This window comes from Lathyrus oleraceus, chromosome 2 (genome assembly GCF_024323335.1).
Source record: "Lathyrus oleraceus cultivar Zhongwan6 chromosome 2, CAAS_Psat_ZW6_1.0, whole genome shotgun sequence".
Classification (NCBI taxonomy): domain Eukaryota; kingdom Viridiplantae; phylum Streptophyta; class Magnoliopsida; order Fabales; family Fabaceae; genus Lathyrus; species Lathyrus oleraceus.
The window spans coordinates 238,538,151-238,682,329 of record NC_066580.1 but is presented as its reverse complement, the minus strand read 5'-3'; the positions used below and the strand labels follow the sequence as shown (position 1 = coordinate 238,682,329).

The 144,179-nt window shown below is 39.8% G+C and overlaps 1 non-coding gene across 1 annotated transcript; it reads left to right on the top strand.

Annotated features, from left to right (window-relative positions):
- Positions 1 to 132,214: 132,214 nt before the first annotated feature.
- LOC127124417 (small nucleolar RNA R71) lies at positions 132,215 to 132,321 on the top strand. The gene has a single exon (XR_007803911.1). It is a non-coding gene; the product is annotated as a small nucleolar RNA R71 (small nucleolar RNA).
- The last annotated feature ends 11,858 nt before the right edge of the window (positions 132,322 to 144,179 follow it).

The window sequence follows — 144,179 nt, the reverse complement described above, 5'->3', positions numbered from 1 at the left end:
ACAATCCATACGTGAACAGTGCCATGTTGAGGTGTAAATCCACTTAAAATCATTCAACAATCATGATGGAAGTGTTAATTGACTTGTATCTTGAACCAAATTCAAATTATGAATTTTCCCTCCAAAATGCACATGTGTGAACAAGTGGTCATGTGATCTTCTTTCATGCAAGGCAAAGATTGATTTGGAATCTCTTGGTCATAACAAGCATTTTGCAAAAAGAGTGGACCAATTTGGAGTTTTGGATCAAAAGTTATGCCATGTTGAACTTCCATGTACACTTTGTGATCATTTGGCCATAACTTCCCAACCAATCATCAGATGATCATGAAATAGGACTTTTTGAAAAGGGGGGAGAAATATATTCAACTTTCATGTTCACCAAAAATCCATTTGAAGCAGCTTTGATGTTGGAAAATCAAGTTGAATATGGACCAAAAACTTGCCATTTTTGGAAACTTGAAATTACAGGTCACTTTCCATTTTTGGAAACTTTTGCCATGACTTCAAAATCTTCAAGATAGATGTTTGACATGATGAATGGACTTCATTTGAACATGATTGAGGTGTCTCAACTCATTTCCCCACCTCATAGCCCTCAGTTGACTGCACAGTTGACTTTCTAGTCCTCAGATGACCTTGCAATGCCCTGATCAGCTTGAACCTCTACCACTTGGGGAAATTGCCCAGAAATGAAACCCTAGCTCATGCAAGCCCAATATAATGATCATGTGATCCTCATCATCAGCAAATACCTTATCTCCTTGAGAAACCCTGGCTGGAAGAAAGTCATTGATTAGGGTTGACCAGAGGTCAAAACCCTAGTCCAAAGGAACTTGAGAATAAACTCTGGAACCCTTGATGATGATAGAACCATGATGATGGTAATATATCCTTGCAACCAAGATAATGCTCATAATCTTTGAAGAATCAAGAAACCCTAACTGAAGTACAAACCCTCAGATGGTTGACAATCCTATTCATAAAAACCCTCAGGCTTGAATCATATAACCTCTCCATCTTTGAAAAGAATTTGGAGGATGACCTTCTTATTTCTCATGATATGAAAAATGCAATGCCTAATACTCTAAAGTATGAAATGCAATGTGCTAAACTAGTCCCAAGAAGAGGAGGGTAAATTTTGAGGTGTTACAGCTGCCCCTATTCAATCCACTGTGAACCTGTCGATATGAACAGCCTCGGCTTTCAGATGATCAGAGTGAAGAGTGGTTGAATACCAAGAACAAACGAACAATTTGCGCTCCGCTGGGATTTTTTTTTTCTTTTCTTGAACCCCAACACTTTTTGATTTTTTTCTTGCTTTTCTTGGACCCCAAAACTTCTTTGATTTTCATATCCATCTCCCCCCGACGGAAATTTTCCTCCAATATCGTGCTACTGGGGAATATTGTTGATCCAACGTCACGATGCTAAACTCCTCAGAGTAACATCTTCCAACTTCCATCTCTGCACGACAGAAATTCTTCCTCCAATATCGCACTACTGGGGAATACCGTTGATCCAACGTCACGATGCTAAACTCCTTAGAGTAACATCTTCCAACTTCCATCTCCGCACGATAGAAATTCGTCCTCCAATATCGCACTACTGGGGAATACCGTTGATCCAACGTCACGATGCTAAACTCCTCAGAGTAACATCTTCACCAACCAGCTAAACCAATTCTCAAACGGTAACCACGGCTTGAGACTAGCTTTATGCTTGCAATGCTGCTGCATGATTTTTTACAGCGTAATGCTCCATAACCATGGAAATGCTACGCAATGAGTTATGCAATATGCTATGTTCTTCTAAATGATGAATGTATAAAAAGTATCCCCCTCAGGGGACAACACGAGCAACTCTGCTGAGGAACTCGATATCTCTCCAATCTCCACCCTGCTTGGGATAACACCGCTGTTGGGGAAAGGACAATCCTCACTGGGGATGACCTCCACTGAACCCGATCCGCTTGAGGACTTCGCTGGGGAAACAGCTACCAACGCACACCTCCGCTGAGGAAACAACAACCTTCAGACCTGCTGGAGAAATAACAATCTCAACCCTGCTAGGGGAAACAACAACCTTCAGACCTGGCTGCCGAAGAAATACCGATCTCGAACCTGCTGGGGAGAAACAACAACCTTCAGACCTGGCTGCCGAAGAAATACCGATCTCGAACCTGCTGGGGAGAAACAACAACCTTCAGACCTGGCTGCCGAAGAAATACCGATCTCGAACCTGCTGGGGAGATACGGCATATCTGACACGGAACACCTGTCGACTCATCGACCACTGGTATTCACCATCTAACCAAAGTGTTAACTTTCCACTTTTTACAGACTTTGAAGAGTCTTCTTGATTATCCCCCTAGGATCGTCGCAATTCTCTCGCCGTCTTTACACTGTTCCTCAACTCCTCGTCCCTGATTGGACTTCAAAGGAATCTTTCGTCAAAAAGCTTCACATCACAACCTGCAAGTGAGTGAAAATATCTAGCAGCACCTGCAAAAAGATATCGTTAGATAAAAATGTGCCCCAGGCGTGCCAAAATTTCAACCCCTAGGTCACTCAACCTTCCGAATAAGATTTCAAGTTTTCAATCCTATAAACATGCATTGGAAGGGACCCCTATGTCTTAAAATGCAAAGATTCTTATCAAAATAAACGGATGTTTTTGCAATCAAAGCGGTAATGAAAACAAAAACAATATTATTTGACTGAATATGCATTTTATTGATTGAAAAAGGTGGCTCGTAACTGAGCAATACACAGGAAGCAATCCCTAAAAAGAGGTAATTACGCACAAAAGGAAAATCTATCCTAATGGCAATGTGAAACCGTGATCTCATCGAGTTTCAACCCGATTACAACCCATATGTCCTCAAGACTCTCTGCGCTTTCTGCCTTCTGAACAAGACGCTTCCGACCGATCTCTGCCGGGGATTATCCACGTGTCATATCCAAAGTACAAATGATCATGCTAGACGCAGTTGTTCGTTTCATTCCCTCTTTTTCCTGGACCGTCCTTTCGGGTTTTCAGTCCACCGGGATACCCTTTTTTGCCCAAGCCGCCCTTGTGGGGTTTTCGACTTGCCGGGTGTACAGTTTTTTTCTTTTATCCCTAATTTTTGCCTGAACCTTTTCATCATTTTTTTTGGTTCGCCGGGATGCCCATTTTTGTCTGGACTATTTTATTCTTTTCGTCCAGCGGGTCTCTTATACGAAGTATTTTTTAACTGCGTCCGCATTCACAGGGGATGGAAAATCCTCACCATCCATGGTCATTAATAACAAGGCTCCACCAGAGAAAACCTTCTTGACCACGAATGGACCCTCATAATTAGGTGTCCACTTGCCCTGACGATCGTTCTGAGGAGGAAGGATCCTTTTCAACACCATATCTCCCACATGGTATACCCGAGGTCGCACCCTTCGGTCAAAAGGACGCCTCATTCGCTGCTGGTACAACTGCCAATGACAAATGGCCGCCATCCTCTTTTCCTCAATCAGGCTCAACTCTTCGTACCGAGTCCTTACCCATTCAGCCTCTTCCAATTTCACATCCATCAGGACTCTCAATGACGGAATCTGGACCTCAACCGGTAGCACGGCTTCCATCCCATACACAAGCGAGAAAGGCATTGCCCCAGTAGATGTACGCACCGAGGTTCGATACCCATGCAACGCAAACGGCAACATCTCATGCCAATCCTTATAGGTCACGACCATTTTGTGCACAATCTTCTTAATATTCTTATTAGCCGCCTCGACCGCCCCATTCATCTTTGGACGATAAGGAGAAGAATTGTGATGCTCGATCTTGAACTCCCGGCACAATTCTGCCATCATCTTGTTGTTGAGATTAGAACCATTATCAGTAATGATTCTTTCGGGAACCCCATATCTGCAAATAATGTCTCTCTTCAGGAATCTGGCCACGACTTGTTTCGTCACATTTGCATAAGATGCCGCTTCCACCCACTTGGTGAAGTAGTCAATAGCCATTAATATGAACCGGTGCCCATTCGAAGCCGTAGGTTCGATCTTTCCGATCATATCAATGCCCCACATAGCAAACGGCCACAGAGATGACATCAAACTCAACGGGTTTGGAGGCACGTGCACCTTGTCAGCATAAATCTGGCATTTATGACATTTCCGCACAAAATTGAAACACTGAGCCTCCATTGTCATCCAATAATAACCAGCTTTTAACAACTTTTTCACCATCGCATTCCCACTGGCGTGGGTACCAAACGACCCTTCGTGCACCTCTTTCATCAATTGGCTTGCTTCTTTGTCATCGACACATCTGAGCAAAACCCAATCAAAATTTCGCTTGTACAAAACCCCATCTTTATTCAAATAGAACGCCATGGCCAACCTCCTCAGAGTCTTTCGGTCCTTCTTAGACGCTCCCTCGGGATACTCTTGGGTTTCCAGATAGCGCTTGATATCATAATACCACGGCTTTTCATCATCAGGCGCTGTGTCAACAGCAAACACATAAGTCGGTCTATCCAGACGTTCCACCTCAACACTAGGGAACTGATTCCACCACTGCACTTTAATCAAGGCGGCCAAAGTAGCCAAAGCATCTGCCAAAGGATTTTCTTCTCTCGGCACATGGTGTAATTCCACCTTGGCGAAGAACGTCAACAATCTCCTCGTATAATCCCGGTATGGAGTCAAATGAGATTGATGCGTATACCATTTCCCATTAACTTGGTTCAAAACCAAAGCTGAATCTCCATAGATAACAAGGTTTTTGATCCGCAAATCAATCGCTTCTTCAATACCCAAGATACAAGCTTCGTATTCAGCCACATTGTTGGTGCACTCAAATGTTAGCTGGGCAGCAAAAGGAATGTGGGATCCCTTCGGCGTAACCAAAACAACACCAACTCCACTACCATTCACGTTAACGGCCCCATCAAACATCATAATCCATTCGGATTCAGGGTCAGGCCCCTCCTCCGGGATTGGTTCCTCACAATCTTTCGATTTGAGAAACATGATGTCCTCATCAGGGAACTCAAACTTCATCAGTTGATAATCCTCAATGGGTTGCTGGGCGAGGTAATCAGACAATACACTCCCCTTGATTGCTTTCTGAGAGGTATACTGGATATCATATTCAGTCAAAATCATTTGCCATCTCGCAACCCGTCCGGTAAATGCTGGCTTCTCAAATATATACTTGATCGGATCCATCTTGGAAATCAACAAAGTGGTATGAACTAGCATATACTGTCTCAGTCGGCGAGCAGCCCATGCCAAAGCGCAGCAAGTTTTCTCGAGCAGTGAATATCTTGTTTCACAGTCGGTAAACTTTTTGCTATGGTAGTAAATTGCATGCTCTTTTCGACCAGACTCGTCATGCTGCCCTAGTACACACCCCATAGACCCCTCGAGGACCGTCAAGTACAGGATCAACGGTCGTCCCTCCACAGGAGGCATCAAAATCAGAGGCTCATACAAATATTCTTTTATTTTTTCAAATGCCGCTTGGCAATCATCATTCCACCTGACCGTTTGATCTTTTCTCAACAACTTGAATATGGGTTCACACGTGGCTGTTAGATGAGATATGAACCGTGAAATGTAGTTCAATCTACCTAAGAAACCACGAACCTCCTTCTCTGTTCTCGGTTCAGGCATTTCTTGTATTGCTTTTACTTTAGCAGGATCAACCTCGATTCCTCTTTCGCTCACAATAAACCCCAGCAACTTACCGGACCGCACTCCGAAAGTGCACTTATTCGGATTCAACCCCAATCTAAATTGTATCAATCGGTCAAACAACTTGGCCAAATCTACCAAATGCCCCTCTTCTGTTTGGGACTTTGCTATCATGTCATCAACATAGCATTCGATTTCATGATGAATCATATCATGAAACAAAGTCACCATAGCCCTCTGATACGTGGCACCAGCGTTCTTGAGACCGAATGGCATCACCTTATAACAAAAAGTGCCCCATGGTGTGATGAACGTTTTTTTCTCCATGTCATCTGGCGACATTTTAATTTGATTATAGCCAGAAAAGCCATCCATGAAGGAAAACACCGAGAATTGAGCTGTATTATCTACCAACACATCGATGTGAGGTAATGGGAAATCATCCTTCGGGCTAGCTCTGTTCAAATCCCAATAGTCCACGCACATCCTCACCTTTCCATCCTTCTTTGGCACCGGCACAATATTCGCGACCCAAGGCGGATAATTAGTAACAGCTAGGAAACCAGCATCCAACTGCTTCTGCACCTCCTCTTTAATTTTCATGGCCATCTCGGGTCGAGTTCTGCGCAACTTCTGCTTCACTGGAGGACAATCTGCTCTCAATGGCAACTTGTGTACAACGATATCGGTATCCAACCCTGGCATATCCTGATAGGACCAGGCGAAGATATCAACATACTCTTTCAACAAGGCTACCATTCTGCTCTTGACATTCACCTCCAAAGCAGCCCTGACTTTCACTTTCTTTCTAACCTCCTTGGTACCCAGATTCACAATCTCGACCTGCTCTTCGTGCGGTTGAATCACCTTCTCCTCTTGCTTCAACAACCTGGCTAATTCTTCCGGCAGTTCACAATCTTCTTCGCCTTCTTCTTCGGCATGATATATTGGATTGTCGAAGTCATATGAGGGTGTAACAGGATTGTTATCAATGAGATCCGGATAATGATCGCATCTGCATGAATGTGGATTCATGCATTGCTTTTAGAACCGGAACGAAGCAAATTAAAAGGAAGAAAATGAAAACAAACATTGCCATTTTTATTTATTTTTATTAAACTGCAAAAAATAAATGAAAAACAGGGAACACTGCTTTTAATGTGAAAAACTTCCGTTTATTACTGATGCAAATGTTGCAAAATGAAACGCATGAGGTGGCCCTTACAATGAACCATTACGTTTCGGGCAAAACGTATGGCTTTCATGCAGACAGAATTGAAAAACAGAAATATTACTCTTCATGTAGAGTGACAATGATGATCTTTTCGGCCTTCCAGTTCTGGATTTCCATCCCTGGTACGCACGGTTTTATCCACGAGTCGAGCTCGCAGTCACTGTCAATCTCTTCACCCACCGCACAGACGCGATCTGAATCCTCAGCAATTGCATTCACCCCCACCTGACCATGCGTCGGCATGGGATTAGCATTAACGTTCGGCGATGGTGCAAAATTGATGGCCTTGGAGTCTACGAAATCCTGAACAACATGTTTAAAGGCCTTACAACCCTCAATGTTGAGCCCGGGAGCACCAGAATGGAATTCTCACTTGGCGTTCTCATTATAGCTTGCAGGCCTCTGATCAGGTCTCACCGGAGCCAACGTCCTCGGCTGAACCAACCCAAGATCCATCAACTTCTTAAACAGAAAAACATATGTCACAGGCGGCCTATCAAACTGACGATCAGTCATCCTTCCTCTCACTTGATACCCGGCCCGTTGTGTTCTCTGTTGAAACGGCTGTCGTTGTTGTGGTTGTTGCTGTTGTGCAGGTTGATTATCAGCAGGAATTGTTACTGCAGCAGTGTGCTGGTAGTAACGATCCCTACCATGTCCTCTTTGGGCATACCCAAGACTCGTGTCACCCTCCTTCTTACGCTGACCATTACCAAAGGGCTTCTTCGACCCAGACGAAGAAGCATTTCCCTGTATCTTTCCCATCTTCAGCCAGCTTTCAATTCTTTCCCCTGCCACCACTATATCTGCAAAACCAGTGACGGGACAACCCACCATTCTCTCAGCAAAAGTCCCCTGCAGGGTACCCATGAACAGATTAGACATTTCCCGATCCACCAACGGCGGTTGAACTCTGGAAGCCAACTCTGTCCACCTTTGCGCGTACTCTTTAAACCCTTCATTTGGCTTCTGAAACATACCCTGCAACTGGGTACGGCTAGGAGCCATGTCAGCATTGAATTGGTATTGTTTAAAGAAAGCATCTCCCAAATCCTGCCAGCTCTTGATATCCGATGATCTCAACTTGGTATACCACTCAAGAGACCCACCAGATAAGCTGTCCTGGAAGAAGTACATCCAGAGCTTCTGATCCATAGTGTAGGCAGATATTTTTCGGACAAAGGCCTGGAGATGAGTTTCCGGGCAAGAACTCCCATTATACTTATCAAACGTGGGCACTTTAAACTTTTGTGGGATCACAATCCCCTCAACCAGCCCCATGTTTGTCATGTTGATAGCCCCAGGAGTAGCATGGCTTTCCAGAGCCCTGATCTTCTCTGCTAGTACCTGAATTTCTTTATTTGGCGGTTGAACACCGTACTGACCAAATTGCTCGTTCAGCACAGAGAACTGATCTTCTTCTTTATCCTCCATGGCCCCAAAGAAAGGAGGAAACTGATTATCCTTCAGATTGTTGCCTACAGGACCTAGCCCTCCACCTGTAGCAAAACCAAAACCTCCACCATTGTTGATTACTACACTAGCAGTTGTTGCCTTCCTTCTGGGATCACCACCATCCCTAGAACCACCGAGACCAGTGTTGGAAACACCCTCTTGATTATTGCCACTATTGGCAGCCGAAGCCCGCTCAAGCTTCTCCACCTTCTCAACAAGTGCCTTCTTCCCCAAGGCGAACCCTTGCATGACGTTGATCAACTCTCCCATCTCTTCTTTCAGCTCGAGAATGTCTGCGTTGGGTGGATCCATCAGTTTGGATTTGTTGGGCCTGGTAGGGTATCTGTGCGGACGAACTACGTGCAAAGGAATGATTCTGCGTGCACGAGCAATGATTCCTCAATCAATCAAACACGTTAGAAACTGACACCTCCAAAACAGAAGACAGGTTATTATGACTCACGCATGAATGCAATGTCTATCCGTATGAGGAACATTCTTTCTTTGATTCTGGCTTCATCGAGATGGATAATAATTTGACAATAACATTCTGACATCAGGATGTCTCTCAACCAGAATCTTAATCGAGAATGTACCCTGAGTATGGATAGACATGAGTTAGATGCAGATGAATGCAAAATGGGAATGATGCAGATGCATGAATGCAAGTCACAGTGCCATCCTCCAAGTCATCTGAACATCAACTGTATTGGAAGGTCCGGTCTCTGAACTGATCACAACCATCTGAGGGACTGAGTAACCATAAATCCAACTCAGGGGTTCCGAAATAAACGGAACCGGAGGATATATCACCATCACCACAGGTAGATCACTGACCATTTGGACAAGCAACCCCAAATTCAACCCGGGGAATCCGAAATAAACGGAACCCGCTGATAAATACCACGGACAGAACTCCGGCGTGTCAGAAATAAATCCATAAATCCAACTCATAAATAGGACCCAGATCAAGAACTGAACCATTAGTCACCATCAAAGAGTCACCAACAGAAACCGTATCTGTAGGAATCAACCCTCCCCTCACAGGTGAATTCTAATAAGGTCATCCTAAGGCGGATAATGGTCTCGATAATCGGACAAGATACTCAACGGGTTTGCCCTTTCGGGTGTGCCGTTGCAGCTCTCATAAAATCATCTAAACCAAAGATCCGGGAAAGAACGGTCACCGAAGTCAACAGCTCAAAAGAGGTAACCCAACCATAGTGGATACTCCACAAGGAGGGGCTCTCTCAAAAGAACCTCGTCCGGTAGTGGTATGTCACGTCGCCAAAAACATGTTGACCTAACATGAGAGGCAACATGAGACCACGCTAATCCTAGGTGTATACTCGGGCCTGGGTTTTAGCCCCACTCAGAACACCCACCCCAAATCATAGGAACCAAACCTGTCCAGAATCCAGCACAGTAATAATATGATGCATGCAAACATATATGCAAATATATACAATCACAGTATAATAATCATAAATGCAATAAATAAAGCAGTAAAAGCAACCTAAACTACCCTAAAGAGCGCTAGGATTGACTAGCTTAGGGAAGATGGACCTGTTAGACTATGGCACAGATCTATAAGGGGGGGTTGAATAGATCCCAATTAAAATTTGAGTCGGCACTACCAATTAAAAATTGGTTTTGAAAATTTGTTTTAAGTGCGGAAGCGGCCGAGGAAAATATAGTCTAAAACGAACCGTTATTGGAAAACCGGATATGCGTCAAGCCTATGGATTAGTGATAATGTAGAATACAAATCACTACACTAGTCACACTATCAAGGATTTGTTTCACTAGCTAAGATTCATAGTTCCAATGATTCAAAGAGCAAACCAAACTAGATAAACAACTAAGATAATTTTGGTTTAGGCAAATTATCAAACACTTGGTGTGCAAAAACACTCCAAGTGATATTTATGTTGAGTAAGAGACTTCAATTAGTCTAGTACAATATTTACTTGTACTTTGAATTCAAAAATAGAGTTTTAACTTCTTACTCAATTAATATCAAGGTTTGATAAAAGTACTTATACTAAAATCACTTAATTGTTAAGCTAAAAACAAATATGCTGAAAAATAGAGAAGGCAAAGATTTGATGAGGCAGTTACCCCGTCGTCCTCGCTTCGGGGTACGTCTGCCCTCAATTCTAATTCTAGAATTGAGATGATTTAATAGATATCACCTGTTGAATTTAACCGTTTATACAAGGATTGCAAAGCAAATATAAAACCGAACTCTCAAGACGTTGAATGTTGCTTCCACTCCTTGTTCCTTGATTCAAGGTGAATCAAGTCCTTCGATTGTTGTTGATAGACCTCCGATTCCAGCCCCTTTGTTGAACAACCCTCCGTTCTTCAAACCCTCAGCCCGGCTGATCTTAGCTACAACAAATCGAACCCGAATTCTTCCCTTCAATATCACTGAATCTGCTACTAGACTGATGAAGACTTCCTCTTCTCAATCACCTTCGCTCAGCTGAAACTTGATGAAGAAATTCGTCCAAAAACCCCCAAACACAAACCAGTCTTGGAGGACAAAACCCTAACGGTTTTATTCAAGAAAAAACCTGTCACAAGCTTCAACCCGAACCGGATTCCCCAATCTCGGCTTCGAACTTATCACCTTTAACCAATCACAAAGCACTTCAAAAATGGTTGTGTGTAGTTGATGTGTTGTGAGATGTTGAAGATGAAGATGATGAATCTTGGACACCTATTTCACTTTTTCTTGTTTCTTTGAACACTTGAATCAATTTGACAAATGTTGGTTGATACAAGTAACTAAACTTCTATATATATAGTAACCAACTTACCAACCAAACTTAACAGCTTTTCAAATAGAGTGGGAAATACACAAAAAACTGAGTTTGCGCACGAGCGGTCGACCATAGCAGGTCTAGGCGTCGATGCATGGCCTGCAATATCAGTATGCCTCGACCATAGGTCGGCGTGCGCTGACCCGTGGGAAAATGAAGGCTTCATGCGCCGATCCTGTGGTCGACTCAAGTCTCCATGCACTGACCCGTGACCAACTGCACTATGCTATGCGCCGACCTGTGGTCGACTCAAGCTTCCATGCGCTGACCAGTGACCAACTGCACTATGCTATGCGCTGACCCGTGGTTCATGCGCTGACCCTTGTAGTTGACTCAAACCCTGCAAATCTGCAAAAATTCATATTTTTGTGGTTTTCATGCATTTTGTCATGATCACATTTTATCCACATATGTTGTATGAAATATAGCAGTTTTAGATGAGCATAGAAAAGGATATGATAGGTGAGATGTTGAATTTGTTTTGTAGAAGTGGAATTGACAATGCCGATTCATCCATGGTGGTCATTTGTCATCATCGAAACCTATGATTGTATGTTGTATGACAATTTGCCCTTACATACTCCCCCTTTTTGATGATGACAACATGTGTAAAGCCAAAGAGAAAAACAACATGCAATATTTACACACTCCCCCTTTCTTTTGTAATCTAAGACTGTCTAACAAATTGTTGTGAATATCATCTTGGCTTGGCTTTGGTCCATATGGTCTTCTCCCCCTTTGACAACATCAAAAAGAGAAAAGGAACGAGTAGTCAACGTAACATGAAATTTAATAGGAGATAACAATATCACACCAAATATCATTACTGAACAAAATAACGGAAGATAATCATTAAATTTGATTTGCACAAACGAGCACAGCAGAAAAATAGTTCAGTCAAACAACAAAAAATATAGATGCATATGTAGTTCTATGTCCTAATGGTCTCGTCCTCGATGGTAACAGATATCCGGGTTTCTGTAGGGGTCTTCCAGAGACGATATTTGGTCAGCAACACCACCTAGATAATTGATGCCCACATCGACCGACCGCTCCTGGCGTTCAAACGTTTCGGTAAATGCTGCATACCGTTCATTCATGCTTGTATAGAGGTTATCGAGCCTATCATTTTGGGCTTGAAGTTGGCTGCTAATATGAGCATAGTGCTCATCCTGAGTTTGCATGAAGGATTGTTGAGCCAGCTGCATATTTCGCATCATATCCAACAGTTCAGAAGAGTTTGCATGCTGCGGAGGAGACAGATGGGATTCTTCATCACCATATTGATACGGCTGGTAGAATTGGCGTTTTGTTGACCAGCCCGTATGTTGCCATTCACCCCAGCCACCCTGGTTGGGGGCATCTTCTTCAGTTGAATGTGAATTCTGAACCCAAGCGGAGTTTGTGTAGTCGTGAGTGTCAACTTGTGGAGGATTATCATCTCCACCATGCTGCTCAAAGGCTTGTCCTGCTCCCTCTTCTTCATTTTCCTCTTCCTCTTCTTCTTCACTTTTTGCGCTGATTTTTCAGAATGTATATGAGATGAACCTCAGCCTGTTCAACTCGGGAAAGACCACCCTTCTTAGGTCGTAGGATGGGTGACACAATCCACTAGAGAATGTGCTCTCCTGTTTTCAGCTTGCTGGCAGTGACAGTTCGTGGGAACGCATCACTGTTCACAATGTGATCCGGGTAGGGTCGTTTCAGCATGTCGTTCAACGCGCTCTTAAACTCATAACCTTCTATTTGGTGAGAGTCAGTTACCTCAGCGAGAGGATTTTCATCAGCAGCCACAGTCATGTCAAAAAATTTATTCCAAACGGCAGACTTAAAGGATACCTTTGTTGTGCCGATCCTGGAGTGAAACTTTTGCCCGCGAAATTTGTCATGAAGGCAGGCGTAGAACACACGGACCAGGTCTTCGCTATATTTGGCATTGCATTCCAGGAATTTGACAATGCCATGATACTGTAGCAGAGACATGATTTCGACGAGATGCATGCGTTCTGCGGTGAGTTTGTAGAATGCATGCTGCCTCACAACTCCTCTTTTACTGATATCTTTGTTGAAGGAATCGACGATAGCCGGTGGAACTAACGATACAACAATAATGGGTAGAGAGGCAGAGGATGATTCCCGTGATCTCTTACCGGTAGGTCTGCGGGATGAGGAAGCCATTTGAAATGATTTTGCAAGAAGGAGGTTTCCCTTTTTGTAGATGAGGATTTAGGGTTTTGGGAAGAGGAGAGGCCAAGAGACAATAGATACTAGCTAGATGCAACTCATAATGTAGTGGAAAGTTTGAAATGTAAATGCACACTTAGTGAGAGTTTGAATATAAATGCATGGGAAGTTTGAAGGTTTTCTGCAGAGAAAAACTGAATTTTCGAGCGATGCGTCGACCATACCTCTGCATGCGTCGACGCATATTGTTTGATTTTTGAAAAACAGGAAAATTTGTAAGATGTGCGTCGACCATTGCCCTGTTATGGTCGACTCATACAGGCAAATTTTTCAATTTTCACTGTTATGCTCATATGCTCACATGTTTGATACATAATTAGAATGCCACATAACATTTAAACATCCAAACAGTTAAGGCATAAGAAACGATACATATATGTACAATATTATCATGTAGTATTAACTATGAAGTTTGGGAGAGAGAGAAGGAACAATATCACCTCTATTCCGGAATGACTTGATGAACAATATAATTATTCTTGCAACAACATTAACTTGTTAGAAGTACAAGATTATGGTATTAAATGAAATAAGGTAAAACAGGCAATTTATAACGCCCGTTCAGAAATGTCGAGAATACCAAGTTCTCGGCGAATATGAAAGAAAGGCTCAGTAGCTAGCGGCTTTGTGAAAATGTCCGCTAGTTGATTTTCAGTATTAATATGTTCAAATACAACATCACCTTTCTCTACATGATCCCGAAGAAAGTGGTGTCGAATTTCGATATGTTTGGTGCGAGAATGCAACACAGGATTTTTGGTAAGGTTAATGGCACTTGTATTGTCACAGAAAATGGGAATACGTTCGAGTTTGAGGTTAAAATCCAATAGTTGTTGCTTAATCCATAGGATTTGAGCACAACAACTACCGACGGCAACGTATTCCGCTTCGGCGGTTGATAAAGCAACTGAAACTTGTTTCTTGCTATGCCAACTGACCAAGGAATTTGAAAATAAGTGACAAGTGCCACTGGTGCTTTTCCTATCCGATTTGCAACCGGCAAAATCGGAATCGGAGAAACCTACAATTGAGCAATCATTACCTTTGGAATACCATAGTCCATACTTCGGAGTACCGGATAGGTATCGAAGTATTCGTTTGACAACTTTTAGATGGGATTCCTTGGGACATGATTGATATCTTGCGCATATACACACGCTAAACATAATGTCGGGACGAGAAGCAGTAAGATAGAAAAGTGATCCAATCATACCTCTATACCTTTTTACCTCCACATCCTTACCACTTTCATCTTTGTTCAAGTTTGTACATGTTGGCATGGGGGTGTCAATGGCCTTGGCTTTTGCCATGTCAAATCTCTTGATAAGGTCCAAACAATACTTTGTTTGACTCACGAAAGTTCCTTCTTTGAGTTGTTTAATTTGCAAACCGAGAAAGTATGTGAGCTCCCCCATCATACTCATTTCGAATTCACCTGCATAAGGTCCGAAAACTCTCTCACGAGATTCATGTTAGTAGGTCCAAATATAATATCGTCAACATAAATTTGTACTAGTATCAAGTGCTTTCCTTGACGTTTAATGAAGAGAGTTGTGTCAACCTTTCCTCTCGAGTAACCTTGATCAAGTAAAAATTTACTCAGTCGCTCATACCAAGCTCTAGGAGCTTGTTTGAGACCATATAAAGCCCTTTTTAGTTTGTAAACATGATCGGGATACTCATGAGATTCAAAACCCGGAGGTTGTGCGACGTAGACCTCTTCATTTATGTGACCGTTAAGGAACGCACTCTTAACATCCATTTGGAATAGTTTAAAGTCTTTCGCACAAACGAAGGCAAGGAGAAGGCGTATAGCCTCGAGTCGGGCAACCGACGCATAAGTTTCCTCATAGTCGATGCCTTCCTCTTGGTTATACCCTTGCGCGACTAAACGCGCCTTGTTACGGGTTATTACCCCGTTTTCGTCCAACTTGTTCCTAAACACCCATCGGGTGCCGATTACTCGATGATCTCGCGGAGGAGGGACAAGGTCCCAAACCTCATTTCTAGTGAACTGATTTAGTTCCTCCTGCATTGACAAAAATCAGTGTTCATCGAGTAGGGTTGCTTTTGGGTTTTTAGGTTCCATTTGTGAAACGAAGGCGAAGTGATAACGGAAATTACTTAGCTTCGATCGAGTTGTAACACCCTTTGAGATATCTCCGAGAATGTTGTCGATTGGATGGTCTTTGGGAGACTTCCAAGCTTGAGGGAGATCATCGTTTGAAGGTGGATGAGCTACCTCGGTTTCCTCATGGTGTACATCTTTATCCTCCTCAACTTTGACTTTGTCGGGTTGATCAATCCCCGGCTCGCCACCTTTGAGTATGTCTTCCGTTGATGTACCTGCACCATGAACAACACTACCCTTTCCGACGTTTCTCAGATAGGATTCGTCAAAAGTGACATGTACAGACTCTTCCACAACAAGTAATCATTTATTATATATTCTATATGCTTTACTCGATTGAGAGTATCCGAGGAAGATACCTTCGTCGGCCTTGGAATCGAATTTGCCCAAGTTTTCCTTTCCATTATTTAATATAAAACATTTGCAACCGAAAACATGTAAGTGAGAAACATTTGGCTTTCTCCCTTTTAAAAGCTCATACGGTGTTTTATTTAGAATGGGGCGAATGAGCACCCTATTCAAAACATAACACGCCGTACTAATGGCGTCGGCCCAAAAATATTTCGGTAGACCACTTTCGTTAATCATTGTTCTTCTCAATTCTTCCAAAATTAGATTTTTACGCTCCACAACCCCATTTTGTTGAGGAGTACGTGGAGCGGAGAAGTTATGATCGATACCATGGTTACCGCAATATTCTTCAAATAAATGGTTTTCGAACTCACCCCCATGGTCGCTTCTAATTGAAACAATGTTTGTATTTAATTTATTTTGGGAAAGCTTAGCAAACCTTTCAAAGGCGGCGAACGTATCGCTCTTGCTTACTAAAAAGATAGTCCAATAAAATCTAGAAAAGTCGTCCACTATTATGAAACCGTAATAATTTCCTCCTAGACTTTTAATCCTAGATGGCCCAAATAAGTCCATATGAAGAAGTTCGAGAGGTCTCGTTGTTGAAACGATATTTTTGGATTTAAATGAGATCCTCGTTTGCTTCCCTTTTTGACAAGCATCACAAAGGTGATCCTTGGTGAACTTTATTTTGGGGAGACCTAAGACTAGATCTTTTGAGACTATTTTGTTTAGTAAGTCAAAGTTAACATGTGCTAAACGCCTATGCCATAACCATGAATCTTCACTCATTGTTACGCGGCATTTGTCACTTGTTAACGATACTTCGCTCAAGTCTAACATATAGACATTATTCACTCGCAGGCCATTAAACATACTCTTCTTATCATCATTATGTACAATTTTGCAACAATCTTTTGAAAACGATACATTGTATCCTTTGTCACATAATTGACTGATGCTAAGTAGATTGTGTTTAAGACCTTCGACAAGCAATACATCAGAAATAGTAGTGGAAGAAGGGTTACCTACACTACCTTTACCTAGTATTGCTCCACGGTTGTTGTCACCATAGGTTACATATCCTTTCTTCTTAGCCACGAAGTCAATGAAGAGTGATATGTCTCCTGACATGTGCCTTGAGCATCCACTGTCGAGAACCCATCTTCTTTCGGTGGCATCGAGGCATTGTACCTATGGAAATGCAATTAACACGAGAAGGTACCCAATGGCTTATTGGATCCTGAATGGTGAGTAACGAAATGGTTGCATTTAGGCAGCCATTGATAAATGCCTTTAGGAACTAAGAATCTCCTAAATCTGCATTTAGCAATGGAGTGACCTTTCTTGCAACAATAAAGACAAGAGAAATTAACATTTTGATTACCTTTGTTGTCTTCATCCTTTATAACATATTTATATTTTTGTTATGGGTTAACCATACTTTTTTGAAAGTTTGATTTATCGATTGCAAAGGTAATCTTGGGCTCAAGAGCCTTGTCAAGTTTGGCCTTTAGGTTTCTTACTTCACCTTGCCAAATATAACAAGTATCACACCCAAAGTTAATCATCCTACTTCTAAGGTCCTCACAACCTGTTTTTGTGCTTTCTACTATAGAAGCTTTGAGTGCCTCAAGTTTCCTCTCGGATTCTCGAATTTTTTGTTCCAAATGGGTAAAAATTTGGTTATTTGAGGCAAGCCTTTTAAAGGCCTCTTTAGCTTCACAGTGTAAAGTATCAAAAGCAGCTTGTAATTCATGATGAGACATACTAGAGGATTTTTCATATTTAGCATGTCGTACCTGTTTCTTTTTGTTCTTTTGATGAGCAGATAGGCATAGGTTTGCATCTTCATCTTCATCACTAGAACTTTCATCATCGAAGGAGTCGCTATCGCTTTCCCAAGCTATGTATGCTCTCCTTGGCTTTGATGATTTCTTGTGTGATTTGTATGATTCCTTTTCCTTTGTCTTCTTGTTCATCGAGCAGTTCGGTTTGTAATGACTGGGCTTCCCACAAGTGTAGCACGACCCTCTAGTCATTCTACCTTTTGAGTCATCATTTTTAGAGTACCTTGATTGTTTCCGGAAGTTTACCAAGTTCTTCTCGGAATGTTGGATGTCGTTCTTTCTCACGTAACGATTGTAACGTTTAACGAACAACCCCATATCTTCGCTCTTGTCCTCTTCTTCTTCGTCGCTCGAGGAATAATCACTTTGCTCTTTTGCTTGAGACTTCGAGGAGGAAGTCTTAAGAGCTATGGATTTCTTTTCATTCACCTTTGCTTTGTCTTTCTTTTCTTTCTTTTCGTGTTGTTCTAGGCTCAAGAGTACTTGTTCATGCTCTTGTAGTTTTCCAAATAATGTTGTCAAGTCTAATATGGTAAGATCATTTGCTTCTTTGATGGCGGTCACTTTCGGCTGCCATTCCCTGTTAAGACATCTCAAGATCTTATTAGTAGCAACATCATTGGAAACCGGCCTACCTAGTGAATGTAATCGATTGATAAGATGAGTAAATCTCTTTTGCATGTCAGCAATGGTTTCCCCTTGCTCCATGAAAAAGAGATCAAACTCTTGTGTTAGTGTGTTGATTCTTGCCAACTTAACATCGTTCGTCCCCTCATGGGCAATTTGTAGTGAATCCCACATGGCCTTAGCAGTAGGACAATGGGATACACGATAGTATTCATCTACACCTAATGAGGAGATTAGGATATTTTTGGCTTTCCAATCATAATTGTATTTCTTTTCATCATTATCAGTCCATTGTGCTTCGGGCTTAGGCACTAATTCATTATTCTCATTGGTCATGGTTATTTCAATTGGACCATTGAGAATAACGTTCCATATTTTTCTATCTATGGAATTTATGTGCACCCGCATACAGTCTTTCCAATAACTATAATTTTCACCATTGAAAATGGGAGCTCTATTATAAGCCCCTTTAGGTTCGTTAGCCATTTTCTTTCAAAGTTATATTTTGAAGCACGGAGTGAACCGGAGCTCCTGATACCACTTGTTAGACTATGGCACGGATCTAGAAGGGGGGTTGAATACATCCCAATTAAAATTTGAGTCGGCGTTACCAATTAAGAATTGGTTTTGAAAATTTGTTTTAAGTGCGGAAGCGGCCGAGGAAAATATAGTCTAAAACGAACCGTTATTGGAAAACCGGATATGCATCAAGCCTATGGATTAGTGATAATGTAGAATACGAATCACTACACTAGTCACATTATCAAGGATTTGTTTCACTAGCTAAGATTCCTAGTTCCAATGATTCAAAGAGCAAACCAAACTAGATAAACAACTAAGATAATTTTGGTTTAGGCAAATTATCAAACACTTGGTGTGCAAAAACACTCCAAGTGATATTTATGTTGAGTAAGAGATTTCAATTAGTCTAGTACAATATTTACTTGTACTTTGAATTCAAAACAGAGTTTTAACTTCTTACTCAATTAATATCAAGGTTTGATAAAAGTACTTATACTAAAATCACTTAATTGTTAAGCTAAAAACAAATATGCTGAAAAATAGAGAAGGCAAAGATTTGATGAGGCAGTTCCCCCGTCGTCCTCGCTTCGGGGTATGTCTGCCCTTAATTCTAAAACTAGAATTGAGATGATTTAATAGATATCACCTGTTGAATTTAACCGTTTATACAAGGATTGCAAAGCAAATATACAACCGAACTCTCAAGACGTTGAATGTTTCTTCCACTCCTTGTTCCTTGATTCAAGGTGAATCAAGTCCTTCGATTGTTGTTGATAGACCTCCGATTCCAGCCCCTTTGTTGAACAACCCTCCGTTCTTCAAACCCTCGGCCCGGCTGATCTCAGCTACAACAAATCGAACCCGAATTCTTCCCTTCAATATCACAGAATCCGCAACTAGACTGATGAAGACTTCCTCTTCTCAATCACCTTCGCTCAGCTGAAACTTGATGAAGAAATTCGTCCAAAAACCCCCAAACACAAACCAGTCTTGGAGGACAAAACCCTAACGGTTTTATTCAAGAAAAGACCTATCACAAGCTTCAACCCGAACCGGATTCCCCAATCTCGGCTTCGAACCTTATCACCTTTAACCAATCACAAAGCACTTCAAAAATGGTTGTGTGTAGTTGATGTGTTGTGAGATGTTGAAGATGAAGATGATGAATCTTGGACACCTATTTCACTTTTTCTTATTTCTTTGAACACTTGAATCAATTTGACAAATGTTGGTTGATACAAGTAACTAAACTTCTATATATAGTAACCAACTTACCAACCAAACTTAACAGCTTTTCAAACAGAGTGGGAAATACACAAAAAACTGAGTTTGCGCACGAGCGGTCGACCATAGCAGGTCTATGCGTCGATGCATGGCCTGCAATATCAGTATGCGTCGCCCATAGGTCGGCGTGCGCTGACTGTGGGAAAATGAAGGCTTCATGCGCCGACCCTGTGGTCGACTCAAGTCTCCACGCGCTGATCCGTGACCAACTGCACTATGCTATGCGCCGACCTGTGGTCGACTCAAGCTTCCATGCGCTGACCAGTGACCAACTTCATTATGCTATGCGCTGACCCGTGGTTCATGCGCTGACCCTTGCGGTCGACTCAAACCCTGCAAATCTGCAAAAATTCATATTTTTATGGTTTTCATGCATTTTGTCATGATCACATTTTATCCACATATGTTGTATGAAATATAGCAGTTTTAGATGAGCATAGAAAAGGATATGATAGATGATATGTTGCATTTATTTTGTAGAAGTGGAATCGACAATGCCGATTCATCCATGGTGGTCATTTGTCATCATCGAAACCTATGATTGTATGTTGTATGACAATTTGCCCTTACAGGACCAGCAAGAGGTCAACTTCAGTCCCCAGCAGAGTCGCCAGCTGTCGCAACGCGAAAAACAACCCGGCGGAAAAAAACATGTTTACAGAGCCGCCACCGACGCTATTCATCCTATGACGGAAAGGAAGCGCTGGACTAACCTAAGAAAGGGAAAAGGAACGGTCTTACGACCAGAGATTACAAGGTACGGGAGTCGGTTACGCAAGGGGAAGGTATTAGCACCCCTCACGTCCGTTGTCTCGACGGGATCCACGCTCAAAAGAATAGGAAAAGGTCGCTAATAAACTGGTCAAAGAAATTGTACACACTGGAATAACAAAACAGGTGAAAGAAGATGGAGGAAGGGGACTCGGCAGGATGTCGCATCCTGGGCCTACGTAGTTTGTCAGAAACAAACATCAGAGTCAATGTAGTTCGGGGAAATGGGAAGCATGCTCGCTAGGATATCATATCCTATGCCTACGTATCTTCTCTATCCAGAGAAAGAATCAGAGCACCCGTAGCTCGGCTAACGCACGCCGAAACGAAACACAAAAACGGGACGCTGAGACGTCAAAAGAAACACTCAAAAGGAAACAGAATGCCAATACATGGACTTATATCCGACTCCAAACAAACACCAAAAGGAAACAGAATGCCAATACATGGACTTATATCCGACTCCAAACAAAAACCACAAACAAGGAAATAGAATGCCAATACATGGACTTATATCCGACTCCAAACAAACACAAAAGGAAACAGAATGCCAATACATGGACTTATATCCGACTCCAAACAGATAGCACACGCTAACCAACGAACACCAAAGAAAAAGGTTATCAGATTGACAAGCTAATAGGGAGTCTGGAACACGAGCCTAATAGTCGTCACACAAACACAAAGAGACGCTGAGACGTCCAAAGAAACAAAAAGGTTGAACACACTCAAAAAACAAAAGGGGAAACAACAAACTAATAGGGAGTCTGGAACTCGAGCCTAATAGTTGTCACACAACACAAAGAGACGCTGAGACGTCAAAAGAAACAAAAAGGTTGACACACACAAACTAAAAAAACAAAAGGGTGCCCGAAGAGATCTCGCTCGATCTCCTGCCTACGTATCTCATCTGGTATGAGAATCAGGGCGACGTAGTTCCCCTTAACAAGGGTACAACTCTCTCCTAACTAGAGACCAAGGGAACAAATCAAACTAAAAGGGAGACTGACTCGAGCCTAATAGTTGTCATGCAATCCACAATCCCTAAGTTGAAGTCTCTAATCATGCATCTAACTCACACAGGAAGTAAGTCAGTTCAAACAGCAAATAAACATCAACATAATCGAACAAGCATCACACTCTATATACAAACAAGAGGATCAGAAAAACGGTTGGGCTTTAGTCAAGAGGGGTCATATCAACCTCGACAAACAAGCCAAAATTGTAGGGGTAAACAGGAGCTCTTAACGACTCACATTGAGAGTTAGGGTGAGCAGATCAAAATGGTAATGAGGATGAGACCTCATGCTCTTACCCCTGGCCAGGGTGAGCTCAATGACAAAGAAAGCATGGGGATCCAGAAAGAGGGATCATATTCCACTTGACTGACTCTATACAGAGATCTTGGGTACATGTTCTAGAGCATCAGCACGTAGTGCAAACATAAAGAACGACTCACTGAATAACAGGGGACTGGCTACTAGTCCCTTCTATCTGTCAATTGCCTCTTCACTTAGGAGGATTTAACAAGTAACATGCCTCACTTGGAGGTCTTTGGCACAAATGTAAACAAACACAAATAGAGCCTCTTAAGGAGGACTTCAGCCAAAATGCCTGCCAAAAAGGTGACAGGACTTCCAGACTACATGGAGTAAGAAGGCTAAGCTACCTCAGTGGTGTATCAACCATACTCCAAAGCTTAAGCAAAAGCAAAGCTAGCAAGCAACTAATGTACCTGTACAAAAGCTTAAACAGTTAATATCTCAATCAGAAAACCAACAGACAATAATGGAACTTTCCAATATTTACAACTCAATGCAAGGCACAAATGCAAGCACTCAAATGAGTTTATCACATCAATTGACCTACAAAACAACAATAATTAATGCTCAAAGGTATTTGCATCTCACAAGGTGAGACCAAACCAATCATCAAGGTTAATGTCCAAACCTGAAACACAAAGCACAATTAGTATGTATACAAATCACTAGTACAAAGACTAGATTCAAAAGCAAGTCAAATGACCAAAACAGAAGTAAATCTTTTGCATAATGCACATTCAAACAACCAATAAAATGTCCTCAAAAGGACCAAGATCAATTCACAAGGCAAGTAGCTCAAATGATCCATGTCATGCAAAGGCAAACAATATGCACAAAGTTGGACATCCAAATTAGAAAATCCAAATCAAAACAGAAACACATCCAATGGTCTTGAAATGTTTTATGTGAATTCCACATGTTATGAACAAGCACTGTGCAAAAAATTAGATCCAGAAGAGCTCAAATGATAGGTAAACAAAAATGCACAAATGCTACATCCAAAATGTGACACAAATTGTCACAACATATCTTCATGTGTCAAAAACAGTGATAGCATATGATAAAAATCCCAAACCAAAGCTCAAAAATCAAACCACATGTGAGGATCAAGCATACCAAATTTCAGGTCAATTAGATTAAAGATGAGCATTTCACAAAGCAATGAACCATAGCATATCAATTTTGCACAACATGGATTCAAAAATTACAAGATAAAAATCCAGAGGCAAACAAATCATGGAGATAACCCTATAAAAACCAGACATTAAAACAAACATGTGAAAAAAATTTGGAGTGAAATCGGATCATTTTTCAATTTTTAATGATTTTTAAAAGTTGAATGAAATAAAAAGAAATAATATGGAAAATGAAATTTGAATGAAATTAGCAACATGCACAAAGCCAGATCCGAACCCACGCATGGCAAGGTCAAATGACAATATTCAAATGAAATAAAGAAAATTGCAATGCAAAGGATCGAACACGCGCGCTCAGGGTCAAAGCAAAATTCAAATAAAATTCAAAAACGCAATGGTCAGGAATCGAACTGATGCGCGCAAGGTTCCTAGCGCGCTCACCAAAACACAGTGTTTTGAGCACAAACCCTAAGGACTGTTTCAGACGCCGGAACAGTAGTTCCGGTCGTCTTCCCCGGCTAGCTCCGGCGGAATCAAACGCAAAATTTTCCAGAATCCTACAAATCTTATATGGTTGGAAAGGTCTTGCAACATAGATCACCAATATCATATTCATTAGTCCTAATTCTCCCTAACATGAACGGATCGAACGGAAACATAATTGACATCAAAACTTCCAACTCATCATACAACCTCATTTCTTAGCCAATTCAAAATCTAATTATATCAGCATGTTCAGCAAGGTGAGATCTACACAACTATGGCAAGAAAACACCAAAAAGAGATGGTCTAATTTCAACTTACTTGAAGTGAAGTGATCCAAACTCGTGTGTTCAAGCTTCCAGAACTTCCAAATCTTCTTCCTCAACCTTGTTATGAAGCTTTGTGTACAAAGAATCCACTGAAACCTCTTAGATCTAGCTGAATTTCAAGCTTCCATCAAGATGTTCATGCACTTGTTTTGCTCAAGATCTTGCTCAGTTGCCACGAATAATGGATGAATCTTCCTCAGAATTCCACAAGGATCATGAATATGCAAAGAGATTGATGAATCATGTGAAGAAAAAATGAATTTCGAAGAGAGAGAAAATTGGAGGGAAATGTGAATTTTGAGATCTGAAATTGTCCTCCCCTGAAAAACAGTTATGATTTGGTATTTATACTCTATGTTAATCATGCTGAAATTAGGATTAGGCAATGGCTAATTGAGATTAGAGAGATATAAGGTGTTTTGCAAAATTGCAAGTGTGAGGTAGCATGTATAATCCATACGTGAACAGTGCCATGTTGAGGTGCAAATCCACTTAAAATCATTCAACAATCATGATGGAAGTGTTAATTGACTTGTATCTTGAACCAAATTCAAATTATGAATTTTCCCTCCAAAATGCACATGTGTGAACAAGTGGTCATGTGATATTCTTTCATGCAAGGCAAAGATTGATTTGGAATCTCTTGGTCATAACAAGCATTTTGCAAAAAGAGTGGACCAATTTGGAGTTTTGGATCAAAAGTTACGCCATGTTGAACTTCCATGTACACTTTGTGATCATTTGGCCATAACATCCCAACCAATCATCAGATGATCATGAAGTAGAAATTTTTGAAAAGGGGAGAGAAAGATCTTCAACTTTCATGTTCACCAAAAATCCATTTTAAGCTTATTTGATGTTGGAAAATCAAGTTGAATATGGACCAAAAACTTGCCATTTTTGGAAACTTGAAATTAGAGGTCACTTTCCATTTTTGGAAACTTTTGCCATGACTTCAAAATCTTCAAGATAGATGTTTGACATGATGAATGGACTTCATTTGAACATGATTGAGGTGTCTCAACTCATTTCCCCACCTCATAGCCCTCAGTTGACTGCACAATTGACTTTCTGGTCCTCATATGACCTTGCAATGCCCTGATCAGCTTGAACCTCTACCACTTGGGGAAATTGCCCAGAAATGAAACCCTAGCTCATGCAAGCCCAATATAATGATCATGTGATCCTCATCATCAGCAAATACCTTATCTCCTTGAGAAACCCTGGCTGGAAGAAAGTCATTGATTAGGGTTGACCAGAGGTCAAAATCCTAATCCAAAGGAACTTGAGAATAAACTCTGGAACCCTTGATGATGATAGAACCATGATGATGGTAATATATCCTTGCAACCAATAATGCTCATAATCTTTGAAGAATCAAGAAACCCTAACTGAAGCACAAACCCTCAGATGGTTGACAATCCAATTCATAAAAACCCTCAGGCTTGAATCATATAACCTCTCAATCTTTGAAAAGACTTTGGAGGATGACCTTCTTATTTCTCATGATATGCAAAATGCAATGCCTAATGCTCTAAAGTATGAAATGCAATGTGCTAAACTAGTCCCAAGAAGAGGAGAGAAAATTTTGAGGTGTTACATTATGCATTTTAGAAGTTGAGGAAAATCACTTGTTCAATGGTAATGGTCCAAAATGACCTATAATGTTTCCTCTTGGAACATGCATTTTCAAGTTGAACTTGCACTTCCTCCAAACATGAAAGTTGAAGTAGACATCTTGGATTTAATCATGAAATTTGAATGGCTTTCATATAATAAAAATTGAGCAAGTTATGGTCTTGAGAAGTTGACCTCCAAACTAGGGTTTAGACAAAATGACCTATAATCTTTCACCATAAAAAATGACTTTCCAAGAGAAACTATCTCTAGACCTAAACATCAAAGTTCTTTGGAATGTAACTTAGAGTAACTTTTCTCTTGGAATAATTTTCATATGACAAAAATTGTAGGAGATAGGGTCTAGGGAACCCCAGTTTTAACTAGTTGACTTTCTCTGATAAACCATCATGTACCAACTTGCTAGCTTGACAATCTCTTGACTTTTGGGACTCATGGATGATCATATATGAATAAGATGATGTGATGTGAAGTATCCCTTGAATAATTTGATCAATTGTTGAAGAAACGTATTGAAGAAGTCACACAAGATACCTAGATGAAATAAGGTTTCCAAGGCAAACAAACTCCAAACTTTTGATGATTTCTTGATGAAAATAACATGTGAAGACCATGAGGATCCATATATGATACTTAGAGTCAATGTGAACCAGTTCTTGATTGAGCTCCTTGCACTGAGGGCCTTAAACCCTAGATATGAGCTTGATAGAGCATCGATGAGCATGCATACTACCTACAAAAGCAACAAACTATACATTGATATATATTTTGTATTTTGGTTAGTAAATAAAGAAAAAAATGAAGTATGATACAATCAAATGTGCTTGGTGATCTCTCCCAATACAAACCCAATGAATGAAGGGTAATAAGGATGCCAAGGTGTGATCCCAATGCTAATGCATATGATGAGATAACATGAGGGGTCTTAGGGTCAAAATTGGGGTCTTACAGCTGCCCCTATTTAAGGACGTTCTAACTGAGGAGATAAAGGTTGAAATCTTCGTATCGACTCAGTAGAATGGACTTAAATTACAACATATAGAAACAAATTTTGGTCCCTAGGAGACCTCATGATGTATATGATATGAATGCAAAAATAATATCTGTGGGGAAACTGTTGCCACAAAGGAAAAGAAATCTAGAGAGACTGAAAGTCCACAAGAGTATAATGCCTTCCATAAGGAAAACTCACTAGGGAGACAAAGATTCTTGGGGGGGGGGGGGGTAAAAAGGTTGAGCGTAGGCCAGGATACGACTTAAAACTGTTGGGGGATATGAGGGATTCCATGATAATAAATCAATGGAAAGACTCAGTCGGGGACAAAAGGGAAAATCTACAAGGGAAATAGGTAAATCAGAACAAATCTGAAATGCTTGAACCAAACAGGAAATGGCGATTTCACCAAGGAAATACGCACTCGAACTCAACTGGGGAAGAAAAGATCTTCGACACAGGAGTAACAGAAGTATATTATCCACTACCGGTTACTGGGTAAAGAGATAACACAATCTGACAGAGAGGACATCCGTTACTGGTTAGGGTAAACATATCAAGGATGACTCACTGAGGGCCACATGAGATGTATCCATTACCAATTACTGGGTTAGAATAGCCCGCTGGATGAAAACTAGATAGGGTTTACAACTACTAGTTACTGGGCAAAAGACCGCAAAGAAAGAGAATATATGTCACTAGTTAAAGTGAACATATCAAGGATAGACTCAAAGGGAAGAATATCTGTCATCATTTAAGATGAACATATCAAGGATAGACTACCGGGAAAAAGCAAGAATTACATCTATCAGATACTAGATAGAATACCGAAAAGAGAATATCTGTCACCAGTTAGGATGAACATATCAAGGATAGACTCCGCAAAAAGGGGAAGCAAGATTTACAACTATCAGTTACTGGGAAGAAGACCGCAAAGAGGAGGAAACCTGTCATCGGTTAGGATGAACATATCAAGGATTAACCCTTTACGGAATGAAAATAGGGATCACAACTACCTTTTACTGAGCAGAATACCAAAACAAGAATATCCATCATCGATCAAGATGAATATATCAAGGATAGACTCAGAAGGGAAAGAATATCCGTCATCGGTTAGGATGAACATACCAAGGATAGACTTTCTGAGAAACATGAAAATATATCCACCGGGAAAAAAAATAAAGGAAGTAGATTACTTTTACCGGGTATTGGGCAAAAGTAAAGTAGTCACAAACCGAAAAGAATATTACCATTTACTGGGTAACAGACTCTCGGGGGACCAAGGTATCTATATAGGCAAGATCTAGAAAGAAAAGGTAAATCAAGGACTCAACCCAATAAGGATATAACTCAGGGGGAGTGGTTCCATCCAGATAACCAACTGGGGAGGAAGCTGAAGTAATGATCATCCACGAGGAAATAACTCAGTGGGGAATGAGAAAGGTTAAATCCTTTATGCTGAAGGGGATGACACTCTACAATTGAGGGAGGACAGACACACCAAATCTGCGTAGGAGAAAAGGATACCACCATAGCAGAGGATCGGAGAAGAATGCATCATAAAGCGCAATAATAATGCAATAATGAAATTTATGAATGTATACGTATATGTATATATGATGATTATGATGACAAAATAAACACAAGGATGTAAGTGTCAAGGATCTTGAATCTTCGTTAGAACGCTCAGCCAATCTCAAAAGGATGAAGGCATCTGTTGGAGAAAAAGAGTTGCTAAGGATGAATAGGAATCATCCGCCACGAGTGCTCAATCCGGGCCGGGCAAGAGGACGAATTGTTGAGGATCTGCATCGTCAACTCTGCGAGGAATTTTAGGCCAACACCATATCAAATGGGAGACAACCTTGCAGAAGACCAGAAACATTGCTAAAAAATCGGTGCTGATGTGGATCAGAGATAACTCCGCTGGCGACCTGAGGGGAAACATAATCTATACTGAATCTATGCAAACCGTTAAGATAACGCGCCTTCAACCCAATGGAGGCGATTACAAACTCAGTTGGGGAAAGCAATAAAACTTGGCTGGAGATGTAGGATTATCGTTCTTAAAAGATGACCGAACCAACTTCTTGGGGAAAACCAATAATGCTTCGCATTTTAGGACTTACCTTTTCTTAGACTGTTATTGATGTTCCTTTAATGGAATCGATTTCTCTTAAAAGTAACTGCTTTTATTATTTTAAGAAAAACATGATATTTATTTTTAAATTTAATTTCAAAATGATCATAATAAAATTTAATTCTATTTTGCTGAATAAATAAGAGTAGAAACAATTGGATAAAAAGTTCAACTTTATTTAATAGAATGGTAGTCTGTAAATGACAAGACTCCACAGATCCTTACAAAAGTTGAAAAATGGTAATTTACATGGAAAATGGCTACATTGAATACAATGATCACTAATCCTTCTACCACTTTTGATATCCATGTGCTCTTGGCTTCGGTTGAGGATGACGAATCAGAACCCAATGACGTGCTCAAGAATGTCTTCAAAATTGAAGGTCAACCGAATGCAGTTACTTGCCATGATCCTTGATTTTTTCATAAATTGCCCCAATGTGGGGCACTCAATTTATCGGGATAGATATTTTTGTTTTATGTCTCTAACTTTTGCCTGGATCGCCCTTACGGGTTTTCAATCCACCAAGACGCTCATTTTTGCCTAAGCCGCCCTTTCGGGTTTTCAACTTAGCGAGTTGTTCTTTTTCTTTTTTAGGCGAAGTATTTCTTGACTGCTTCGGTGTTCATAGGACGCGTGAACTCTTCACCATCCATAATGGTAAGAATCAAGGTGCCGCCTGAAAAGGCTCTCTTAACAACATACATGCCTTCGTAATTAGGAGTCCATTTTCCCCTAGCATCTGGCTTGAAAGATAAATCTTCTTGAGCACAAGGTCAACTTCTTTGAATACGCGAGGTATGACCTTCTTATCAAATTCTTTCTTCATCCTTTGCTGGTATAACTGACCATGACACTTGGCAGTCAACCTCTTCTCTTCAATTAAATTCAGCTGGTCATATCTGGTATGACACCATTCAGCCTCTATCAACTTGGCTTCCATCTAGACATGCAATGATGGGATCTCAACCTCTAGTAGGAGCACAACTTCCATGCCATAAACAAGTGAGAAAGGGGTTTCCCCTATTGAAGTGCAGATGGATGTACGATACCCATGCAAAGCAAATGGGAGCATCTCATGCCAATCTTTGTACATCACAACCATCTTTTGGATGATCTTTTTAATGTTCTTGTTTGTAGCTTCAACAACCCCATTCATATTAGGTTTGTAGGGAGAAGAATTATGATGTGCCTTCTTGAAGTCTTTGCAAAGAGGTTTAACCATATTATTGTTCAAGTTCGATCCATTATCAGTAGTGATCTTACTTGGCACACCATACCGACATATAATTTGATTCTTGATGAATCTCACAACAACTTTCTTAGTTACATTCACATACGATATCGCTTCAACCCATTTTGTGAAGTAGTCAATAGCCACCAGAATGAAACGATGTTCGTTCGAAGCTTTGGGCTCAATCATGCCAATCATATCAATTCCCTACACGGAGAAGGGCCACGGAGAGGAGATGACATTCAATAGTGTTGGAGGAACATGAATCTTATCCGTATAGATTTGACACTTGTGGCATTTATTCACAAATTTGCAACAGTCAGATTTCATTGTCAGCCAATAATAACCTGCTATCAACATCTTCTTAGCCATAACATGTCCATTGGAATGAGTACCAAAGGAACCTTCATGGACTTCAGTCATCAACAAGTCTGCTTCGTGTCTATCCATGCATCTGAGCAAGATCATATATAAGTTTCTCTTGTAAAGCACATCACCATTCAGGTAGAAGTTTCCAACTAATCTCCTCAAAGTCTTCTTATTTTTCAAAGAGGCCCCAGGCGGGTAAATCTGACTTTAGAGGAAACACTTGATATCAAAATACCACGTCTTTTCATCTCTAACTTCTTCAACAACAAACACATGAGCTGGCCTATCAAGATGCATCACAGTTAAATTAGGAACTTCATTCCATAATTTTACCACAATCATTAAAGCCAACGTTGCAAGAGCATCTGCCATCCGGTTTTCATCTCGAGGGATATGATGAAACTCAACCTTTGTAAAGAAAGTTGAAATCCTCCTCGCATAATCTCTATATGGTATCAAACCAGGTTGATTCATTTCCCATTCACCTTTGATTTGATTCACAACCAAAGCTAAATCTCCATAGAGATCAAGATACTTGATTCTGAGATCAATGGCCTCTTCAAGCCCCATAATGCAAGCTTCATATTCGGCCATGTTGTTTGTACACTTGAAAGTTAATCTAGCTGTAAACAGAAAGTGAGTGCGTTGAGGAGTAATAATCACTGCCCCAATGCCATTACCATACTGATTAACAGCTCCATCGAATACCATGTCCCAACGGGAACCAGGTTCTGGCCCTTCTTCAAGCAATGGTTCATCAAAAATTTTTATCTTCAAGTACAAAATCTCTTCATCAGGAAAATCATACTACACTGAATGATAATCTTCAATCGGTTGGTGAGCCAAGTGGTCAGCCAAGACACTACCTTTGATAGCCTTTTGAGATCGGTATTCAATATCATACTCTGATAACAGCATCTGCCAACGGGAAACTCTCCTAGTTAAAGCAGGCTTCTCAAAAAAATACTTGATTGGATCCATTTTGGATATCAAACAAGTGGTATGATTCGACATATACTGACGCAGACGCTTAGCAGCCCAAGCCAATGCACAACAAGTCTTTTCAAGCATAGAATACCGAGTCTCACAGGCGGTTAATTTCTTACCGAGGTAGTAAATTTCATATTCTTTCTTTCCAGATTCATCTTGATGACCAAGAACACAACCCATACTTCCTTCAAGCACAGTCAAATACATGATCAACGGTCTTCCTTCAACAAGCGGGGACAGAATCATAGGTTTAAGAAGATACTCTTTGATACTATCAAAAGCTTTCTGGAAATCTTCAGTCCAATCACAGGATTGATCTTTCTGAAGAATCTTGAATATAGGCGCACACGTGGCAGTCATATGCGATCTGAATCTTGAGATATAATTCAAGTGGCCGAAAAAACCTATGACTTGCTTCTCAATTTTGAGCGCATGCATCTCTTGTCTTGCTTTGACCTTGGCAGGATCAACTTCAATACCCTTCTCGCTAACGATAAATCCCAACAACTTACCAGAACGAACACCAAAAGTACACTTATTGGGATTTAAGCGGAGTTTTTACTTCCTCAAATGCTGGAATAGCTTCGACAAATGCTCAACATGTTCTTCTTCATCACTTGATTTAGCAATCATATCATCAACATAGACTTCGATCTCTTTATGCGTCATATCATGAAAAAGAGTGGTCATAGCTCTCTGGTTAGTTGCACCAGCATTCTTTAGACTAAAAGGCATCACTCCATAACAGAATATTCCCCAAGGTGTAATGAATATGGTCTTCTCCATATCCTCGGGTGCCATCTTGATCTGATTATAACCAGAAAATTTGTCCATAAACGAAAAGACTTTGAATTTAGATGTATTATCTACCAACATATCAATGTCTGGCAGAGGGAAATCATCTTTCGGACTAGATTTATTCAAATCACTATAATCAACGCACATGCGGACTTTTCCATCCTTCTTCGGAATAGGCACAATATTGGTCACATGTAGCGGAAAATTCATGACCATTAAGCTATGGATAAACTTAACGTCAATTAAATCAGAGTCGCCACCGAGCTTTTATTGTTTCCAAAGGAAAAGGGAAAAGTACGAACAAAACCCAAAGATAAGAAGTTTTCAAATCAAAACTAATAAAATGCCAGAGATTACAGGTAAGGGGGTTGGTTACACAAAGGGAAGGTGTTAGCATCCAAAGTGTCCTAGCTACTCCTAGGGAGCCCTTTTTTATGTTTGTATGCGTTTTGGTATAAAAGATGTTTGCAATAAAATAGATTGTTGGGATGAGAAAAGAATTCATTAATTATATTTTTGTGTTTGACAAGACCTTCGGACTTGTGCCTACGTACCAACATAAAAATGAGGGATCAAAACCTCGTATTTCGTGGTATCAATTTCAAAGTGAGTGAATTGCTTTTAACAAAAAATTAAGTTTAAAAGAGGCGCAAAAGGCCTAAAAGAGTTTGGATGAGTGTTAGTTCTTTTTATCTTTTGAAATTTTATGTCAAGTATGGTTAAGTTCATTTACAAGTTTGATTAAGAAAAAGAGGTTTAAAAAATGCAATGGCATAAGGCCAAAGTTTCTAATTTGCAATAAAGTCTAAATTTATAAATCACAAGCAAAGAAGATTTTGAAAGAGGGGAGGAGATGAAGAGACTAATCCTAAGCAAAAATTTAAAAGTTAAGAGTTGAAAAGATCTGACCAATGGGATGCAATCCAATAGACAAGAATGTCATATAGAAACCCACTTTTCCTTTGGATTTTGGAATCGAGCAATATCAATACACAAGTAGCAAGATGAAGAACAAGGCATCAAATAAAGATATCCACATCCGAGTTAGAAACTTCATAGTCTTCTTCTTAATCTCCCATGTATTAGATGACATACTCCTTGAATTGCTCATAATAAGGCATTAGACAAAGGTTCAAAGTAACATTTGCATCAAGACCATGTAGCAGATGAACTCAAAAGGGATCTCAATACTTGCATCAGATGAAAGTTCAATTCACAATGACTTGGCTTCAGAAAAGTTGGCATTCACCAAGTCCTTTTGCATAGGGAGTGTTGCCTAATTCTAAGTCCAAGTCTCAGATCAAATCCAACAGTCCACACAAACATTTTTTAAGAGTTTTTGTTGTTATTATGTACATTAAGGTCCTAAGACCACAAACACAAACAAAATACACAAACAAGTATATACAATCATAATATATTCACAATATATGGCTCAAGTGAGCAAAGTAAAAATGGAGTTAAATTAAACAAGTTAAATGATATGAATAACGACAAATGGTAAAAGGTCTTGAATTTAAAGTGCATAAGGTAAATGGCTTGAAATTAAAAGTTAGTCAAATGTTAGTTGATTAGATGTTAGTATTGTTTTTGCTTTTCAATTGTTTAAGTCATTCTTGGGAGAACACTCAACCCTCTATTCACAAGCATGGATCCTTGAACCAAGACATCTTCCAAAGGAAGGAAAAAAGGCCAAGTTTCCACATAATACCATGAAAGGGGAGAGACTTACAAAATCACTTACTAGAATGCTATGCTTTTGGGTCAAAATTTAGCGTTATGTTAAGCAATCGTAATTGGACTTATGTAGAAGTCATAACTACCTGAGGCCGGGCAATAGAAATTTTAGTGTTAATGCATGTTATAGATATGGTATAATGAACCACACTCCTAAAACATACCACACTTAAAAATAAAATGGCAAAAGGGTGAACCTAATCTCATACATACTTGTATTGGTTTATGAACCAATTAGCCTTAGGATATAGAGATATCATTGGTCAATGGAGTGGATGGGATAAAATGGGATTGAAGATGAAGAGGGAGGGGAAATGAGACAAACACAAATTGGTAATGGGAGGAATTTTATCAAATTAAAATCATTCATTCATTTTGGGAGATGAAATGTACATTTCATCAATCCCCTAAATCCAATGATTTTAATCCAACAAAGTCAAATCAACCTTTACCAAGGCCCAAACACAATATTCAAACTTCACAAGTCAATAAAAATAGCTCAACACAATTTATTCACAACTAACCAATTAAAAATAAATTAAAAATGCATTAAATTAAATTATGTTTGATCAAAAACCTAAAACCTCTTGAAAACACCAAATAAATGGCCAAGAGATTTATCATAGGTCAAACATGGTCAAAGGACCTTGGAGAAAAAAATTCATTATTTTTGGAAAGTCAAAAGTATTTTTAAACAATTAAAAATATGCACAAAAACAATTAAATCATGAAAAATATTAATATTGATCCAAAAAATAATTTTAATTCAGAAAATGAAAGAGAAAAATATTTGAAATTTTTTGGTGAAGTTTCCTTATCAATTGGTCAAATATATCAAGGGATACGTCATTATACATCATCTCAAGCATATATTATCCTCCATAAGCCCCAAAGATCAATAGAACTTCAGGTTTGCAAGTTGGTCAAAGAGGTTGACCAGAGAAAGTCAATTGGTCAAAACTGGGGTTCCCTAGACCCTATATCCTACAATTTTTGTCATATGAAAATTATTCCAAGAGCATATTTACTCTTTATGACATTCCAAACAACTCTCGTGTTGACATCAAGATCTACTTTTGCTTGGAATGTCATTTTTTATGGTGAAAGATTATAGGTCACTTTGTCTGTTCCCTAATTAGAATGTCAACTTCCAAGGACCATAACTTTCTCAATTTTTATTATATGAAGGACATCCAAGTTTCATGATCAATTTCAAGATGTCTTCTCCAACTTTTATTCTTTGAGAAATGTCAAATTCAACTTTCAAGGGCATGTGCCAAGAGGAAACATTATAGGTCATTTTAGGCCATTACCATTGAACAAGCAATTTTCCACAACTTCTGAAATCCATAACTCCCTCATGAAAAATCTCAATGATGTCAAATTTGTGATCAAATTGAAGACGAATAGAAGAGATACAACATTGGTGAAGAAACCATTTTCAATTGTGTAATACCCCAAAATTTACCCTTCATTTTTCCTGGAAGCATGGGATTATGTTTCACATTTCATTGACATCATACTAGGTTATACTCATTGCATACTGCATTAGTGACATGGAAATCAGATCTTGATTGATCACTCATTAACAGAAGGAGCCCACACAAAGCAAGATTGAGAATTGGACTTCATTCTCTAAATATACAAGTCTCAAGGTTCTTAGGGGGTCCAGGTATCTTATTATGGTCCTCAGTTCATCCGAGAAGGATTCAGAGGTATCAAAGTGTTCATCTGGATTTAATCAAGAAATTAGGGTTTCATGGCTACCTGCAACAGGCAATGTTTGGTTGTAAGTAGAGGGGCTCATCCATGTCATGATTAGAGAGGCATCTTGGCCTAGGAAGATTCACAATTATCTCAGAAAGATCCATTGGCAATCAGTGCAATCAGTTCTTGATCATTTTTGCCCTAAAACTAGGGTTTGGTATAAAATCAGTTTATTTATGATTCTTTGGGTGAAACTCTTTTCCATGGCCCTCCATATGTCCACAAGGGTCTACATACAAAAAATCAGCTCTTTATTTGAGCCAGAAGTGCTTCAATTGATCACTGGAATCGGGAATCAGACGGTTTGGGAAAGTCAACCGTGGGGCCAGAAAAGTCAACTCCTGACATTTTGAGAGTGGAATCTCAAAATCCATGCCTAGGGGATCCTACATGTGAAATTTGATCAAGGTTGGATCTTGGATTCATCATTTAATCAAGAATTGAAAAAGTTACTTAATTTGGAAATGGTTGACTTTCCATTTAGGGCAAGTTTTCATGATTGTTGCACTCACTTTAAGCCCATTTTCCATCAAGATAAAAGCTCTATTTTAAAATTTCTCCAACATGAAAGTTGTTCCTCTTGTTCCAAGCTTTCTATAGATATATAGTTTGCTCCATTTGGATAAAGATTGAGAAAGTTATGCTTAGTCAAAGTGAGACATATTTTTAGGACACTTAGAAAAATTTCTAAGTCTCAAAATCTTCAAAGTTTGTCAAGACTTCTTGGCCAGTTTTCTTGCACTTCAAGGCATTATTTGAAAATACTTTCTTCACAACAATTGTACCTTGCCATGTCCTCTTTCATAACCTTTTGGAATCATCTCATTTGGATCCATAGTTTGAGAGATACATTCATTTAAAGTGGGCACCATGGCTTGATTTTCTAGGCAGATTTTGGGCCTGGCTGGCCCAACCAGTTTTGCAATGTTGAGACCTGAACTTGAGGCCCATTTTTCACCTTCTTCCATTCATCATTTCAACTTGTGCTCAACATGAAAGATGACATACTTCATGATATCTTGCTACTGTTTGCATTATTTCTCCAATTGGTGACTTGAGCATCAAGTTACATGGCCATAAAGTCACCACCTTGGAATGGACTTCTTACTTGCCAAGCCATGCTACAAACCAAGTCACGTTTTGCTACCTCATTTTGGGCCTTGCAGCAATATGTGCATTCATTTAAACTTTGCCAGATAACAACATTTCACATGCCCTAATACACCGCACTTTGGCAATATTTTTTCTCATGGATAACAATCATCTCAAAGCCCATTAAACATGTTGACCTACATATTTAAAAGATGCAAACCCTAAACCTAAGAGAAGGCATTGAATTTTCGTGGCAAGCAAGGCAAAGCTTCACCACATAGCAGACTTTTCCTCTCATCAAGTTCTCAAGTTTTGAAGCATCAAGAAGGAAGCATCATCTCCTATTCTTCTTCCATCAAGGGGCAGTGGACCTAACCTCCACTAAGTAATCATCTTACTCTATCTTCCATGGCCATGTATGGATATATCCATGTTCATCATCATCATCATCATTACCATGCTCATCATTATTATCATTACTGTTCATGTGCTCACATTTGTTTCATGCTTGTTTACAATGCCAACCACATGCTTGTGTTCTTGTTATTAATTTATGCATGCTGAATTTTTTGCCTTTGCCCGTGTCCATGTTGACCTCTTGTGGGCAAATTTTCTCCATGATTAAGACATCATTTTACTCAAACAAAAATACCATGTTAATCTACACATTTTGTACTTGAATTTTGGTTTTTATTTCGTGGCATTTGGTGCACTATAGCGCTTGTAATCTTGAGTGGAAGTTTGGAAAAACCCACTGTTTTTCACGTGGCTGCATGGTAATGGAGCTAGGGTTTGGTGTGAGGAAGAAGACGAATACGTGTCACACTAATAGCCCTTGGATCCTTTACTTGTCTTTTAATCCTGGCCGTGCATCCCTTTTTGTCTTTTAGTCACTTAAGTGACCCTGACCAATTGACATAATGTTACATGATTTATTTTAATAAAACATTATTTAATTTTTGTCACGCCCTGAATAAATGATTTGGGTTGTGGGCCTGCGCCTTCCTGCTCTCCACACCCCCACGCCTGCCCCATCTGCACTAATACTTCCATTTTCATTTTCTTTTTTTAATTCTTATTTAATTTTTGTTTTGCTTTTAATTATTTTTAAATATTTTCTTTATTCATAAAAATCCCAAAAAATATTTTTCACATCTCTTAATGTTTTATTTAATTTTATTTAATTTTTATTTTCTTATTTATTTAATATTAATATTTTATTTTAATTATTTATTCTAAAGGGTCCATTTTAACACACATTTTCTTCTTGATTTTATTTTCATGACTTAAAATTCTCTTTAGCTTTTTATTTTTGGGATGAAGGTTGACCAATGTCCCATGGTCAACCTAACCTTTTCTTGGAATTTTATTTCCCATTTTCAATTTATTGTGGACTTATTTTTGACCTAGTTTGGTTGGTTGACTTTTGTTTTGACTTCTGTTTTATTTTAATTAATTTATGTACCAATTTTTTTTTTAAAAAAAATCTTTTTGGGGGATGATGATGACCTGACCCCACCTTATTTATTTTAATTTTTCGTAATTTTTTTGATTAATTTGCTATTTATTTCATATTTTTTAAGTTGACTTGGATATTCAGTTGACTTCTTTATGATTGATGTTTGACTTAGGGATTGCTTATGGCAATTGAAGAGATATTTTGATCCTCCCTTGTTCTTCTCATATGCCATGTATTATAGGCCTCTTACCTTGATTTTATTTGATCCGTACCTCATTTCCTGATTAAATTATTTCAGTGAACCTTTTGTGCATCTTTTCATCTGTCTGATTCATCTTTCATCTATTATACTTGTTTCTCTCATCTATGCTTCTATTGCTTGGTTGTTTAATATGTTCATACTCCCATGCATTGTTTAATGCTCCATTATTTGATTCTTTGGTTTGATTAATTGTTGCCTACTTGTATGATGTATGAGGCATATTATTCTTATTGTTTGATCGCCATGAACCATCCCCATTCATAACAAATGTACCCCTCTCCCATGAAGTGTATAATATTTATTCTTTCATTCTTTATTCATCTGTTAATACAAGAATTAAAACGAACATCCGATAATCATTTCAAAACAAGATCAAAAGCTCGATCCAACATCGAGTAATCATTTTCAAAACTTAACAGAACCAACATGTATTCATCCATCCTTTTGTAAGTCGATTGCTTCATGCATCGCCATTTATCTTATAAGTCAATTGCTTCATGCATCGGCATCTACCTATAATTCGATTGCTTCAGGCATCGCCATCTACCCTTTATCCGTGGCTCCTCTCCTTGCTCCATCCGTCGACTCTTGTTCCGTTTAGGTAGCACCCATTAGGTAGAACCCTTTGTATGATAACATTAGGTAGAATTCCCTTATTCTTTGCATGCTAACATTAGGTAGATGTTCCCATTTGTAAATCCTAACACATAGGTCCACATTGCATGACAACTCTAGGGCAGAGCTTCCCCACTTTTAGACCTTCCGTGCGTCTCCGATCTTGTGGAATGTCAGTTCATTCTATTGCAAAGAGGTAACTGCCTAAGACTCGATTCAGCGAGCTGCGACACCTACTGCTAGGACGTTGAACATATTGCCCACTTTCCTTTGACACAGCTGGTGTCCTCTTTTGTAAGTCTATGTTCAGATGGAAATCCTTAACCCCTAGTTAGTCGAACTACGACTACTCTGATTCTCATGTTCAAATGAGATACGTAGGCACGAGATGCGATGTCTTGCTGAGTTTTTTGACTGACGACTAACAACTTATCCTTGCTTGTTTTCGCCCTTGTTGCGATTCTTTTCTCTTGCCCTAGTTGCAATTGAGACCCTTGTTCCCGTAGTTAGCTGAACTACGTTTTGCTCTGATTCTCATTCCAGATGAGATACGTAGGCATAAGACGTGATGTCTCAGCGGGCACATTTCTCTTTAACCCATAGGTAGCCGAGCTACGAAGACTCTGATTCTCATGTTCAGATGAGATACGTAGGCAGTGGATGCGACATCCTTGCGAGTCACTTTCTTTTAACCTTCTTTTAGTAAATAGTACCTTAGATATACCTACACCCTTTAGACAAGAACAACAAGAGTGGATCCCGTAGAGTACTACGGATGCGTAGGGGTGCTAATACCTTCCCTTCGCATAATCGACTCCCGAACCCTAGATTTGGTTGCGAGACCTTGTCTTTTCCTTCTCTTCAGGTTTTCTTCGATCGTTTCCTTTCCCTCCTTTGGGATAAATAACGAACGGTGGCGACTCTTCTGTTTTCTTTTTTTCACCGGTTGATTTTCGCACAAATTGCGACAGCTGGCGACTCTGCTGGGGACCTGGTTTCCCTATGCGAGTCCCTCCTAGGTTTTGTGAGTTTCTTGTTTGTTTGGTGTTTATTCTTCTGTACAGTTATTTACTTCCAGCATTTATCTGCTTTATCTTATTGCATTGTGTACATATGATTGTTGTATCTGCTGGTTTTGTGGGGTTGGTTGTTTGTTGGGATGGGTTGTTCTATGAGAGGTAAACCCACTACCCAGGCTTGAGCGTACACATAGGTTTTAGAGTGGATAGTCATGAGGCTTGCGTAGCATGTTGCTACGTTAAGTCGTTCATGAAGACCCACACCCAGATGAGGTTTCTTTTGGATATATTCTGTCCTACGGGTGTTCCGTAACGACATGATGTTCCTTTAGAAATCGTCGACTCTGGTGACCATTTCCTGAGGACTCAGTCGAGGCCTCTCCTCTGAGACGCGGTTATGTTAGCTCTGGTTGGCACATTCTCGCTGCTCAACCCGAGGACCCCGAGTCTGGGAACTTGCTTTTAGGATGTCCTGTTGAGGAGAGTCACTGGAGGTCTTTTGTCTCGTAATAATGCCAAACCTTCAGTGGTAAACATATTATTCTCGACTGAAGGGCTAGAAGCTGACAAACTTCTGTTCTTAGAACCTACCAATGAGGGGCGGGCTAAATTCAGGAAACCTTAACCTTCAACCAACCCGGTTTTCTGGTATTCTTGTTGGAGCAGAACTTCGATCTCTTATTTGTTCCTCAGTGGTTTTCTCTTCAGACAGTGCGACCTGACAGTTGTTCAAGCAGATGCAGCAATCCTGATTCCCATGTCACTGCATTTCATCACATCATTTTGCATTCATATCATTTAACACATGTTTATCTATTCCCAGGGGTTTATATCTTCTTCTTGATTCTAGTCGGGGTTTTCTTACACTGTTCATCTGATGTGAGATTGGAATCAAGGGGTAGAATACCCTTTGGAATTGATAAACATGTCATTGCATTTGCATATTCATTTGCATGTCTTGCATAACAGGTACCTCCGCAGTGTTCTCATTCTGTTTGGTATTCCACTAGCAGGATAGCTGACCCAGGCATTCACCGATACGGTACCCGAAGAAATCAACAAAGAGCAATGGAAGGTGTACAAGCAGAGCTCGCTGAGATGAGGATTCACATGAATCAGTTCATGGAAGTGGTCCAAGAAGTGGCTCATGGACAACAGGAGCTTAGATTGTTGGTACAGAGGGATCCCCCTACTACTCAACCGGAGGCTGTGGCTGATCCTCCAGTTGGAGAGGCTAATTGACCCAATGGGCCGGGGCCTATCACTATCCCACATGTCAACCTTGATCAACAACCCATCCATGATGATTAAGAGGATCAATTCCCCCTTATTCAGGAGGACTTTGGCATGGGCCATGGTATGGACCCTATGTTTCGGAGACTGGAAGAGAGGTTGAAAGCTGTGGAAGGGTAGAATGCTCTTGGTGTAGATGTTGCTGACTTGGGGTTGGTCCCAGGTGTGAGAGTTCCACCAAAGTTTAGAGTCCCTGTTTTCGATAAGTACAATGGCAACTCTTGCCCGAAGACTCGCGTACAAGCTTACTTCCGCAAGATGGTTGCGTATTCTGATGATGAGAAGCTGCTCATATACTTCTTCCAAGATAGCCTAGCTAGGGCATCCTTGGAGTGGTATATGAGGCTGGATAGAGCCCATATTTGCTGCTGGAGACACTTGGCCGAGGCCTTTGTGAAGCAATATCAATACAATGCAAACATGGCACCTGACAGGACCCAACTTCAGAACCCGTCTCTCAAGAGAAATGAGTGCTTTAGAGATTATGCTCAACGCTTGAGAGAGATGGCTTCCCGTGTTCAGCCTCCGATGTTGGAAAAAGAGATGGCCAACATGTTTATGAACACACTACCTGGATCTTATTTGGAGCGCCTGGTGGGTTGCAACGCCTCAAATTTTGCTGATGTGGTTTCTACCGGTGAGAGGGTGGAGAACTACTTGAAGACGTGTAAGATCCAAAATGAGGTTGGATCATCTTCGGGGTCAAAGAAGCCGTTCTTAGGAGGATAGAAGAGGAGAGAAGGGGATGCAAATTCCTTGTCTACTTATCAGAGCAGAGGTAACCGGAGAAACAGTTTTCAGAATTACCATCAACAACCTTATGTTGCACCTGTGACCATTCCGGCTGCAGCACCAGTGCAACAACAACAACCTCAACCTCAACAAAATCAATACCAACAACAACAGGGTAACAAACCTACTTATCAACAGAGGCAGAGGATGATGGATAGGTGTTTTGACACTCTTCCGATGTCGTACGCCCAGTTGCTTCCCAACCTTCAATAGTTGCAACTTGTGCAGTTACGCACTTTGGCTCCTCCCATTGGCAAGCTTCCAGTGGGTTATGACGCCAATGCTAGGTGTAATTTCCACTATGGGGCACCTGGCCACACTATTGAGAACTGCAAAGCTTTTAAGCACGTAGTTCAGGACCTTATTGACTCAAAAGCCATTAACTTTGCGCCGACTCCTAATGTTGTCAACAATCCTATGCCGCAGCATGGTAGAGCAAATGTTAGCATGGTTGAAGGGGAAGTCAAATTAGTCAAGGAGGTGTTGAAGCTGAAGACTCCGCTGTTGGAAATCAAAGAATACTTGCTAAAGGCAGATGTTTTTCCCGGTTGCGGGAGCGGATGTTTGGGTTGTGTTGCTCAGAGCAGGGGTTGTGTGAAGCTGCAGCAGGGTATCCAGGCCTTGCTTGACGATGGTGTCCTTCAAGCTGAAGACCTATCTGCCCAAAGGTTTGTTGAAGGGGTTGTTGAGAATGCAGATGCTAATCCTCTCTTGTCTGAAGATGTCATTGATGCTGAGGAATTCACAAATGTTGTTCCTGCTGATTTTGTAATTCCCAATGATGTAATTTTGCTGATGTTGTCGCTGATATTCCAAACATTGTGCTTGATTCTGATGTACTTGTTGAACTTGATTCCGATGTTTCGGAGGCTTATTTTTCAATGAATGAGATTTCTGAGTATGACTGTGATGTTGCCACTATCACAATTTTCTACCCGGCCGCTCAGATCAGTGTGCCAATAGCGCAACCGGTACCACCAGTGCGACTGCATCAATCCATTATGACCATCACGACCCCTAGTCCTTTACCTTTCACCAGCGAAAGGGCCATTCCTTGGCATTATGGGGGGAGTGTGTACACTCACGATCATGGAGTGGAGCAGCCACTGAAAGTAGAAGAGGTGCAGGATCAGAGGTCTGAACTTGGAGTTGAGGTAAAAGATCCCGCAGTGGACAATGTTGGTGGAATCGGGTGATCCACCAGAAGTGGTAGACTGTTCTCACCACCGGTTACCCAACCTGATAGTGCTGACGCCGCGGCGAAGGCAAAAGGCAAGCAAGTTGTGAATGAGGGTACCTCTGCACCACAGGCTGGCTCTGAGCCTGCTTTCCAGAAGATGTGGACGAGCTCTTGAGAATTATAAAGAAAAGCGACTACAAGGTAGTCGATCAGTTGATTCAGACGCCGTCTAAGATATTTATTCTCTCACTCCTGCTGTGTTCAGAGGCACACAGGGAGGCACTCCTGAAGGTCCTTAATTCTGCATATGTGCCTTAGGAGATCTTAGTGAACCAACTAGAAGGGATCGTTGCAAATGTTCATGCAAGCAACAGGTTGGGTTTTACTGATTCTGACTTTACGCCAGCTGGACGCGACCATAGCAAGGCTTTGCACATTTCGATGGAATGCAAAGACACCGTGTTACCCCATGTTCTGGTGGATACAGGTTCCTCTCTCAATTTGCTACCCAAGAGAGCCCTGTCAAAGTTAGATGTAGAAGGTTTGATCTTGAAGCCTTCCGATCTTGTGGTGAGAGCCTTCGATGGTTCTAAGAGGTCGGTGTTCGGAGAGGTAGAATTGCCCATTCAGATTGGATCGCAAACCTTCAACGCCGTCTTCTATGTGATGGATATCAGTACTTCGTATAGCTGCTTGCTGGGTCGTCCTTGGATCCACAATGTCGGGGCAGTCTCTTCGACCTTGCATCAGAAGATCAAGTTCCCGGTCAATGGAAGAATTATCACTGTCTGTGGTGAGGAGGATATTCTGGTCAGTCACCTGTCTATATTCAAGTATGTAGAGGTAGAAGGTGAGATTCATGAGACCTTATGTCAGGCCTTTGAGCCAGTTCAAGTCAAGGATGCAGCTCCAGTGGGAGAGGTTGAAGCAGGTGCCTCTATTTTGTCCTTCAAGCAGGCACATGCCTTTGTAAATTCAGGTGTTGCTCCCGGTTGGGACGTCTGTTGGATTTACCTATAAAGGAAGACAAGTTTGGGATTGGGTATTAGCCAACATTGACTTCTACAACTTCAACGCCTCAGACTCGTCAGGGGCCGATTACTTTCTCCAGCGCTGGCATCATTCAGTATGGCCAGATCTCTGCAATCAACGAAGAGGATGGGGATAGTGATTGCGACATTGACAACGGGGTGCGTCCAAGGGTCCCAGGTGAAGTTCTCCGCAATTGGTCTTCTGAAGATATTATCCAAGTCACTCTTCCTGAAGAGTAATTTTCTTTGTTTATTCATGCATATCCAAGTCTTACGTTCTGCCCAGAGCGTAATGACTCATTGTAGGGCTCATCTATGTGAATACCTGCATTTTTTATCATAAATAAAGGACGTCTTTTTGAATTCAAATATTTTGTTCACTGTCTTTCCATATTTTCAGTTTTCAAAAAAAAAATCAAAAAATATATTTGGCTTCGTTTTGTTTAGTTTTCACTCCTCGTTCACACTCATAAGCACATACCATCACTCATGCAGATGCACGTCACCGGGTCCTATTGATAACAGTTCTGCTATGGCTCGCTTCGACTTTGAAAATCCAATCTTTCAAGATGAAGAAGAGGGTGATGAAGACTGTGAACTCCTTGTAGAACTTGCCAGGTTGTTAAAACAGGAGGAATGGGTCATTCAACCCCATCAAGAGTCTATTGAAGTGATTAATCTTGGCACCGAGGATGCTAAGAGAGAAATCAAGATAGGGGCTGCTTTGGAAGATAATGTGAAGAAAGGGCTGATTGAATTGCTGCAAGAGAATGTTGACATCTTCGCTTGGTCTTATCAGGACATGCCAGGGCTTGACACAGACATTGTGGTACACCGTTTGCCTCTCAAAGAGGATTGTCCTCCGGTCAAGCAGAATCTCAGAAGAACAAGACCAGAGATGGCTGTCAAGATAAAGGAAGAAGTGCAAAAACAGTTGGATGCAGGGTTTCTAGCTGTTACAAATTATCCGTCATGGGTTGCAAATATCGTTCCAGTACCTAAGAAGGATGGAAAGGTACGGATGTATGTTGACTACTGGGATCTGAACAGAGCTAGTCCTAAACATGATTTCCCATTATCTCACATTGACGTTTTGGTGGATAACACGGCTCAGTTCTTGGTATTCTCCTTCATGGATGGCTTTTCTGGCTATAATCAAATTAAGATGGCACCAGAAGACATGGAGAAGACAACTTTCATAACCCCATGGGGCACCTTCTGCTACAAGGTGATGCCGTTTGGTCTGAAAAAAACTGGGGCAACATATCAACAAGCTATGGTAACTCTTTTCCATGATATGATTCATCATGAAATCGAGGTTTATGTTGATGATATGATTGCCAAATCTCAGACGTAAGAAGAACATTTGGTGAATTTGCAGAAACTCTTTGAGCGTTTGAGGAAATTCAAGTTGAGGCTTAATCCGAACAAGTGTACTTTCGGGGTGAGATCGGGAAAGCTACTGGGTTTTATTGTTAATGAAAAAGGAATTGAGGTGGATCCCTCCAAAGTAAAAGCAATACAAGAAATGCCTGAGCCAAGAACAGAGAAACAAGTCTGTGGTTTCTTAGGGAGGTTGAACTACATTGCAAGGTTCATCTCTCACCTAACAGCCACGCCTGAGCCAATATTCAAATTGTTAAGAAAAGATCATGCTATCAGGTGGAATGATGATTGCCAAAGGGCTTTCGAGAAAATAAAAGAGTATTTGCAGAATCCTCCAATCCTTATGCCTCCCGTCCCAGGGAGACCGCTGATTATGTATTTGACAGTACTTGATAATTCCATGGGTTGTGCTCTCGGTCAACACGACGAGACAGGTAGGAAAGAGCATGCCATCTACTACCTGAGTAAAAAATTCACAGATTGCGAGTCGAGATACTCAATGCTTGAAAAGACATGTTGTGCACTTGCATGAGCTACTAAGCGATTGAGACAATACATGCTGACTCACACAACCTTACTGATTTCCAAAATGGATCCAGTCAAATATATATTTGAGAAGCCAGCTCTCACCGGAAGGGTTTCTCGCTGGCAAATGGTACTGACAGAGTACGACATCCAGTATACATCCCAAAAAGCCATCAAAGGGAGTATTCTGTCAGACTATCTTGCTCAGCAGCCGATTAATGATTATGAGCCGATGAAGTTTGATTTTCTGGATGAAGACATCATGTTTCTCAAGTTGAAAGACTGTGAAGAGTCAGTTGTTGAGGAGGGACCTAATCCAGATGAAAAGTGGACTTTAATGTTTGATGGGGCCGTCAATGTCAAAGGAATTAGAATTGTGCTGTCATTATCACTCCGAAAGGTGCCCACATGCCTTTCACTGCTCGTCTGACTTTTGAGTGCACCAATAATGAAGCTGAGTATGAAGCGTGTATCTTGGGTATTGAGCAAGCCATTGATTTGAGAATCAAGACTTTGGACATCCTCGCAGATTCAGCTCTAGTGATCAATCAAGTGAATGGTGATTGGAATACTCTCTAGCCTAATCTGGTTCCCTACAGAGATTACACGAGAAGACTGTTGACTTTCTTCATAACAGTAAAGTTGTATCATATACCTCATGATGAGAACCAGATGGCAGATGCTCTTGCTACTCTGTCATCCATGATCAAGGTGATTCGGTGGACCCATGTTCCCAAGATCGATGTTATGCGCCTTGATAAGACCGCGTATGTGTTTGCTGCTGAACTGGTAGTTGATGACAAGCCCTGGTATCACGACATCAAGTGCTTTCTGAAGAATCAAGAGTACCCTGCAGGGGCATCCAACAATGATAGAAAGACTTTGAGAAGATTGGTAGGCAGTTTCTGTTGGTGTAAGCCCTAGAGGCCAATACTTTTTGGTACTTGTATCGAATTATTTATTATTAATAAAAGGCATTTTCTTTATTATGGTTGATTAATAAAGTCCCTGGAATAGATAGTCCGTTTAATGTATTAAGTGTGACTTAATCATGAGAACACATTAAACATAAGGACACTATTCTTAAAGTATCCGTAGTCGAGCTTTAGTGTGAAGTGGGATAACATTAAAGCATTAAGACTATTATGTTTGTAGACTGATGATCACATCTCATGGATCATGGATAAAGAGTTATCAAGTCATAAACATAGGTATGAATATTAGGAGTAATATTTATACCGGATTGACCCGCTATGAGAATACTATATAGAAAGTTATGCAAAGTGTCATAAGTTATTCTCATGGTGATAATAGTGTATTCCACTCTTCGACCTGAAACCACTATGGATCCTAGATGTAGAGTCGAGTGCTTTATTGCTGATCCAACATTGTCCGTAACTGGATAACCATAAAGACAGTTGATGGGTACTCCACGAAGCATGCTGAGGGACATGAGTGACCTAGATGGAATTTGCCCATCCTGCATAACAGGATAAATGTCTACGGGCTCAATATTGAACTGGACAAGGATGACACGGTCTATGCCTTGTGTTCAATATAGACATAAGGGAAAAAGGGTAATTATACACATAAGTATTATCACAGAAGGTTTTGTCATATCACATGACATTTTCGTGTCTTGGGTAGCAGTGATGTGTTGCTAGATACCGCTCACTGTTTATTATGTTAAATGCGTGATTTAATATAATTGCCAACGTCACGAAAACCTACAGGGTCACACACAAAGGACAGATTGATTAGAGATAGAGTAACTAAGGAATACCGTAAGGTACGGTGCCCTTGAGTGAATTATAGAACATCGTAAGGTACGGTGTACTTGAGTAGAATACGAAATATGGTAAGGTATCATGGGCTTAAGTGATTTTGGGCATATTATAAGATATGGGCCAAAATACATTTAAATGGGCTTTTTAGCTTGAAGCCCACACAAGTGGTTCTATAAATAGAACCCTTGTGCAGAAGCATTCATTGCGGTTGCATTATTTTCGTTTTCTCTCTCTCTCTCTCTCTCTCTCTCTCACTCAAAGCCTTCATTCGTACCAGCTAGCACTAAGATTGAAGGAACCCGTTCGTCTGGACTGAGTAGAGACGTTGTCATCGTTCAACGTTCGTGATCGCTCCGTGGATCTGCATCAAAGGTTTTGATCGTCACAAGAGATCTGCACCAAAGGTTTCAATCGTTACAAGAGGTAAATATTCTATCACTGATCATGACCATTCGTAAGGATCTCTAAAGGAGAAAATTTTAATTTCTGCTGCGTTTTGGATCGCAATTCTCCTTCAGTGGTATCAGAGCCACTTATGAAACCATGAATCGGATAGCTGTTTAATTTCTGTATTAATATGATTAAAAGACAGAATGAATCAATTAATTAAACGGGTAATTAAATTTGGCATCATGAGTGTACGAGTTGGATGATTGATGTTGACTATGCTTCGGTACCGACATTAGTATGGTGAAGCAGTGATACCTCGATCGTCCATAGGTTACGCAATTGAGACCGATCAACTTATATATGATATAAGTAATCCTAATGCAAAGTACGATATATTTGATATACTGTTTCTGTTTCGTTCATTCAAACACTAAGTGGTCGTTTTCCTTTAAGCGATCAATGGTCATTTACTTCGGAATCCGACATTAGTATGGTGAAGCAATGACCTGTTGATCAATCTTATTGAATCAACAATCGAGGTGTGTTTGACGATCTGAAATTGGCGCATTAGGGTTGGTGACGGCGCAAGGGTTGTGTCGTCAAAGAGTTGTGAATTTAGGGCTTTTGGAACACGTCTGTTGACTGTTTCAAAGTTTTGTTATTTTGGCCGCGTGACGTTCGTCACGAGCTTGTGACGATCGTAACAAGATGAACGTGACGGTCGTCACATGCCTTGTGACGGTCGTCACACTCACAGATCCAAAATTCTAGGCATTTCTGTTTCTGGCCGCGTGACGGTCATAACATGCCTGTGACGGTCGTAACATGCCTATGACGGTCGTCACACTCACAGGGTCAGAATTCTTGGGGTTTTCAGTTTTGTGACTATGCAAGAGTTGTGTTGATGCAAAACAATGTCCATTTCAAATGAATTGTTCATTAAAATTTTTGGACAGGGCCGCTGCCCCTTCAACCCCGCAACGGGCGCTGCCCCCTTGACCCCCGTCCGCTGACCGGGCAGCGGAACACCCGTTCCCGCTGTCCGGGCAGCGGACCCCCGACTAACTCTGCGTAGTGTGATCGGTCGCCGAAATTTAATTTGGTTTTAATTAATTAAAGGAATTAAAATTAATAATAATAATAATAATAATGTGTTTATTATTATTGCCTTGTGGTGATCAGTTATGGCCTTAATCTTCCTTCATTTTGTTTTGGGTTTTTAAATACGACCTGTGTGTTGTGCCTCTCCTTTTGATCTCTTAATGTAACTTCTTTTCTCATCTCAAACCCTCGTATGTAAAACGAGTTTCTTCTGTAATGTAATGTTATGAAGAAAGAAAAGAAGACAATGTTATGAAGAAAGAGAAGAATTCAATATCAAAGGAGGACAACCTTGAAGATCTTGCTTGGAAAAGCTTAGAGAAGAATTCAATATCAAAGGAGGACAACCTTGAAGATCTTGCTTGGAGAAGCTTAGATCGTCCTTAGGTTAACTTAGGTTCTCTCATTAGCTTGGGAGAACAATTGCGCTAGGGGCCATAACTATTTCATTATGTATGTTGATGCATGTGTATGTATGTTGATGCATGTGAATATATGTTGATGCATGTGAGAGACGATTTATATGATAAATAAGCCGGTGAGATCATAACAATTACAATTCCCTCAAATTAAATATTAAGTTTATGCTTTCCAAGTTTTAGCACTCATCAAGACTAGTATCGGATAATGTAGGTTTCGCCTACGCGAGGTGCATGTTCTATATTGGTAAGGTGCGATGGGATAATTGTAATATCCAACTGCTAAAATAATGGCTCAAACTTAATTATAATAAGATTATATATGTTTAGAAGCAAGAGTTGGGAATGATCCATATGATGGATTGGAATAAGGAGTTATTCACCCAACTGAAATTTTCGAGAGTTGTATGAGATACAATTGGAAGGAGTTCCTACCTAAATAACATAGTTTTGTGTAATCTGCCTACGCGGACTTAGAACGAAGTGAAATATGGATCTCGACCCACTAGAAAATCTTCCAACGGGATTTTCCGAATCAAATGATGAGGGTCATTTGTTTTGAGTAAAATAGTGGGAGCATATTTGATTAAAGGCCTAATTAAATATGTCAATGATACTTATATTTTCTTAATCCTTATGTAGATAACCATGAAAACAAACACCTCTAACAACATCTTGCGATCAATCCTTGATAAGGAAAAATTGTCTGGGATAAATTTTCTAGATTGGCACCGAAACCTGAGGATTGTCCTCAAACATGATAAAAAGCTGTATGTCTTGGAGACACCTGTTCCTGAAGAGGAACCTCCTAGTTTTGCACCTAAGGCAGAAAGAGATGCTTATAAGAAGCATGTCGATGATGCCAAAAGAAACTGCTTGTCTCATGCTAGCTACCATGAACTCAGAATTGCAAAAGCAACATGAGAACATGGCAGCGTTCGATATGATCGAACACTTGAAGATGCTCTATCAAGAGCAAGCAAGGCATGAGAGGTTTGAAGTTTCAAAAGCCCTTTTTCAAAGCAAGTTAGTTGAGGGAGCCTCTGTAGGTCCCCATGTACTCAAGATGATTGGGTATGTGGAAAACCTTGAGAGATTGGGTTTTCCCCTCGAAAAGGAACTTTCGACTGGTTTGATCTTGCAATCGTTGCTAGATAGTTTCAGTCAATTTGTCCTAAATTTCAATATGATTGATATGGACAAATCTCTTCCTGAACTGCTCGCCATGTTAAGAACTGCCGAGTAGAATCTGAAGTCAAAAGGGAAGTCCATTCTGATGATCGGAAATGGAAAGAGACAGAACAAAAGGCCCACTAAGCAGTGTGATAAAGGGAAAGGCAAGGAAGTTGCCAAACCTAGACCCACTGTTGCTACTTTGAAGCCTAGTGGAGGCATAGCAAAGGCAGGCACCTGCTTCCATTGCGGTAAGACCGGTCACTGGAAGAGAAACTGCCCAAAGTACCTGGAAGATACGAAGAATGGAGTAGAGACTTCAACTTCAGGTATTTTTGTTATTAAAATAAAATTTTCTACTTCTGCATCATGGGTATTAGATACTGGATGCGGTTCTCACATTTGTACAAATGTGCAGGGGCTGAAAAGGAGTAGAGATTTGGCAAAAGGTGAAGTTGACCTACGAGTTGGCAATGGAGCAAAGGTTGCTACTTTAGCCGTAGGATCTTATGTATTGACTTTATCTAGTGGTTTTATAATTCAGTTAGAGAACTGTTATTATATACCTGCAATTAGCAGGAATATTATTTCCATTTCTTGTTTGGACAAGTTTGGTTTTTCATTTATAATAAAGAACAATTGTTGCTCAATTTATTTGAATGATATATTCTATGCTACTGCACAAATGAGCAATGGACTATATGTCCTTAATCTCGAAATGCCTATTAATAACATTAATACTAAAAGGGTGAAACCTAACGAGTTAAAACCAACTAGGTAAGAATATTAAACTCTTCGATCAGATCGAGGTGGTGAGTATTTAAGCCTAGAGTTTGATGACCATCTGAAAGAGTGTGGGATCCTATCCCAACTTACTCCTCCTGGAACACCCCACTAGAATGGTGTATCTGAGAGAAGAAATCGAACCTTGTTAGACATGGTCCGATCCATGATGACTCACGTCGATCTTCCAAACTCCTTTTGGGGACATGCACTATTGACAGCAGCTTACACACTTAACCATGTTCCATCCAAAAAGGTTGAGAAGACACCATATGAAATATGGAGTGGTAAGAAACCACATATGTCTTACATAAAGATTTGGGGTTGCGAGGTTTATGTGAAACGACAAATTTCAACTAAGCTTGAGCCCAAATCTGACAAATGCTTATTTGTGGGGTATCCTAAAGAAACAAGAGGGTATTACTTCTACAATCCTTCTGAGGGCAAAGTGTTTGTCCCTCGAACTGGAGTTTTCCTAGAAAAGGATTTTATTTCCAAAGGAACCAGTGGGAGGAAAGTAGAGCTTGAAGAAATTCAAGAATCACAAAGCATCGACACACCTATGGAGGAATTGGAGCAGGAAACACAAGTAGTTGTGTAAGAGCAACCTGCTCAAGTAGAACAAGACCAGCGTAGGTCAGGCAGGATATGTCACCTACCTGAGATATATGGATATCTGATCAAGGTGATGTATTACTCATGGAATCTTCGTTTTTATGAAACAATAAAATAATATGGATTCATCAAGAACGAAGATGAGCCTTGTGTCTACAAGAAGGTTAGTGGGAGCATGATCGTATTCCTGGTATTATATGTAGATGACATATACTTATTGGAAACGATATCCCTACCCTGCAACAAGTAAAGTCTTGGGTGGGGAAATGCTTTTCTACGAAGGACCTAGGTGAAGCAGCCTATATATTAGGAATCAGAATCTATAGAGATAGATCATAAAATGCTTGGCCTAAGTCAGAGTACATAGACAAGGTGCTGAGACGCTTTAATATGAATGATTCCAATGGTTATGTGTTTTGCTGAAATGGTGGCGCTGTGAGCTTGAAAAGTTCAAAGCAAGATACAGTTGCTGATTCTACAACCGAGGCCGAGTGTATTGCTGCCTCAAGTGCAGCAAAGGAAGTTGTTTGGATCAAAAAGTTCATTAGTGAACTTGGCATAGTCCCTAGAATTGTGGATCCCATTGGTCTCTATTATGATAACAATGGTGCTATCGCACAAGCCAAGGAGCCTAGATCTCACCAATGATCCAAACACATACTTGGGCGTTATCATCTCATTCGAGAGATAATAGATAGAGGAGATGTGAAAATATGCAGAGTACCTACACTTGACAATATTGCTGACCCAATAACAAAGCCTCTTGCGCAGCAGAAGCATGATGGCCATACTAGATCTATGGGTATTAAGGGTATGCCTGATTGGCTCTAGTGCTAGTGGGAGATTGTTGGTGTAAGCCCTAGAGGCCAATACTTTTTGGTACTTGTATCGAATTATTTACTAATAATAAAAGGCATTTTCTTTATTATGGTTGATTAATAAAGTCCCTGGAATAGATAGTCCGTTTAATGTATTAAGTGTGACTTAATCATGAGAACACATTAAACATAAGGACACATTCTTAAAGTATCCGTAGTCGAGCTTTAGTGTGAAGTGGGATAACATTAAAGCATTAAGACTATTATGTTTGTAGACTAATGATCACATCTCATGGATCATGGATAAAGAGTTATCAAGTCTTAAACATAGGTATGAATATTAGGAGTAATATTTATACCGGATTGACCCGCTATGAGAATACTATATAGAAAGTTATGCAAAGTGTCATAAGTTATTCTCATGGTGATAATAGTGTATTCCACTCTTCGACCTGAAACCACTATGGATCCTAGATGTAGAGTCGAGTGCTTTATTGCTGATCCAACGTTCTCCGTAACTGGATAACCATAAAGACAGTTGATGGGTACTCCACGAAGCATGTTGAGGGACATGAGTGACCTAGATGGAATTTGCCCATCCTGCATAACAGGATAAATGTCTACGGGCCCAATATTGAACTGGACAAGGATGACACGATCTATGCCTTGTGTTCAATATAGACATAAGGGCAAAAGGGTAATTATACACATAAGTATTATCACAGAAGGTTTTGTCAGATCACATGACATTTTCGTGTCTTGGGTAGCAGTGATGTGTTGCTAGATACCACTCACTGTTTATTATGTTAAATGCGTGATTTAATATAATTGCCAACGTCACGAAAACCTACAGGGTCACACACAAAGGACGGATTGATGAGAGATAGAGTAACTAAGGAATACCGTAAGGTACGGTGCCCTTAAGTGAATTATAGAACATCGTAAGGTACGGTGTACTTGAGTAGAATACGAGATATGGTAAGGTATCATGGGCTTAAGTGATTTTGGGCATATTATAAGATATGGGCCAAAATACATATAAGTGGGCTTTTTAGCTTGAAGCCTACACAAGTGGTTCTATAAATAGAACCCTTGTGCAGAAGCATTCATTGCGGTCGCATTATTTTCGTTTTCTCTCTCTCTCTCTCTCTCTCTCTCTCTCTCTCTCTCTCTCTTACTCAAAGCCTTCATTCGTACCAGCTAGCACTGAGATTGAAGGAACCCGTTCGTGTGGACTGAGTAGAGACGTTGTCATCGTTCAACGTTCGTGATCGCTCCGTGGATCTGCATTAAAGGGTTTGATCGTCACAAGAGATCTGCACCAAAGGTTTCAATCGTCACAAGAGGTGAATATTCTATCACTGATCATGATCATTCGTAAGGATCTCTAAAGGAGAAAATTTTAATTTCCGCTGCGTTTTGGATCGCAATTCTCCTTTAGTTTTCTCTTGAACAAAGACGATGTGTTGTATAAGAGGAACTTCGATATGGTTTTGCTCAGATGCGTGGATAGACACGAAGCGGACATGTTAATGCAGGAAGTTCATGAAGGCTCCTTCGGTACTCATGCCGGCGGACATGCAATGGCTAAGAAATTGTTGAGAGCGGGTTATTACTGGATGACCATGGAATCTGATTGTTTCAAATATGCTCGAAAGTATCATAAATGCCAGATTTATGCTGATAAGGTGCATGTGCCGCCAAATCCTCTGAATGTGATGTCTTCACCGTGGCCGTTTGCTATGCGGGGCATTGATATGATTGGAAAGATTGAGCCGACTACTTCCAATGGGCATCGCTTCACCCTTGTTGCCATCGACTATTTCACCAAGTGGGTCGAAGCCGCGTCATTTGCGAAGGTCACTAGACATGTGGTTGTACGATTTATTAAGAAAGAAATCATTTTCCGTTATGGAATTCCTGAAAGAATCATTACTGATAATGGTTCTAATCTCAATAACAAAATGATGAAGGAGTTGCGCAAGGACTTCAACATCCAACATCATAATTCTTCCCCTTATCGTCCTAAGATGAACGGTGCTGTTGAGGCAGCAAATAAGAACATAAAGAAGATTGTGTAGAAGATGGTCATTACGTATCGAGATTGGCATGAGATGCTACCCTTCGCCTTGCATGGGTACCGTACTTCAGTACGTACATCGACCGGGGCAACCCTTTACTCCCTTGTGTATGGTATGGAAGCAGTCCTACCTGTTGAAGTGGAGATTCCTTCTCTAAGAGTCCTGCTGGATGTCAAGTTAGACGAAGCTGAATGGATTCAGACAAGGTTCAATGAGTTGAGTCTTATCGAAGAGAAGCGGATGGCAGCCATTTGTCATGGGCAGTTGTATCAAAGTCGGATGAAGAGAGCCTTTGATCACAAAGTGCGTCCTCGATGCTTCCAAGTCGGAGATTTGGTGTTGAAAAGGATCCTTCCTCCTCAGACAGATCACAGGGCCAAATGGACTCCTAACTATAATGGACTGTATATTGTCACCAAGATCTTTGATGGTGGAGCCTTAATGCTTGCAACTATGGATGGTGAAGACTTCACTTCCCCTGTGAACTCAGACGCAGTTAAAAAATACTTCGCATAAAACAGACCCGTTGGACAATAAAAAGAATAGTCCAAGCAAAAAATGGGCATGCCGGCAAACCAAGAAAATGAAAAAGGTTCGGGCAAAAATTAGGGTTTAAAAAAACTGAAAAGATTGTACACCCGGTAAGTTGAAAACCTGAAAAGGCAACTTAGGCAAAAATGGGTATCCCGGTGGATTGAAAACCCGAAAGGGCGATCCAGTCAAAAGTTAGGGATTAAGCGAACGACTGTGTTCTGAGTAGTTCTGAATCTCATCTCGTATTGACAACTGGAAACTTTCGAAGGATAAGAAACAGTCCAATCACCTTTTTCAGAAAGCTGATCATTTGGAGGATCTTGAAGACGAGCGAGTCATAGCAGAATTGGAACCCGATAGAAATCCATTTCACATTGCCATTAGATTAATTTCTGATTTTTTATCTTGTGTGCAATTACCTCTTTCCAGGGATTGCTTCCTGGTGTAAATGCCTATTCAGAGGCCATTCAATCAATAAAATCATGTTATTCAGTATATCTCTGTGTTCATTTTAATTTTGCTGTTCTGTTTGCAAAAATGACGTCCAATTTTTTTGATAAACATTGCATCATGAAACATAAGAGCTTTACAGGTACATGCTTAATAAACATTTAAAATTGCTGTAAATTTTAAATGCTTTGGATCGTCTATTCAAAACAGGTACACCCGAGGCATTTCTTTAAGATTCCTAGCAGATGATCGCGGATGTGTTTTCTTCAACAATTGGTATTTGGCATCTTATCCCTGCAGAGCTGATCCGAGCATTGGATTCTTCAATCCCCGGCAGGTTCTCGCTACTGTACTTCCCCAAGCATTTGTTTCGGATTATACACTCCCCAGTAGAGTTGAAAGTGCCAGACTGTATATCCCCAGCGGAGTTGACAGTGCCAGACTGTATCTTCCCAGCAGAAGCAGTTGCTCCTCGGAGTTCAATGCCAGATCGATGATCTCGACGCTAGACCCATGGTCTCTTTCCTTGAAGCAGAATCTCGGTACCGTATCGGTGTTTGCTTCCCCTGCTGAGTCATCTCTCTCGCAGATTATGGTTTCCAGAACCACTGTCGCTTTCCTCAGCAGCAGGTTTTCAGTGCCATTCTCTCCCAAGTCAGAGTCTCGGCATTTTGTTATTGCCAGAACACCGAATGGCCGGTCATTTCCCCACAGAGTTCATTGTGGTGTGTATCTCCAACAACATTGCCAGGGTCAAGAAGATTGTGATCATTCCCCCAACAGAATTCCTTGCCTCGGCTTGGCGTTATCTCTAACCTAGCATTTCACATCCCTGCATGTAGAATCATATTGCATTGCATCCTCCCAAATCGCGTAGCATTTCCATTTTCATGGAGCATTACGCCATTGAAAAATTCAAACATACGCATGTAAAGCATAAGACATTCTCGGTATCCCAAGTGATAAACCAGAAGTTTGTTTCCAGTACCCAGACTGAAGGTTGTTCATGACTTATCCTTCATTATTCCCAGCAGGGGTCGTTGGCCCACGTGCTGCCTCAATTATCAGTTTCCCTATTTCTGCCGATGCTGACAGGCATGAAAGTTTCCGGTATTCAGACCGAGGTGGCATTCAGGCCAGTTTTTCGATATTCAGATCGAAGAAGTTTCCGACGTTCAGGTTGATGCAACTTGTGGCATTCAGGCCAGGTTTCCGGTATTCAAACCGAAGTGGCATTCAGGCCAGTTTTTCCGATGTTCAGATTGAAGAAGATTCCGACGTTCAGGTTGACGCAACTTGTGGCATTCAGGCCAGTTTCCAGTATTCAGACCGAAGTGGCATTCAGGCCAGTTTTCCGATATTCAGATCGAAGAAGTTTTTGACGTTTAGGTCGACGCAACTTATGGCATTCAGGCCAATTTCCCGGTATTCATACTGATGTTTGATAATCTGGTATCTTCCGATGCTCAGATCGAAGTCATTTCCAGTATTCAGACTGATGAGCGGCATTCAGGCCATGGTTATTTCTGTGTTACCATTTATTTTGGTATTGAGGCTAACATTCTTTTTTTGGTGTTCAGACCGACTCTCACCGTACCAGACAGATTCTTTGTTGATGCTCAGATCAAGACCACCTCTTTTCCGATCCTGACAGGCATTGTTACTTCATTTTTCACTTCAGTGTAAATTTTCGGGATTTTATCATATTCAATCCCTTGATACCTCGAAAGTGCGAAAGTCGTTGCTATCTTCTTTTCGGGTCTCCAGTTGATTGAATAGGGGCAGCTGTAATACCCCAAAATTTACCCTTCATTTTTCTTGGAAGCATGGGATTATGTTTTACATTTCATTGACATCATACTAGGTCATACTCATTGCATACTGCATTAGTGACATGGAAATCAGATCTTGATTGATCACTCCTTAACAGAAGGAGCCCACACAAAGCAAGATTGAGAATTGGACTTCATTCTCTAAATATACAAGTCTCAAGGTTCTCAGGGGGTCCAGGTATCTTATTATGGTCCTTAGTTCATTAGAGAAGGATTCAAAGCTATCAGAGTGTTCATCTGGATTTAATCATGAAATTAGGGTTTCATGGCTACCTGCAACAGGCAATGTTTGGTTGGAAGTAGAGGGGCTCATCCATGTCATGATTAGAGAGGCATCTTGGCCTAGGAAGATTCACAATTATCTCAGAAAGATCCATTGGCATTCAGTGCAATCAGTTCTTGATCATTTTTGCCCTAAAACTAGGGTTTGGTATAAAATCAGTTTATTTATGATTCTTTGGGTGAAACTCTTTTCCATGGCCCTTCATATGTCCACAAGGGTATACATACAAAAAATCAGCTCTTTATTTGAGCCAGAAGTGCTTCAATTGATCACTGGAATCGAGAATCAGACGGTTTGGGAAAAGTCAACTGTGGGGCCAGAAAAGTCAACTTCTGACATTTTGAGAGTGGAATCTCAAAATCCATGCCTAGGGGATCCTACTTGTGAAATTTGATCAAGGTTGGATCTTGGATTCATCATTTAATCAGGAATTGAAAAAGTTACTTAATTTGGAAATGTTTGACTTTCCATTTAGGGCAAGGTTTCAAGATTGTTGCACTCACTTTAAGCCCATTTTCCGTCAAGATAAATGCTCCATTTGAAAATTTCTCCAACATGAAAGTTGTTCCTCTTCTTCCAAGCTTTCTAGATATATAAAATTTGCTCCATTTGGATCAAGATTGAGAAAGTTATGCTTAGTCAAAGTGAGACATATTTTTAGGACACTTAGAAAAATTTCTAAGTCTCAAAATCTTCAACATTTGTCAAGACCTCTTGGCCAGTTTTCTTGCACTTCAAGGAATTATTTCAAAATACTTTCTTCACAACAATTGTACCTTGCCATGTCCTCTTTCACATACTTTTGGAATCATCTCATTTGGATCCATGGTTTGAGAGATACATTCATTTAAAGTGCGCACCATGGCTTGACTTTCTAGGCAGATTTTGGGCCTGGCTGGCCCAACCAGTTTTGCAATGTTGAGACCTGAACTTGAAGCCCATTTTTCACCTTCTTCCATTCATCATTTCAACTTGTGCTCAACATGAAAGATGACATACTCCATGATATCTTGCTACTCTTTGCATTATTTCTCCATTTGGTGACTTGAGCATCAAGTTACATGGCCATAAAGTCACCACCTTGGAATGGATTTCTTGCTTGCCAAGCCATGCTACAAACCAAGTCACGTTTTGCTACCTCATTTTGGGCCTTGCAGCAATATGTCCATTCATTTAAACTTTTCCAAATAACAACATTTCACATGCCCTAATACACCTCACTTTGGCAATATTTTTTCTCATGGATAACAATCATCTCAAAGCCAATTAAACATGTTGACCTACATATTTAAAAGATGCAAACCCTAAACCTAAGAGAAGGAATTGAATTTTCGTGGCAAGAAAGACAAAGCTTCATCACATAGCAGACTTTTCCTCTCATCAAGTTCTCAAGTTTTGAAGCATCAAGAAGGAAGCATCATCTACTATTCTTCTTCCATCAAGGGGAAGTGGACCTAACCTCCACTAGGTAATCATCTTACTCTATCTTCCATGGCCATGTATGGATATATCCATGTTCATCATCATCATCATTACCATGCTCATCATTATTATCATTACTGTTCATGTGCTCACATTTGTTTCATGCTTGTTTACAATGCCAACCACATGCTTGTGTTCTTGTTATTAATTTATGCATGCTGAATTTTTTGCCTTTGCCCGTGTCCATGTTGACCTCTTGTGGTCAAATTTTCTCCATGATTAAGACATCATTTCGCTCAAACAAGGATACCATGTTAATCTACACATTTTGTACTTGAATTTTGGTTTTTATTTCGTGGCATTTAGTGCACGATAGCGCTTGTAATCTTGAGTCGAAGTTTGGAAAAACCCACTATTTTTCACGTGGCTGCATGGTTAACACACATTTTCTTCTTGATTTTATTTTCATGACGTAAAATTATTTTTAGCTTTTGATTTTTAGGATGAAGGTTGACCAATGTCCTATGGTCAACCTGGACTTTTCTTGGAATTTTATTTCCCATTTTCAATTTATTGTGGATTTATTTTTGACCTAGTTTGGTTGGTTGACTTTTGTTTTGACTTCTGTTTTATTTTAATTAATTTATGTACCAATTATTATTATTTTTAAAAATCTTTTTGGGGGATGATGATGTCCTGACCCCACCTTATTTATTTTAATTTTTCATAATTTTCTTGATTAATTTGCTATTTATTTCATATTTTTTAAGTTGACTTGAATTTTCAGTTGACTTCTTTATGATCGATGTTTGACTTAGGGATTGCTTTTGGCAATTGAAGAGATCTTTTGATCCTCCCTTGTTCATCTCATATGCCATGTATTAGAGGCCTCTTACCTTGATTTTATTTGATCCGTACCTCATTTCCTCATTAAATTATTTCAGTGAACCTTCTGTGCATCTTTTCATCTGTCTGATTCATCTTTCATCTATTATACATGTTTCTCTCATCTATGCTTCTATTGCTTGATTGTTTAATATGTTCATACTCCCATGCATTGTTTAATGCTCAATTATTTGATTCTTTGGTTTGATTAACTGTTTCCTACCTGTATGATGTATGAGGCATATTATTCTTATTGTTTGATTGCCATGAACCATCCCCATTCATAACAAATGTACCCCTCTCCCATGAAGTGTATAATATTTATTCTTTCATTCTTTATTCATATGTTAATACAAGAATTAAAACGAACATCCGATAATCATTTCAAAACAAGATCAAAAGCTCGATCCAACGTCGAGTAATCATTTTCAAAACTTAACAGAACCAACATGTATTCATCCATCCTTTTGTAAGTCGATTGCTTCATGCATCTCCATTTCTCTTGTAAGTCGATTGCTTCATCCATCGCCATCTACCTGTAAGTCGATTGCTTCAGGCATCGCCATCTACCCTTTATCCGTGGCTCCTCTCCTTGCTCCATTCGTCGACTCTTGTTCCGTTTAGGTAGCACCCATTAGGTAGAACCCTTTGTATGATAACATTAGGTAGAATTCCCTTATTCTTTGTATGCTAACTGTCGCAACGCGAAAAACAACCGGCGAAAAAAAACACAGAGCCGCCACCATGCGTTATTTATCCCAAAGGAGAGAAAGGAAACGCTCGAAGTAAACCTTTAAAAGGGAAAGGAATGGTCTTACGACCAGAGATTGCAAGGTACGGGAGTCGGTTACGCAAGGGGAAGGTATTAGCACCCCTCACGTCCGTCGTACTCGACGGGATCCACGCTCAACAGGATAGAATAAGGTTGCTGATAAACTGCTCAAAGAATGCACACACACTAGAATAAGAAACAGATGAAGGAAGATGGAGGAAGTGGACTCGGCAGGATGTCGCATCCTGGGCCTACGTAGTTTGTCAAAAACAAACATCAGAGTCGACGTAGTTCGGGGAAATGGGAAACGGGCTCGCTAGGATATCGCATCCTATGCCTATGTATCTTCTATATCCAGAGTAAGAATCAGAACACTCGTAGTTCGGCTAACCCACGCCGAAACAAAACACAACACAGAGACGCTGAGACGTCAAAAGAAACTCAAAAAGGAAACGGAATGCCAATACCTGGACTTGTATCCGACTCCAAACAAAAGCAGACAAGGAAACGGAATGCCAATAGCTGGACTTACATCCGACTCCAACAAACAAACAATCGCTAACCAGCGAACACCACAGAAAGAGGCTCTTCAACTGACAAACTAAAAGGGAGTCTGGAACTCGAGCCTAGTAGCTGTCACACAAACACCAAGAAGAAACTCGGACCTAATAGCTGTCACAACAACACAAACAAAAAGGAAAAAAGGGTTCCCGGAGAGATCTCGCTCGATCTCCTGCCTACGTACCACATCTGGTATGAGGATCAGGGCGACGTAGTTCCCCTTAACAGGGGAGAAACTTTCTCCTAACCAGAGATCGGGAATAACAAACTAAAAGGGAGACTGACTCGAGCCTAATAGTTGTCATGCAATCCACAATAGCCCGAGGTTGAGGTATCTAAACAAAACCTAACTCGCACAGGAAGCAAGTCAATCAAACAGTAAATCAACATGTATGAAAAGCAAACACACAAGCAATCATCACATAGATATGCAAACAAGAGGCTCAGACACGGTTGGGATTTAGTCAAGGGGTCATATCAACCTCGACAAACAAGCCAAAACTGTATGGGTGTTCTGAAGCTCTTAACCACTGACATTGACCGTTAGGTTAAGCAGATGAAAGGTAATGAGGGTTAGACCTCAGAGCTCTTAACCCTGGCCAGGGTGAGCTTGAATCAATGAAAGCATGGGGGTCCAGAAAGATGGACCCTATTCCACTTGACCGACTCTATATACAAGGATCTTGGGTTAGGTTCAAGAGCATCAGCACGTAGTGCGAGCATAATGAATGACTCAACGACTAACAGGGGACTGACTACTAGTCCCTTCTATCTGTCAATTGCCTCATCTTGAGGTCTTATCAGGTAACATGCCTCGACAAGGAGGTCTTTAGCACAAATATAAACAATCACAGTCATCGCCTCTTAAGGAGGACTTCAGCCAAATGCCTGCCAAAAAAAACGACAGGGCTTCCAAACTACATGGAGTTAGAGAATGATTACCTAGGTGGTGTACCAACCACAACCAAAGCAAAGCTCAAGCAAGAGTTAAAAGCGACTAATGTACCTGTACAAAAGTCAAACAAGTCAATATTGTATTCAGACAAACCAAACAGACAATCACAGTGGTGCCTCAATATCCACACAATACAAGTCCTATGTGTAAACAACTCAAGTGAGTTCATCACCAATGGACCTACAACACAACAAAGGTTAGTGAACAAAGTAATTTGCATCTTAAATAAAGAGATCACATCAACCACTAGAGCTAGATGCTTGAACCTGAAATACAAAGCTCAAAAGGTGAGTACAAACCACTAGTGCAAAGACTAGGGTCAAAGGCAAAGCAAAAAGTCAAAACAGCAGCCAATATTCTACATGACTCACATTTAATCAAGCAAGAGCATGTCCTAAAAAGGACCAAACTCAATTCCTAAGGCAAAGCCATCAAGTGGTCAAGATAAAGCAAGAGCAAGCAAAAGTGATCAAAATTGGACATCAAGAAGAGAAATTCCATATTAAATCAGAAACACATCCAATGATCATGAAATTTTATATACAAGCTCAACATGTTGAACACAAGCATCATGCAAAAAGTTGGAATCAGAAGAGATCAAATGACCTAGGAATGAAAAGGAATACAAGCAACATCCAAATGTGTGACACAAATTGTCACACCTAAAGCTCATGTGTCCAAAACAGAGATGGAAAATGATAAAAATACCAAACCAATTCTCGAAAATCCAATCACATGTTAGGAACACATATGTCAAATTTCAAGGCAATTGGATCAAGAATGAGCATTTCACAAATCAATTGGTATAACATGTCACATTTGCATCATGATAAAATAATAGTTCACCATTCAAAATCCAGAAATGATAAAATCAGGAAATGAACATCATAAAATGATAGACATCAAGATGAACATGTGGAAAAAAGAATCGATTAATTTGGACTTGTTTCCAATTTGTTAGGATTTTTCAATTTGCATGAAAATTAATGGAAATAATGTGAATCATGTAGAAAAATGACATGAAAAGAAAATTGGAACAAGCATCAACAAGGATCAAACCAAGGTGCCCTAGGCTGCAACCAACGTGCTCAGGAAAATGAATTCACAAAAGTACACAGCCAAGGATCAAACTGGCTCACGCTCGGTCAATGAAGCGCTGAATTAAATTGAATGGCAACGCGCTAGCAGAGGATCGAACTGGCACCTCAATGGTTCATGGCGCGCCTGGCCAAAACGACACCGTTTAAGCTAGAAACCCTAGCCGTTTGTAGCAGACAGCGGAGGACGGTGGAGCAACCTTCTTCTCCGGCCGTCTCCGGCGGAGCTCCGCCATTTTTTTTGTAGAATTTTATGATACTCATATGGTTGGAAAGCTCTCACGACGAGGATCACGAATATCCTATTAGCTAAGCCTAATTCCTCATGAATTTTCTGAATCGATCAAAAGAAGTTTCATGCATCAAACTTTAAATCCATATAACTCACTCATTTTTTCACCAAAATTAAATCTAAAAGCATCAGCATCATCGGCATAACGAGATCTACAAGATCATGGCAATAAAACAACAAATAGTGAGATTCGAAATCCAACCTTCTTGAAGAACAGTGCGATGATTTCGTGGATTCAAGTGCTCAAATCCTCCAGATCTCCTCTATCAACCTTGTAGTGAAGCTCTATGCACAAATTAACACTTGACACGACCTGGATCTTGCTCAGTTTGCAGCTTCCATGTTCATCTTCATGAGCTTGTGCAGCTTGATCTTGGCTCCAATTCTTCAATCCAATAGCTTGATCCTACTCAATAACACTTGCTGAACACGATTATACAATAAAATTCATGTGTTATGCGAAGAACTTTGAAGTTTGAGATGAGGGCAAAAATGGAGGGAAATGAGAAATTTCAAATCTAGAAGTGAAAAACCCTCCAATTCTGTTATGACTAGCCTTATATACTCCTCCTTAATCATGTTGAAATTAAGTATAAGCATGGCTAATGAAAAATTAATGAAATATGAGGTGTATGACCAAATTGGCAAATGCACCCTTGCATGGCAAAAATGCACGTGAACAGTGCCCATGCAAGGTTAAAAATCACTTCAAATTATCTCATAAGCATCATGGAATGATCAAATTATTTGTATAATTCACCAAATTTAAATTGCCAATTTTCCCTCCAAAATACACTTGTGTGCACCAATGGTCATGTGAGATTTTTTTCATGCAATGCAATGATAGATTTGGAAAATATTGGTCACAAGAAGCAATTTGCAAAAAGAGTGGCTTAAATTGGAGTTTTGTAGCCAAAGTTATGGCATTTTGAAGTTTCATGTACATTGTGCAATCATCTAGCCATAACTCCTCAACCATTCATCAGATGCTCATGATCTTTGACTTTTTGGAAGGAGGAGAGAAAGATCTTCAACTTTCATGTTCACCAAAAATCCATTTGAAGCTTCTTTGATGTTGGAAAGTCAAGTTGAATGTGGACCAAAAACTTGCCATTTTTGGAAACTTGAAATTACAGGTCACTTTCCATTTTGGGAAACTTTTGATTTGACTTCAAAATATTCAAGGTAGATGTTTGACATGATGAATAGGCCTTGTTTGAACATGAATGAAGTGTTGAAACTCATTCCCCACCTCAAAGCCCTCAGCTCTTGCGCAGTTGATTGTATAGTCCTCAGATGACCTGAATATGCCCTGATCAACTTGAACCTCCACCACTTAAGGAAATGGCTCAGAAATGAAACCCAAACTTATATAAGCCCAATATAATACTCATGTGATCTCCATCTCAATAGAATACCTCATCTCCTTGAGAAACCCTGGTTGAAAGAATGCATTGATTAGGGTTGACCCGAGGTCAAAACCCTAATCTAAAGGAACCTGAGCAAGCACAATGAAACCCTGGATGATGACATATCCTTGCCAACAAGATAATTCTCAATCTCCTTGAAGAATCAAGAAAACCCTAATTGAAGCATAAACCCTCAGATGGTTGCCATCAGGCTTGAATCATATAACTTCCAATCTTCTGAAAAGACTTTGGAGGATGACTTCTCTATTGTTTTCACATGAAATGCAATATGCAAATGCCTAATGTCCTAAAACATGAAATGCAATATGCTAAACTAGTCCCAAGAAGAGAAGGGCAAATTTTGAGGTGTTACAGCTGCCCCTATTCAATCCACTGTGAACCTGTCGATATGAACAGCCTCGGCTTTCAGATGATCAGGGTGAAGAGTGGTTGAATACCAAGAACAGACGAACAATTTGCGCTCCGTTGGGGATTATTATTATTTTTGCTTTTCTTGAACCCCAAAATTTTCTGATTTTTTCTTTTTTTTCGCGCGGATGATCCCTGATCGCCGCATTTCGACCCCGATAACTTCATGTCAATCTTGCTGCCAAACAATGAACCTCGTTCTCCATTTTCCCATGCTAATTCCGTTGGCAATGCCGGAAATAACACCAACCACCACTCTGATGGCGACATATCAGAGGATATTCGACCAGACATTTACCAATGACTAGGAAGGAACTCGACGTTTACTGACATCGAACAATGATGTTTACCGACACCAAAGAAAGGATACTCGACCAGACATTTACCAATGACTGGGAAGGAACTCGACGTTTACTGACATCGAACAATGATGTTTACTGACACCAAAGAAAAGATACTCGACCAGACATTTACCAATGACTGGGAAGGAACTCGACGTTTACTGACATCGAACAATGATGTTTACTGACACCAAAGAAAAGATACTCGACCAGACATTTACCAATGACTGGGAAGGAACTCGACGTTTACTGACATCGAACAATGATGTTTACTGACACCAAAGAAAAGATACTCAACCAGACATTTACCAATGACTGGGAAGGAACTCGACGTTTACTGACATCGAACAATGATGTTTACTGACACCAAAGAAAAGCGCTAACGACCAGACATTTACTGATGACTGGGAAGAAACTCGATGTTTACTGACATCGAAAGATGATGTTTACAGACACCAAAGAAAGGACACATGAGGATCGACACGACACTTACCGGTATCGCAGGGATGACATCTACATATGTCAAAACAAGGCAGACGCTTGCCGGGGACTAACTGGGGAATACTGTTGATCTAGAATCACGATGCTAAACTCCTCAGAGGAACATCTTCCAACCTCACAAACCAATTCTCTAACGGTAACCACGGCTTGAGTTGTGCTGATCCAACGTCATGATGCTAAACTCCTCGGAGTACCATCTTCACCATCCGGCGAAACCAATTCTCAAACGGTAACCACGGCTTGAGACTAGCTTATGCTTGCAATGCTGATGCATGATGATTTTTTTCAGCGTAATGCTCCATAACCATGGAAATGCTACGCAACGAGTTATGCAATATGCTATGCTCTTCTAAATGATGAGTGCATAAAAAGTATCCCCCTCAGGGGGACTCTACTGGGGAGCTCGAGGCACTCTGCTGAGGAACTCGACAACACTCCAATCTCCACCTTACTGGGGAATAGCATTGCTGCTGTGGAAAGGACAACCCTCACCAGGGATGAACTCCACTGAACTGGATCTGCTTGGGGACTTCGCTAGGGAAGAATCCACCAACGCACACCTCCGCTGGGGAAACAACAATCTTCGACTTGCTGGGGAAATAACAATCTCCACCCTGCTAGGGGAACAACAAACTTCAGACCTGTCTGCCGAGGAAACACCGACCTCGAATTCGCTGGAGAGGTACGACACATTTGACATGGGACACCTGTCGACTCGCCGAACGCTGGTATCCACCATATAACCAAAGTATCAAATTTCCAATTTCAGACTTTGAAGAGTCTTCTTGATTAATTCTCTAGGATCGTCGCACGTCTTTCGCCGTCTTTTCACCATTCTTCAATCCCTTGTCCCTGATTGGACTCCACGGGGATCTTTTGTCAAAAAGCTTCACATCACAACCTGCAAGTGAGTGAAAATATCTAACAGCGCCTGCAAAAGAGATCATTAGATAAAAACGTGCCCCAGGCGTGCCAAAATTTCAACACCTGAGTCACTCAATCTTCCGATTAAGATTTCAGGCTTTCAATCTTATGAACATGCATTGGAAGGGACCTGTATGTCTCAAAATGCAAAGATTCTTATCAAAATAAACGGATGTTTTTGCAATCAAAGCGGTCATGAAAACAAAAACAAAATTATTTGACTGAATATGCATTTTATTGATCGAAAAAGGTAGGTCGTAGCTGAGCAATACACAGGAAGCAATTCCTGAAAAGAGGTAATTGCGCACAAAAGGAAAAATCTATCCTAATGGCAATGTGAACCCGTGATCTCATCGAGTTCCAACTCGGTTACACCCCATATGTCCTCAAGACTCTCCGCACTTTCTGCCTTCTGAACAAGACGCTCCCGACCGATCCCTGCCGGGGATTATCCATGTGTCTTAACCAAAACACAAACGATCATGCTAGATGCAGTTGTTCGTTTCATTCCCTCTTTTGCCTGGACCGCCCTTTTGGGTTTTCAGTCCACCGGATACCCTTTTTTGCCCAAGCCGCCCTTGTGGGGTTTTCGACTTGCCGGGTGTACAGTTTTTTTCTTTTTATCCCTAATTTTTGCCCGAACCTTTTTCATTTCTTTTCTGGTTCCCCGGGATGCCCATTTTTTCCAGGACTATTTTATTCTTTTCGTCCAACGGGTCTCTTATACGAAGTATTTTTTAACTGCGTCCGCATTCACAGGGGATGGAAAATCCTCGCCATCCATGGTCGTCAACAATAAGGCTCCGCCAGAAAAAACCTTCTTGACTACGAATAGACCTTCATAATTGGGTGTCCACTTGCCCCTACGATCGTTCTGAGGAGGAAGGATCCTTTTCAACACCATATCTCCTACGTGATACACACGAGGTCGCACCTTTCGGTCAAAAGCACGCTTCATCCGCTGCTGGTACAACTGCCCATGACAAATGGCTGCCAGCCTCTTTTCCTCAATCAGGCTCAACTCTTCGTACCGAGTCCTTACCCATTCAGCCTCTTGCAATTTCACGTCCATCAGGACTCTCAACGACGGAATCTGAACCTCAATCGGTAGCACGGCCTCCATCCCATACACAAGCGAGAAAGGCGTTGCCCCAGTAGATGTACGCACCGAGGTTCGATACCCATGCAATGCAAACGGAAACATCTCGTGCCAATCCTTATAGGTCACAACCATCTTCTGCACAATCTTCTTAATATTCTTATTAGCTGCCTCAACCGCCCCATTCAATCTTCGGACGATAAGGAGAAGAATTATGATGCTCGATTTTGAATTCCCGACACAGTTCTGCCATCATCTTGTTGTTGAGATTAGAACCATTATCAGTAATGATTCTCTTGGGAACCCCATATCTGCAAATGATGTCTCTCTTCAGGAATCTGGCAACGACTTGCTTCGTCACATTTGCATAAGAGGCTGCTTCCACCCACTTGGTGAAGTAGTCGATAGCCACTAATATGAACCGGTGCCCATTCAAAGCCGTAGGCTCAATCTTCCCAATCATATCAATGCCCCACATAGCAAACGGCCATGGGGACGACATCAAACTCAACGGGTTTGGAGGCACGTGCACCTTGTCAGCATAAATCTGGCAGTTATGACATTTCCGCACGAAGTTGAAACATTGGGCCTCCATCGTCATCCAGTAATAACCAACCCGTAACAACTTCTTCACCATCGCATTCCCACTGGCATGGGTACCAAACGAACCCTCGTGCACCTCTTTCATCAATTGGCTTGCTTCTTTGACATCGACACATCTAAGCAACACCCAATCGAAATTCCGCTTGTACAAAACCCCATCTTTGTTCAGATAGAACACCATGGCCAACCTCCTCAGAGTCTTTCGGACCTTCTTGGATGCTCCCTCAGGATACTCTTGGGTTTCCAGATAGCGCTTGATATCATAATACCACGGCTTTTCATCATCAGGCGCTGTATCGACAACAAACACATAAGCCAGTCTATCCAGACGTCCCACCTCAACACTGGGGAACCGATTCCACCACTGCACCTTAATCAAGGCGGCCAGAGTAGCCAAAGCATCTTCTAACGGATTCTCCTCTCTCGGCACATGGTGCAATTTCACCTTGGTGAAGAACGTCAACAATCTCCTCGTATAGTCCCGGTATGGAATTAAATGAGATTGATGCGTATACCATTTTCTGTTAACCTGATTCACAACCAAAGCTGAATCTCCATAAATGACAAGGTTCTTGATCCGCAAATCAACCGCCTCTTCAATCCCCAAGATACAAGCTTCGTATTCAGCCACATTGTTGGTGCACTCAAATGTTAGCCAGGCAGCAAAAGGAATGTGGGATCCTTTCGGCGTAACCAAAACAACACCAACTCCAATACCATTCCCGTTAACGGCCCCATCAAACATCAGAATCCATTCGGATTCAGGGTCAGGCCCCTCCTCCGGGATAGGTTCCTCACAATCTTTCGATTTGAGAAACATGATGTCCTCATCAGGGAATTCAAACTTCATCGGTTGATAATCCTCAATGGGTTGCTGGGCGAGGTAATCAGACAATACACTCCCCTTTATTGCTTTCTGAGAGGTATACTGAATATCGTACTCAGTCAAAATCATTTGCCATCTCGCAACCCGTCTGGTCAATGCTGGCTTCTCAAATATATACTTGATCGGATCCATCTTGGAAATCAACAAAGTGGTATGAACCAGCATATACTGCCTCAGTCGGCGAGCAACCCATACCAAAGCGCAACAAGTTTTCTTGAGCAGTGAATATCTTGTTTCACAGTCGGTAAACTTTTTGCTAAGGTAGTAAATTGCATGCTCTTTTCGACCAAACTCGTCATGCTGCCCCAGTACACACCTCATAGACCCCTCGAGGACCGTCAAATACAGAATTAACGGGCGTCCCTCCACAGGAGGCATGAGAATCGGAGGCTCCTACAAATATTCTTTTATCTTTTCAAATGCCACTCGGCAATAATTATTCCACCTGACCTTTTGATCTTTTCTCAATAACTTGAATATGGGCTCACACGTGGCTGTTAGATGAGATATGAACCATGAAATGTAGTTCAATCTACCTAAGAGACCACAAACCTCCTTTTCCGTTCTCAGTTCAGGCATTTCTTGTATTACTTTTTTTTAGCAGGATCAACCTCGATTCCTCTTTCACTCACAATAAACCCTAGCAACTTACCGGACCGCACTCCGTAAGTGCACTTATTCGGATTAAACCTCAGTCTGAACTGTCTCAGCCTGTCAAACAGCTTGGCCAGATCTACCAAATGCCCCTCTTCTATTTGGGACTTTGCTGTCATGTCATCAACATAGCATTCGATTTCATGATGAATCGTATCATGAAACAAAGTCACCATAGCTCTCTGATCCGTGGCACCGGCGTTCTTGAGACCGAATGGCATCACTTCTGCTCTCGACACTCGCCTCCAAGGCAGCCCCAACCTTTACTTCCTTTCCGACCTCTTCGGTGCCCAAATTAACAAATCTCAACTCGCTCCTCGTGCGGCTGAATCACCTTTTCCTCTTGTTTCAACAACCTGGCTAATTCTTCCTGCAGTTCACAATCTTCTTCGCCTTCTTCTTCGGCATGATAGATTGTATTGTCGAAGTCATATGAGGGTGTAACAGGATTGTTATCAATGAGATCCGGAGAATGATTGCATATGCATGAATTTTGATTCATGCATGGCTTTGGAGTCGGGGCGAGACCAATCAAAAGGAAGACAAAATGAAAATAACATTGCCATTTTTATTTATTTTAAACTGCAAAAATATAGGAAAAACAGGGAACACCGCTTTTTATGCGAAAAACATCCTTTTATTAATGATGCAAAATGTTGCAAAATGAAACACATGAGGTGGCCCTTACAATGGACCATTACGTTTCGGGCAAAACGTATGGCTTTCATGCAAACAGAATTGAAAAACAGAAAAATTACTCTTCACGTAGAGTGACAGTGATGATCTTTTAGGCCTTCCAGTTCTGGACCTCCATCCCTGGTACGCACGATTTTATCCACGAGTCAAGCTCGCGGTCACTGTCAATCTCTTCACCCACCGCACAGGCGTGACCTGGGTCTAGCATCCCAGCACAGGTGAACGTGAATGGTTGACGACGTCCTCTATTCTACCCCGACGAGCCTTGGCCCGACTGATAACCAATCCCAAACCTATCCTCTTTCACCGCCTGTTTTCCTTTTGCCCTGGCTAAAGCCTCGGCCTTATCCACCTTTTCGGCGATCGCTTGCTGCCCCAGGGCGAACCCTTCCATGACATTGATCAATTCACTCATCTTTTCTTTCAGCTCGAGAATGTCAGCGTTGGGTGGATCCATTAGTCTGGGTTTGTTGAGTCTGGCAGGGTATCTGAGCGAACGAGCTATGTGCAGAGGAATGACTCGTTGTGTGCGAGCAACGATTCCTAGGTCAATCAAACAGGTTAGAAACTGACACCTGCAAAACAGAAGACAAGTTATTATGACTCACACATGAATGCAATGTCTATCCGTATGAGGAATATGAAGGTGAGAAAAACAAGAAAGGGGGGTTTGAATTGTTTTGGAAAATAAGCGCTTTTGCAAAATAAAATCACACAGGATTTTATACTGGTTCGCTTATAACACAAAGCTACTCCAGTCCACCCGACCAAGGTGATTTCGCCTTCAACAAGGACTTAATCCACTAATCTTGAAATATTATTACAACCAACGTCTAAGAGAAAGATCTCTTAGTCCTCTCAAGTATACAGACTGCACAGAGTCACTTGAGGAATAAAAATCAATTTAGGTAAAACCAGAATTTGTAATCTAGAATGCTTCTAGGCTAAAGCAAATATTACAGAATTTGAGCAAGTAAGAAGTTTCACGTTATGAGCAAAATCTCGTGAAAGATTTAAGAGAGAGAGTAGAGTATTTATGTGCCTTCAGGTGTCTCTCAATGAGGTTTGCCGTCCTTTATATAGAGGTGAAAGGACCGTTGTAGTGATGGCAGATATTTTGTCTTGATGAGAGTTTAATGCCATAACTTCTATTATTTCTTGCCAAAACCAGTTTGTCTCCCTGAATAACTTCTTTCCAATTATTGTTTCTTTCCCTTTGAAGTTGTAGTTGTCGTTACTCTTTCTGGATAAGGAAATTCTTCGTCAGAGTCTGAATTAATCTGAGATCTGAGAAAATGACATTAGAGCTTCTGATAGTCTTGGTCTTTTAGATCATCAGTGTTGACTTCAGAGGAAGTTGAGAGCTTCTGGTATTCTGATATGCTGTCGCTCAGAGTCAGAACTTCTGGAGCGTGCTTCTTCTTCAGATGCTTCTGATATTCTGATATGTTGTTTTGCTCAGAGTTAGAACTTCTAGGGAGCGTTTCTACTTCAGATGCGTCTGATCTTCTGGTACTTTGTATCTGATTTTATTCTGTATCTGATAACGCGATCAGATTCCTTTGTTCTTGTTCAGAGTCCTGCACACTTAGAAGCTTTTCGTTAGAGTGCCAATTTTGGTTTCATCCTTTGTTATCATCAAAATCCTGGAGTCTGTTGTAAAACTATTTTTGTTCTTACAATATCCCCCTTTTTGATGATGACAAAACAAACTTAAATGACAGATGAAACATTCAGATATAAGAGTTTATCAGATCAGATAGAAGTGAGCTCTCCCTGAGATAGGCTAGGGAGTTCAGAAGTTCTTATCAGAGCTTCCAAGCAGTGAAGTTTCTAGATACCTTTCTGCAATTTTCTGAGTCAAGTAGTGTTAGATAAATTTTTATTGAATAGTATGCTTGCAGAGTGCTTGAGGATTTAGACAATTTTTCATCAGAGTTGTTTGATTTCTCCCCCTTTTTGTCAGAATCAAAAAGACTTTAAAAAAAAGTAATAAGCAGGAAATATATATATATATATATATATATATATATATATATATATATATATATATATATATATATATATATATATATATAGATAAGAGCAAAAACATCAGAGACAAAAACATGCAAAGCAACAAGCAAGAAAAAATCCTAAGTGCCTAAGGGTTGGGAGGAGGAGGCATTCTCTGAAGCAATTGAGTCAGCAGATTCTGGATGTTGGCGTTGACTGTGTCCTGTTGATCCAATCTGGCTCAGACTTCCTTATGCTCTTTCTGAAGCTCCTCAAGGGTCTTGAGAACAAGAGGGGCAAAAGTAGAGGACTCCCCCTGAGTCAGAGCATTCTGTTCTTCAGCGGCTTTAGCTTCAACTTCAGCAGCAGCTTTTGCTTCAACTTCAACAGCAGCGGCATCAGCTAGAGCTTTGGCTTCAGCTTCCCTTACCCTTTGAAGTTCTTTTTGTCTTGCTCTTTCTTCTGCTTTCCTTCTGGCTTCTTCCTCAGCTTCTCTGGCTAAGCGCTCCTGTAGTCTTGCCTCAGCGTCTCTGATAAAGTCGTTTCTGACTTGCTTAGAGATGTGCTTCAGCTTAAAGGCCGCAAAAGTCATCCAGCCAATGACTCTGTTCCAGTGTGCCCTAACAGAGGAAGGATCATCACTGATGCCAGAGTTTGTGGGCAGGGACTTAACCTTTTCCACTGATGCTTCTGCAAACAGCATAATTTCCTCTTCTAGGGTTGGCAGGGAGTGGTCAGGTTCAGATGGTAGAGGTGAGGAAATGGGAGGGCTTAGGTTGAGAGTTGGAGGTTCAGCGGAAGTATTTGGAGGGGTAAGTTCAGGGGCGTTGGGGTCAGAGGGTTGAACATCAGAGGGAATGATGTTTGGTTGTTCTATGGGTGGTGAGGTTACTTCAGGTTCAGGTGGAGGTGGTTGTGGTTGTTGGGAGGCAAGGTTTTGTGTCTGAAGTTGGGCTAGAGTGGGAGAAGCGGGGTCAGAGAATTCTGTGTCAGATGAGATGATACAGTAAGGGGGTGATTCTGGGGATGAAGATGAGGAGGTGGTTTCATTCATTTGTTCAGCTTCAGATATGGGTAAAGAGGTATTGGCGAGGTTAAATTTTGGGAGTGGTTGAGATATTCTGGTCGTTGAAGGAGGGGTTTCAGATGGGGTGTATAGAGGGGTTGGTGGAGGAATAGAAGAAGCAAGTTGCTGTACAGAAGGAGCAGGAGAGGCAGACTTACCAGAAGACTCATGCAGAGGTGCTGGAGGTCTTGATTCAGAGGATTCTCCTAGCTTCACTTTCTTCGCCTGTGATGTCTTCTCAGAGGGGCCTCTTTTATGCCTTACGAAGTTAGGAGCTTTATCTGGTAGTTCGCTCAACCTGAATTCTGAAATATCCACGCCTTCATCCTTCAGACGTTGGAGATAGTGGAGAATTGCCTCTTTGGGTTCTTCCTTGGAGAACAGATATAGACCATGGGGAATTTTCCTCTGATCTTTTATGGCTTCCCAAGAGGTGTCCAAAGTGGGTCTAACGTTGACCTTCTCGAGAATTCCCATGCTCTTCAGATTCCTGGAGTTCAAAGGCCTTCCAGTGTCGATTTCCATGTCGTCCATAAGCCTGAGTTTTACCAGATGGTCCACGAGACCATTCTCTATCAGTACATCTGAGAGGAATCTTTCCAAGGGAATGTAGGTTCTTGGCTTCATGTGATTTCTGGTTTCTCGTACAGAGTCTCTGAGGTATTTGAAGAGGAGTGATGGGAGGCATAGCTTCAAACCTTTATGAATATAGTACAGAATACATTTTTGATCTGTATTGATGTAATCTGATGAATTAGACGCTGGGCGATGATGGATTGTTCCCAGAATGATTTTGAGCCAGACCCGGAGGTTCTGATGCAGTTCCTTGTTCTTTGAGGGGTTGCCTTCAGCGTTTAGTTTGAAGATCGTTGGGTTGATTTCTTGAGCTATGTATTTTGCCCTGGGATTGATGTTGTAAATCCTTCTTCCTCCATCTTTCTGCATGTTCAGCAAAGCAGCGATGGATTTTTCAGTTATTACAATCTTCACACCAGAACGTATGAGACTATGAAATGATCGTCAGCATCAGCAAATCTCCAGAATTCCTTAATGAGATTTGGGTAAACTGGACCGTAGAGGCGTTGAAAGTAGTTTCCCCAACCTTGTTTGCGAAGTTCTTTAGTAAGGTCTACGCCATTTCTTCTCATGTTATCAAAATCCACCAGGGATTCACACAGCACGTCCAGTTTTTCAAACGGTGTTGCAAGGTTAATATGGGGTTCACGGTCAAGAATGTGAGGCTCCTTGTAAACTGGTGTTGTAACTATGCCTGTAACCGTTGGAGTAGGGTTGCTGGTGCTTTGAGCAGGGTTGCTGGAATCCATTTGCTGAGAGTAGTTGAACACAGATTGTTGTTGAGTATCCATGGAGTTGATGAAGAACTGAGATGAAGATGAACTGTTTGCAGAAATGCCTTGAGAGAACATGGGTTAAAAGAGTGAGTGAGAGTGAAATGTGTGCAAAGTGAGAAAAGAGTGTTTAAAAACCCAAACAAAAACGCATGCAAAACGACACGCTAATTAGAGTTTTAACACGAAAACCAAGTTAGCACGTTTAGAGGGAGAAATGATTATGGCTCATAAATGATGTCTAATCCCAACAGTTTGCACACTGCTCGAGGAGATCTCAAGAGTCTGTTCCTTGATTACTGTTGGACAGCAGTCTAGAAGTTTCAAGGTTAGACGCAAGACGCTCCACGTGGTTTGATTTATCTGATCTTCAGGAATACCAAACGATTGGTTCCTGGAGATTTCCAACTCAGATAAGTTCTAACTAGGTAGAAGTATCAGAGTCAGAGGCAGAATCCATTTGTTTATGTCAGAGTCTCATTTAACCACTTCAGAGGCACATTTTATTCAGGGCAGTTTTGAATGTTCAGATTTTCTAGGATAAAGAGGAATCTATCTTCAGCTAAGGGTTTATTGAAGATATCTGCCCATTGATGATCTGTATCAATGAACTTCAATGTGATTATCCCTTTCTGAACATAGTCTCTGATAAAATGATGTTTTATTTCAATGTGCTTAGCTCTGGAGTGCAAGATGGGATTCTTACTTAAACAAATGGCAGCAGTATTATCACAAAAGATAGGAATGTTACTCTCGAAGATTTGCAGATCTTCTAACTGATTCTTCATCCAGAGCATCTGAGTCGTGCACAATGATGCTGAGATGTATTCTGCTTCTGCTGTGGACAGAGCGATAGTTGATTGCCTTTTGCTTGCCCAGGATATCAGATTGTTTCCCAGGAGCTGACAATTTCCAGATGTGCATTTTCGTTCCAATCTATCTCCTGCGTAATCTGCATCACAGTAACCAGAACGTCTATACTCTGATGTTTTCTCATACATCAGGCCCAGGTTAGGAGTTCCTTTCAGATATTTGAGAATTCTCTTAACTGCAGTTAAGTGAGTTTCTCTAGGATCTGATTGGAATCTGGCACAGAGACAGACACTAAAGAGAATATCAGGTCGAGTAGCAGTCAGATAGAGAAGGGAGCCTATCATACCACGATAGAGCTTCTGACAAACCTTTTTACTGACTTCTTCCTTTTCAAGAATGCATGTTGGATGCATGGGAGTCTTTGCAGAGTTGCATTCAGCCATGTCAAATTTCTTCAGAACATCTTTTATGTATTTGCTTTGATGAACGTACGTGAGTTCTGAAGTTTGGTTAATTTGAATTCCCAAAAAGAACTTTAGTTCTTGCATTAAGCTCATTTCAAATTCTGCCTGCATTAACTCAAAGAATTCTTGACAAACAGAGGCGTTAGCTGAACCAAAAATAATATCATCAATGTATATCTGGCATATCATGAGATCATTGTTAAGGTTTTTACAGAAGAGTGTGGAGTCAACTTTTCCTCTGATGAACTTATGTTCCAGAAGAAAGTTACTTAATCGTTCATACCAAGCTCTGGGAGCTTGTTTAAGTCCATATAAAGATTTTTTAAGTTTAAAAACATGTTCTGGATAACTTGGATTTTCAAAACCTGGAGGTTGGTTGACATACACTTCTTCTGATATATAACCATTAAGGAATGCACTCTTGACATCCATTTGATACAGTTTGATAGAATGATTTATAGAAAAAGATACAAGAAGACGAATAGATTCTAACCTGGCGACTGGAGCGAAGGTTTCATTGTAGTCAATACCTTCTTGTTGACTGTAACCTTGAGCTATAAGTCGAGCTTTGTTTCTGACTACTTCTCCTTTCTCATTCAGCTTATTTCTGAATACCCATCTGGTTCCGATAACGTGAGTGCCTTTGGGCTTGGGAACAAGATCCCAGACATCGTTCTTTGTGAATTGATCTAACTCTTCTTGCATGGCTAGAACCCAGTCGTTATCTTGAAGTGCCTCATCACAGGACGTAGGCTCGATCAGAGACACTAGTCCCAGAGGAGTCTCTTCAGAGGTCTTGAAGGTAGATCTGGTTCTGACAGGTTCGTCCTTGTTACCCAGAATCAATTCTTCAGATATGTTGAGGTGACTTTTAGCTTTCTTTGGGATTAATGGAAGATTAATTTCCTCAGGATTTTGAATGGCAGTTGCTTCTGGAGCTTTGTCAGATCCTGCAAGAGTGATTTCTAAATCTGCAAAAATTTTAACTAGCTTTGACTTTTCAGGGTCAAGCTTATCGTCAAATCTGACATGAATTGATTCTTCCACAATTTTGGTTTCTGTATTGTATACTCTATAGCCTCTAGAGTGTTCTGAGTATCCTAACATAATACCTTTCTGTGCTTTGGAATCAAACTTGTTCAGATGTTCTTTAGTGTTTAAAATAAAACAGGAGCATCCAAAAGGATGAAAATATGAAATGTTTAGTTTTCTTCCTTTACACAGTTCATAGGGAGTCTTTTCCAGAATAGGTCTTATGGAGATTCTATTCTGAATATAACACACTGTATTTACAGCTTCGGCCCAAAAGTGCTTAGCCACGTTTGTTTCATTGATCATAGTTCTTGCCATCTCTTGGAGTGTCCTATTCTTCCTCTCTACAACTCCATTTTGTTGTGGAGTTCTAGGGCAGGAGAAATCATGGGATATTCCATTAGAGTCAAATAATTCCTCAAAAAATTTGTTTTCAAATTCCCCACCATGATCACTTCTGACTCTTACAATCTTAGAGTCAAATTCTTTTTGCACTTTGGAACATAAACTAGTGAATACAAAGTGAGACTCGCTCTTGTGCTTTAGGAATTTTACCCATGTCCAGCGACTGAAATCATCAACAATGACTAGTCCATACTTCTTTCCATTGACTGATGATGTTTTCACAGGACCAAATAAATCAATGTGAAGAAGTTGCAGAGGCTTAGAGGTAGTAACAATAGTTTTCTTTTTGAAAGATGTTTTTGAAAATTTTCCCTTCTGACATGCTTCACACAAAGCATCTGAAGAGAACTTCAGTTTAGGCAGGCCTCTGACTAACTCGAGTTTATTTAGCTGAGATAATTTCCTCATGCTAATGTGGCCCAAGCGTCTATGCCATACCCATTGCTCTTCGTGAACGGACATCAAACACTTCACATTTTGTTCTTTTAAATCATACAGATTAATTTTATAAATATTGTTTTTCCTCTTGCCTGTGAATAAGACAGAACCATTGTTTTGATTTATGGCTTTACATGTTTTTTGATTAAAGATTACATCATAACCGTTATCACTTAATTGACTTATGGATAACAGGTTATGCATTAATCCTTCTACGTAAAGAACATCAGATATAGAGGGAAGAGTACCATTACCAATAGTTCCGGAGCCTCTGATCTTTCCTTTTTGATCTCCTCCGAAACCTACGAATCCAGCGTCTTTAAGTTCCAGGCTTTGGAACATAGACTTTCTTCCCGTCATGTGTCGCGAGCATCCAGAGTCCAGGTACCATGACTGGTGTTTGAACTTTGCTGCATAAGATATCTGCAACATAAACAATCTTATCTTTTTGTACCCAGAGTCTCTTAGGTCCTTTATGATTAGTTTTCCCAGAGTTTCTGATTACCTTGGGTTTTCTAGCATTATCAAACTTTTGTTCTTGTGTGTGTGTAGTGATATGAAAATGGGGATTTAGGTTGATCACTAGTAGAAGTTTTATCTTCCTTAGGATCATACCCAATTCCTCTTCTATTGTTCTGACTGACTCCATAAATCATGGATGCCATTACACTCCTTCCTATCCCATTTTCAGAAACTTTTGAAAGGCTTTTTCGTACTTATAAATTATCGTGTTTGAAGTTTGTGGAGCTTGAGATAATGCTTCTTCTAGTTTTAAACAATTTTTCTTTGCTGCATCTCTTAGTGATGTCAAAACTTTGTTTTCATCTTTTAGTTCTAGAATTGTCATCTCAAGTTTGCCACATTCTTCAAATTTTTCTTCAAGACATCCTTTTATTGCTTTAAATTTTTGTTTTAGTTTCTGATATGAGCTAAGAGTTTCAGACAAGCATGATTCTAGGTCAGATCGAGAGAGTTCAGAAAATACCTCTTCGGATTCAGATTCTTCATCTGAAGTGCTCCTGGATGTGGTAGCCATGAATGCCACATTTGCCTGTTCATCAGAGTCAGATTCTGATGAGTCAGATTCGCTGTCATCCCAGGTGGCCATTAATCCCTTCTTGGTTATGAGGGAGTTTTTCTTGAAGCTATCTTTTCTGGAGCTGTCTTTCTTTAACTTTGGGCATTCGTTCCTGTAGTGACCTGTTTCTTTACATTCATAACAAGTAACATCTTTGTTAGTTTTACCTTTTGAGGTTGATTCTGATCGATCCCCTCTGGGTCTTGGTCTCCTGAAGTTATTGTTCCTCTTTTTCCAGAGTTGTTTAACTCTTCTAGTTAGGAGGGACAATTCTTCTTCATCATCAGAATCTTCCTGTTCAGAGTCATCAGCATCTTCTGTTTCAGCCTGGAAGGCTTTGTTCCTGTCAAGCTTGCGTCTTTCAGATCTGGACTTTAATGCTACAGATTTGTTCTTCTTCTGAGGCTCATCTTCCTCCAGTTCTATCTCATGACTTCTGAGTGAACTGACAAGCTCTTCAAGGCTGATGTTGTTCAGATCCTTTGAAAGCTTTAATGCAGTGACCACGGGTCTCCACTTCTTTGGCAAGCTTTTGACTATCTTTTTAACGTGGTCTGCAGTTGTGTATCCTTTGTCTAGTACTTTGAGACCTGCAATAAGAGTTTGGAATCTAGAGAACATTACCTCTACAGCTTCATCATCCTCCATTTTGAAGGCTTCATATTTCTGGATTAGAGCCAGAGCCTTTGTTTCTTTGACCTGAGAGTTTCCTTCATGAGTCATCTTCAGGGAGTCAAGTATATCTTTAGCTGTTTTCCTGTTGGTGATTTTTTCATACTCATTATAGGATATGACATTGAGAAGTATCATTTTAGCTTTGTGATGATTCTTGAATTCGCGCTTCTGATTATCTGTCATCTTGCTTCTAGGAACTTCAACTCCAGCATTAGTTACAGGAGGTTTGTATCCATCTGTGACAATGTCCCAGAGATCAGCGTCACAGCCTAGAAAGAAACTTTCAATTCTATCCTTCTAGTAATCGAATTTCTCTCCATCAAAGACAGGAGGCTTAGCATTGTAACTGTCTCTTTCATTTGTCTGGGCCATAGTTTTTCTCGTTTTGGATCTCTCTACACGGTTAAGTGTTTGATTGGAAAATCAATAACAGAGCCGAAGCTCTGATACCAATTGAAGGTGAGAAAAACAAGAAAGGGGGGTTTGAATTGTTTTGGAAAATAAGCGCTTTTGCAAAATAAAATCACACAGGATTTTATACTGGTTCGCTTATAACACAAAGCTACTCCAGTCCACCCGGCCAAGGTGATTTCGCCTTCAACAAGGACTTAATCTACTAATCTTGAAAGATTATTACAACCAACGTCTAAGAGAAAGATCTCTTAGTCCTCTCAAGTATACAGACTGCGCAGAGTCACTTGAGGAATAAAAATCAATTTAGGTAAAAGCAGAATTTGTAATCTAGAATGCTTCTAGGCTAAAGCAAATATTACAGAATTTGAGCAAGTAAGAAGTTTCACGTTATGAGCAAAAGCTCGTGAAAGATTTAAGAGAGAGAGTAGAGTATTTCTGTACGTTCAGGTGTCTCTCAATGAGGTTTTCCGTCCTTTATATAGAGGTGAAAGGACCGTTGTAGTGATGGCAGATATTTTGTCTTGATGAGAGTTTAATGCCATAACTTCTGTGGTTTCTTGCCAAAACCAGTTTGTCTACCTGAATAACTTCTTTCCAAATATGGTTTCTTTCCCTTTGAAGTTGTAGTTGCAATTACTCTTTCTGGATAAGGAAATTCTTCGTCAGAGTCTGAATTAATCTGAGATTTGAGAAAATGACATTAGAGCTTCTGATAGTCTTGGTCTTTTAGATCATCAGTGTTGACTTCAGAGGAAGTTGAGAGCTTCTGGTATTCTGATATGCTGTCGCTCAGAGTCAGAACTTCTGGAGCGTGCTTCTTCTTCAGATGCTTCTGATATTCTGATATGTTGTTTTGCTCAGAGTTAGAACTTCTAGGGAGCGTTTCTACTTCAGATGCTTCTGATCTTCTGGTACTTTGTATCTGATTTTATTCTGTATCTGATAACGCGATCAGATTCCTTTGTTCTTGTTCAGAGTCCTGCACACTTAGAAGCTTTTTGTTAGAGTGCCAATTTTGGTTTCATCCTTTGTTATCATCAAAATCCTGGAGTCTGTTGTAAAACTATTTTTGTTCTTACAGAACATTCTGTCCTTCGATTCTGGCTTCATCGAGACGGATAATAATTTGACAATAGCATTCTGACATCAGGATGTCCCTCAACCAGAATCTCAATCGAGAATGTACCCTGAGTACGGATAGACATGAGTTAGATGCAGATGAATGCAAAATGGGAATGATGCAGATGGATGAATGCAATTCACAATGCCATCCTCCAAGTCATTTGAACATCAACTGTACTGGCATTCGGGTCTCTGGACTGAGTAACCATAAATCCAACTCGGGGTTCCGAAATAAACGGAACGGAAAGATATACCACCATTATCACAAGAAAGCCACTGATCTGATAACAACAAAATCATCTGTACCAACCCAGGGAATCCTGAAATAAACGGATCCCCACTGATAAATACCATGGACAGAACTCCGGCGTCTCAGAAATAAATATCCATAAATCCGACTGAACCAAAGTCACCATCAGAACATGCATCTGTAGGAATCAACCCTCCCCTCACAGGTGAATTCTAACAAGGTCATCCTAAGGCGGATAATGGTATCGACAATCAGACAAGATACTCAACGGGTTTTCCCTTTCGAGTGTGCCGTTGCAGCTCTCATAAGATCGTCTAAACCAAAGATCCGGGAGAGAACGGTCACCGAAGTCTACAGCTGAGATGAGGTAACCCAACCAAAGTGGAATACTCCACCCAAAAGAGCTCTCTCAAAAGAACCTCGTCCGGCTTGTGGTATGTCACGTCGCAACAACATGCTGATCCAACATGTGAGGAAACGTGAGACCACGCTAATCCTAGGTGTATACTCGGGCCTGGGTTTTAGCCCCACTCAGAACACCCACCCCAAATCAAAGGAACCAAACCTGTCCAGAATCCAGCATAATGATAATATGATGCATGCAAACATATATGCAAATATATACACAGCATAATAATCATAAATGCAATAAATAGAGCAGCAAAAGCAACCCAAACTATCCTAGAGAGCGTTAGGATTGACTCGCTTAGGGAAGATGGACCAGCAAGAGGTCAACTTCTTTAATCCCCAGCAGAGTCGCCAGCTGTCGCAACGTGAAAAACAACCGGCGAAAAAAAACACAGAGCCGCCACCGTGCGTTATTTATCCCAAAGGAGAGAAAGGAAACGCTCAAAGTAAACCTGAAAAATGGAAAGGAATGGTCTTACGACCAGAGATTGCAAGGTACGGGAGTCGGTTACGCAAGGGGAAGGTATTAGCACCCCTCACGTCCGTCGTACTCGACGGGATCCACGCTCAACAACATAGAATAAGGTTGTTGATAAACTGCTCAAAGAATGCACGCACACTGGAATAAGAAACAGATGAAGGAAGATGGAGGAAGTGGACTCGGCAGGATGTCGCATCCTGGGCCTACGTAGTTTGTCAGAAACAAACATCAGAGTCGACGTAGTTCGGGGAAATGGGAAACGGGCTCGCTAGGATATCGCATCCTATGCCTATGTATCTTCTCTATCCAGAGTAAGAATCAGAATACTCGTAGTTCGGCTAACGCACGGCGAAACAAAACACAACACAGAGACGCTGAGACGTCAAAAGAAACTCAACAAGGAAATGGAATGCCAATAGCTGGACTTATATCCGACTCCAAACAAAAGCAGACAAGGAAACGGAATGCCAATAGCTGGACTTACATCCGACTCCAACAAACAAACAATCGCTAACCAGCGAACACCACAGAAATAGGCTCTTCAACTGACAAACTAAAAGGGAGTTTGGAACTCAAGCCTATTAGTTGTCACACAAACACCAAGAAGACGCTGAGACGTCAGAAGAAACAAAGAGGTTGATCGCACAGACTAAAAGGGAGTCGGGAACTCGGACCTAATAGCTGTCACAACAACACACACAAAAAAGAAAAAAGGGTGCCCAGAGAGATCTCGCTCGATCTCCTGCCTACGTACGTCATCTGGTATGAGGATCAGGGTGACGTAGTTCCCTTTAACAGGGGAGAAACTTTCTCCTAACCAGAGACTGGGAATAACAAACTAAAAGGGAGACTGACTCGAGCCTAATAGTTGTCATGCAATCCACAATAGCCCTAGGTTGAGGTATCTAAACAGAACCTAATCCGCACAGGAAGCAAGTCAATCAAACAGCAAATCAACATGTATGAAAAGCAAACACACAAGCAATCATCACAGAGATATGCAAACAAGAGGCTCAGACACGGTTGGGCTTTAGTCAAGGGGTCATATCAACCTCGACAAACAAGCCAAAACTGTATGGGTGTTCTGAAGCTCTTAACCACTGACATTGACCGTCAGGGTGAGCAGATGAAAGGTAATGAGGGTTAGACCTCATAGCTCTTAACCCTGGCCAGGGTGAGCTTGAATCAATGTAAGCGTCGGGGGTCCAGAAAGAGGGACCCTATTCCACTTGACCGACTCTATATACAAGGATCTTGGGTTAGGTTCAAGAGCATCAGCACGTAGTGCGAGCATAATGAACGACTCAACGACTAACAGGGGACTGGCTACTAGTCCCTTCTATCTGACAATTGCCTCATCTTGAGGTCTTATCAGGTAACATGCCTCGACAAGGAGGTCTTTAGCACAAATATAAACAATCACAGTCATCACCTCTTAAGGAGGACTTCAGCCAAATGCCTACCAAAAAAAACGACAGGGCTTCCAGACTACATGGAGTTAGAGAATGATTACCTAGGTGGTGTACCAACCACAACCAAAGCAAAGCTCAAGCAAGAGCTAAAAGCGACTAATGTACCTGTACAAAAGTCAAACAAGTCAATATTGTATTCAGACAAACCAAACAGACAATCACAGTGGTGCCTCAATATCCACACAATACAAGTCCTATGTGTAAACAACTCCAGTGAGTTCATCACCAATGGACCTACAACACAACAAAGGTTAGTGAACAAAGTAATTTTCATCTCCAGTAAAGAGATCACATTAACCACTAGAGCTAGATGCTTGAACCTGAAATACAAAGCTCAAAAGGTGAGTACAAACCACTAGTGCAAAGACTAGGGTCAAAGGCAAAGCAAAAAGTCAAAACAGCAGCCAATATTCCACATGACTCACATTTAATCAAGCAAGAACATGTCCTAAAAAGGACCAAACTCAAATCCTAAGGCAAAGCCATCAAGTGGTCAAGATAAAGCAAGAGCAAGCAAAGGTGATCAAAATTGGACATCAAGAAGAGAAATTCCATATTAAATCAGAAACACATCCAATGATCATGAAATTTTATATACAAGCTCAACATGTTGAACACAAGCATCATGCAAAAAGTTGGAATCAGAAGAGATCAAATGACCTGGGAATGAAAAGGAATACAAGCAACATCCAAATGTGTGACACAAATTGTCACACCTAAAGTTCATGTGTCCAAAACAGAGATGGAAAATGATAAAAATACCAAACCAATTCTCAAAAATCTAGTCACATGTTAGGAACACGTATGTCAAATTTCAAGGCAATTGGATCAAGAATGAGCATTTCACAAATCAATTGGTATAACATGTCACATTTGCATCATGATCAAATAACAGTTCACCATTCAAAATCCAGAAATGATAAAATCAGGAAATGAACATCATAAAATAATAGACATCAAGATGAACATGTGGAAAAAAGAATGGATTAATTTGGACTTGTTTCCAATTTGTTAGGATTTTTCAATTTGCATGAAAATTAATGGAAATAATGTGAATCATGTAGAAAAATGACATGAAAAGAAAATTGGAACAAGCATCAACAAGGATCGAACCAAGGTGCCCTAGGCTGCAACCAATACACTCAGGAAAATGAATTCACAAAAGTACACGGCCAAGGATCGAACTGGCTCACGCTCGGTCAATGAAGCGCTGAATTAAATTGAATGGAAACGCGCTAGCAGAGGATCGAACCGGCACCTCAATGGTTCATGGCGCGCCTGGCCAAAACGGCACCGTTTAAGCTGGAAACCCTAGCCATTTGTAGCAGAAGGCGGAGGACGGTGGAGCAACCGTCTTCTCTGGCCGTCTCCGGCGGAGCTCTGCCACTTTTTTTCCAGAATTTTATGATACTCATATGGTTGGAAAGCTCTCACGACGAGGATCACGAATATCCTATTAGCTAAGCCTAATTCCTCATGAATTTTCTGAATCGATCAAAAGAAGTTTCATGCATCAAACTTTAAATCCATATAACTCACTCATTTTTTCACCAAAATTAAATCTAAAAGCATCAGCATCATCATCATAACGAGATCTACAAGATCGTGGCAATAAAACAGCAAATAGTGAGATTCGAAATCCAACCTTCTTGAAGAATAGTGCGATGATTTCGTGGATTCAAGTGCTTAAATCCTCCAGATCTCCTCTATCAACCTTGTAGTGAAGCTCTATGCACAAATTAACACTTGACACGGCCTGGATCTTGCTCAATTTGCAGCTTCCATGTTCATCTTCATGAGCTTGTGCAGCTTGATCTTGGCTCCAATTCTTCAATCCAATAGCTTGATCCTACTCAATAACACTTGCTGAACACGATTATGCAATAAAATTCATGTGTTATGTGAAGAACTTTGAAGTTTGAGATGAGGGCAAAAATGGAGGGAAATGAGAAATTTCAGATCTAGAAGTGAAAACCCCTCCAATTTTGTTATGATTAGCCTTATATACTCCTCCTTAATCATGTTGAAATTAAGTTTAAGCATGGCTAATGAAAAATTAATGAAATATGAGGTGTATGACCAAATTGGCAAATGCACCCTTGCATGGCAAAAATGCACGTGAACAGTGCCCATGCAAGGTTAAAAATCACTTCAAATTATCTCATAAGCATCATGGAATGATTAAATTATTTGTATAATTCACCAAATTTAAATTGCCAATTTTCCCTCCAAAATACACTTGTGTGCACCAATGGTCATGTGAGATTTTTTTCATGCAATGCAATGATAGATTTGGAAAATATTGGTCACAAGAAGCAATTTGCAAAAAGAGTGGCTTAAATTGGAGTTTTGTAGCCAAAGTTATGGCATTTTGAAGTTCCATGTACATTGTGCAATCATCTGGCCATAACTCCTCAACCATTCATCAGATGCTCATGATCTTGGACTTTTTGGAAAGAGGAGAGAAAGATATTCAACTTTCATGTTCACCAAAAATCCATTTGAAGCTTCTTTGATGTTGGAAAGTCAAGTTGAATGTGGACCAAAAACTTGCCATTTTTGGAAAACTTGAAATTACAGGTCACTTTCCATTTTGGGAAACTTTTGATTTGACTTCAAAATCTTCAAGGTAGATATTTGACATGATGAATAGGCCTTGTTTGAACATGAATGAAGTGTTGAAACTCATTCCCCACCTCAAAGCCCTCAGCTCTTGCACAGTTGATTGTATAGTCCTCAGATGACCTGAATATGCCCTAATCAACTTGAACCTCCACCACTTGAGGAAATGGATCAGAAATGAAACCCCAGCTTATATAAGCCCAATATAATACTCATGTGATCTCCATCTCAATAGAATACCTCATCTCCTTGAGAAACCCTGGTTGAAAGAATGCATTGATTAGGGTTGACCCGAGGTCAAAACCCTAATCTAAAGGAACCGGAGCAAGCACAATGAAACCCTGGATGATGACATATCCTTGATGATGATGACATATCCTTGCTAACAAGATAATTCTCAATCTCCTTGAAGAATCAAGAAAACCCTAATTGAAGCACAATCCCTCAGATGGTTGCCCTCAGGCTTGAATCATATAACTTCCAATCTTCTGAAAAGACTTTGGAGGATGACTTCTCTATTGTTTTCGCATGAAATGCAATATGCAAATTCCTAATGTCCTAAAACATGAAATGCAATATGCTAAACTAGTCCCAAGAAGAGGAGGGCAAATTTTGAGGTGTTACACTAACATTAGGTAGATGTTCCCATTTGTAAATCCTAACATATATGTCCACCTTGCATGACAACTCTAGGGCAGAGCTTCCCCACTTTTAGACCTTCCGTGCGTCTCCGATCTTGTGGAATGTTAGTTCATTCTATTGCAAAGAGGTAACTGCCTAAGACTCGATTCAGCGAGCTGCGACACCTACTGCTAGGAAGTTGAACACATTGCCCACTTTCCTTTGACACAACTGGTGTCCTCTTTTGTAAGTCCATGTTCAGATGGCAATCCTTAACCCCTAGTTAGTCGAACTATGACAACTCTGATTCTCATGTTCAGATGAGATACATAGGCACGAGATGTGATGTCTTGCCGAGTTTTTTGACTGACGACTAACAACTAACCCTTGCTTGTTTTCGCCCTTGTTGCGATTCTTTTCTCTTTCCCTAGTTGCAATCGAGACCTTGTTCCCGTAGTTAGTTGAACTACGTTTTGCTCTGATTCTCATTCCATATGAGATACGTAGGCATAAGACGCGATGTCTTAGCGAGCACATTTCTCTTTAACCCATAGGTAGCCGAGCTACGAAGACTCTGATTCTCATGTTTAAATGAGATACTTAGGCAGTGGATGCGACATCCTTACGAGTCATTTTCTTTTAACTTTCTTTTAGTAAATAGTACCTTAGATATACCTACACCCTTTAGACAAGAACAACAAGAGTGGATCCCGTAGAGTACTACGGATGCGTATGGGTGCTAATACCTTCCCTTCGCATAATCGACTCCCGAACCCTAGATTTGGTTGCGAGACCTTGTCTTCTCCTTCTCTTCAGGTTTTCTTCGACCGTTTCCTTTCTCTCATTTGGGATAAATAACGAACGGTGGTGACTCTTCTGTTTTCTTTTTTTCTCCGGTTGTTTTTCGCACCAGTTGCGACAAATTGGAACTTATAGAAAAAGTTATTCAAGGTGGAAGAAGTGGTCATTTGACTTTGTACTTAGAAAATTTTCAACCATGTTTTATTTCTCCAACTTCCACCTTAAAATTAATCATGATCCAAGTTCCAAATGGAAAAGTGTTCAACGTCAAAGTTGTTCTCCTTGATATCACCTTTCCAAATCATCCAAGATCACTTCATTTGGACAAGAATTAAGGGACTTGCGCATGGATACTTTACATGGCTTGTTTTGGTAACATTTGAATTCAATTTCCATTTAGCTTAGCATGGCTCCATGTTATGACATTAGTAGCATTTGTGCATGAATTGGAGTGATTTGCAATAATCATTTTGGGCCTAGCACATTCCCATGCACCCATGCACTTGGATTTCTATTTTTGGCTCAAAATTCAAATGGTGTAAAAAGAGTTTCCTTTGCATATAAATACAAATGCATTGCTTCAGAAATGAAACACACATTGCCCAAGCCTTGCCAAGCTAACCCAGAACCCTACTCTATAAAATTCCTTGAATATTTCTTTGAAATCGAGTTTGAATTTCTCCTTCTGTTTTGAGATTCAAACTCCAAGGAGTCATTGCCATTTTCATCTCAATTGATCACTGCAAGCAAGAGGAGGAAGAACCAAGTGGATTCTCATTGAAATCAAGCCAAATCACTGCTACCCGAAGGTGAGTTTTTAGAAACTTCAAGCCTTCGCTCTCTCAATTCTCCACCATTCTCTTTGTTTATTGGTTCTATGAAGACCTACCAATGTAGGCAACAAGATTGAGTTGCTTTGAGGTCAAATCGAAGCAACTCAGATCGTGTACCTCAAAATTCAATTCCTCATATCTCTCAATATAATTGGAATTGGACAAAATTGAGGCCAGATTCGAGCTCCCGAGCTTTTTCTCTTTAAAATAGTGTCCTTACTTTTCATTTTCTTATTGGTTAAGGGTGTGTAGCGGTAAATTCATGACAATTAAGCTATGGATAAACTTAACGTCAATAAAACCAGAGTCGCCACCGCACTTTTATTGTTTCCAAAGGAAGAGGGAAAAGTACGAACAAAATCCAAAGATAAGAAGTTTTCAAATCAAAACTAATAAAATGCCAGAGATTACAGGTAAGGGGGCTGGTTACACAGAGGGAAGGTGTTAGCACCCAAAGTGTCCTAGGTACTCCTAGGGAGCCCTTTTTTATGTGTGCATGTGTTTTGGTATAAAAGATGTTTGCAATAAATAAAGTGTGGGGATGATAAAAGAATTCATTAATTATATTTTTGTGTTTGACAAGACCTTGAGACTTGTGCCTATGTACCAACATAAATATGAGGGATCAAAACCTCGTAGTTTTGTGGTATCAATTTCAAAGTGAGTATATTGCTTTTAACAAAAATTTAAATTTAAGAGAGGCACAAAAGGAATAAAAGAGTTTGAATGAGTGTTAGTTATTTTTGTATTTTGAAATTTTAAGTCAATATGGTTAGATTCATTCACAAGTTTGGTTTAAGAAAAGAGTTTAAAAATGCAATGGCTTAAGGCCAATGTTTCTAGTTTGCAATAAAGTCTAAGTTTAGAAATCACAAACAAAGAAGATTTTTGAAAAGAGGGAGAGATTTGAAATTTAAGAAGTGGGAGGAGATGAAGAGACTAATCCTAAGCAAGAATTTAAAAGTTAAGAGTTGAAAAGATCTGACCAATGGGATGCAATCCAATAGACAAGAATGTCATATAGAAACCTAATTTTCCTTTGGACTTTAAATCAAGCAATATCAATACACAAGTAGCAAGATGAAGAACAAGGCATCAAATAAAGATAGCCACATCCAAGCTAGAAACTCCATAGTCTTCTTCCATTATCTTCCCCAGGTATCAGATGACATACTCCGTGAATGGCTCAGGATAAGGCATTAGACACAGGTTCAAAGTAACATTTGCATCAAGACCATGTAGCAGATGAACTGAAGTGGATCTCAATACTTGCATCAGATGAAAGCTCACTTCACAATGACTTGGTTTTAGAGATGTTGGCATTGGCCAAGTCCTTTTGCATAGGGAATGTTGCCTAATTCTAAGTCTAAAGCTCAGATCAAATCCAACAGTCCACATAAACATTTTTTAGGGGTTTTTGTTGTTTATTATGTACTTTAAGGTCCTAACACCACAAACATAAACAAAATACACATACAAGTATATACAATCACAATTCATGGCTCAAGCGAGCAAAGAGAAAATGGCATTAAAATAAACAAGTTAAATGGTATGTATAATGACAAATGATAAATGGCTTGAATTTAAAGTGCATAAACATAAATGACTTGAAATTAAAAGTTAGTCAAATGTTAGTTGTTTAGGAGTTAGTGGGTTTTGCTTTTCAATTGTTTAAGTCATTATTTGGAGAACACTCAACCTTCTATTCACAAGCATGGATCCTTGAACCAAGACATGTTCCAAAGGAAGGAAAAAAGGCCAATTTTCCACATAATACCATGAAAGGGGGATACTTAAAATCTCACTTACTATAATGCTATGCCTTTGGATCAAAATTTAGCGCTATGTTAAGCACTCGTAATTGGACTTATGTAGAAGCCACAACTATCTGAGACCGGGCAATAAATTTTTTGGTGTTAATGCATGTTAGAGATATGGTATGATGAACGATACTCCTAAAACATACCACACACAAAAAGAAAATGACAAAATGGACCTAATCTCATCCATACTTGTATTGGTTTATGAACCAACTAACCTTAGGATATTGAGATGTCATTGGTCAATAAGAGGAGTGGGATAGAAAGGGTTGAAGATGAAGAGGGAGGGGAGATAGACAAACACAAATTTGTCATGGGAGGAATCTTATCAAATAAAATCATTCATTCATTTTGGGAGATGAAATGTAGATTTCATCAATCCCCTAAATCCAATGATTTTAATCCAACAAAAGTCAAATCAACCTTGACCAAGTCCTAAACACAATAGTCAAACTCAACAAGTCAATAAAAATAGCTCAACACAATTTATTCTGAATTAAACAAATTAAAAATCAATTAAAAGTGCATTAAATTAAATTATGTTTGATCAAAAACCTAAAACCTCTTCAAAACACCAAATAAATGGCCAACAGATTTATCATAGGTCAAACAAGGTCAAAGGACCTTGGAGAATTTTTTTCACTATTTTTGAAAAGTCAGAAGTATTTTTAAACAATTAAAAATATGCATAAAAACAATTAAATCATGAAAAAGCATAATATTGATCCAAAAAATGATTTTAATTCAGAAAATGAGGGAGAAAAATATTTGCAATATTTTGGTGAAAGTCCCATATTTTTTGGATCAATATTAAAATTAATATGAATTAATGAAAATAAAGCAATTAAAATGAAAATTCAGAAAGTCAAAAATACGTGGACCATTTGATCTCCCTCATTAATTGAGGTGGCATATCAAATGGTCCAAAGCGCGCATTCCATGTGGTCATCAGTCAACTGTGCAACACGCGTGGTAATCACAACCAACTCTCAAGATTAAAACAAATTGAATGGATCATGTGGTTGGGAATCTTGCCAACACATTGCCGGAGCCAGAGTTCCGGTCTTCTTCTCCGGTGGATCTCACCGGACTGGACCAATTTGATCCAATTTATGGTGAATCGAAGAGTGGAAGCTTATGAAAATTCACCTTCGAGTTGATCCAATTTGACTTGATCTTGATCTGGATTTGTTTGCTTTCTCCTCCTCTTAATTGCAGAAACCAAATGAACTAAAAATGGAAGTGAATTTCTGGAGTTTGAACTTCCAAGAAGATGGTGAAGTTCAAGCTCTATTTCAAAGAAATCTCAGAAAATTATATGGCAGTGAGGGTTTGTAGAGGTCTAGCAAAGCTTAGGTAAGGTGTTGATGATGAATCTGAAGCCTTAAGCTTGTTTAAATAGGCATTGTGTTTGATATTTTCACCAGTTGAAAATTTGACAAAAATAGTAATTCACTTGCATGGGTGCATCGGAAATCATTTGGGCCTTCAGAGTTATGTAATCCAACTCCAAATCATGCACAAAGTCTATTGAAATCATAATGTACAAGCATGCAAAAGCAAATGATCATATGAAGTTCAATCTTGCCAAAACACTTCCCATAATGAAGCCATGTGCAAGTCCTTCAATTTTAGTCCAAATGAGATGTTATTAGATGTTTTGGAAAGGTGAGATCAAGCGGAACAACTTTCATGTTGAACATTTTTTCATTTGAAGCTTGGATCATGATGAACTTTGAGGTGGAAGTTTGGAAAATCAAACATATTTGAAAATTTTCTAAGTCCCAAGTCAAATGTTCACTTCTTCCAGCTTGAATAACTTTTTCTATGGACTTTAAATGAGAAACGTTCCCTCATAAAATTTGTAGATATTTAAAACCTCTTCAATTTTATCACCAACGTGACCTCATTTGTAGTTGGCATGAAGGAGTTATGTATTTTAGAAGTTGAGGAAAATCACTTGTTCAATGGTATTGGTCCAAAATGACCTATAATGTTTTCACTTGGCACATGCATTTGAAAGTTGAATATGAACTTCCTCCAAACATCAAAGTTGAATTAGACATCTTGAAATTGATCATGAAATTTGAATGTCTTTCATATCATAATAAATGAGCAAGTTATGGTCTTGGGAAGTTGACCTCAAAATTAGGGTTTAGACAAAATGACCTATAATCTTTCACCATAAACAATGACTTTCCAAGCAAAACTAGATCTTGACCTCAACATGAAAGTTGTTTTTGATGTCATTTAGAGTAAAGTTTCTCTTGGAATCATTTTCATATGATAAAAATTGTAGGAGATAGGGTCTAGGGAACCCCAGTTTTGACTAGTTGATTTCCTCTTATCAACCACTATGAACCATCTTGCTAGCTTGACATTCTCTTGACTTTTGGGACTCATGGAGTATCATATATGCATAAGATGATGCAATTTGGAATATCCCTTAAAATATTTAATCAATTGTTGAATAAGTCACATAAGATACCCAAATGACTTAGGGTTTCCAAGGCAAACCAACTCCAAACTCTTGATGATTTCTTGGTCAAAATAACATGTGAAGATCATGGGGATCCATATATTATACATAGAGCCATAGTAAATCATTTCTTGATTGAGCTTCTTACAATGAGGGTCTTAACCCTAGATATGAGCTTGATAGATCATAGGTGAGCATACACATACTACCTACAAAAGAGTTAAACTATACAATGCCATATTTTTTGGTTTTTTGGTTAGTAAATAATGAAAAACAAAGTATGATACAATCAAAAGTGCTTGGTGATCTCTCCTAATGCAATCCCAATGAATGAGGGATAAGGAGGATGCTGAGTTATGATCCCAATGCATATGATGAGAATAGCATGAGGGATCTTAGGGTCAAAATTGGGATCTTACAATTGCCCCTATTTAAGGACGTTCTAACTGAGGAGAGGAAGGTTAAAATCTTCGTATCGACTCAGTAGAATGTACTTAAATCATAATATATAGAAACAAATTTTGGTCCCTAAGAGACCTCATGATGCATATGATATGAATGCCAAAATAATCTCTGTGGGGAAAATATTGCCACGAGAGAGAAGAATCCGGAGAGACTGAAAGTCCACAGAAGCATAATGTATTCCACATGGAAAACTCACTAGGGAGACAAAGACTCTGGGGGGATAAAAGTTTGTACGTAGGTCAGGCTACGACTTAAAACTGTCGGGGGACACGAGAAATTCCATGAAATTAAATCAATGGAAATACTCAGCCGGGGATAAAAGAACACCTGCATGGCAAACTGATAGATCAGAACAAAGTTGAAATACCTGAACCAACAGGAAAAAGTGATCTCACTAAGAAAATACGCACTCAAACTCAACTAGGGAAGAGATGATCTTCAACACAGGAGTAACAGAAATATATTATCCACTTACCGACGACTGGATAAGGGGATAACAAATCTGACAGGGAGGACATCCGTTACCGGTTAGGGTAAACATATCAAGGATGACTCGTTGAGGGAAGAATAACCATATCAACGGGAGGTGCATTCATTACCAGTTACTGGGTAAGAATAACCTGCTGGGGGAAATGCCAAGAATAAGGTTTACAACTACCGGTTACTAGGCAGAAAACCAAAAGGGAGAGAATATCTGTCACCGGTTAGGATGAACATATCAAGGATAGACTCGAAGGGAAGAATATCCGTCATCGATTAGGATGAACATATCAAGGATAGACTGCCGGAAAAAGTGGGGATTACATCTATCAATTACTAGATAGAATACCAAGAGAGAGAATATCCATCACCGGTTAAAGCGAACATATCAAGGATAAACTCAAAGGGGAGAAATATGAATTATATCTATTAGTTACTGGATAGAGTACCGAAAAGAGAATATTCGTCATTAGTTAAGATGAACATATCAAAGATAGACTCCGCAAGGGGAAGCTGGATTTACAACTACTGGTTACTGGGAAGAAGACCGTAAAGAAAAGGAAACCTGTCATCGGTTAGGATGAACATATCAAGGATTAACCCTCTGGGGAAAGAAATAGGGATTACAACTACCTTCTTACTGGGTAGAATACCAAAAAAAAGAGAATATTCGTCACCGATTAAGATGAACATATCAAGGATAGACTCAAAGCAGGGGAAGAAAATATCTGTCATTGGTTAGGATGAACATATTAAGGATAGACTTCCTGGAGAAACGTGAAAACGAATCCGCTGGGGGAAATATGTTACTTTTGCCGGGTATTGGGCAGAAGTGAAACACTTGCAAATCGAGGAGAATATTACCAATTACTGGGTAATAGACTCTCAGGGGACCAAAAACATTTGTCTAGGTAAGATCTAGAAATAAACGATCAATTAAAGACTCAACCCAATGAGGATATAGCTCAGGGGGAGTGGTTCCACCCAGAGAATCAACTGGGGAGGAAACTGAAATAATGATCATCCACGAGGAAATAACTCAGTGGGTAATGAGAAAGGTTAAATTCTTTCTGCTTAAGGGGCTGACACTCTATAATTGACGGAGGACAGACTCACCAAATCTGTGTGGAGGAAAGGACACCACCACAGCAGAGGATCAGAGAAATAATGAATCACAAAGTGTAATAAAAAATGTGTCAATGAAATTTATGAATGTATATGTATATGTATATGTATATGCATGATGATTATTCTGGAAAAACGATCACAAAGGATACAAATATCACTAATCTTAATCATCGATACAACACCCAACCAATCTTCACAGGAGGGAACCAACTTGAGAAGGAGAGTTAAAGGATGAACGCAAATCATCTATCTCAAACGCTCAACCCTAGTTGGGGAAAGGTGTCGGATTTGTTGGGAATTTGAATCATCAACTCTGCGGGGAATTTTAGGTCAACAATATATCAAATGGCGAGACAACCTTCTAGAGTATCAGATAATTTCTCTAGAATCCGCGTTGAATGAAATCCGCCGGAGACCTGAGGGGAAACAAGAATCTTGCTGGATTTAATACAAACTGCTGAGACAACTCGAGGGAGGCATTCACAAACTCAATTGGGGAAATCAACAAAACTTGGTTGGTGATGCTGAAATGCTGTGGGAGGGGATACAAAACTCACACCAACTGCTCGGGGAGAACCAACAGTGCTTCGCATTTAGGGCTTACCGTTTTTCACACCGCTGTTGATATTCCTTAAATGAAATTGATTACAAAAGTAACTGCTTTTATTATTTTAAGAAAACATGATTTTGATTTAAAAATTAATTTAAAAATGATCATCATAAAAATTTAAATCTATTTGGATGAAAGGTAAATAAGAGTAGAAACAATTGGATAAAAAGCCCAACTATATTTAATAGGATGGTAGTCTGTAAATGAAAAGACTCCATAGATCTTTACAAAAGTTGAAAAATGGTAATTTACATGAAAAAGGGCTACATTGAATACAATGATTACTAATCCTTCTACCAACTTTGATATCCACCATGTTCTTGGCTTTGGTTGAAGATGAATTAGAACCAAATGTTGTGCTCAAGAATGTCTTCAAGGCTGAAGATCAACAGGATGCAGTTACTTGCCATAATCCCTAATTTTTGCATAAATTTTCCCAAGGTGGGGTACTCAATTTATCGGGATAATTTCTTCTATTTTATGTCTCTAACTTTTGCCTGGATCGCCCTTTCGGGCTTTCAATCCACCGAGATGCTCATTTTTGCCTAAGCCGCCCTTTCGGGTTTTCAACTTAGCGAGGTATTTCTTGACTTATCGACATTCACATGATGCGTGAACTCTTTACCATCCATAGTTGTAAGAATCAAAGCACCACCTAAAAAGGCTCTCTTAATAACATATGAGCCTTCATAATTAGGAGTCCATTTGCCCCTAGCATCTAGTTTGAAAGATAAGATTTTCTTGAGCACAAGGTCACCTTCTCTGAACACACGAGGTCTGACCTTCTTATCAAATGCCTTCTTCATTCTCTGCTGATATAACTGACCATGACACATGACAATTAATCTCTTCTCTTCAATCAAATTCAGCTGATCATACCTGGTCTGACACCATTCAGCTTCAATCAACTTGGCTTCCATCAATACACGCAATGACGGGATCTCAACCTCTACGGGGAGCACAACTTCCACGCCATAAACAAGTGAGAAAGGGGTTGCCCCTGTTGAAGTGCAGATGGATGTACGATACCCATGCAAAGCAAACGGGAGCATCTCATGCCAATCCTTGTAAGTTAGAACCATCTTCTGGATGATCTTCTTGATGTTCTTGTTTGCAGCTTCAACAACCCCATTCATCTTAGGTCTGTAGGGAGAAGAATTATGATGTGAAATCTTGAAGTCTTTGCAAAGAGCTTCCACCATATTATTGTTCAAGTTAGATCCATTATCAGTAATGATCTTACTTGGCACACCATACCCACATATAATCTTATTTTTGATAAATCTCACAACAACTTGCTTGGTTACATTCACATACGATGCCACTTTAACCCACTTTACGAAGTAGTCAATCATACCAATCATATCAATTCCCCACATGGATAAGGGCCATGGGAAGGAAATGGCGTTCAACAGTTTCGGAGGAACATGAATCTTATTTGCATATATTTGACACTTGTGGCATTTCTTCACAAACTTGCAACAGTCAGATTCCATTTTCAGCCAATAGTAACCTGCTCTCAACATCTTCTTAGCCATAGCATGTCCATTAGAATGAGTACCAAAGGATCCTTCATGCACCTCCGTCATTAACAAGTCTGCTTCGTGTCTATCCACGCATCTGAGCAGAACGATATCGAAGATTCTCTTGTAAAGCACATCACTATTTAGGTAAAAGTTGCCATCTAATCTTCTCAAAATCTTCTTATCTTTCAAAGATGCCCCAGACGGGTAAATCTGACTTTGGAGAAAACACTTGATATCAAAATACCACAGCTTTTCATCTTAGATCTCTTCAATAGAAAACACATGCACTGGCCTATCAAGACGCATCACAGTCAAATTGGGAACTTCATTCCAATATTTCACCATAATCATTGAAGCCAATGTTGCAAGAGCATCTGCCGTCTGGTTTTCATCTCGAGGGATATGATGAAACTCAACCTTTGTAAAGAAAGTCAAAATCCTCCTTGCATAATCTCCATCTGGTATCAAACCGAGTTGATTTTTCTCCCATTCACCTTTGATCTGATTCACAACCAAAGCTGAATCTCCATAGACGTTTAACTACTTGATTCTGAGATCAATGGCCTCTTCAAGCCCCATAATGCAAGCTTCATACTCAACCATATTGTTTGTACACTTGAAAGTCAATCTAGCTGTAAACGGAAAATGAGTGCCTTGAGGAGTAATAATCACTTCCCCAATGCCATTACCATACTGATTGACAGCTCCATCAAATACCATGCCCTAACGGGAACCAGTTTCTGGCCCTTCTTTAAGCAATGGTTCATCGCAATCTTTCATTTTCAAGTACAAGATCTTTTCATCAGGAAAATCATACTACACTGACTGGTAATCTTCAATCGGTTGGTGAGCCAAATGGCCAGCCATGACACTACTTTTAATATCTTTTTTGGGATTGGTATTCAATATCATACTCTGATAACAACATATGCCAGCATGAAATCCTCCAAGTTAAAGCAGGCTTTTCAAAAATATACTTGATTGGATCCATTTTAGATATCAACCAAGTGGTATGATTCAACATATATTGACGCAAACGCTTAGTAGCCCAAGCTAATGCGCATCAAGTCTTCTCAAGCATAGAATACAGAGTCTCACAGTCGGTGAATTTCTTACTGAAGTAGTAAATTGCATATTCTTTCTTTCCAGTTTCATATTGCTGACTAAGGACACAACCCATACTTTCATCAAGCACAATCAAATACATGATCAAAGGTTTTCCTTCAACAGGGGGAGATAGAATCGGAGGCATAAGTAGATACTCTTTAATAATGTCAAAAGCTTTCTGGCAATCCTCGGTCCAATCACAAGACTGATCTTTTCGAAGAAGCTTGAATATAGGCGCACATGTGGAAATCATGTGTGAAATGAATCTCGAGATATAATTCAAGCGGCCGAGAAAACCTCTGACTTGCTTCTCAGTTTTGGGCGCAGGCATTTCTTGTATTGGTTTGACCTTGGCAGGATCAACCTCAATACCCTTCTCACTGACAATAAAGCCCAACAACTTACCAGAACGAACACGAAAAGTGCATTTATTGGGATTCAGGCGGAGTTTATACTTCCTCAAACGTTGGAATAGCTTCAACAAATGCTTAACATATTCTTCTTTGTTACTGGATTTAGCAATCATATCATATCATCAACACAGAATTCGATCTCTTTGTACATCATATCATGAAAAAGAGTGGTCATTGCTCTCTGGTAGGTTGCACCAGGATGCTTTAAACCGAAAGGCATCACTCTATAACAGAATGTTCACCAGGGTGTAATGAATGTGGTATTCTCCATATCTTTGGGTGCCATCTTAATCTGATTATAACCGGAAAATCCATCCATAAATGAAAAGACTTTGAACTTAGTTGTTTGTATACTAACATATCAATGTGTGGCAGAGGAAAATCATCTTTCGGACTAGCTTTGTTCAAATCTCTATTATCGACGCACATACGGACTTTTCCATCCTTCTTAGGAATAGGCACAATCTTGAAGAAGATGAATCAACCCCTTCTTAACCTCTGGACATAGATGAGTCCCGATCTTGACTTCCTTCAATCATCCTCAGAACCCAAATTGACTAACTCAATATGCTCTTCAAATGGCTGAATGGCTTTTTCCTCGTGCTCCAATAGATGAGACAAATCATCAGACACTTCTTCATCACTTTCTTTCTCAACCTCAAACACAGGGAATTCAAAGTTTGGAGAAGGAGTAGGATCATTGTATTCAATGGGTTTAGAAACCAACCTGGATAATGATTTGATATTTTGATTTTAGAGAAGTGAATTGTGACCAAACATTATGCAGATGGACAATTATTATTTATTTATTTATGTTTTTTGTGATTACCATTTTTCAGAAAAAAAAAAGTAAAAATAAAAACATCATAGATATGGATGAATAGAATTGCATTTTATTGATGATCAATTTGAAATATGCGCAACAATGTTCACTTCTCCCTTAGGCATAGGAGAAGGATTTTCAAATTTAATAAAAGCATTTACTTAGAGCAATGAACAATAACAGGAACATCGACAGCGATCCAATTGTGGCAAGCTTTTCCATGCGTCACAAAATTGGTGCAGTCTTTATCTTCATCCCCCTCGATCACTATAGCTGAGTGTTGTTCATTATCATGAATGAACCCTCCGCTACGGAAACTAGGTTGCACATCATCAGTTTTGACATAATACGACCCTTACTGAAATCCCAAAGCAGCTCGGTTCTTGTTCTCGACGATCTTTACCATCCGTCCCTATTGATTAGAAGTACCATCATTAACAATCTTCTGAGCATATTTAAAAGAGGACATAAGTGCCCCAACTTTCTTTTCTTCAGCAATAGATAGAGCTTGGAACAGAGTTCCAATCTCATCCTCAGCTTCCACGTACGAGAAAGACGACAGATGACTCACCAACATAGCTTTCTCTCCACCCATGATGACGAGCTTACCATTCTTCACGAATTTCAATTTCTGATGCGGAGTGGATGTGTTAGCTGGAGATTTCGACAATTAGGTGAACTTCTTTGAAAATATTATGTTTTGGAGAGTAATGTAAAAATGGCTTTGTCGAACTATTTATTAAATCCTTTTCTTGGGAGAAAGGACCTTTTTGTCGAAGTTTGAGACTTAGAAGATTTTTGGGTCTCCACAAGGTCTTTTCAACATAGGCGTTTGGCAGGTTCAAAGCTTCGAGCGGGAAAGATTTGAAATTCAAACGAAGTGGTTTCATCAGCCGAACGCGTGGAAGCATCTGAGACACGCAACGTTTGAAAATGTCGAACGTGGCATCACTTGTGTAGAGACCGTTAGGGTCGAATTGTTATAAATAGGATCTTAGTCTTTAGATTTGGTGTGTTCAAACGGATATATAAAATTCACAAAAAATACTCAAAGTACCGGAGCGAGAGAAACGAGTCTTTGCTGAAAATATATGTATGAAGAACACCATGATTACATTTCATGTTATCTTTTTAATGCAAATTACTTAAATTAAATCATTTGTTGTCTTTATTTCCATTTAAGCCTTCTGTCGAATTGCTTTTGTCTTTAAAGTCTTTCATCATTCACTTTTACTTTTACATTTACATTTCATCAAACCTTTATTTCCAGCATCTTTTCAAACTCAAAACCTTTTACTTCAAGTTATTTATCTTTTTCCAATTGCCTTTGTTATCTTTAAAAAACCCTTTTTACAGAATTACTGCCATTTATCCTTTATCTTTAAAGTCATAAGCCTTTAGATTTCATTTAAGAGTTTATTGTCGAAGCACCTTTTCTCCGTACCATTAACGCTAGATAAAGAACCTTAAATACCATTCATAAACCAAAAACAAACTTAATCATGAATCAAATCACCATAACGCTAGTTCTTGAGACACATGTCATAGGATCAATCTAGTCGATCCTGTAAGTTACCAAGATTAATAATATGGGAAGACTAGCGGTTGTTTGTCAGAAATTATTGGTAAACAAATTGGCACACCTGGTGGGACAGTGTCAAAAGAACTGTTAATTATAATAGTTTGCTTTACTGTTACAGTACAAAATTGTTGTTATTCTTTGGAGTTAAAAAATCATAGTGTTGCCTGAACCTTAGAAGTGGTAAGATAGCCAACAATTCATAACCTATAACCAAAAGAAAACACATAAAAAAGATGGTTAATACAACCAGTCAAGGGGAACAATTTCCTCCCCAAGGCACAGGCACAGTCGGAACAAGTTCGATTGATGCATCCACTGAGATCCCTAGTACACAGGCCATACCAACATCTGGATCCATGGCCTTAAATAATCCGACAACACCTAGGCCACCGGGATTTGAAAGTTTTAGGCCTTTGAGAGAATACCCATATGGAATGCCATCTACTTCCATGGCAGGACTTCAAAATAATACTTCCATATATACTCAACCCCATAATACAATTATTTCGCCAATTCAAAATTCTGGTTCTGGCATGAACCATGTAGGTCGAAATACCCAATCACAAGGATTATCCACCTTATTTCCTACCCTTACAACGAATAACTAGGCATCCTTTAGACAACAAATGGATGCTAGTAACCATGATATGGTAGGAGTTCTTGCCAGAGAAATGAATACCATTTTTTCTCCCCTAATATAGAATGTAAATAGGACTAACAATGATAATGCCCAAACATACCAACAATTGTCAGCGCAGATGGGACGCATAGCAGATTTCCTAAGTGCCCTTCAGTCCTCTGTTCGACGCAGACCAAACCAAGTTATAATCCAGGAAGAAGAACCAACTATAAATCAGGTTCGACCACCTAGACAAGCGCCTGACGAAAGGGTCATGGGGGCAAGAATAGAACAACAGCCAGTTCGACAGGAAGTCCCTGAAGAATAACCTAGGAGAGTAATGATGGTTAATAGAGACCAGGATGCAGACGAAGTAATTCATAGGGTTATGCAAGAAAACATGATGGAAAATAACTTAACTACTATGATAGAGAGAATCATGGCCTAGAATGGTGTGAATACCGGACTTTGACGGCCAAATTATACCTCTCCTTTATCAGAATACGTCTTATAAACTGAATTACCAAGGGGTTGTAAAATCCCTAAGTTCACCAAATTCTCAGGGGACACTAGTGAATCCACTATAGAACACATAGCCAGATACATGACTGAGGCAGGGGATTTGGCAAACAATGAGAACTTAAGAATGAAATATTTCCCCAGTTCTTTAACGAAAAATGCCTTCACGTGGTTTACAACTTTGCCACCAAATTCCATAGATCCTTGGTCCCATTTGGAGAGATTATTTCATGAACAATTATACATGGGCCAAACTAAGATAAGTCTTAAGGAATTAGCCAGTATTAAAAGAAAATTCACTGAACCTATAGATGATTATCTGTATAGGTTCTGTTTGTTGAAATCTAGATGCTTTATAGTAGTGCCTGAACATGAATTGGTCGAAATGGCCGTTGGAGGGTTAGACTATTCCATTAGGAAAAATTTGGATACCCAATATCTAAGAGATATGGCCCAATTAGCAGACAGGGTTTGACAGGTCGAACGTTTAAAAGCTGAAAAGGCCAGAGCGAATAAGAATTATAAGAAAGAAAGGGTTGCTTATGTCGAAGTCGAAGACGAGGAGTCTGAAATCTCTAATGACCCTTATGGTCTCGAGGAGTTCGAAGTAGATTTGGCTGAATTAAAGGAACCACCTTATGCTTGTAAATTACTTACACCTTCAAATGGCAGGAACCCTGTCGAAACTGAAACGAATGATAGATTTCCTAAAAAGACATACACATTTGATGTTACCAAATGTGATGAAATCTTCAATTTATTAGTAAAAGATGGCCAAATGATAGTGCCTCCTAATACCAAAATTCCTCCGTTAGAACAACAGAAGAAAAGAGGCTTCTGTAAATATCACAATTTTTTAGGCCATAAAACCTCACAATGCTTTCTTTTCAGGGATCTTATTCAGAATGCAATTAAGGATGGCCGCCTCAAGTTCGCTGACAAGGGAAAAAACCAGATGAAGGTTGACGCTGACCCCCTTAACATTGCTGACACAAATTATGTTGAACCTGTCGAAATCAACATGATTCACATTGTGGAAGTGGAGGTTGTGAAGAAAACAGGAACTGAAGGCTATGTGCTAGATGGAAAGCAGGCTACTGATGACCTAAATAATGATGTTCCCTTTGGAATTTCCATCGAAGGGGAACGGGTTGCTGATGTCGAACCAAAAGCCACTGAAGGTCTCAATGGAAAGGCAACTGAGGCTACTGAGGGCCTAAGGAAAAAATTTGAGGAAATTTCAATCGCTGATGGCGCCAATCTAGGTGTCAACATGGTGGATCTGAACCACCCCCCCCCCCCCCCCCGAGATGGAGGAAGTGAAGAGGTGTTTGAAGATAGAGCAAGAGGGAATGCAATTTGGCTATCCCAAAGCCAATGATAGCCTACGTGAATACCTTTGGAGGTGTCACAAAAGAAATGCTGACATGTTGTGCCCAAGGTGTAGCATCATGATGTGTCGAAGGGTGGTTGAGGACTATGAAAGATGGCAACGAACTCAGACTGAGAGAAATTGGAGAAAGGAAAGCCAACTACAGAAGGTGTATCCTAAGCCTGGAGAAAGCCTTCTTGGTTTTATAGTGTGTTGCTACAAGTACGAAATAGAATGCTTGATGTGTCCCAGATGTGGGGCAGTCTACAACAGGGAATTGGCTGAAGCATTCGAGAGAATTCCATCTAACCAAGGTTGGGATGGACACGGAGGTAACCCGGATATGTACACATTCGACAAGAGGGGAGTTCCTAGGAGGCAAGACAACCCTCACCCAAGGGCGAACACAGTTATGTTTAGGCTTCCTGCTGAAGTCCCTGAGGACAAATGGACTCAGGTGGGGTCGAAGAAAGGAAAGTGGAAAAGTTTTGAGGATGGAGGAAGAACCTCTTGGGCTTATATAAAATAGTTCCAGGCATATAAGAGAGAGGCTATCAAACTGGGGAACTACAAAGGAAAGAATCCCATGTCAAGGTCCCAGTGGAAAAGACATCAGAGGTTGAGGAAGGTTGAAAGAGAGATGACTTTGAGGGAGATTGGAGAATCCAGCAATAGCAAGGTCCCCTCAAATGTTACAAATTCGACCAAACCCCCTGTAGGAAGGAAGTTGTTTTCAGTTGAAAACAAAAACACAAATTAGAAGGTTCAGAAGGAACAAATAAGGGAGAAAGAAATGCTCACTAACGACTTTGAGTCCGATGGAGTGTCATCTGTTAATATAAATTGCAATGTGGTATCAGTTCTGCCATACGAATATAATCAAGAGATGGAGATTGAAGACAATGAGGAAGTAGATGCTGTGGAGATGGCGAAGCATAAACTTGTGTGTTACTATGTTCTCAATAACGGTGCTGTCGAATAGCAGAATGCTATTTTTGAAAGGCCTCACCAAGGGATGCAGAACCATCTCAAGCCCTTATACATTAGAGCTAAAGTTGAACATGTAGGGGTGAACAAAGTCTTGGTGGACGGAGGAGCAACAGTCAGTCTGATGCCTCAGTTCATGTTGAAAAAGATAGGTATGTTCTATACTGATGTTAAACCTCACAATATGGTATTGTCGAACTATGAAGGTAAGATTGGGTAGACTCTGGGTTTTATACAAGTAGATCTGACTGTTGGATCAATCACAAGACCAACAATGTTCATGGTGATACCTGCGAAGGCGAATTATAACTTGCTACTAGGAAGGGAATGGATCCATGGAATAGAGGAAGTTCCTTCGACCATGCATCAGAGTGTATCCATTTGGAGAGAAGATGGTGTAGTAGAAAATGTGGAAGCTGACCAAAGTTACTTCATGGCGGAAGTGAACCATGTAGATAAGAAGAACTTTGACAGGAACTTGGCTCATATAGGACCATGCCACCCAGCTGAAGACACCTACTCCCCAACTAAAGATGCTTTGTATTTTCTGACTCTACATCCCAATGGCTTTCAGTGGGATAGGGAAATTATGGGGGACCTAGAAGAAGGGGAATCATCTGAAATACGGCCAACAGGCCGAGATAACTAACATGGCTAACGAAGCCACATATGGTGAAATTTATAATGCAGGACCTGGGGAGTAGTTTAAACCAAAACCCCCTGACGAACAGGTGCCTATGGAATTAAAAGACCAGAGGTTAGATGCCATCTATGACGAAAAGCCTCTGGGATTCGAAAAAGATCCAGTGATGTCGAGTGCGATGTTAGCGCAACATCCCCTTGAAGAAATTGATCTTGGAGATGGGAGCACAAAAATAATCACCTACATCAACACTAAACTGGACCCCAAGTTGAAAGTAAGAGTAATTGAACTGCTAAGAGAAAACAAAGTCTGTTTTGCTTGGGACTACGACGAGATGCCTGGTTTGAAGAGGGAACTGGTCGAATTAAAGCTACCTATCAAGGATGGAAAGAAGCCCATCAAGTAGACTCCAAGAAGATTCGCCCCAGAGATCCTCTCAAAGATAAAAAAAGAGGTCGAAAGACTTCTTCGATGCAATTTCATCAAGACCACAAGGTATGTCGAATGGATTGCAAACATAGTTCCTGTAATTAAGAAAAATGGCTCTTTAAGAGTATGTATAGATTTTTGTGATCTAAATGCAACAACTCCTAAAGATGAGTATCCAATGCATGTGGCAGAGATGTTGGTTGACTCAGCCGCAGGCTATGAATATCTTAGCATGCTTGATGGATATTCTGGATATAACCAGATTTTCATTGCTGAAGAGGATGTTTCCAAAAAAGCCTTTCGATGTCCAGGGGCAATAGGCACTTATGAGTGGATAGTTATGCCCTTTGGTTTAAAAAATGCTGGGGCAATATACAAGCGAGCAATGAATTCTATATTCCATGATTATATAGAGACATTTATGCAGGTTTATATAGATGATATTGTGATAAAATCTATATCAGACCAAAATCATCTAACCCATCTCAGCCAATCATTCGAAAGAATGAGAAAACATGGCTTAAAGATGAATCCTCTCAAATGTGCATTCTTTGTGTAGGCTGGAGATTTTCTGGGATTTGTGGTCCATAAAAAGGGGATAGAAATCAATCAAAATAAGACGAAGGCTATTATGGAGATCAAAGCACCATCAACTAAGAAATAATTGCAATCATTATTAGGAAAGATAAACTTCCTGAGAAGATTCATCTCAAACTTAAGTGGTCGAACTCAAGCCTTCTCTCCCCTCCTACACCTGAAACAAGGGAAGTTCGAATGGAATGATGAACATCAAAAGGAATTTGACAAGATAAAGGATTATCTAACGAATCCTCCTATATTGTCACCACCATGTGGAAAGAAGCCTATGAGATTGTATATATCAGCTTCCGACACTACTATAGGTAGCATGTAAGCACGAGAGAATGAAGATGGCGTCGAATGAGCCATTTATTATCTTAGTAGGGTTTTAAATGATGCAGAAACTAGATACACTTCAATATAAAAGTTGTGTCTTTGTTTGCATTTATCTTGTACTAAACTCAAGTATTATATAAAGCCTATTGATTTATACGTCTCTTCACAATTTGATGTCATTAAGTATATGTTATCAAAGCCAATAATGCACAGTCAAATTGGAAAATGGGCATTAGCCCTCACTGAATACTCTTTAGCCTTTATGCCTTTAAGGGCAATGAAGGGACAAATAGTATCAGACTTCATTGTAGACCATGCAGTGGTCGAAAGTCCTCAACTTCAAGTTGAGTTAAAACCTTGGAGATTATTCTTCGACGGTTCCACTCATAAGGATGGAAGTGGAGTTGGGATCATGATAATTTCTCCTGATGGAATTCCAACAAAACTCAAATATAGAATCGAAGGTCCCCTTTGTTCTAACAATGAAGCAAAATATGAAGCCCTTATTAAAGGACTTGAGGCTTTGTTGGAATTGGGGGCAACTAGGGTCGAAATTAAAGGAGACTCGGAATTAGTAATTAAGCAGCTAACGAAAGAGTACAAATGTATAAAAGAAAATTTGATTATGTACTTCGTCATTGCAAATAGCTTGCTCAATTTTTTTGAATATATAGACATAAAACATGTTCCTAGAATAAAAAACCAAGAAGCTAATGACTTAGCATAAATAGCTTCAGGGTATAGAATTTCAAAAGAGAAGCTAGAGGAACTTGTCGAAGTAAGAGGAAAAGCAATGGCTGTCAGATTGTCTCCGACAGATTTGGAAAGCACTCAGTTAGGATATGCTAACAAAGAAAAGTTTGAAGTACTGGCCATTGATACCTTAATGGATACAAACTGGAGGAATACAATTATTAATTATCTCAAGGACCCTTCGATAGATACAGAAAGAAAAACCAAGTACAGGGATTTATCTTATGTTTTAATGGGGAATGAATTATTCAAGAAAACCCTTGTAGGGATCTTGTTGAAATGTTTAGGAGAAAACGAGGCGTACTTAGCATTATCTAGTGTACATAGTGGAGCCTGTGGAGCACACCAGACAGGCCATAAGATAAAATGGTTGCTTTTTAGATATGGAATGTATTGGCCCACCATGTTAAAAGACTGTATAGAGTTTGCTAAGGGTTGCCAAGAATGTCAAGTACATGCAGGAATCCAACATGCTCCTGCAAGTGAGCTTCATGTAATTATCAAGCCTTGGGATTTCGAGGTTGGGCATTAGATCTAATTGGGGAAATTCGACATACTTCATCCAAAGGTCAAAAGTACATCCTTGTAGGAATTGACTATTTCACTAAATGGGTCGAAGCAGTACCTTTAGTAAACATGGATCAAGAAACTGTCATTGAATTTATTCAAAGGCAAATATTATATAGATTTGGGATCCCAGAAAGTATAACAACAGATCAAGGATCAGTTTTTACTGGTCGAAAGATGCAAGAATTTGCAAAAGAAATGTGTTTCAAATTATTAACATCCACACCCTATTATGCTCAAGCCAATGGGCAAGTCAAAGCAGCCAATAAAGTAATAACTGGTTTAATAAAAAAACAGGTAGGCAAGAAGCCAAAAAATTGGCACAAAACTTTAGATCAAGCACTTTGGGCTTGTCGAACCTCCCCTAAAGAAGTTACTAACACTACACCTTTCCAACTTACATTTAGACATGATACAGTATTACCTGTCGAAATCTACTTGCAATCAGTGAGAATCCAAAGACAAGGAGAAATCCCATCTGACCTATATTGGGAAATGATGATGAATGAACTGGTTGATTTGGACGAATAAAGGTTGCATGCATTAGAAGTATTAAGAAGACAGAAGGAGAGGGTAGCAAGAGCATACAATAAGAGGGTCAAAGGTAAAACTTTCATCATGAATGATTTAGTTTGGAAAGTTATATTACCTATGGATCGAAAGAATAAAACATTAGGAAAATGGTCTCTACATTGGGAAGGACCTTTTCGAATTTTAAAACCATTCTCAAATAATGCATATGAAATAGAAGAACTAGCAGAAGATCGAAGAATCTTAAAAGTAAATGGGAAATACTTAAAGAAGTATAAACCATTTATGCATGAAGTTAAAATCATAACAACGTAGTAAGCAAAGAACTATCATAGCCAAAATGGTGAATATATTTAAACTTCAAATTTTGCCAAGATGGCTTTGTCTTAATCAAATTACAAACAAACGAAAGTCGAATAGAACAAATACAAGTGGAAATCAAAAAGGGATAGTGGCCTTCATCCGATTATACTTTATCTTCACCAAGCCTATCTTGTACTAAATAGCAGCTTGAACCCCTCTGAGGCGCACAATATCTTCATTCATAGCAGTAGCCTTTTCGACGTGATCTACGCTCTGTTTCGCCAGATTATCAGCTTCAGTACTATCCAAGCCTTGGATAGCAGCTTGCTTCGCCTTAGCATCAGAAATCTTCTTCTGCAATTCTGCAATGTGAGATTCCCAGAGTTGTATCGAAGCAGTATAGGTGTCGAATTCTGCTTGGGCTGATATTTTGGAAGCGGCTAACTCCTCAGAGGCTTTTGAAGTTCGAAGGGCGTTATCAAACTCAGTGGCTTGAGCTTGTTTAGTTGATAGAAGCTTTGCTTTAGCATCCACCTCCCTATGGTATTCAACACAAACTTGGTCAATGAGGTTCTGGATGTCGATAAGGGTTTCACCTATATCAGTGGGGCAAGCAGTGATGTTGATCTTGCGTATCAGCTTCTTTATGCCAAAGCTTGCTCCCACATCCTTCTTCAATTTTTCAAAGAGATCTACATCAAAAACAACCTTCTTCACCTGCTTAAGGAGTTCGTCATGTGACGCTTCGTTTGCGCTAGCACCAGAATGGGTCGAAGCTCCAGAATTGCTTTTTTCTGAAGAAGATTCTCTTTGAGCCATCATCAACCTTACATACTTAAGGGGATCATTTTGTTTCAAAGCATTTTTCTCCTCCTCAGTAAGTGATATAGGCGAAGTCTGGATGGTGAGTGATCGAACGTTAGTTGGATCCGGGACTGTTTCGACAATAGCATAATCAGTTCCAGTCTGATTTCCTTCAGGATCGGCTTCTCCCTTACCCATGTCTTCATCTTATTGAAAGTACCTCTCAATCTCATCAGAATCCTGATCATCTTTGTCAGCATAATCTGAAGGGAACGTAACTCTTGGAGGAGAATTACTGGGAGTACCCTCAGAATCTTCTTTCTCTTCGGAATCCTTCTCTTCACCTTGCTTCGTATCTTTTTTACCCTCTTCTTCAGGAGAAGAGGTTTCTTGTTCGTTCTGGACATTATCTGCTTCGAGATTTTGTGCTCCAATCGAAGATCCTTTGTTTTGAACAGCACCGCTGATTGTCGGGGGAGGAGATGGATTCATATCGCTCGAAGGATCACTCTGATTGGCAGTAGAGATAAGGGGAGTAGTAGGTTTTTCCTGAAAACAAAGTGTTAGAACAAAAAGAATTTTATCAAAAGATAAAAGATTCAGGATAAAAGTTCACCTGTTAAGCCTTAGGGTCGGAAGCATTACTCCCAATGTGCTCCAGCACTGCGCCACCAAAGGGCTGAGATTGAGTTTCCTTTGAGGGAGGAGGGAGAATCTTGATTTCGACACCTTGTTGATTGGTTGTTTGGTAAGAGGCAACTGTTGCCTTACTCTTTTTCTGTTTCTTCTTAAGTGGATTGGGAGGAGTTTCTTCTTCATCATCTTCGACAAGGATTACATTTTCAGTTGGGACTTTTCTTTTCTTTGGCGTTAGAGGAGGCTTGCCACTACCCTGAAGGAAGGAAAATAATAAACAGTTAGAAAAATACGAAAGAGACAAAGAAATTATTTGATGTAATACCTTTGAACTCTTCTTTGTTTTTTCTGGAGCAGCATCCTTGGCAGAAGGAGCTCCCTGGCTCGAAGAGGTAGTTGGCTTAAAAGCAGTATTCGAACTGGCTTTCGCCACAGGTTTCTCTTTCTTCACCACTTTCCTTTCAACAGCTAAAGAAGAATGTGAGTTAGTCGAAACATGCAATGTTTAAAAGATTAGCCAAAGACGAAAAGGAGTTGTAAAACCAAGAAAACCAAACATTCCACACCTTCACATGTCGGAGAGATAATTCTCACTGCATCCAAGTCAAAGTGAAGAAAGCCTTTGAAACTTTCTAAGTATGTTTGGTTGCAACTACTCTTTTAGCAGGTCTTTGTTGGTCATTTTTTAGTTCATTAAAAATGTTCCCACATGTAAACCAATATGGGTAAGGGGGAAAATGACAAAGCAAAGTCTGCACTGGGTAAGTTTGGAAATTTGGGTGGTTCACACTCAAAGGCCAAATCATATTTAAATTCAGGTTTTACAGCTTTGGGAAATTTCTTTTTGGCAATTTCTTTTTCAAATTTAATCTTTTAAAATTGGCGCTGCATAACAAACGGTTTGAACAAGTTCCATTGGGTTATAGACAGTTTCAAATTACTTTTGGAATGCTTGGATTTCTTCAAAATGTGTAAGCTTACCCTTGTAGACATTTTTCTGCAAAGATGAAAAGGCCTTCGTTAGACATTCTTTGATTTCAGCAGTAGTAAACATGCTCTTAGAATAGAAATCTGTCCACCACGTGGAAAACCCATTGGTAGAATGGAATGATGGTTGGTATGCCATTAATTGAAATTCAGCAAAATTTGCATGGAATCCCTTATGTGTTGCAATGTCTCGAGCTCTCCAATCAGTCCCTGCACAGCATATCTCACGCTTTCGATTGAATAGAGAGATAGGAATGAGTTGACACAACCCAAACTGTCGAGAGACAAAATTAGGTTGGTAAGCCAACAAGCAAACATGGCTCTTTACTGGCAAGATCCTTAAAACAAGCAGCCTTGGGAAGAGAAAGGCACGCCATATATCTTTGATCTCTATGCTGGCGTCCTTAACAGCATCTTCAAGCGAAGTAGTGAACCAGGAAGGACCATGGGTTCGACTGGCAAATGGAGCCATCGAAGGAGAGAAATTGTGACGCTTCGAGAACATCAGGGTATATTTGGTGAGGGAAGTCTGCAGATTGTCAACATCATCAACTGGAGTCAATTGAAGGAGTCTGGTGCCTTCAATGTTTCGATTTACTATCTCTAGGGCATTTTCATCAATATTTCCATGTGTTGACAAAGAGGGTTCAAAGGTGGCATTGAGCCACAATTGAAGAAGCCAATAAGGCCCAGATAGTAATAAGTTTGTACCAGCTTTATACTCCTTCAACTTGGCACTAGCAGACCCTAGACTCTGATACAAGTTGGCCAATAGAAGTTCACTTAAACACACCTTTTGACCAGCGTGCAATTGATTAGCAAGTGTTAGAAATCTCTTTGCAACTTGCAAAGATTTAGAGCAGAAGAAAAACTTGGATAACCACAGACCCAATAACGCTATGTGTTCTACGTCGGAAACTTCTTCCCCATCAGCATGATATAAACTAATATAAGTGCTCAACGAAGCATTTTTGACATTAAAATCAATTAAGTTTTCACAGTCTTGATAGGGGTCGAAGGTTTCTCCTGTCAGAGGAAGTCCAGAAATAGCAGCTACGTCGAAGAGCGTAGGAGTTATCATTCCACATGGGAGATGGAAGGTATTATATGTATTATCCTAGAAATACATACTAGATAGTAACTAAAGTTGGCAGTAGCTAAACCCTAGTTTCGACATCTGAATCAGGTCGAAAATGCCCAATTTTATTCCAAAATGGAGCTTTCTTTTTCTCAACTTTCGTCAACCAAGCTAAATAAGATTTGTCTAAAGTTGGGCAAGAACGAAAGGGTCTAAAACTATCAGTAATATAATCTAGTTGAAAAGCCTCTCTTTGGATTGAATCTTCAGCATTTCTAGAGGAAAGGAAAAAACTTTGCGCATTTCTCTAAATGTCCTTCAGGAACTAATGGGCCTAAAAATCCTAAAGTATTTCCAGAGAGTAAAGAGGGAATCATTACCTGGGAAGCATATATTGCTTTTTGTTCTTTGATGAGTTTTGGAGGAGTAATGTACTCCTGATTCCCAACAGTTATGATTTTGCATGTTGGAATGTTTTGAGAAGCAAAACTTTTTGAAGAGCCAGCGCCTTTAATGTTCTTTGATTTCTTTTGCTGTTTATCAGAAGACATTGTTATGGGTTTTTGAATTTTTTTGAAAGATTAGGGTTTTTGAAGAAGAAGAAACGTTTCAGAGAAGTTTGGAGATGAACTCAGGTTAAAGATGAAAATTTTCGTAGAAAATGAAAAAAAAAAGTAACAATGGGTTTTTATAGTGTTAACCTACGAGTTGGTTGGTTACACCTTGCAAAGGTAGTGGGCCACGTGGTGGCTTTTCTGTGGAAAAAGTTCAGGGATTACTGTTCATTCTTCTTGGAAGTTGAAATTCATGATGTTAATAACTACGCGCACATCTTGATGAGACGTTTTGAAAAGGTAAGTCATGATTAACTGACAGTTATGGACTTTTGGTTCTATGAAAGGTCTCTGGTCAAAATCTGGTGATTACAAAAAATGCCCATTTCTGTATTGATTCAAAATAGACATTTATTGGGGGCAATTTGTTAGTTGGAGATTTCGACAATTAGGTGAAGTTCTTTGAAAATATTATGTTTTGGAGAATAATGTAAAAATGGCTTTGTCGAACTATTTATTAAATCCTTTTCTTGGGAGAAAGGACCTTTTTGTCGAAGTTTGAGACTTAGAAGATTTTTGGGTCTCCACAAGTTCTTTGCGACATAGGCGTTTGGCAGGTTCAAAGCTTCGAGCGGGAAAGATTTGAAATTCAAACGAAGTGGTTTCATCTGGCGAACGGGTGGAAGCATCTGAGACACGCAGCGTTTGAAAATGTCGAACATGGCAATCATCTGTGTAGAGACCGTTAGGGTCGAATTGTTATAAACAGGATCTTAGTCTTTAGATTTGGTGTGTTCAAACGGATATACAAAATTCACTAAAAATACTCAAAGTACCGGAGCGAGAGAAACGAGTCTTTGCTGAAAATGTATGTATGAAGAACACCATGATTACATTTCATGTTATCTATTTAATGCAAATTACTTAAATTAAATCGTTTATTGTCTTTATTTCCATTTAAGCCTTCTGTTGAATTGCTTTTGTCTTTAAAGTCTTTCATCATTCACTTTTACTTTTACATTTACATTTCATCAAACCTTTATTTCCAGCATCTTTTCAAACTCAAAATCTTTTACTTCAAGTTATTTATCTTTTGCCAATTGCCTTTGTTATCTTTAAAAAACCCTTTTTACAGAATTACTGCCATTTATCCTTTATCTTTAAAGTCATAAGCCTTTAGATTTCATTTAAGAGTTTATTGTCGAAGCACCTTTTCTCCGTACCATTAACGCTAGATAAAGAACCTTAAATACCATTCATAAACCAAAAACGAACTTAATCATGAATCAAATCACCATAATGCTAGTTCTCAAGACACATGTCCTAGGATCAATCTAGTCGATCCTATAAGTTACCAAGATTAATAATATTGGAAGACTAGCGGTTGTTTGTCAGAAATTACTGGTAAACAGGATGTCACTGCTCTAGCTTCATGTATCCATGGCCTTCCCAACAAGTTGCTATAAGTCGGATGGATATCCACCTCATCAATAACAGTCTTGCAAGAACCATCGAAAGCTTTGATGATCATGCCACTGTATCTCATCGGAGCGCCTTAATACGTTAATCTGGACTGGGTTGCTTTGGGGAGTACATTCAACGAATAACTAGTATCAACCAACACATTGGAAAAAGCATCCTCCTTACAATTCATCGATATATGCAATGCTAGGTTGTGATTTCTGCCTTCCTCGGGAAGTTCTTCATCACAAAAGCTCAGGTTGTTGTAGGAAGTGATGTTAGCCACAATATGATCGAATTGATCTATTGTTACATCACGCTCTACATATGCTTACTCAAATACTTTTTGCAATGCTTCTCTGTGTGCTTCAGAATTCATAAGTAAAGACAACACTGAAATCTTCGAAGGAGTTTGGAGCAACTGCTCCACCATATTAAATTCACTCTTCTTAATCAATCTTAGTACCTCATCATTATTATTAGGCTTCAAACTGCTGGATTCACCATACTGACACTTTAGAGCACTAACTGGATTTGCTACAGGTACTTCAACTTTCTTACCAATATCCTCTACATCTTTTGGGAAAACATGACTAAAAACACGACCACTACGGGTCACCTTTGCGATATCGGAAATGTTCATAACAAAATTAGTCGCCGACAATGGAACCTCTTGACCATTCTCCATCATGGTAGCATTATATTGATATGGAACAGCTCTATCGGAAGCATACGGGACAGGGCCTTCTAAACGTATTACCAATATCAATATCGATCTGTTAATGTCGTTATTGTTGCTGCTGTCGAGCTGGATTACCACCCGCTCAAGGGTTTTAAATATTGGTACTATCACGTCCACATCATCTATATCCCTCGATTGTTGAATCTGGATTACATTCTCATCCATCAAGTTCTGGATATCTCTCTTGACAATTGAACACCCACGGGGGTTTACACTACAAATCGCACAACCGGCATGGTCATGCCCACAATCACTAATAATACACAAGGTCTTATGCATCTCTACCAAAGACCTACAGATACGTCGCACATCGAACACTTGGAAACTCCATGGACAACCATCTACCATATTAACAGAGGTATTACCATGAGCAGGCAATGGGTTAGCTTTCACATTAGGCACGCGGTCCTCAAAGGACACCATCCCACTATTCACTAGCTTCTGTACCTCGTACTTCAACGAGTAGAAGTTCTCGATATCGTGGCTGGGAGCTCCTTGGTGAAAGGCATATCGGAGTTCTGGATTATACCACCATGGAAGTGGTTATGGGATTTGCAGTGGGTTTCTTCATTGGAGAAGGTCCTTGAGAACCAAGGACGGGTATAATTTAGCATATGTCATTGGAATAGGGTCGAAAGAGACCTTCTTCCTCTCAAGGTTCTGTTGTTGTTGTTGATTATTATTGGTGTTGTTGTTATAGTTGTTTGTTCTTTGTTGTGACTGTTGTTGACGTTATTATTGAAATGACACTGATTGATTGTTGGAAAATACTGGAATAACGGATGAAACTTGATGGTGATGCTGACGTGGTTGCGAATTTCGATTTCTTCTTACATGAGGCCTCCTCTGCCTCCCAGCTGATACTACATAGGTTTCTCCTTCTTTCTTTCTAGCAAAACTGCTACCATATTTCTTACTCAATGATACCTCTTCTTTATACAAACGTCCCTTTCGGACACCCTATTCTAACCTCATCCCCGTGTTTACCATTTTAGTAAAATCACTGGGGGCACTAGCAATCATGTGTTCGTAATAAAACGAACTCAGGCTCTTAAGGAAAATCATAGTCATCTCTTTTTCTTCCAACGGAGGGTTGATCTGACCGGTAAGCTCTCTCCACCTCTGGGCATACTCTTTGAATGTCTCTTTGTCCTTCTGAGACATAAACCTCATATGGTCTCTATCTGGTGCCATGTCCACATTATACTAATACTGCTTTACAAAAGTTGAAGGAGAAAGGCGATCCAAAGCGCAACGGAATTTAAAAAAATTCTCCTTTAGTGATCCTTACGAATGGGCATGATCAGTGATAGAATTGTTACCTCATGTGGCGATTGAAACCGTTGATGCAGATCTATGGAGCGATCACGAACGTTGACCGGTGACAACACATCTACTCAGTACACACGAATGGATTCCTTCAATCTCAGTGCTAGCTGCTACGAATGAAGGCTTTGAGTGAGTGAGAGAGAGAGAGAGAAAGAGAGAGAGAGAGAGAGAGAGAGAGAGAGAGAGAGAGAGAGAGAGAGAGAAACGACATTACAACTGCACAAATGCTTCTGCATAAGGGTTCTATTTATAGAACCACTTGTGTGGGCTGCAAGCTAAAAAGCCCGCTTAAGTGTATGTGGCCCATATCTTATAATATGCCAAAATCACTTAAGTGCGTGGTACCTTACCATATTTCATATTCTACTTAAGTACATCGTACCTTACGATGTTCTACAATTCACTTAAGTGCACCGTACCTTACGGTGTTCCTTAGTTACTCTATCTCTCATCAAAATGTCCTTTTATGTGTGACCTGAGCATTGGCAATTATATTAAATCACGTATTTAACATAATAAACAGTGAGCGGTATCTAGCAACACATCACTGCTACCCAAGACATGAAAATATCATGTGATCTGACAAACCCTTTTGTGATAATACTTATGTGTACAATTACCCTTTTTCCCCTATGTCTATATTGAACACAAGGCATAGACCGTGTCATCCTTGTCCAGTTCAATATTGGGCCCATAGACATTTATCCTATTACGCAGGATGGGAAAATTCCATCTAGGTCACTCATGTCCCTCAGCATGCTTCGTGGAGTACCCATCAACTGTCTTTATGGTCATCTAGTTATGGACAATGTTTAATCAGCAATAAGGCACTCGACTCTACATCTAGGGTCCATAGTGGTTTCAAGTTGAAGGGTGGTATACACCACTATCACCATGAGAATAACTTATGACACTTTGCATAACATTCTATATAGTATTCCCATAACGGGTCAATCCAGTATAAATATTACTCTTAATATTCATAACTTTGTTTAAGACTTGATAACTCTTTATCCATGATCCATGAGATATGATCATCAGTCTATATACATAATAGTCTTAATGCTTTAATGTTATCCTATTTTATAATAAAGCTCGACTATGGATACTTTAAGAATAGTGTCCTTATGTTTAATGGGATCTCATGATTAAGTCACACTTGATACATTAAACGGACTAGCTATTCTAGGGACTTTACTAAACAAACATAATAAAGAAAAAACCTTTTATTAATAAATAATTCGATACAAGTACCAAAAATATTGGCCTCTAGGGCTTACACCAACAAAAGCCTCACCCAAATCATTGAAGGTGCAAACACTTGCATATCCAATCCCATGTACCACCTCAAAGCGGCACCAGTCAGGCTGTCTTGAAAGTAGCGAATCAATAACTGATCATTATCAGTTTGCGTCGACATTTTCTTGGCATACATGACGAGATGGCTAAGCGGACATGTATTTCACTTATACTTTTCAAAGTCAGGGACTTTCAACTTCATCGGGATTTTGACATTGGAAACCATGCAAAGTTAACAACACTTTTGCCAAACAGATCTTTTCCCCTCAAGGTCTTCAACTCCTTTCACAACTCAAGGAATTGGTCTTTCATCTCATCCATATTCTCATAAACATCCGGACCCTCAGATGGCTCAGAATGGTAAATGGTGTCCTCAACACGAGGCAGAGTAAGAACAACTGGAGGAGGAACATACCTGACCGGGCTAGATGTCGGCATGGAAGCAAAAGTAGGCGCAAACCCTTCGGGCACAAAGTTTGGTGGCATCCCCCACGGGAATCCGACAGGCATAGTAGGAGCAAACTGAGTGGCAGGCACGGTTCAAGTAACAACCTCTGAAATGAAAATCCTCTGAGGAGGAGAAGGAGTTGCAGGCCCTGGAGAAGCCTGACTCTGAGCAGCTAGTACAGACTCCATCATGGCAGTCAAGAGAGCAATTTCGTCCTTCAACTCTCGGTTCTCTTGTTCCAAATGTTCAATGGTTCTCGGTTGAATTGCGCGAGTGTTGTATCAATGAGTCAGCTTGGCTGAAGCACAGAAGAATAACCAATAAGACATCTGGCGGAAGAAAAAACCTGTTATGTAAATGATGCGTGAAATGTAATGTATTGATTGTTTTTATTTTCAAGGAACATACTATTTTATTTGCAAATATATAATAACAATTGTAACAATTTTGATTGACCGTAAAATTCTCTTTTATTCACATAATTTGGAAGGATTACACCGAGTACAATTTTAGAAACCAAAATACAAATAAAAGAGAAAAGGAAACTAATCATCCTAAGGATCCCCTAACAACAGTGTCAGATGATCTGGCCGCATGCGTGTACTTCCTTCGGATGCGTCGGATCTCGGACTCAAAAGAGGTCTTCATCTGAGCCTTTTCAAGGACGAGATGATCAACAATCTTCTTCCAAGCACCGGAAGGTTGAGGCATACTAGAGGAAGATGGACCCTCTGGATCTCTCTGTCTCTTCCCTGCTCATTCTTCAAGAAGTTCAATAAGCGCATCTTTGTCCTTAAACTCAAGCTACAACTCCTCATGCTTTTGGCTCAAAGCGTGGAACCGCTCTTCCCACATGTCCTTCTCTTGCTTCATCTTGGCGAGTGCGTCTTCCAACTCCTCTACATATTGGTTAGGGAGAGTTAATGGCTCAACCACAACCATAGACATAGGTCTTTCACAAGCATACAATATCTTCAACTCCAAAACTCTTCTCTTCACCCAAAGAGTGTAGGCTTCCAAAGCTACACAGTTGCACGGACAAAGCTCAGAGCTTCCGTTACTATGCATATTATGCCAAGCATGTATCATCCTCTGCTTCAAATGTTGGGGATCTTTACCCTCTTGATAGAAAAGACCTTACTGAGTGTTATTAGGTTTGTCTCTCAAGGGGAATGATGCGTGCTTTTCACAAGTATACGAACACGTCAGAGTAATATAAAAGATTGTCGAATCCACATAGACCAAGTGTCAATCTATCGTTATCTATTGTTATGGTGTTTATCTAATGTAATCAAAATAGGGGTTTTTAGAGTGTGCAATGAAAAGTAAAGTATTAAATTAAATTCAATTAATAAAGACAGGCTCGAATGTAATTCACATAATCAATTAATAATCCATGTACTTGCTAATAGAACTACTTATGGGCAGTGTTTCCTACTTTGAAAAGAACCAACTTAACAGGACCTGTCGCTTTTGCGTATTCAGAACCGAATTGTACTCCCTAATCAAACCCTCTTATTGTCACTTATAAAAAGGCGCGTGTTGCGTTAGAGTAGTAAACCTATTTTTAAGAAATATAGTATCTTGACTAGGTTGAAAAGTATTTTAACCTGGATTTCTTAACCAAAAGAGGTTCTCACGAACCAGACTCTAAACTTATAAACGCGTCCGAAAATAGTTTTAAAATCACTTTTCTTCTTAAGTTAAAGACACCTAATGAACTAAACAAAGCGCTTTCGCTATATTTGAAATAATTAAAAATAACTAAGTTTAAATAGACGTTGGACGACCTTCGATCTTACTCAATGAAAATCAAGTGCGGGAAAACTTAAGTTGAATGTCAGAATAGCCCTTAAGTGTTTCTATGAACAATTGTACGGATTATCGGTTCAATTACGATCCTTACATTCTAACCTTATAGGTTTAGTTAGACATGGTAAAGTAAAGGTGCATTTTAATTTAAACAAAAGTAGTGCGAGTGCGGAAATAAATGAAAGTAGTGAGAGTGCGAGAAATAAAAAAAGTAGTGCGAGTGCGAGAAATAAATAAAGTAGTGCGACTGCGAGAAATAAATAAAGTAAAGTGCGAGTGCGGGAAATAAATAAAGTAAAGTGCGAGTGCGGGAAATAAATAAAGTAAAGTGCGAGTGCGGGAAAGTAAAGTAGATAAAGGTAAAGTAATAAAAACCTGCTCCAATCGGAGGGTTGAATAAAGTGCGAAACGGAAATGAAAATGGCGGCAGGATTAACTTCCTTCCAAAGTGCTCCAAACTCGATTACAGACTCGATCACACAATTGTGGCAACACCCCAATGCGAAGTGATTACCACTTTTACAATACTGAATATATGCCTAATTTGCAACTAAGTTTGCTCTAAGTTTGGATGATTAAACAAATGAAATCGAGTCTCTATTTATAGGAAAATAAAATAATGGAAAAGACAAGGATGCCCTTTAGTTTGAAATTGAGAGGGAAAAGTTTTCTTCTTGTGGCGCCCGCCACAACACCATGGCGCCCGCCATAAGGGTAAATTATGGCGCCCAAGTGGAGATAGTGGGAGACGTGGCAGTTGAGGGAAGTTGATCCGTGACACGTCATGGCTGGAGCTATGGCGCCAGCCACAAGTGCAAAATGCTGAATTTTAGTTTTTTTTGCTCATTTTCACTCCTTTTCTCGATCGGGGCTCTGATTAGATTGAAAACTTGAAAACAAAGAGAAACATAGTAATAACATAACAAAATAACAATAAAACCATTAAAATGCATGCGAAATCGGAGTCGAAAATACGGTGAAATTCAGTGTCATCAAATTCTCCCACACTTAAACCCTTGTTTGTCCTCAAGCAAACCACTAAAAAGCTCATAGAAAAAAAAACTGGTGTCAACGAGTGATTCGGGCTAGAAAGGCTTCTAAGTTCAAGTCGGGATGCAGTGATAGGTACTAACTGAGCGAACTAAGGGTATCGTCATGACACTTATCCGCAAACACGGACATAAACTCCACTCCTATATTAACCAACCCATATTATCCCACAATACCTAGGCCTACCTCTTCATCTCTTTTTGGGTCTTTTTCATTCAGGCGCAATCACATTAAGCCCGTTATCCGTACATGCTTCATAGCAGAGTGACCTGTTAGTGATTATGATTCAAACATGGGGTTCCTGGCACATAAGTTTGTGTAAACCCTTTTATTTGACCCAACTGCAGTTGTGGGGGATCGGATCGTAATCCGCCCTACCGAGTTCAGCGCCAGATACCTCTGAACCAACTAACAGCGGGTGAGTTTTTTTTCTTTTTCTTTTTCTTTTGTAGAAATTTTTTATAACCTTTTTGGTTTAAATGACTTTGTGAGGGTCACCTATACCGGAGTTGCCTTTTCTTTTCTTTTATTTATTTCACTGGATCATTCACTTATGTTCATCGGTCCCCTACGTAGAGGCTGCTTTGGCCGGAGCTGGCTGCTGGAATAAACTACTGAGGACTATACTGAAATGATGATTAAGACCATGGTATATGGGGTTTCGGGAGTGATTCCTATATTCATAAAGTCTATGATGCTAAAATGATACTGATGTTTCAAGAAGTTCTCCCAAGTCACCACATCCCAACTCAAACCTGTCTTAAAGCCCAAAAACTTTTAGAATAACACTGTTTTTGCAAAATAAAATAAAAATTGTAGGGCTAAAGGAATGGGGAGATTTAGAATGTACTAAAGATACACTATACTGGTGACTCGTCAGACTCATGCATTATCTAAAACACTCGGACTAAAAGCAAAATGAAACAAAGTAAACAACTAAGAAGCAGAATAAACAATCTAACTAAAAACATCAAAGAAAAATAGAAAGTGATAAAATCTCCTCCAACACTTAAATCAAACATTGTCCCCAATGTTTTGAAATAAGATAAGGGGAGAGTCACCTGACATCCTACTGCTGACCGCTGGTGCCTTCGCCATCCTTAGGTGGACGACGGGATCGGCTGCGACGACGGTCTCTTTGATCCATCCTGGCCTGTAAGGCTTCCTGAGCAGTCCTCAGCTCTCGAAGGTTACCCAAAATGGAACCCTGAGTGGCTTATATAAGTGCAGAGTGTTGACGATGGTAGTTCCGCTGACGGGTTTGCTCGTTTGTGATTGTAAGCAGGGACTGTACAACAATCTCATAGGATCTATCTGTCCTCCGCTACGATTCTTGCATGAAGCTCATGTTGTCCGCCAGTTGTTGCTGAATGGTAGAGAGTAGGGGCAGAACCCACAAAAGAAGAAGATGGTGCGGTGTATGGTGGTGAAGGGTGATGGGGGGACATATGAGATACGGGAGATCGCTCTCTCCGATCAAACTCTTCATCAGTGTCGTGTCCCTCCTCATCAGGAACATTAGGAGGAAGTGGACCCAAAACAGGTAGAGCATCTAAAACATAGGTCCAATTCCTTTCATTACGTACATCAGTACGTCTAGTGCACGGTAAAACAACAGATGGGATAGCTATACCATGAACCATAAGCACATAACCTCCTTCTCTCCTCAATCGGCACAATTTCATATCTCTCAGAAATTTAAGGTTGATTGTGCGAGGGGATCTAGGGTAGCTATCTCATTCTTCAGGTTAAGCGCCCAAGGAATTGATGTAATGAGTCCTACGAAAACAATAGGTCCCGCTTTATTAAGAGTTAAAGCCATATGAGCAATCATAAACGGGACCGAATTAATTCTTCTATTTGTGAGGCTTCCTTGCAAAAATAGAAGCTCTCGAGCATTGACCTTGTTTGGATTCTCCCGGCCAAAAATAGTACATGCCAACAGATATCTAAAAACTCTGATGGCCAGGTTATGGATGGTCGAGGCAAGAATTCCTTCAAAAGAATTTATTGAAGTGTTAGACAATCTCTGCCAGCAGGAAAACACCTCGACCGACCAATCTGAATCCAAAAGGGCCTCACAAATAGAACCTTCCCCATGAGGAATACCTAACAGGCCTGCTAGTGCGTCGGTACTAAGTTCATACTCAACAAGAAAACATTCTAAATCGAACAGTACCAACTGTACTAGCAGTGTTAGGATTGACAATAAAAATTAAAGAACTTAAAAATTCGATTATCAATCGCTCAAAGGTAGGCTCTCTGTTTGAAAAGATAGTGTGCAAGCCTAAATTATCTAATAAATAAAAAATGCTATGGTAGATACCCAAAGTGTAAAAACAATTATCATCCACATACCTTGTTGGGAGGATTTCCCGATTTTGCAGCCTTTTGATAATTTTTCTCTTCCTATCCCCCGGTTTCCCTTCACGAAGGATAAATCCATTGAACTCCATTATTTAGCTCTTGCAATGTGATGAAGAAGATGAAGATAGGTTTGTATAAAGGTGGGATTTTTATGGAATTTAACGGATGAAAATGAAAATGGAAGTTTGGAAAATGACTTGTATGGTGTGAAGATGAGAAATGTGGGAGCTTTTGTGGGGTTCAAGGGCGTTTTTGGAAGGTGAAAAAATGGGTTTTGGAGGTTTGAAGGTATGAAAATGGTGAAAAATGGGAGTCTTCCCCGAGCTTATACAAACTCTATGGCGGGCGCCACAACATCTATGGCGGGCGCCACAAGGCTAAATTCGGTTGGGCCGGATTTTGGTCATTTGGCATGGGCTTCTCGTTCTCTTTTCGGTTGGGGGGTCCGGATAGCGTTTGCATTATATTTTCCTAGTGACATAAGGCTTGCATAATTTTATAAAAATGAAATTTAAACATTAGACTAATAAATAAATAAATAATTAATATAATTAGACTATGATAAAAATATAAATGTAATAAACACACATAAAATATAGATATATAGATGTGGAAATATTAATGTGCTGACATAGTTAAGAAAATATCCCAAATGCAATGATATAAAATAAGTTAGGTAAATGCGAAAAATATAAGGATAAATGAGACAAAATAAAACGAGATGGTAAAATCAAATAGTAGGGGGTTCGTTTGCCTGACTAGATCCATGAAGCATGGCTATCTCCTGGCGAAGCTCTGTGATCTCCTGGTACAAATAACCAGCTTCGGTAGCATGTGTGAGATCGGATACTCCCATCTGTAAGGTAAGGTCAGCCACCTCTTGCCTAAGCCCGACAATCTCTCTACGACACTCTGCCATCTGGGTGCGGATGTCTGGGGTCTGCAATGATAAGTTGTTAGAGAGTACAGTAATCCTGGGTGAAGGCGGTGTAGGGGTATACTCAGCAACATGTGGGGATCTAGGCTCCTCGATAGTCTCTCCCTAACCCTCCAAAGCATAACTCCAGTTAGCTGGGTCATGAACACTGGCCATCATCCGATCAGGCAGTGTAAAGTAATGTATCGCCTCGCTATCAACCAACAATCTGAACTATCTTGGGTTGAAGGAGGATCTCCTCATCAACCCTTTAGTCAAGCAAAAATCGATATCCATAATAGTGTACCCACAAAAGTTCCTGAGATGTAGCAGCTTGCGGGATAGACCTAAGGTGATGGAAATTTGTGTGATGATCCCTCCTACATGAATGGCTCCTTCGGACGATCTGGAAACATTGCTGAGGCCACACAACAGAAAGTTCCCACATGCCACAGGGCGAGACTGGGATGCACAAAATAATAGGAATATCTCATCCTCACTCAGTAACGTCTCAACATCTAGTCTTCCCAGGAAGGAGTGTGCCAGTATCATCTGGAAGTACCTAAAAGCAGGGTTGTGTATAGCCTGGGACAACTGAGTAGAAGGATCCTGACTCCCTTCACCAGAGATATCACTCTAGAATCTTTCCACTTCCTTACCTAGAAAGTATCCCATCGGTGTCTCAGGGATAGCGTCGGGGGTGGTTTGGAAACCTAACAGGTCATCGAACTCCTTCTGGATGAAATAGTACTCAATCCCAAATAGCCTAAAAGCAGCATACCCATCTGGTCAAGAGTAAGGGTCATAATCAAATGAATTGAGGAACTCCAATGTCAAGTTCCTGTAGGTGTTGCTCAGGTTGTCAGTGAATTCATCCCAAAGGAGTTGGTGGCTCAGAAATCAGATGCTCGGCTCAATGCCCAGGGGTTCCATGCAATACTGGTCTGGGTAGCGTGTAGGGGCCATAAGGCGCTGGTAAAGAGCTATGTAGTGCTCTCTCTGGGCATCATCCCTATAGGCTACGTGCATATCGTCGAAGTCCTGCATCCTGTAAAAGTTAGGAAAAGGGATCCGAAAAACACAAACATTGCAAATATTTAGTCCTGGTGAAAATATGATTAAAAATAAAATAAAATAAATAAATGAAAAAAAGTAAAACAAGATAAGAAAACCATGGGTTGCCTCCCAAGCAGCGCTTGTTTAATGTCATTAGCTTGACGATCGGAATTTATACACCTGCAGTAAGAATCGGTGGATCTATCAGAGTGTGGCTTGAGTAGTCTGTTGGAATGTCTCCTCCTTCGTAGAGCTTCAGTCTTTATCCATTTATAATGAATGGACTACAAGTTTCGTTCTTGATTTCTACAACTCCGGATCTCAGAATCTTGGATACTTTGAAAGGGCCAGTCCATCTTGAGCGCAGCTTCCCAGGGAAAAGTCGTAACCTAGAGTTGAACAGGAGAACAAGGTCGCCTATATTGAAATCTTTCTTTACTATTCTTTTGTCATGCCAAGCTTTTGTTCTCTCTTTGTATATTTTGGCATTCTCGTAGGCAGATTGCCTGAGTTCTTCCAGTTTGTGAATGTCAAGGATACGCTTTTCACCAGCGGTCAGGTAATCTAAATTCAAAGTTTTAATGGCCCAATAGGCCTTATGCTCTAATTCGAAAGGTAAGTGACAGGATTTTCCATAGACTAGTTGGTAGGGAGTTGTTCCTATAGGGGTTTTGAAAGCGGTTTGGTAGGCCCATAATGCTTCTTGGAGCTTCTGAGACCAGTCTCTTCTAGATATAGAAACGGTTTTTTCTAGGATTTGTTTTATCTCCCTATTGGATACTTCTACTTGGCCACTAGTCTGTGGGTGGTATGGTGTTGCTACTCTATGCCTAACTCCATATTTTCTTAAAAGTTTATCAAATATTCTCGATATGAAGTGTGATCCTCCATCACTTATGACTAAACGGGGTGTTCCAAATCTAGGGAATATGTAGTTTTTGAATAACTTGATCACCACCCTAGTATCGTTTGTGGGTGCAACTATAGCTTCAATCCACTTAGACACGTAGTATATAACTACTAAGATATACTTGTTTCCTAAGGATGGTGGGAAAGGTCCCATAAAATCTATACCCCAAACGTCGAAGAGTTCTACTTCCTGAATGGATATTGCGCCACATGGTAGGCCAGAATAGGCATGCTTGAAGAATCCTTGTGTATGTCTTAGAGGTGCTTGCATGTCCACCATAGGGTGCAGAGTGATAATGCTCAATTATACTTTTTACCTCTTCTTCTGGAACGCAACGGCAAAAAATCCCATCTTTACCCCTTTTGAAAAATAGCGGTTCGTCCCAATAAAAGCTTCTCACATCGTTGAAGAACTTCTTCTTGCGGTGGTAGTCAAAATCAGGGGGTATGATATCAACAGCTAGGTAATTAACAAAGTCTGCATACCATGGTACGTTACTTACCGCTAAGGAATTTTGGAAGTGCTCATGAGGGCCTAGGCTATCATCTTCAATGGTTTCTAGTCTATTTATCAGTCTATCATAGGAAAAATCATCATTTATGGGTACTAAGTCTGGTTTTAGGTGTTCTAGCCTAGAAAGGTGATCAGTTACTACATTTTCAGTGCCTTTTTTATCTCTTATATCTAAATCAAACTCTTGTAGTAACAGAATCCATCGGAGTAACCTGGGCTTGGCATCTTTTTTACTTAATAGGTGACGAATTGCAGCATGATCAGTGTAAACTATAATTTTTTCTCCTACTAGATAGGATCTAAATTTGTCTATAGCGAAAACTACAGCGAGTAATTCCTTTTCAGTTATTGCGTAGTTAAGTTGGGCAGCGTCTAGGGTCCTACTGGCATAATAAATTGCATGTAATTTTTTATCTTTCCTTTGTCCTAGAACGGCTCCAACCGCATAATCACTAGCGTCGCACATTATCTTAAAAGGTTCTGACCAATTAGGGGGTTTCATAATGGGTACTGATATTAACACTTGCTTTAAAAGATTAAATGCTTCATTACATTTTTCATCGAAAATGAATTTAGCATCTTTCATTAAAAGGCCAGTTAAGGGTTTAGTTATTTTGGAGAAGTCCTTGATAAAACGCCGGTAGAATCCAACGTGTCCAAGGAAACTTCGGACTTCTCTGATAGTTTTGGGTGGTTTTAGGTTCTCTATAACTTCTATCTTAGCTCTATCTACCTCTATACCTTTTTCGGAGACTATATGTCCTAAAAGAATTCCTTCGATCCCCATGAAATGATACTTTTCCCAATTTAGCACGAGTTTTACCTCCACGCATCTCTCCAGGATTTTCTCAAGGTTAGCAAGACAATTGTGGAAATCAAATCCGCAAACCGAGAAATCATCCATAAACACTTCCATGATACCATCTAGGTAATCTGTAAAGATTGACATCATGCAGCGTTGGAAAGTAGCTGGGGCATTATAGAGGCTGAATGACATTCGTCTATAGGCAAAAGTTCCATAAGGCATGTAAAGGTAGTTTTTTCTTGATCTTCGGGGTGGATAGGTATTTGGAAGAATCCAGAGTATCCATCTAGATAGCAAAAGTAAGAGTGTCTGGCTAGACGCTCCAACATCAGGTCTATAAATGGTAAAGGGAAATGATCCTTCCTGGTTGCTTTATTTAACTTTCTATAGTCTATGCACATCCGCCATCCTCCTTCCATATGTTTTGCTACATGTTCACCTTTATCGTTTTGCACGACTGTGATACCTCCCTTTTTAGGTACTACATGCACAGGGCTCACCCACTTACTATCCGAGATCTGGTAGATTATACCTGCCTCAAGTAACTTAAGAACTTCTTTTTTAACAACATCACTCATTATAGGGTTTATTCTTCTCTGATGTTCTATGGAGGGTTTTGAATCTTCTTTGAGCGAAATCTGATGCATGCATACATATGGGCTTATACCTTTCAGGTCAGAGATATTATATCCTAAGGCCGAGGGATATCTTCGTAAAACATCCAAAAGTTGGTTTGTTTCCTCTTGGCTCAAGGTAGCACTGACTATAACTGAACGGTTCATCTCTTCATCGAGGAACTCATATCTCAGGTTCTTAGGCAGTTCCTTAAGTTCTAAGGTTGGTTTCTTAGGACATGGCATAGGATCTGGGGTAAGGGATAAACATTCGTAAAGGTTATCATCGATGTAGGGTTTCCTAAAGTCATCATCTTCCAGTATGAGAGTTGATGGCAACTTAATTGTTTTTATGATTTCTTCTTGTTCTAATTCCCTAACGCATTCCTCAATGATATCTATGGCATAACATGCGTCTCCCATCACAGGTGCCATAAGAAATTTCAAAAGTATAAATTCTATTTTCTCGTCACCTACCTCAAAGGTCAACTTTCCTCTTTTGACATCTATTATGGCTCATGCAGTTGATAAGATTGATCTACCTAGAAGGATTGGTATATCATTATCCTCTTTGATGTCCATGACAACAAAATCAGTAGGGATAAATCACTGACCTATCCTAACAGGGACATCATCTAAAATGCCTATCGGATACTTAACAGATCTATCGGCTAATTGAAGTGACATATTAGTAGGCTGTAATTCTCCTAAGTTTAACCTCTCACAAACTGCTAAAGGCATTAAGCTCACACTAGCTCCTAAGTCTAGAAAAGCTTTTTCGATGACATGACTACCCAAAAGACAAGGAATTGAGAAATTTCCAGGATCTTTATCTTTTTTGGCTAATTTATTCTCGGAAATGGAATTACATTCTAAGGGCTTCGGATCGTCAAGTCTATGTTTGTTGGTAAGGATGTCTTTGAGAAACTTTGCATAAGAAGGTATTTGGGTGATGGCTTATGTGAAAGGGATTTCTTTTTGAATTTTTTCTATAACCTTAATAAATTTCTGATATTTATTATTGATCTGGGTTTGTTTGAGTCTTTGCGGATATGGTATCGGTGGTTTATTTGGCGGGGGTGGTACATAAGTTTTGTCTTTAGGTTCTTCTCCTTTTTCTTGAACTTCCTATTTTTCAGATTCCTCTAGTTCCTTTACTTTGTCTGTGGGTTTGGTATATTCCTTAGAAGTTTTGGGTTCACTCAATCTTGAGTTTGGTGGCTCATCATAAGCGTTCCCACTTCGTAGGGTAATGGCATTGGCTTGTCCTCTCGGATTTTGCTAAGGTTGTCCAGGGAATTGTCCTCAAGGTGTGGTCTGGGGGCTTGGTTTAAAGCTACTTGAGAGATCTGGGTTTCAAGCATCTTGGTGTGAGTAACTATTTGGTCAACCTTAGTTCCTAACTAGGTAATTAGTTCGTTAACGTGAATGTTTTGGTTCATGAACTCTTTGTTTTGTTGGGTTTGAGCAGTGATAAAATTTTCCTTAATTTTCTCAAGGCTCGGCTTTGGTGGTACAGGTTGCATAGGTTGATTTGGTCTTGGGGCTTGGTAACCTATTTGTCTCGAAGGTGCATTATTTTGGATAGGGTTATTGTTCTTATTGGAGAAGTTCGGATGATTCCTCCATCCAGGATTATAGGTATTCGAATATGGGTTCCCTCGGGTGTAGTTTACTTGCTCATAGTGGGTTTCGTTTAATAGACTGCATTCTGCAGATTGGTGTCCTTTGGTTCCACATATCTCACAATCTGACGAAACTGCGGCCGCAGTATTCAGGTTTATGCACATATGCTCAACCTTAAGGGATAATGCGTCCATTTTAGCTTGCATCATGTCTATAGAGCTTAACTCATGTACTCCTTCTCGGGCTTCCTTCTTCTCAACCGTTGCTCGTTCAACTCCCCATGATTGATGATTTTGAGCCATATCTTTGATGAGGGCACTGGCTTCGGGATAAGGTTTGTTCATCAGCGCACCGCCTGCGGCAGCGTCGATGGTCATCTTAGTGTTATAGTGAAGTCCATTATAAAAGGTCTGAATGATTAACCAATTTTCTAAACCATGATGTGGGCATGCTCTTAATAGCTCTTTATATCTCTCCCAAGCTTCGAACATCGATTCTCCTTGGTTCTGGGTAAATCTATTTATATGGTTTCGAAGAACCGCGGTCTTACTTGGGGGAAAGTATCTAGCAAGGAATACTCTTCTAAGGTTATCCCAAGTCGTAATGGAATTGGGTGGAAGGGAATCTAACCATGATAAGGTTTTATCTCTGATGGAAAAAGGGAATAATCTTAAACGGATTGCCTCAGGAGAAGCTCCATTGGTTTTAAAAGTGTCTGCTAATTGGAGAAATATTTTTAAATGTTGGTTTGGGTTCTCAGTAGCAAGACCTGTGAATTGTCTCTGTTGCACTAGTTGCAACAGGGAGGGTTTAAGTTCGAAATTATTAGCTGGGATGGTTGGGTTTACTATACTAGAACTAGGTTCTTCGTTGGATGGTTGGGAAAAATCCTTAAGAGGTCTTTGGTTTTGATCTTCGGCCATAGCTCTCCTAATTCTATGGAAAAATAAACGTGCACGAGCGTAACGTTCAGCTTCCGCCAGAGGGTATACTAAGCTTCCGGTGCTGCGAGTTCTTCGCATTGACCGGCAGGTAATAACCTAAGTCTAAACGATATAACAACAGGGTACGAAATTTGACGAAATTGGTCCCCGGCAACGGCGCCAAAAACTTGATGCGTGCTTTTCACAAGTATACGAACGCGTCAGAGTAATATAAAAGATTGTCGAATCCACAGAGACCAAGTGTCAATCTATCATTATCTATTGTTATGGTGTTTATATAAGGTAATCAAAATAGGGGTTTTTAGAGTGTGCAATGAAAAGTAAAGTATTAAATTAAATTCAATTAATAAGGACAGGCTCGAATGTAATTCACATAATCAATTAATAATCCAAGTACTTGCTAATAGAACTACTTATGGGCAGTGTTTCCTACTTTGAAAAGAACCAATTTAACAGGAACTGTCGCTTTCGCGTATTCAGAACAGAGTTGTACTCCCTAATCAAACCCTCTTATTGTCACTTATAAAAAGGCGCGCATTGCGTTAGAGTAGTAAACCTATTTTTAAGAAATATAGTATCTTGACTAAGTTGAAAAGTATTTTAACCTAGATTTCTTAACCAAAAGAGGTTCTCGCGAACCAGGCTCTAAACTTATAAACGCGTCCGAAAATAGTTTTAAAATCACTTTTCTTCTTAAGTTAAAGACTCCTAATGAACTAAACAAAGCGCTTTCGCTGTATTTGAAATAATTAAAAACAACTAAGTTTAAATAGACGTTGGACGACTTTCGATCTTACCCAATGGAAATCAAGTGCGGGAAAACTTAAGTTGAAAGTCAGAATAGCCCTTAAGTGTTTCTACGAATAATTGTACGGATTATCGATTCAATTACGATCCTTACATTCTAACCTTATTGGTTTAGTTAGACATGGTAAAGTAAAGGTGCATTTTAATTTAAATAAAAGTAGTGCGAGTGCGGAAAGTAAATAAAAGTAGTGCGGAAATAAATGAAAGTAGTGCAAGTGCAAGAAATAAATAAAGTAGTGCGAGTGCGAGAAATGAATAAAGTAGTGCGAGTGCGAGAAATAAATAAAGTAAAGTGCGAGTGAGGGAAATAAATAAAGTAAAGTGCGAGTGCGGGAAATAAATAAAGTAAAGTGCGAGTGCGGGAAAGTAAAGTAGATAAAGGTAAAGCAATAAAAACCTGCTCCAATTGGAGGTTTGAATAAAGTGCGAAACAGAAATGAAAATGGAGGCAGGATTAACTTCCTTCCAAACTGCTCCAAACTTGATTACAGACTCGATCACACAATTGTGCCAACACCCCAATGCGAAGTGATTACCACTTTTACAATACTGAATATATGCCTAATTTGCAACTAAGGTTGCTCTAAGTTTGGATGATTAAACAAATGAAATCGAGTCTCTATTTATAGGCAAATAAAATAATGGAAAAGACAAGGATGCCCTTCAGTTTGAAATTGGGAGGGAAAAGTTTTCTTCTTGTGGCGCCCGCCACAACACCATGGCGCCCACCATAAGGGTAAATTGTGGCGCCCAAGTGGAGATAGTGGGAGACGTGGCAGTTGAGGGAAGTTGATCTGTGACACGTCATGGCTGGACCTATGGCGCCAGCCACAGTGGGAGCCACTAGTGCAAAATGCTGAATTTTAGTCTTTTTAGCTCATTTTCACTCCTTTTCTCGATCGGAGCTCTGATTAGACTGATAACCTGATAACAAAGAGAAACATAGTAATAACATAACAAAATAACAATAAAATCACTAAAATGCATGCGAAATCAGAGTAAAAAATACGGTGAAATTCAGTGTCATCGGGGAACCCAAGTTGACGACGAGCCAAAGTAGGGTTGTAGTTGATTCCTCCTTGTGTACCAATGAGAGGCACGTTAGAGAATTCACCACAGCTATCAATAATATCCAAGCCATTCAATGAAGAATCATACCAAACTATATCATCATTAGTGAGACACATAAGTCTCTGAGACCACCGTAGACATTATTTGTTCTCCACAAAAGCAGGCGTGTGTGGCAAGTGAAAAATAAACCACTTGTACAGAAGAGGAACACATCACATAATAGTCCCACCACCTTTAGAATTCCTCAGATGCAAAGAGATGTACATTTTACCCAACAAAGTAGGCAAAGGATTCCCAATCAAGAAGATTCTAATGGCGTTAACATCACCAAAACCGTCAATGTTAGGGAACAAAGTCAAACCATAGATGAGCATCACAAAGATAGCTTCAAAAGCATCCTTACTACCGGCTTGAGCAAAAGCAGTAGCTTTCCCAATAAGGAACTCAGAAGTCAACCCAAACTTTCCTCCTTTCTTCACCCAATGAGACTCAATCTCAGACTTCTTCCGATGAAGAGCTTCAGCTATGATATGAGATCTGCAAATCTCCTCCAATCCACTAAAAGGAACTTTATTAGAAACAGGTGTAAGACCTCAATTTTGACCCTAAGATCCCTCATGCTATTCTCATCATATGCACTAGCATTGGGATCACACCTTGGCATCCTCCTTACCCCTCATTCACTGGATTTGCATTGGGAGAGATTACCAAGCACCATTTAATTGTATAATACTTCATTTTTCTTTATTTACTAACCAAAATACCAAAAATATGTCATTGTATAGCTTAACTCTTTTGTAGGTAGTGCACATGCTCATCTATGCTCTATCAAGCTCACATATAGGGATTAAGATCCTCTTTGCAAGGAGCTCAATCAAGAATTGGTTTAATATGGATCTAAGTATCATATATGAATCCCCATGATCTTCACATGTTATTTTGATCAATAAATAATCAAGAGTTTGGAATTGGTTTGGCTTGGAAACCCTAATTCATTTGGGTATCTTATGTAACTTCTTCAACAAGTTTCTTCAACAATTGATCAAATATTTCAAGGGATACTTCACATTACATCATCTTATGCATATATGACCCTCCATGTATCCCAAAAGTCAAGAGAATATCAAGATAGCAAGTTGGTTCATGGTGGCTGACCAGGGAAAGTCAACTGATCAAAACTGGGGTTTCCTAGACCCTATCTCCTACAATTTTTATCATATGAAAATTATTAAAAGAGAAACGTTACTCTATATGACATTACAAACAACTTTCATGTTGAGGTCAAGAGCTAGTTTTTCTTGTAAATTCATTTTTTATGGTGAAAGATTATAGGTCATTTTGTCTAAACCCTAATTTGGAGGTCAACTTCTCAAGACCATAGCTTGCTCAATTTTTATGATATGAAATCTATTTAAGTTGCATGATCAAATTAAATATGTCTAATTAAACTTTGATGTTTGGTGGAAGTGTAAATTCAACTTTTAAATGCATGTGATATGAGGAAACATTATAGGTCATTTCGGGCCAATACCATTGAACAAATGATTTTCCTCAACTTCTAAAATGCATAACTCCTTCATGTCAAATCCAAATAAGGTCAAATAAAAATTTGAAGGAATTTTAGAGAGCTACAACTTTGATGAAGGAACATTTCTCATTTGAAGTGAATAGAAATAGTTACTCAAGGTGGAAGAAGTGAACATATGGCTTGATACTTAGAATTTTTTTTGATATGTTTGATTTTCCAAACTTCCACCTAAAAATTGATCATGATCCAAGCTTCAAATTAAAAAGTGTACAACATGAAAGTTGTTCCTCTTGATCTAATATTTCAAAAAAGTCCAAATTCATCTCATTTAGACAAATAATGAATGAGTTACGCATGGCTTAAAGTTGAAGGACCATTTGGAAGATTTGAAGTTCCATTTCTCATACACGAATGCATGGCCTTTCCACATGACTCCAACATTGCTTACACTCATCTTTGGACCTGAATGCATCATTACATGGGCCTATCACACGCCCATGCATCCATGCAATGGCAATTGCTATTTTTGGAGTTTTGAAAGAAGTGTGCATTTATCAATGACCTTGGCTATAAATAGAACCCCTCACACTCAAAATTGAGCACCCTTTCACACCAGCTTTGAAGCTACAACCCTAAACCTCCAAATTTAAAGGATAAGCTTGGTGATTTTCATTGAAAATCGAGTTAGAAATCTCCCACTATTTTGAGATTCAAACTCCAAAAGTACTTCTTCTTCCTTGATCCAATTCCACTCCATCAAGAAACCAAAGCAAGGCCAAGCAAAATTGAGAGCAAGATCGTGTCCATCTGAACCTGCAGTGAAGGTGAATTTTAAAATTTTTCATCTCTTCGATTCTCACTCAATTCTCCACTATTCTTGTTGATTTTTGGTTGTTTGAAGTCCTACCAATGTAGGCAACAGGATTGAGTTGCTTAGAGGTCAAATCAAAGCAACTCAGATCATGATTCTCAATATTCAACTCCCCGTATCTTTCTATATACTTTGAGTTAGGTGAAATTGAGGTCAGATTCGAGTTCCTGAGCATTTTTACTTTAAATTCATGTCCTCCTTTTTCATTTTGGTGATGGTTGAAGGTGGACCATGCCAGTGAGGTCCACTGGGGAAGAAAACCGGAGCTCTGGCTCTGACGATGTGTTGGCATGTCTTCAGACCACATGATCCTTCTATTTTGTTTTAATCTTGAGCGTCCAAATTGATTACCACGCGTGTGGAACATTGACTAAGGCTCACCATGGATAATACGCTCTGATCCACTTGATCTGCCACCTTAATTAATGAGGGAGATCAAGTGGTCCACATTTTTTTGCATTTTCTGATTTTCATCTTAATTGACTTATTTTCCTAAATTCATATTAATTTTAATATTGATCCAAAAAATATGGGACCTTCACAAAAAAAATTCAAATATTTTTCTCTCTCATTTTCTGAATTAAATTTTTTTTTGGAATAAATATTAATATTTTTCATGATTTAATTGTTTTTGTGCATATTTTTAATTGTTTAAAAATTCTTTTAAGTTTCCAAAAATTATGATATTTTTTCCCAAGGTCCTTTGACCTTGTTTGACCTATGATAAATCTCTTGGCCATTTATTTGGTATTTTGAAGAGTTTTAGGATTTTGATCAACCATAATTTAATTTAATGCATTTTTAATTGATTTTTAATTGTGTAATTGTAAATAAATTGTGTTGAGCTATTTTGATTGACTTATTGAGTTTGACTTTTGTTATTGGGCCTTGGTCAAGGTTTATTTGACTTTGTTGGATTAAAATCATTGGATTTAGCGGATTGATGAAATATGCATTTCATGTCCCAAAATGGATGAATGATTTTAATTTGATAAAAGTCCTCCCATGACCAATTTGTGTTTGTTTCATTTCCCGTCCCTCTTCATCTTCAATCCCATTCTATCTCATCCATTTCATTGACCTATGATATCTCTATATCCTAAGGCTAGTTGATTGCAAAATCAACATAAGTATGGATGAGATTAGGTCCACCATCTTGCCATTTTCTTTTAAGTGTGGTATATTTTAGGAGTATGGTTCATAATACCATATCTCTAACATGCATTAACACTAAAATTTATATTGCCCGTCCTCAAATAGTTGTGACTTCTACATAAGTCCAATTACGATTGCTTAACACAACGCTAAATTTTGACCCAAAAGCATAACATTCTAGTAAGTGAGATTGTAAGTCTCCCCCCTTTCATGGTATTGTGTGGAAGCTTGGCCTTTTTTCCTTCCTTTGGAAGATGTCTTAGTTCAAGGATCCATGCTTGTGAATAGACGACTGAGTGTTCTCCAAATAATGACTTAAACAATAAAAAAGCAAAAGCAATACTAACTTCTGATCAACTAACATTTGACTAACTTTTAATTTCAAGTCATTTACTTTATGCACTTTAAATTCAAGTCTTTATCATTTTCCATTATTCATAACATTTAACTTGTTTAATTTAATGCCATTTTCACTTTGCTCACTTGAGCCATATCTTGTGATTATATTGTAATTGTATATACTTGTTTGTGTTTGTGGTATTTTGACCCCAATGTACATAATAACAATAAAAAATCCTTAAAAATATTTATGTGGACTGTTGGATTTCATCTGAGACATTGGAATTAGAATTAGGCAACATTCCCTATGCAAAAAAGACTTGGCCAATGCCAACTATTTTGGAGCCAGTCATTGAGAATTGAACTTTCATCTGAAGCAAGTATTGAGATTCCTTTTGAGTACATCTGCTACATGGATTTGATGTAAATGTTACTTTGAATGTGTGTCCATTGCCTTATTCTAAGCCATTCAAGGAGTATGTCATCTGATACATGGGTAAGCTTATGAAGAGGATCATGGAGTTGCTAAGCTTGAATGTGGATATCTTTATTTGATGCCTTGTTCTTCATCTTGCTTATTTGTTGATTTTGCTTGATTCTAAAGTCCAAAGTAAAAGTGGGTTTCTATATGACATTCTTGTCTATTGGATTGCATCCCATTGGCCAGATCTCTCCCTATTTTCAAAAACCTTCTTTGCTTGTGATTTCTAAACTTAGACTTTATTGAAAATTAGAAACTTTGGCCTTATGCCATTGCATTATACACTCTTTTCTTAATCAAATTTGTAAATAAAATTAACCATATTGACTTAAAATTTCAAAAGACAAAAAAAACTAACACTCATTCAAACTCTTTTAGGCCTTTTATGCCTCTTTCAAACTTAAATTTTTGTTAAAAGCAATTCACTCACTTTGAAATTGATACCAGGAACTATGAGGTTTTGATCCCTCATTTTATGTTGGTACGTAGGCACAAGCCCGAAGGTCTTGTCAAACACAAAAATATAATTAATGAATTATTTTCTCATACCCACACTCTATTTATCGCAAACATCATTTTATACCAAAACACATGTACATATAAAAAAGGGCTCCATAGGAGTACCTAGGACACTTTGGGTGCTAATACCTTCCCTATGTGTAACCAACCCCCTTACCTGTAATCTCTGGCATTTTATTAGTTTTAATTTGAAAACTTCTTATCTTTGGGTTTTGTTCGTACTTTTCCCTTTTCCCTTGGAAATAATAAAAGCGCGGTGGCGACTCTGGTTTTACAGACGTCAAGCTTATCCATTGCTTGATGGTCATGAGTTTATCGCTAAAGAAATTAAGTGGCGACTATGCTGGGGAGTAATCTCTAGTGGGTTTAGCCTACTTTTTTGTGTGTATATTTGATGTATGTATATTTGTTTGTATGATATAATATGCTTGATGTGCTTGGTGATCGCAGAATGGTGAGATAAGTTCTAACCCGAACTTTAGTGCAATTAAGATAGAAGGATGGTATAGTCATGTTCGACTTGTGTGGACTAGTCCTTAACAAGTTGTGTAGGTGTTTAATTGGCTGCATTGTATGGTAAAACACTAGCTGGATTCTAATGTCTTGACTGATTTCATAACATGTTGTGGAGGTGTTTGTTTGACTGCATTATATGTTAGAATATCTAGCTGTACTCTGATGTCTTGGCTGATGTCATGACATACTTGAGTAGTATACTGCAGGATTAGCTAATACAGGATTTATTGAATGTCAAACTGGATGTTATGACATTCATCCCTGTCAGCAGATACTGAGGAATAGAACAGTTGGTGTTCTGTTAGAACTCATTATTTATTTTCAGTCTGGTTATCAAGGAAATACCAGACCTGGCATAAGGCCTACTGTCTGAATGTCAAACTGGATGTTATGACATTCATCATTGACAGCATATACTGAACAATAGGCAGAGTGGTTTTCTGCTACACTTCAGTATGTATCTCAGTTTGTTCTTCAGGAGGATAACAGACCTGACATAAGGCTAATTGTGTAAATGTCAAATTGGATGTATTGACATTTATTAATGTACGCTGATACTGAGGTATGGACAGATTGGTCCTGTACAGTTCAGCAAATTTGTACAGTCTGTTTTCAGGAAAAACAGACTTAACATATGGTCCTTGATTTGGATGTCAAATTGAATGTTGTGACATTCATTCCTGACAGCGTATGCTATATTGTAGGTTGTTTAGTTTTTCTGTTTCAGCATTTTTCTCAGGCTATTCTTCAGGGATTCAACGGCTGAGAGAAAATCCAGGAAACCAACAACCAAGCTACAATTAATGAACCTAACAAATAGCCTATTTGTTAGTAACCTAGATGTGGAATTTAGGGGAAATCGCGTGACCTTAATTTCAGGAAAATACAAGTACAAGGCCCAAGTGCTGCAATATAAAAGGATGGCAATCCTTCTCTCAGAACTGGGGATTTTTAGGCGTGAAGATTTAGTGTGTCCATCATACTTCACTGCTGTATTTTTGTGTGCCTTGTATTAGACATATCTTGTAAGCCAAGCTATTATCACGTAGATGATTGCATTCGTATAGGGTGTTCATTGAGTTGTAAGTGTTGTGCCACTCTAAGCTTTTAAGCATGAGTGCTGTGTATCTTGATTAAAGTTGTTAAGCACAATCAAGAGTTGTTTGAAGTGTGACTTCATAATTGTCTTTAATATTGATTAAAGGTAGTAATCACTGAGGTGATTGAGGGGGAGTGAGTAGGAACTCTGATCTTAGTGTAAGATTGAAATTGCATTGGGTAGGTATTAAGTGATAGGGTTAAACAGTTGGTTTAAGGTCTGAATTAATACTACTAATAGTGGATTTCCTCCCTGGCTTGGTAGCCCCCAGACGTAGGTCATGTTGGACCGAACTGGGTAAACAATTACTTGTGTTATTTACTGCACTTACATTTTAAGTTCTGCATAATTCTTGTCTGCGCAGAATTGGATATCATAACAACCCTTGTGACAGTGGAAGTCTGTTAACTAGAATTTCAATTAGCATCAGAGCAGGCACCCTGCCTGTTAATTTCTGGGTGAGATCTAGGGAAGTTACTTTCTAGTACCATGGACAAGGATATAGGACACTCAAATAGACCACCCATGTTGGATGGTTCTAACTATGATGACTGGAAGCCTCGTATGAAAGCCTTCTTAAGGTCTCTAGATAGCAAAGTATGGAGAGCTGTCAACAAAGGATGGGAACATCCAATAAAGACAGGTGAAGATGGAGTCAGTGTGAAAATTCCTGAAGAAGAGTGGGACAAGGAGCAAGAGGCATTAGCCCTTGGAAACTCTAAGGCCTTGAATGCATTGTTCAATGGAATCAGTAAGAACATCTTCAGGCTGGTGCACCACTGTGAGCTGGCCAAGGAAGTTTGGGATACCCTCAAGATAACTCATGAAGGTACATCCAAGGTGAAGATGTCCAAACTTCAGATGCTGACCACCAAGTTTGAAAATCTGAGGATGAAAGAGGATGAGACTATTCATGACTTTCACATGAATATTCTTGAGATTGCAAACACCTCTGGTGGCTTAGGTGAGAAAATGGCTGAAGAGAAACTTGTAAGAAAGATTCTCAGGTCATTACCTAAGAGATTTGCCATGAAGGTCACTGCAATAGAAGAGCCTCAAGATATCTGGAACATGAAGGTGGATGAGCTCATTGGTTCTCTCCAAACCTTTGAAATGGGCTTGTGTGAGAATGTTGAAAAGAAGAACAAAAGTGTAGCTTTTGTATCAAATACTGAAGAGGAGTCAGAAGCAGGATATACTGGAGGTGATGAAAGCATATCAGAAGCCATAGCCATGCTTGGGAGACAGTTCAACAAGTTCGTGAAGAAGATTGATCAAAGAGGTTGACCAAATGTCAAGAACATCCCGTCTGACATCAGGAAAAGATCAACTTCTGAAGAAAAGTTCAACAAAGGCAAAGGGATCCAGTGTCATGGTTGTGAAGGTTATGGACACATTAGAGTTGAATGTCCTACTTACCTCAAGATGCAAAAGAAGGGGCTATATGTAACATGGTCAGAGGGAGATTCTGAGAGTGAATCTGAAGGAGAATCTGCTAAACATGTCAGTGCACTAACTGGTGTTTGTGCCACTGATGATGACTCAAGTGCAGATGAACTGACCTTTGATGAACTTGCTGCATCATATAAGGAGCTATGTGTCACAAGTGCAGAAGTGCGTGGACAAGGAGAAAAGCAGAAGAAGCTCATCAAGGAGCTGGAGGATGAGAAACAGAAGCATCTGACAGTCATAGATGGTCTAAATGGTGAGATAATCTTGCTGACCTCCAAGCTGGAGCAAATGACGAAATCCATCAGAATGCTCAATAAAGGAACGGACTCCTTGGAAGAGATCCTAAAGGTGGGACAGAAGTCTGGAACCATGTCTGGTTTAGGCTTTGTGAAAAAATCCTCAGCTGAACTCAAACGCTCAAAAGCTAAAGTTTAGAAATTCAAGCGGAGGTCACACCCGATGTCTCAACATCAGGGAACCAGGATGAGTAACCTTCAGAAGAAGAAATTTCAGCGATGGAGATGTCATTATTGTGGTAGGTTTGGCCATATAAAAGCCTTCTGCTACAGGCTGCATGGTTATCCTAACCAAGCCCCCCATGTCAGACCTAAGCATAAGGCATATAGGCATAATGCCCCCATCAAGAAACAACAATGGTATTCTTAGTTAGCTCACACAGCTCTAAGTGCATCCACCAGAGAAGACTAGTACTTTGAAAGTGGCTGCTCAAGACATATGACTGGTATGGAGAATATATTGGTGGATATACAACCTCACACTACCAGTTATGTGACCTTTGGTGATGGTGCTAAAGGAAAAATAAAAGGTGTGGGTAAGTTGGACTGCTCTAGAGTCCCAGAACTGAATAATGTGCTGTTAGTAAAAGGACTGACTGCCAACCTCATCAGCATAAGCCAGCTGTGTGATCAAGGATACTATGTTCAGTTCACTAAGGAGCTATGTGTTGTGACAAATGGAGATAATCAAGAAGTTATGAGAGGATCCAGATCCAAAGATAATTGTTATCTGTGGGAACCTAAGCTCTCAAACTTTTCCACAATGTGCTCCTCAGCCAAGGAAGAACAGGAGGTGAAGCTGTGGCATAGACGCCTTGGTCATCTCCACTAAAGGGGAATGAAAAAGATCATATCCAAGGAAGCAGTTAGAGGAATCCCAAAGCTGCTTATTGATGAAGGAAGAGTCTTTGGAGAATGCCAGGTTGGCAAGCAAACCAAGATGTCACACCCGAAGCTGGGACATTCTACAACTTCCAAAACTCTGGAACTGTTGCACATGGACTTAATGAGACCTATGCAGGTTGAAAGTCTGGGTGGAAAGAGATATGCATATGTGGTGGTTGATGACCATTCCAGATACACTTGGATAAACTTCATCAGAGAAAAGTCAGATGCATTTGATGTCTTCAAAAAACTGCGCATCAGACTTCAAAGGGAAAAGGACAGTGGTATTGTCCGAATTAGGAGTGATCGTGGTACGGAGTTCAAAAATTCCAAGTTTGATGAGTTTTGCTGGTCTGAAGGAATAAGTCATGAGTTCTCCTCTCCTATAACTCCTCAGCGGAATGGGATAGTTGAAAGGCAAAATAGAACTATTC